Consider the following 144,179-nt stretch of genomic DNA (forward strand, 5'->3'; position numbering starts at 1 on the left):
ATTAAACCTCTTTCCTTTATAAATTACCCAGTCTCAGATAGTATCTTTATAGCAGTGTGAGAACAGAGTGATAGTGTCTCAGTTCCAGTACAGATGAGCTGGATGTCATAATAATATAAATTCTGACATATTGTCTGTGCTTGAGTTCTGACAATGCCAATTCCTAGTTGCATTATTTTGGACAGAAAATGATTTATGTCCCACTCTGTTTCCTCATCTGTAAAATGCTAATAACAGTGGTAACTGCTTTGCACTGTTTCTGTAAACATGATCAAATAATATATACAATGTATATAATGCTCAATAAAATGCCTGACATTTGTAAACTCAATTTATGCTAGCTAATAATTTGGTTGAGATCAATCAAGCATTAGACTTATGAAGATTTATACATTTTTTCTGCAAAGCCATCTATCTGCTTGTTATTTCTATCTAATATTCTGCGTAAATTACTTCCAGTCAGTGACATTGTTTCTATCTGTGAAGAATTAAAAGAAGAGTGATAGGAACAAGGATAAACAACAAGTTGTTTTGGCATTCTCATAAACGGGCTTTCATCTTTGATTTGCTTTCCTGCTCCAGGAATTTGTTTATTTGCAAAAGACAAAAATAAAAACTACCAAGGGCTTCATGCCATGCAATCAGAGGAAAACCTGGCATGGCTTTGAAACTTTGTGATCAAAGCACTTGGGAAAACATGTTAGGGGTACCCAAGAATATTTGGTTTTGTGATGGGTTACATGTGATGTTAAAGAGCTTTAATTTAAAGGCACAAAATAGCATAGACTAGAGAAAAATATAACATATTTAAAGGTACCTGATTGCTCTTAGTTGTCATTACATGAGGTTATTACCACCACTGACCTTCAATCATAATCAGCTTCACATATATAGTTAAGAGTTGGACAATTAAGAATCCTTATGGCAAAAGAGAACTTTTGGAATCACAAATCCTTGAGTCTTCTCCATTTCTGCCACCTGCTTGGTGGCCACCATCTTGGGCAAGCTGGTTAACGTCTATAAGAATTGATTTCCTCATCTGATATATTTGTATAATAACATAGATCCCAGGGCTTTTGAAAGCATTAAATATATATAAAGCCCAGCATGGTGGCTCTCACCTACAGTCCTACCTACTGGGAGTATGTGAGTGTGGAGTATCCATTTTGTGACGTAAAAGTATGTGTGTCTTATACTAAAGTGCTCCATAATCACATACTTTATTTTTCATGTGTTTATATGTTCATATACATCACTTGTTATAAAACCCACTTTAAGTCCATTATGAAGCTTATATCTACCTTAAACAATGCATGCTTGCATATAATAATTTTTAAAAAGAAAAAAATATAAAGAATAGAAAGGCTGGAACAACAAATGAATACAAGAATGATGCTAATATAAAAATACAAACCCTAAATTTTCTTTATATATTTTGAGGGTAAGCTAGTTTCAGATTTTTCTCTAAGGTTTTGTAGGAAGAGAAAAATTGGTCACACTAACGCCATTTTAAAATATGCCTCCATCTGTAAGAGGCAGAGCCATCTGAGATGAAAAGGTAAATGACTTGTGTAAGATTTGGCTAAAAGTCCAGAAATTAACTCAAGTCCTGGAACATGTCCTGGGACACTCTCCCGGAACGATTGTTCAAGTCCTGGAGCACGTTTCGGAACGCTGCTCCCGGAACACCGCTCCCGGAGTGATTGTTTCAATGTTGCTTGCTCGGAAGGGCCCTCCTGAGCAAACAACAGACGGTGCTCAAAGTAACAACTGGACTTAATAAAAGGAGCTTACACAAAGGAGGAGCTGAAGGCTGCTGTGGTCGTGTGCTGGGGACTGCCCCAGCTCCAACTGCAGGACCCCGGCCGTCCACCTTCCGACTCCGGTGATGATTCTTCCTGCGGTCTGGTGAGCTTTGGTTACATGTTGTCTTCTATTGTTAGTTCTTTTATACCTACTTAAGACTGCTTTTGCTGTGATATTTGCTTACTTCTTTTTTTTTTTTTTTTTTTTTTTTTTGAGATGGAGTCTCACTCTGTCACCCAGGCTGGAGGGCAGTGGTGCAATCTCGGCTCACTGCAGTTTCTGCCTCCGGGTTCCAGCAATTCTCCTGTCTCAGCTTCCCAAGTAGCTGGGATTACAGGCGTGTGCCACCACACCCGGCTAATTTTTGTATTTTTAGTAGAGTGAACTATGTTGACCAGGCTGGTCTCGAACTCCCGACCCTAAGGTGATCCGCCCCCGGGGGCCTCCCAAAGTGCTGAGATTATAGGCGTGAGCCACCGCACCTGGCCTTGCTTACAACTTGGACTGCAGGCCCCCGGGCGTCTCCCGACTCCCGTGATGGGGCTTCCTGTGGTCTTATGAGCTTCCGGTTACATTTTACTGAGCTTTGGCTACATTTTGTTTTCTCTTGTTATAAGGCTAATTTTCTATTGCTATTTGCTTAAAGTAATAAAGTTTTAGTTTACCCCTCCCTCCCACTCGAGTGTTCGGCTGTCCTTCTGACACCATCTTGAAACAGGTTTATTCAAAGATTAAAAAGGCAGTACGAACTCTGCAATAATTCACAGAGCCCATTACATAATGTAAAACAGCCAGTCAGTAAAAGCAAAACTCTTCATTCGTTACTGAGGCTCCTACTTGTGAAGCTGCTGGGGAGGTGACGGGAGGACAACTGGCTGCACCCCTCAAACACCGCTCTGGCAGCCCAGTCCCCACAGCTCCGTTTCTGAGCCATGGCGTCCACTACTGTCTGGCCTATGGGCAGTACGCGCCTCAGTTTGGTTTCCCTCTCCTCTGCCCACACCTTGGTAACTAGATCTGCATTAATTAGCTTCCGCTGGGTTATGCCGAGATAAAAACTACCCCCACATTTTAGTGTCTTTTAACAATAGTTTTTCACTTACATTGTGTGGAAATCACCGGAGGTTGGTGGCAGCTCTGCTCCACCCATCTTGTCATCTTGAAGAGGATGAGTTCAGACTGAAGATGCAACCCCTATGTGGAATATGCCGCTTCTGAGGCAGACAGGAAGAACCTGAGAGCTGCCAGAAACAAGCAGCGCTCTTAAAGCTTTCATTCGCACTTTGGGAGGCCAAGGCGGGCGGATCACGTGGTCACGAGGTCAGGACCATCCTGGCTAACAAGGTGAAACCCCGTCTCTACTAATAATACAAAAAAAAAAAAAAAAAATAGCCGGGCATGATGGCAGGCGCCTGTGGTCCCGGGTACTCGGGAGGCTGAGGCAGGAGAATGGCGTGAACCCGGGAGGCGGAGCTTGCAGTGGGCCGAGATCGCACCACTGCACTGCAGCCTGGGACACAGAGCGAGACTCCGTATGAAAAAAAAAAAAAGCTTTCATTCAGCTCTGACATCTCCTGTCCCATGTCATGAGTGTGTCAGGGTGTAGTGCACCCTGCCAAAGGTGCTTCTCCCAGAAGAAGGCCTCTTGAGGGACAGAACTCTGGGGTGTGGTTGGAGGGTGTGTATAAGTGAGAGGATGGTGGATGTGTATGTAATTCCCCTACAGGAAAGGGGACTGCCGCTCACCGGGAATGTTAATATAATCTGCAGCCTTTTAAAACTTTGCTCAACTTTCTTAATCAGAGTCACTTGTTGTCTCCTAGCATTCTGACCTTTACATTGTTTAGGGGAGAAAGAAAACAGATACTCCAGTTGAGGAGGGATGATATTCAGTGACAAAACCTTGGCAATAAAAATATTGACAAAATGAACATTCATACAATTTTTAAAATGTAAACAAAATGTTTCAAAATATATATTATTGTTTGCTATATTCCCTCTTTAAACTATCATGACTTCTTAAATTATCTTACCAGTACCTACCTACTTACTGCACACTTTACAGAAGAGGAGTCTTTCTAAGGCTGTGTATACATTTGCCACAGAACCAAATGGGTTTCTTTACTATTAGTTTTATATATTCCTCTAGGTCATTAATTTTATAAAAGATTCAAGAGAATTTATTTGTGTTGGTAAACCATAATCCATAATTCTCATTTATTTATTTATTGTAGACAGAATCTCATTACGTTGCCCAGGCTGGTCTCAGACACCTGGGCTCAGGCAGTCCTCCTGCCTAGGCTTCCCAAAGTGCTGGATTAGACATGAGCCACTGCACCTGGCCCATAATCCATCAATCATTGCACCAATCTACTATACCAGCCCTTTTGGTTATTTCTATTTTTTTTTACTATTGTAATTTCACTATGCATTTGTCAAATTATTTTCCTTAATTTTTTTAAAGTCACATCAAGATTTCAAATCTGATCTCTTTTAAATCTCTTGCTAGTTAGCATTAATGGCCATCCAGAAAAAATATCAATTTTTATTTTCTTTAGGGGTCTCTTTCCTTTACATCTTTCATTATGTTTCTTTAAAATTATTAATTTTTTAAAAACTTAAAAAAATTTGTGGGTACATAGTAGGTGTATATATTTATGGGTTACCTGAGATATTTTGATACAGGCATGCAATGTGAAATTTGATCTTTGCTAATCTTAAGGTGAATGATCATACTTCTGGCAACTGGTGAGTTGAGTAGTGTATAGATATCCTTGATATATGTTTTTAATATATATAAATACATATATACAGGCATATATATAACATGTATATGTACATGTATTATACATATATACATGTATATGTACATGTATTATACATATATACATGCATATATATGCAAGTATTTTATATATATCCACGTTTTAGTTTCAAATAAATATGCTTGCTTTATAATTTTTCTAATATTAATGTATTTTATACAGAATTTAAAAATAAAGTTATTTGATATTCTAAAGATCAAAGTTGTATAAATAATCTTCTATAGTTTTGGTACATTATTAAATTTCAAAAAATAAAAATATAATGAATCCACAATTAATTTTTAAGTATGGTATGATTTAGGCACCTAATATTTTTTAAATAAACGCTTAGTCACATTTCCATATATCATTTATAAAATAATATTTTTAACTTTTATTAATTTGAATACCACCTTTATTATATAATTTAGTTTTTACACATTAGTGTTTTCTTATATATCCCATTAAGTGCCTTTTTCTCTGCTACTACAACATAATTTAAATTTTTGTCACTTTATATCATGTTTCTGTAACAGGCCGATCTCTCCTTTTTCTCTCTTTTTAAGTTAAAATTTTTTTTCCATATACGTAAGTCCATATGAACTTAATTTAAAAACAATGTAAAACAAAATGTTTTTTAATTTTGTTAAATATATAAATTATTTTGAAAAAATGCCACTTTTAGTATATTGTCTTCCTGTGCAAGAACATTATCTCTCCATTTACTTTTCTAATATTTATACTGATTAAAGTGTTGTATTTCTCATATTTCTCAAAATTAAAAACATTTCTCGGTTTTTAATTTTTGCCCGTTTTCATTATACATCAGATATTTTCAACATAATGTTCGAAAATTATCAATTTAAAACAATAAAACATATTATTGAAAATTTTCTGAATTCTGCCATTGTTTTACAGATATTACTCTTAGTCAAAAATTTTATCCACACAGAAAATTATGATTTGAACTCCTCCATTCTGATCAATTATGCTATTGTTGCCTTTGCAATAGCAATGCCAATTCACTTCAGTTACAGTGGTGATTGTAGTATTCTTTCTATTCTTTTATTGTATTTAATTAATATCCTAGTGATTTACCATTAAGTATCATTCTGATCCTTAATTTAAGATATTTTTTTTCTTTAATAATATGAAGGAACTATATGTCTTTATTGGAACATAAGTTTATTTTATTAAAAAGTAATTTTATTAAAGCATTTGAATTTATCAAAACAATTACATATTCATTTTATTTTCCTTCTACATAGAACATGATTCATGCTTTTGAATATTAATTTGCAAGTTCAATTCAAAATAGTGTTCTTCCATTGTATCATTTATTACCATTTCCTTTCCACTTAGTTTTTCTCTTTCTTTGAACTGGCATTTCTCTTTATCTGGGAATAAAGATCTCTTTTCCTACACTGGACAAGTCTGTGGAAACCAAGATAAACTAGACACATTTGAATGCAAAGATCCCATTGCTAGCAAGTAGCATTCCCATTTGACATTTGGCTTGACGTATGGTAAGAGGAGGGATAGGATAAATATGTAGTGAGAAAAAAAAATCATATTTTTATGCCTACATCATTACTAGTGCCCATATTGCAAATATTATATAGTGAACAAATGTTTGTTCTTCCATAGCATGTTAATTCCTAAGAGAGTTGGAAACCAAATTAATAATACACTCACTGTTTCTTTCTTTCTTTCTTTCTTTCTTTCTGAGACGGGGTCTGGCTCTGTTGCCTAGGCTCGAGTACATTGGTGCAATCACAGCTCACTGCAGCCTCAACCTCTTAGGCTCAAAGGATCTTCCTGCCTCCACCTCCCACATAGCTGCGACTAGCGCATTTGTCTAGTACATTAAAGGTGGTTCCTTGTAGAGATAATGTACAATCACATATTTATTTACTATTTATCTACCTCATTATGTAATCTACAAATAGAAACCATGAACACCTGTGTATATATGCATATGTCCTTAAATGTACATACGTATGCACCACCATGCCTGGCTTATTTTTTAAAATTTTTTGTAGAGATGAGATCTCACTGTGTTTCCCAGGTTGATTTTGAACTCCTGGGCTCAAGCAATCCTCCCACTTTGGACCCTCAAAATGCTAGGATTACAGGCGTAAGCCATTCATGTTTGTAATAACAGAGTTCAATTGCCTCATCAGGAGATATTTCTGAATTTTCTTGGTTCATTAGAACTAGAAGACCTGAATTCTCATCTGGTCATTTTTGTGTCATGTGCTTTCAAAACAAATGGAAGGTCTTTCTACTCATTTGGAATGTGTCAATTTGTGAACAATTGTCAATATATATGTAATAGAACTACTTTATTGAGAAGGAAAGGAGTGCAATCGAGCATGTGGATTGTAATTTTACCCTCAGCCTATCTCTCACAATGTCACTGGAACACCTAACCCTCTTTATTGCCTTTTCCTACATCTTATTCTCTTCACTTTAAACTCTGTGTTTTCCAAGAGTAAAGCCATGTTATCATCAGATTAAACAAGGCTGTGGCAGCTACTCTTCACTGTTACTCTTCACCTAGACTGTCTAGCGATTTTCTCTTTTGCTGTTGAATAGCTTCAGAATGTGGCTCTTGCTCCCTACTCTATTCACCGTTGCCACTGGTCCTCTGACTCTTCCTACCATAATTCATGGCCTGGAATGGAGGTTTCTCTTCCATCAGTGACTATTGATGGAAAAAGAGAAGAGAAGAGAAATGAGCCTCTTGCTCATTCCCCAAAGGACATGCTGAAACTTCTTGTGCTTTATGGGCTTTACTTTCATGAATGTTAAGATGTTTTCTTTTTGGGTATTGTCAGAGAACAATAAAAGGATAGCTTACAATCAAAAGTCTTCTTTGTTTAATACTAGCAAATAGGTTTTCCAGGAACATCTTAGTCATAGTGTCAGTATCTGCCATATGGAAATATTTTTATGAGTATCTTCCATACTCATCTGCTGTCTCTGAATATCTGCTGTAAGTACTCCTGCCTTTCCTTTGTTTCAGAATCTTAATTTTTATATCTTAGTCCCAGTTTTCTTCCAGTATTTTTTTATAGTAGGCCTAGGTTTTCATGCAGTAGAAGACACATTGGTCTACCAGGATATTCTACTATTCCCAAAGTAGACTTACTCTAATTTCCATGGTCTTAAAAGATATTTTACTTTGTGGTTATCTGCCTTTTCTGTTTAAGGAAACGTATCTGATGTTGAAGCCATTTTTTGCCTTAGTTTAGCCTATCCTAAAGGTTACATATACATCCATTGATAAATTAGCAGGACCAACAAATATTAATTTGGGATGTAGCTGCCAGATCCTTGTTTAATCTGATGATAACATGGCTTTACTCTTGGAAAACATAGAGTTTAAATAACACTTTTATAGAAATGAGCTCATTTTATCTTTACAAGAGGACAACAAATTGTACTTCATTTTATGGGGGAAAATCTTAGTAAGGCTTAGAGAAACTAAACCACTTGCCCATAGTTAGCTGGCCAAGAGAGTGAAACAACTAGGGTTTCCCCTCAGGCTTTTTGTCTCTCATTACTAAATAATTAAATTTCCAAACTGGACTTTTGGACACCAGACATTGTCTTGAAGGGCTCATCTATTTCTTGTTTGAAACTAGATATAGTTTTGAAAACAACTCATCCTTCCCCTCTCAAACCAGTTTCTTCTCTTACACTGTCAATATTCTCCTAGAAATCTGGGGGCCTTTTGTCAGCCATTTACCGTTCCCCTCACGTACACATATACATATGTGTCAAGTCCTAGTGACTTTCCTCCTAAATGTTTTTTGAACTTTTCTCCTTACACAATGCCCCTACTTCCATTTCCTTAGTTCTGAACATTGAAACTCTTCACAGGAATCACTACACTGTCTTTTCAACTGGTCCTCTTCTCTCCAAAGATTTATTGCCACCAACAGAGCATGATCAAATAGATATAAGACTCATTGTGTTAAAATAGATATAAGATCCACTATAAACAGACCTTTTTCTACCTCAGCAATGCATCATTTGACACTCCCTGCCTCGTAGTCTATGCTTCAAAAATCCTGATTTACCAATTACCTACATTTTCTGTGGTTCATCTTTCTCTTATCTCTATCTTTTCTGTATACTGCTCTTTCTGTTGGAGATTTCTTTTATCTTCTCCATATGCCTCATTCCTTTTTGTTCATGCATTTCCTTCATCATGCAACTTTCACTAACATCTTCAATTATTGTGCAAAGGATCCCTTCCTGGTGTTGCTATAACACCACAATACAATGTTAATACATTTATTGCTGTACTTTATTAGTTGTTAAGATTTATATTATTTCCAATGTGTTGGTATAATGTATTTATCTCTTTATTTGATAATTAAATATTTATGTCAGATATCTTGTCTGTTTATATGCTCTCTCTCCTAATTAAACTGTAATCTTTTTAAGGGAATTATTTTCACTGACTCCTTACTTTCACTGACTCCTTACTTTGTCTAGCATATTTCACTGACTCCTTACTTTGTCTAGCATATTAAAGGTGGTACCTTGTAAAGATAATATACAATCACATATTTATTTGCTATTTATCTCAATATGTAAACTACAAATAGAAACCATGAACATCTGTGTATATATATGTATATCCTTAAATGTACATATAAATGGACATACATGTGCACACATATATGAGATATATACACAAATATCCATGTGTGTATACAACATATATTTATGTGTTCTTTTTTTCTCTCCCTCTCCAGCTGAAAGCATACATGTTCTTTGAATTTAAAGTTTGGAATATAAAGACTTGAAGAAATATTTTACACAAAATTAAACATCTGATTCTAAAATCCAAACCCTACTCTAAGGAGTAGGCTTGTGTGGGCCAGTAAAACTGAATGAGTTGGGCAGGAGATGGATGGGAGTATATAGAGGGTTTTGCACTAGTTTCTCAGCTGTTCCCTGATTAGAATAATGTCTTGGGTTGTGTATTGAGGTCAAGTTGTCGACAAAGGTGACACTATCATCTTCCCTACAGTGTTATATAAAATATAAAACGGTTAGTGTAAGTGAATCCAAGAATGTAGAAAGGTCAAATCCTTAGAAAAACTCCTGTAATTCACAAAGTCTGTGCATTCTGAGAAGTGAATACAAAAAAAATTGCAATTTGTTTTATATATCGTACATAATCATTACACACTATGCAAACACATTCATTAAAGGGATTTTAAAGTATAGATTAAATAAGTAATGATGATTCAAACATATATTAAGCAGAAATATTTTGTGGATTTCTAAATAAGGGGGTAAAGTATTTAATATCCTGGATAATGTTTTGGGCTTTTAGATGGGTTGAAAACACGTTTTTCCCCATTTAAAATAAGGCATATAGGCTTCCACTATCAGAAATGTTGCTAACACCTTGTGGGGAAATAATTTGATTGGGAAAATCAGGAGAATACACACCCAAACATAATAATAAATATATATATATATCACATATTAATACATATATATGTATATATACATTTATATGTACATGTATATGTGTGTGTGTTTACATATCAATCATATGTAAAGCACATGAGACAAAGCCATATCACAGTTCTACTGCTTTACTACTATTTTCCTGGTTATGAGATATGATTGATTTCAGCAAAAGTCTCAATACGTATTAAGTGGACCTACATTAGAATATTTTTTCTATTCTAATGCTATATTATTAGAACATTCTAATATATTTTAGTCTTATATTTTGATATGTATGTTTCAATTTTAAAAAGTTTTTTCTGTCTCTTGTACTAACAGCTTCCATTTTCTGATTAAATCACCTCTAATTTCATGTAAAGCATCTAACACACTGTCTTTGTGAAACTGAAGTCTGTGAAGTGCGGAAATGGGGTTCTATGATTAAGAATGAAAGATTTGATGCCCTCTTATTGTGTTGTTTTCCTTTTTTTTTTTTTTAATGAGTGGTTGGGACATGCAAGGTTTCTCTGTTTCTGCAAAGCCAGGATTCTGTATCAAATGTCACTTCCCCCAAATTAAGATTCTAGCTCAGTCTAAATACCAAACACCTCATCTACTAATTAATGGCATCTGTAGATTCCAAGCCTAGAATTTCCTTTGATTTATTTCATGTTCAAACTTAAACTGTTCTTTAGGGATATAAGTATCCTTATTTCATCAGTCCTAATAAAGCTCAATTTATTCAAATCCCTTGCAAGAACTTTAGCATCTCACATTTAAAACATAGTGATTATTTCTAATCCTTGTTAAGCAAATCACTCTAACCATCATACCGTTGACATCTAGAGGAGCATATTCAGGGTTAGGGAATTCTTTTTCCCTAGCTGGAAAGTTTCACAATGTAATGAACCTAGCTCTAGATCAGCAGTTCTCATACTCGTCATATAGGTGTAGGCAGCACAATCACTTGGAAGGCTTATTTAGACACAGATTGCTGAACCCCACCCCCAGAGTATCAGATTCAATAGATCTGGAGTAGAGCCCAAAATTTGCATTTCTAACAACTTCTCAAGTTACCTCATGCTGCTGGAGCCAAAACTGCACTTTGAGAACTATTGCTCTAGATCAAAACCCAACACTCTTGCTTCTTACACTTAACTCTTTATTAAACATGTAACTTTAAGTTTGTGCCTTGTTCTCCCTAAGCTTCAAGTTCCTCATTAGCTCTGTAACATAGTTCAATGCTCATAAGGGCCACATGCTAAGCAGCTGAGCTATGAAAGAGTGAACATTCCCATGAACCATGGTCAGACCATATATAACAGTAGAACCTCTGTCCCAAAACCTCTGCAGCAACCAGCCCAGAAACCGCAGCCTCCAAAGCAATTGGCCCAGAATGTCAGGACTTGGACAACAACTTATAGCTTTTCCATTATGCCCGTTTCCACCTCAGCACCAACTAGAGAAAACTGACTATGCTCCCCAAACCAACCACAATTCTAGATAACACAAATACAGTTTTCCCATGTCAAAACATCCAATTAGGACACACCTGAAGCCTTCCCTTTGTTTTCACTATAACATTTTCGCATTTCCATGCTTGCCTTTGAATCTCTGCCAAACACAAGTGATTGCGGCTTACTCCTTTGCTATAGAAAGCTCTGAATATTTATGAATATTATGGAAAGCTATTTAGCCTCTGTTTTTACACATTTGGGTGGTCTTAATTTGTTTTCACAGCTAGTACTGAACCAAAACTTCTAAGTTCAGTAGTATTTCTATTTCATCATAGCTACCACCAGTAAAAATAATAATGTCACAGTTGCATTTTTTTCTGGTATGTTTCTCAGTTTTATAGGGGAGCCACCTTATATGTGAAACATTATTTATTTCCTGGGGAAAATATAGATAAGTTTTTATAAGGAGATCACATTTTAGGGTAAAAAAAATCTACTTTACAACAATAGAGATAAATGCAGAGTATCATAATTGCGCGTACAAAGAGCATATAACCCAAACATGGAGGAAGGAGGGAATCATTCAAAGTGGATTCAGTATAAAATAATCATTTATAGGATACATTTCTACAGGTGTAGGATTCTTAGGAGAGTAATGATAAACTACCCCACAAAGAAAACTCCAGGCTCAAATTGCTTCACCAGTATTTTCTGCCAAACCTTTAAAGAAGAGATTATACTAATTGTATAAAATTCTTCTAAAAAATTGAAGAGGTGGCAATATTTTTCAACTCACTCTATGATGCCAGCATTAGATAGCAAAACCAGACAAAAGTGTTAAAAAGAAAGAACGTTGTAGACATAAAAGAAAACATCTCTTACGAACATACGTGGAAAAGTTCTTAATACAATCTCAGAAAATAGAATCTAACAATACATAAAATAACATGAAGGACAAATGGAGTTTATATCAGGAATACAAGGTTAATTTAGCATTCACAAATCAATCAGTGTAATTCCTCCTATGAACATACTTGCATTAGCCTGTTTTTGTTTTACTACAAAGAAATACCTGAGACTGGATAATTTATGAAGAAAAGAGGTTGAAGTGGCTCATGGTTCCACAGGCTGTACAGGAAGCATGACAGCTTCTGGTGAAGGGGAAGCAGGCACACCTTATATGGCCAGAGCAGGAAGAAGAGAGAGAGTGGGGGAGGTACCACATGTTTAAACAACCAGATCTTGTGAGCATTCACTCACTATCATAAGGGCAGCATTGAGGGGAAAAATCTGCCCCTATAATCCAGTTGCCTCCCACCAGAGCCTACCTCCACCATTGGGCATTACAATTTGACATGAGATTTGGGTGGGATATGATTGAATAATGGGGGCAGATCCAAACCATATATATACTAAGAAAGTAAGAAAACATAGAGTCATCTCCACAGACTCCAAAGGCATTTTACAAATCTAACACCCGTTCCTAATAAAACTTTGTAGCAAACTAGGAACAGAATGGGCTTATTTCAGCTTGAAAAAGAGCCTATACAAAAATTCTACTTCCTTGTTAATTTACTAATTAAGTAGTTAATTAGTAATCATAACTCACTAGGATTCTTACATCCTAGTAAATAGTAAAATATTTAGTGCTTCCCACTTATATAAAGAATAAGGAAAAGAAGACCATTCTAGAATTTGCATTCATCATTGCTACATCCATGGAAAGGAATACTACTCAGTAATAAAAAGGAACAACCCACTAAAACACACCACATAGATAAAATAATTATGCTAAATGAAAGAAGTCAGAGGAGAAAAAAAGGTACATGATATGTACAAAATATTCTATTTATATAAAATTTGAGAAAATGCAAAGTAATCTGTAGTTAAAAAAAAGCATATCAGTTGTTGTCTGGAGATGGGCTAGTTTGGAGGCAGGGAGTGAGGGAGGGAGGAGTTACACAGGGGCCTGAGAAAACCTAATGGGTAATTTATTTTTTCATTTCTTGATCATAGTAAAGTTTTTAACTTGTATAGATATGTGTCCAAACATCAAATTGTACATTTCAAATATGTGCAGGTTATTTTATATATATTATATCCCAGTAGAGCTACTAAAAATCAATAAAAAAGCAAAATGTGAAAGGGAGCCAAGAGAATCTTTTAAATTTATTTTTAAAATCTTATTTTAGAACACTGGAGCATAATTCTCCCAAATCTATGAACATTTCTTGCTACACTTGTGTAATTTTGTTCCACAGAATCATGTTTATAGCAATATTATCTGTGCTATAGTGGAGGTATTTACATAGAACTTTCTATAGCTACTCTGTACCTTGTACCCCTCTGACAACAAAGAGAGAAAAAGAGAATGAGAGGGCAAAAGTATTAAATTAAACATTTCAAATTTACAGAATACACACACACATAAATTATATATTCACATACCCCATGCATCACAAATATTTGTGTGTGTATATATATATATATATATATATATTTAATATGCATATATGGTTGTATGTGTATTTATATTACACACAAAAATATATTTTGGGAGTGTGGAGAACCAATAATTGGACAAAATGAGCTTATTGTTTTGTAAACTCATTATGAAGAAATGTATACTGAATACACAGGTATTACTTTGTGACTCGTGGTCTTTAATAGGTTGAAAAATGATTATTCTACTTTATTATAGAGTACATCAATGTCTATTATAAAACTCCATACAACGTTTTCCTCTCTAAAACACTATCTGTCATTAAAATACACATAGTGCTGTGTAAATTCCATTAAGTAGCATGTTTTTCAACACAGAAGCCAATGAATACTATTGCATTCAAGTTTTCTCAAAGTTGTTAATAAATGTTATATCATGCAGCTTAGGTACTATAAAGACAGCAGATAAAGAAATGTGCTTCATTCTTCCCTTCCCATCATGATTCTAATAGGGCAATGAAAAGTTGTTTTAATTAAACTTCAGATTGTGCAGATAGTAGAATGTCTCATTTGCTTTGATTTCTGTGCTCCTGCAGAAACGTGCTTGTCTCGGAAAGCGTCAGATGTTCCACAGTTTCCTTTTTTTTTTTTTTAATATGACAAAGGATTGAAGTTGAAATCTGGCGATTTTTCATGGAAAGAGAAGACACAAAAAGACTTGTGTAGGAAGAGGGGTTAGGGGAAGCAAAGAGAAAATGTCACATCTCTAAAAGGATGCTTCCTAGGTCAATGCCCGTTTCTGACAGATGTGGAAATAGATATCCAAGACAGGAAGTGACTATCAAGATTGCAAAGTCAGTTAGAGGAGACTCAGGAGTAAAATCTGTTGCCTCTTGAAAGGCACCAACTCAGCTAGGCTAGTGGAGGTTTTCTCACAACAGGACCTCCAATGTTCTATATCCACATTAATTAAATGGGGGGAAAAGGCTAAGAATCAGATTTTAACCGAGACGTGTACTTGGCTGTGTAATACACTTTGCCTTTTTAAAGTGAATAACCTATGACGGACTCAGCAAATTTGTTCGTTAGATAAAGTACTTTCAACTCCTCTCAACAACTGGTAATGCTTAAGTGCCAATAGGCAGGAGTTAAATCAAGGTTTCTAACCTTAGTACGATTGACAGTTAGGGCTGGATACTTTATTGTTGGGGGCTGTTCTGTGCATTGTAAGGTGTTTAACAGCATCCTTGGTCTCTGCCCACTAGATGCCAGTAGGCCCCATTCCATTTGTGACAACAAAAATGTCTCCAACCATTGCCAAATAGTCCCTTAGGAGGCAAAATGTCACCAGATAAAAATCGTGAGGTAAACCATCTCTAATTGGTTTATTTCTGATATTGACTATTAAGTTTAACCTGAAGAATACTTGTATTCATTCTGATATAGTTTATTTCTCATCAACTTTTATTTCGTATTTTCCTTTTTTTTTTTTTTTTTTTAATTTCTTGAGACAAGTCTCACTGTGTCGCCCATGCAGTGGCACTATCTCGGCTCACTGTAACCTCTGCCTCCCGGGTTCAAGTGGTTCTCCTGCCTCAGCCTCCCAAGTAGCTGGGATTACAGGTGTGCACTACCGCACCTGGCTAATTTTTTGTATTTTCAGTAGAGACGGGGTTTCACCATGTTGGTCAGGCTGGTCTCAAACTCCTGACCTCAAATGATCCGCCCACCTCAGCCTCTCAAGCTTTGAGGATTACAGGCGTGAGCCATCGAGCCAGACCCATATTTTCCTATTTTAGATTCATGGGGTACAAGCCTGGGTATGTTACATGGATATGTTGTGTAATGCTAGGGTTTAAGCTTCTGTTTAACCCGTCAATCAAATAATGAATGTATTCCCCAATAGATAGGTTTTCAGTCTCTAAACTACTTTCCATAGTGGGTGAACCCATTCATTGTGGAGGCAAATGTAACTCCATCTAATCTGCCTTGTTGGCTTCTGATTAACGCCTAATCCAGGAAGGCCTCTAAGATTTCAGCTTATCTTTTGTTCCTTGTGTTAGAGCAGGTACTAACTATAAGCCCTTAGGTAGAATGACCTTGATGTTATTGCACTTCAGTTGTCTTACATATCTCTTCTGAACTACTTACTCCTTCCCTATGGTATAAGAGCACTGGGTCTGGGAGATAATGGCCTGGGGATCCATCATCTTGTCTTCCTGTGACACAAGACACAAACATGGCTTCTGTTCACAAGTCCCTATTAAAATGTTTGTTTTGGTGAAACTGGATTCATCAGCCTCTTTTTTTGGCCTCTCCTCAGATGTTGGGGTAGGTGTGCATAGACCCGTCCACTGTGGAACATTTACATTCCCACCAGCAGTTTAAAGGCACTCTCTTTTCACTGTAGGCTCACTAGCATATTTTTTTTTTGACATTTTAATAATAGCCATTCTAGCTTTTGTGAGATGGTATCTCGTTGTGGTTTTAATTTGCATTTCTGTGATAGTGAGATTGAGCATTTTTTCATATGTTAGTTGGCCACTTGTATATCTTCTTTTAAGAAGTGTCAGCTGGGCATGGTGGCTCACGCCTGTAATCTCAGCACCTTGGGAGGCCAAGGTGGGTGGATCACCTGAGGTCAGGAGTTCGAGACCAGCCTGGTCAACATGGTGAAAACCCTGTCTCTACTAAAAATAAAAAAATTAGCCGGGAGTGGTGGTGCATGCCTGTAGTCCCAGCTACTCGAGAGGCTGAGGCACGAGACTCTCTTGAACCCAGGAGGCCAAGGTTGCAGTGAGCTGAGATCGCACTATTGAACTCTAGCCTGGGCAACAAGAGTGAAACTCCGTCTCAAAAAAAAAGTGTCTATTCATAACTTTTGCCCACTTTTTAGTGGGATTATTCATATTTTCTTGCTGATTTGTTTGGCTTCCTTATAGATTTCGGATGTTAGTCCTTTGTCAGATGCATAATGTGCAAATATTTTCTCCCATTCTGTAGGTTGCCTGTTTACACTCTTGATAGTTTCTTTTGCTGTGTAGAAGTCTTCAGTTTAAGTCCCATTTGTCAATTTTTATTTTTGTTACATTTGCCTTTGAGGCTTTAGTCATAAATTCTTTGCCTAGGCCGATGTCCAGAAGAGTATTTCCTAGATTTTCTTCTGGGGTGTTTATAGTTTGGGGTCTTATAGGTAAGTCTTAATCTATATTGAGTTAATTTTTGTATATGGTGAGAGATAGGGGTCCAGTTTCATTCTTCTGCATATGGATAGTCAGTTTTCCCAGGCTTATTTATTAAATAGGGTGTCCTTTCCTCATTGTTTATTTTTATCAGTTTTGTGAAAGATCATTTTGTTGTAGGTGTGTGGCTTTGTTCCTGGGCTTTCTATTCTGTTACATTGTTTTGTACCTATACCGTGCTGTTTTAGTTACTATACCCTTTTAGTGTAGTTTGAAATTAGGTAATGTTATGGCTCTGGCTTTTTCTTTTTGCTTAGGATTGCTTTAGCTATTTTGGCTCTTTTTTGGTTCCATATGAATTTTAGAATTGTTTTTCCTAATTCTGTGAAAAATTACATGAGTAATTTGATGGGGATTTTATTGTATCTCTAGATTGCTTTGGGCATTATAGACATTTTAATAATACTGATTCTTCCAGTCTGTGAGCATGAGGTGCTTTTTTCATTTGTTTGTGTCCTCTATGATTTGTCTCAACTGTGTTTTATAATTCTCCTTGTAGAGATCTTTGACCTCCCTAGTTAGATGTATTCCTCGATATTTTATATCTTTTGGCTATTCTAAGTGAGATTGTGTTCTTGATTTAAGTATCAGCTTGAATTTTATTGGTGTATAGTCATGCTACTGATTTTTGCATGCTGACTTTGTATCCTAATATTTTACTCAAGTTGCTTATCAGGTCTAAGAGTCTTTTCACAGAATCTTTATGATTGTTTAGGTATAGAATCATATTGTTTGTAATCAGAGATCAGATCACTGGACATCCTCTTTTCCTATTTGATTGCCTTTTACTTCATTCTTTTGCCTGATTTCTCTGATTAGGATGCTCAGTACAATGAATATATGGAAACTTGACAACTAAGTTGCTCCTGAATGAGTTTTGGGTAAGCAAAAAAAAAAAAAAATGAAGGTAGACATCAAAATAATATTTGAAACAAAAGAAAATAGAGACACGACATACCAGATCTTCTGGGATACAGCAAAAGCTGTTAGGAGGAAAGTTTAAAGCACTATATTCACACATCAAGAAGATAGAAAGATATCAAATTAACGACTTAATGTCACACACAACTATAAAAACAAGAACAGACTAAATCCAAAGCTAGCAGAAGAAAATAAATAACTAAGTTCTGAGTAGAACTAAATTAAATTGGGATCAAAAATAAATACAAAGGATCAAAAAAAATGAAAAGTTGGTTTTTTGAAAGGATGAACAGGATTGATAGACAGCTAGCTTGATTGACAAAGGAAAAAGAGTATCCAAACAAGCACAATGAGAAATGAAAAAGGTGACATTACAAATGATATCACAGATATGTACAAAAGACCCTCAGAGACTACTGCCAACATCTCTACATGCACAAACTAGAAAACCTAGAGGAAGTGGATAAATTCCTGGAAACAACCTCCCAAAACTGAATCAGGAAGAAACTGAAATCCTGAATGAGTTACAAATATGAGTCAGTAATAAAAACCTACCAATGAAAAAGCCCTAGATCAAGTGGATCCACAGCCCAATTCTACCAGGCATACAAAGAAGAACTGGTATGCATCTTACTGAAACTATTCCAAGAAAGTAACTCATTCTACAAACCAGTATCATCCTGATACCAAAGTCTGGCAAGGACACAGCAGCAACAAAAAGAAAACTACAGGCAATATCCCTGATGAACACAGATACAAAAATCCTCAACAAAATACTAGCAAACTGAATCCAGTAGCACATCAAAAAGATAATTCATCATAACCAAGTGGGCTTCATTCCTGGGATACAAAGATGTTTCAACATATGCAGATCAATAAATGTGATTTGTCACATAAACAGTATTTAAAAAGTATGATAATCTTAATAGACGCAGAAAAAGTATTTGAAAAACAATCCAACATCCTTTCATTACAAACATCCTCAACAAACTTGGCATCGAGGACCATATCTTAAAATAACATCATACTGAATGCCCAAAAGTTGCAAAAGAATTTTCCCTAAGTATTGGAATAAGACAAGAATGTCTACACTTACCACTCCCATTCAACATAGTACTGTTAAGTCTCATCAAAGTTCAAGTGACTTGACTTTTTTTGTGGTTTATTTTACTTTGTTTTATCTACATACAATTGGCTTATTGAAGAATCTCAGTTTTGGCTACAAACAAAATGTTTATTTTGTCTAATTATTGTGATGTTATGTTGATCACTCCTTTCCTGCAGAAGAATAAATCATTTAATGGAAGTTTAAGCATATTCCGTAGGCTTTTGTTCAACTTTCATTTTAATGGTGGTTAATATTCATCTAGTTTTGTCCTCATATCAGATCCTAAGCTCATCTCCAATATTCTCAATTCAGATCATCTATGGTTCTAGTTGCATAGGAGGTGCAAGGTTTGGGAGCTTCATCTTGTCTCAGACACATGCTCCAGAGAGAGGAAAACATAGTTCCTTATTTGGCTGACAAAAGAGATATTCACTCCTCTTCGATTGCCATCATGTGTTTTAAAGAGAATTTAACCCCTTGTGAGGATTTTAATTTCGATGAGTGGTTGCCATCTAACTCGTCTAGTTTTTGTAGGTTCTTGAATGCCTTGGATGATTAAGCCTCATTTGTTTCTGAGCTCCAGCTCACAGTCTTGATCAACAGTGCTCTCATTTGTGTATTCTTAATCTATGGTGCCTTCTAGCAAGTCCATGGTTCACATGGAGGAAAATGTGGGTTTGAGGACATATTATTGATTCCTTGTCTCAGAACCCAGAAATTAGAAAAATGGCCCTACCCTCTCAGTTAGCCTGTCTCACGTCTTACCTGGCACCTTTCTCTTGCTTATTTCTCCAATCCTCAGAAGCAGTAGGCAATCTTCCAGGACAATGACTTGGCAAATTTTAGATAGGAGATAATTACAGTCTTATATTTGGCAACAAAGAGACACTTTGTGTACCCCTAACATAAAAGGTCAGTTTCTCCCCATTTTCTCTCTCCTCATTTTTTTGGTAGGGAATTTTGATGCCTTGCATTAGAATTCTGTTTTACAGATCTTTAAAGTTATGAAATTCCTGCTGTTATCCCTATGATTGCCATACCTCAAATGGTATTACAATAGATTATTTTTGTAATCTGTCATTCTCAGTATTTTGTAAATTTCATTGAAGTATTTGAACCTTTAGCACCAAACACAATTCTTGGAACATAGTATGTCAACAATTACTGAACAAGTGAGTACATGAATAATATATTCTGTTTGTGTGTGTGTATGTGTGTGTGTGTGTGTTATTGTATGTTTCTTATGTATATCTTGGGTTTTATTTATATTTCCAATTCTTGTACCAGTATCACTGATTTTATTAATTTAGTTTTATAATAATTTAAATGGCTTATTCCCTTTTGGGAGTCTTTATTTTAATAACGATGGCATCTTAATTTTTCTTGCTGTTTAATTTTCCAAGAGATACATAGATTTCTTTTTATCAAGTTACAAAAATAACAAAAATCAGATGAGATTTTGAAAACTGAGTGCCTACTTTGGCCCACATATTGTGCTAAACACTGTGCATCGATTACTTTACTTAATTTTCACAAGAATTTGGGGTAAATGCTATTATATTCCAATACTACTCATGCCCACAGCTACAAAACTCATACATCACGAGACAGAATTTGAGCCCATGCTCTTAAATAGTAAAATGTATAGTTTTAACCACTATACTGTGAATGTATTATTTATAACATAGTCTAAGAATAAATGACCTGTTTGTAAAGTAAGTTCTTTCATCAGGTGCATTGGATTTATCTGTATTTCTTCAATTTCCATTTTTATGTTTTTATAGAATGCTATTCCTTCATATAAATGCTAGTCAATGTTAAATTTACTTCCTTGTGTTTTTGATTGCCATTGTGTATGGGATCTGTTTACTGCTATGTTTTTCATTTTGTAATTTAGTGCTATATAGAAAAGATATTTATTTTGACATTTACATTTTGCATCATACTGTCTTAATAAACAGCACCAATTTAAAAAATACTCAAGCTGAATAGGTATTCAAGCATACTTTCTGAAAATAATAGTAATGTTAACCAATCAGTATTATTTATCCGTAATAATTTTACATTATCAAATATATTTTTATACACATACTTCTATAAAGCATAAAACAAGGAATGGATTTTACATTTTGTCAAAATTTTTTGTATCTTTCTTTACCTAGAATTCATGGAAGGCATTGTTTTGATATTTTTGTGTAATTGCCAAGCTTAAAATTAAACTAATATTTTTAAAGCTATTAGTCTCATATTTTCATTTTATTAAACGTTGAAAATGAATAAAAATAGATATGATATAAACAAAACGAATGAACTACAATAAATACTAATGAGTCCCAACCCTTATACAATCACTGTTAATATTTCTGTGCATTTCCTATCCTTTAGGCACATTACTCTCCTTGTAATTATTATTTTGTATACTTATCATTGTCCTATGTAAAATGTGGCCTACAGTATTAATAACCATACACTTCTAATTTTACTTAACTATTTCTCTTATGGGGATATATTCTTGGTGGTGGGGAACAAAGAGAGCATTCAGAGATTAAATAAGGAATAAATATAATAATAATTAAATTGTATAGTATGTTAAAAGGGAATAAATTTTATTTAATTTTATTTTTTCCCACCCCTTCAGGAGGGGATAAATTTTACAGAACAAAACTAAAGCAGGAAGAAGGGGCTAAGTAGTGCTGAAACTAGTATTGCAATTTTTAATAGGTGGCTATATTTAATAGGTGCAATTTTTAATAGGTATTGTAATTTTTAATTTGAGCACTGACTTGGAGAAAAGAAGTAAGCCCCACCCACAGGCAGAGAACTCTCAAAGCAGAGGAATCTCCTGGGAAAATATCTTACGGGAATGTGCCTGGTGTGTTTGAAAAACAGCAAGGAGGACGGTGTGATTGAAAATGAGAGGGTGAGAGGAATATGCAAGGTCAGAAAGCAACGGGTCACCCAAATTACATGTGCCTTCGTGGCTATTGCAAGGCCTCTGAGGACAATCTTTTATTGATAGAGAAATGGAGATACACTGGAGAATTTTGAGTAAAGGTGGCAGAGAAACTCTCCTATACAAATCTTTGGCCACATATTTAATGATTTTTTTTTTTTTTTTTTTAGACAGAGTCTCACTCTGTTGCAGTTGGAGTGCGGTGGTGCGATCTTGGCTCGCTACAGCCTCTGCCTCCCAGGTTCAAGTGATTCTCCTGCCTCAGCCTCCCGAGTATCTGGGACTACAGGTGCATGCCACCATGCCCAGCTAATTTTTGTATTTTTACTAGAGACGGAGTTTCACCATGTTGGTCAGGCTGGTCTCAAACTCCTGACTTCATGATCTGCCCTCCTGAGCCTCGCACAGTGCTGGGATTACAGGCATGGGCCACCATGCCTGGCCATGAATTTTTATGGAAAGGGGCTCTTGCATAATTTTAAACTAATTTTTCAGATAGATTATATAATAATGAATACCCCCAAAACAGGACAAGAAAATGCGCATTTTACCACACCCTCATCATTATAGTGCAGTATTTTTCAGGCTCCTGTGTCTCCTGTCCACTGAAGAAATAAACTGTACATCATAATCTAGTGCATGAATACATATGTGGATGCTCTATAGTAGGGATCTCCAAGCCCCAGGTCACTTACCACTACCTGTCTGTGCCCTGTTAGAAAACTGGCTGCACAGGAGATGAGCAGTTAGCATTACCACCTGTACCACCTGACCTCTGCCTCCTGTCAGATTAGCAGTGGCATTAGATTCTCATACGTGTGTGAACCCTGTTGTGAACTGCGCATGTGAGTGATCTAGGTTGTGGGCTGCTGATGAGAATCTAATAACTGATGATCTGTCACTGCCTCCCATCACCCCCAGATGGAACTGTCTAGTCACAGGAAAATAAATTCAGGGCTTCCACTGATTCTACCTATGGTGAGTTGTATAATTATTTTATCATAAATGACAATACAATAATAGAAATAAAGTGCGCAATAAATACAATGCACTTAAATCATCCAGAAACCATCCCCACTTACCCCGCAGTCCATGGAAAAATTGTCTTCCATGAAACCGGTACCTGGTGCCAAAAAAGGTTGAGGACCACTGCTCTATAGGTAACACAGATAGAGACATAGATGTAGATGTCATGAATAAAAGTTTCCAGTTATTCTTTATGAGGGAGATGCTTCCTTATGTTTGCTATCCCATTTTTTTCTTTATCTAAAACAATCCTGTTCTTAAGCTATTGAATTAATTTCACAACACACTTTTCAGGTCACATTTGCTAGCCAATTATTTTGGATATTAGAGATTATCTTAATCCTTTGTGTAAATTCTTTGTGTATTCATGACTTTATAATATTTGCCTGTTAATGTAGTTGATATTGACTTAGAACAGTCAGATATTTTATTTGCATGAAATAAAAATTACCATTTTTTTTCTGCAATGCTGTTAATTATTAAAATTTTAGGGATTTAGAAGTCAGAAAAATATTCAACTTTTAAAATATCTTATGGAAGGACTATTTTATATTTAATAATTTAATCCGTAGGATCATGCTTTGCCACATACTTTGAGGTGAGGCCTTAACTTGAATTTTACTCTAAAACAGAAGGCCTATTTGTGATGTCTCTTATTTTAGATCTATTTCAAAAGTCTTTGCAATTCATTTTTTTTCCATGGCTAATCATCTATAACCGTCAAATTAGTTCAAGCATAATAACCTTATAGAATTGTCTAATACTAATATTAATAAGCAGCTTTCTAGTGCTTATTAATATAGTTAATAAAATAGACTTTAATACATTTAAAAGTTATTAACATGGTGAATGGGTATTTAATCACAATTAAAAAAATGGAAAAAAATAGACTTTGGAGTCAAGACAAAACTGGATTTGAATCCTGGCTATTGCAATTTCTAGCTGTGGAACCCCAGGAAGGTTACTTAATGTCTGTGAGCTTTTCTTCCTTAGTCTAAAAACGAGAATGACAATTTAATTACATAATATATTCAAGATACTTAAGACAATGCGTGATACAAAGGGAATGCTCAGTCAATTGCAATCATCAATTTACAATTTTGTTAAAGTTATTCTTAAATTATGTTTACATAATAAATTTTTCTTACATGAAATAATTTTGCTAAGTAATCTTTTAATATTATCTACATATAAGCATGTTTACCAGCAAATGTTAAAAATGATTATTCCTTATCTGATATCTATTTACTACATTCTTGCATTCATAAAACATTCCCCGTAAAATGAAAATTTATAATTTTGTTTCTAATTTTAATTAAGGCATCTGTTTTGTTTAACCAGCAATTAAAATTTTCACATTTGCTGTTTCATGTTAAAAAGATGGCTATGCTTTGGTCAGTTTTTTAGGAGTTATCACTGAGGCAGGGCCTTACTTTTATGGAATTTCCATTGTGCTCTTTCTCACTAATCCTGCTGAAATCAACTTGATAATAGTTCATTTTTTTTAAATTCGTATCCGTAAATGATATCATTTTATATTTTTCCTCTGACAGTTTGTCACTGTAAATGAGCTTCATAAAATAAATTATGCAATATTCCATAATTCTGGAAAATAGTTTACAGAGCATCTCAATTAAACTTTTTAAACAAAAATTTAAAATAACAGGCCAGGTGAGGTGGCTTACACCTGTAATCCCAGCACTTTGGGAGGCTGATGCAGGCAGATCACGAGGTCAGGAGATAGAAACCATCCTGCCTAACATGGTGAAACCCCGTCTCTACTAAAAATACAAAAAATTAGCCAGGCGTGGTGGCACTCACCTGTAGTCCCAGCTACTTGGGAAGCTGAGGCAGCAGAATCACTTGAACCAGGGAGGCAGAGGTTGCAGTGAGCCGAGATTGCAACACTGCACTCCAGCCTGGGCGACAGAGTGAGACTCTGTCTCAAAAATAAATAAATAAATAAATTGAAAATAACACACAAAAATTTCCTAAGTCTACAGTATTTTGGTGATTCTTTCTTGGTAAGTTTTGCATGTTTACTCTATGGTCATTGACTCACTTAGGAATTTGAATCATTTTTTTTGACTCAGTTTTAGTAAGTTACGTTTTATTCTGCATGAAAGGTATTCATTCTATAAACATTTTCTAAAAGCCTATATTTGTGCATAGTATTATCCCATACAAACTTAGTTCCTAGTATCCTATTCTATATTTGTATCTCCATAATTCTAAATTTCAGTATTATTCCTTGATAATTCCTTGCCTTTTCCATTTTATACAATTATTTACTTTCAAAGAACTGGATATTTATTATTTTCCATTTCTACTCCATTTTAAAATTCTTAAATTTTGCTTTTATATCATAATTATATTTATATGTACATTCTTGTGGTTCTGCTTATCCATTTTGTAAATCTATGAACTGAAATTATTTCACTTTATTTTCTGTTTAAATACTACAAATAAAATAGCCATAAATGTTGCTTAGACAATGACCAAAGCATTATTTTCTCAGGAGTGTCTGATTAAAATTCTTACTCCCCTTTTGGTTTGTGTTTTGGTAAAGATGGTGTTGGGGTTGAATCTCCTAATGGTTAATTCTTCATACATTGATTTTTCTTTCACTCAAAACACAAATACCTTTATAGTCTATCTTGTCATGAACAGGTAGAAGACACTTCAAGTAGAGCCTGATCTATAGACTTTGGCATAATACTATTTCAGGAATATGAAATGACTAAATACTTATGAAATTATCATTAAAATATATTAAAATTACAGGAAAACAAGAGTTTGGATAAAAATAAAGATATATGATAAATACCTGTTTTAATGTTAAATAGATATGTGTTTATACATATAAATACAAATACGAATATATACATACAAGTATGATCTTTCAACTGAGATTATATTTCATCACAAATTTGTTGATGTATGGTCTCTATAATGAAATCAATTGAGGGTTGAATTTGTATGCCTTGGCAGTAGTGGGTCCTTGAAAAAATTATTTAATTGATGTGAGTCACAGTTTGCTGATTTTCCTTCATCAGATGGTAAAAAAAAAAAAAAAAAAAAAAAAAGCCTCACATGATTAGATGAGGGAACACTTCCAAGGCCCACCACAGTGCTGGTTTCATAGTTTTTGCTTAATAAATATTGTTAAAAAGTGTCCAACACAGCATCCACTTCCATTGCCACCCCACCTTTATCCTCCACCAACATGCTTCCCGCTACCCAAGCTTAGTGTTCTTTTATACCTGCAAATAAATGTTCCTGAGTGAAATATGAGATAGCTGCATGCTAAATATTTTACACTCCAACTACCCAGTGGCCTCCATCGTTCTGCCTGTTAACACCTTCCATCACAAGATTACATCCCAGGGCACGTCTTGTATCAGATGAATCACTGCCTTCTGTAAAAAAAACCTGTTACCTTCCCTGATTGTCCAAATGGCCAAATGATTTACAGAGGAAAAAAGCTAGAAAGTTGGAAACCAATATATTGTTATTTATTTATTTAGAGACAGAGTCTTGCTTTGTCACCCAGGCTGGAGTGCAATGGCTTGATCTTGGCTCACTGCAACCTCCACCTCCTGGGTTCAAGCAATTCTCCTGCCTCAGCCTCCCTAATAGCTGGGATTACAGGTGTATGCCACCACACCTGGCTAATTTCTTGTATTTTTAGTAGAGATGGGGTTTCACTGTATTAGCCAGGATGGTCTCGATCTCCTGACCTTGTGATCCGCCTGCCTCGGCCTCCCAAAGTGCTGGGATTACAGGCGTGAGCCACCACACCCTGCCTAGACTGGAATTTAAATGTCAGCTTTGGCTTTGTGAACCTGGTCAAGTTATTTAATCTAATGTAAACTTATTTTCGAAAGAAAGTCATCACAATCAATACCTAGTGGTGTTGTGTAAATTGGATGAGATAAAACAGCAAGAAGTTCCAGGTACAGGTCATACCTTTGAAACATTGCCTTACCCACCTTTCCTCCCTTCCTCCCTCCCTCCCTTCCTCCCTCCCTCTCTCTCTCCCTCTCTCCCTCCTTTTCCTTCCTTCCTTCCTTCCGTCCGTCCTTCCTTCCTTCCTTCCTTCCTTCCTTCTTTTTCCCTTCCTCCCTTTCTTCTTGCCTTTATGCCTGTCATATCCACTTTAATGTACAAAATCAGCTTTGGAAATATTTTTTTTCCTTTTTTTTTAAATTATACTTTAAAATCTGGGATACATATGCAGAACATGCAGGTTTGTTGTACAGGTATACACGTGTCATGGTAGTTTGCTATACCCATTAACCCGTCATCTACATTAGGTGTTTCTCCTGATGCTATCCCTCCCCTAGGCCCCCACCTCCCAACAGGCCCCGGTGTGTGATGTTCCCCTCTCTGTGTCCATGTGTTCTCATTGTTCAACTCCCACTTATGAGTAATAACATGTGGTGTTTGGTTTTCTGTTCCTGTGTTAGTTTGCTGAAATATTTAATATAAAAAAAACGAGTAACTCTTCCTGCAGACAAATGTGAAACATGGAGTTCAAATTCACAAAAATAGGAGGATGTGGTTTCTTGAGTAGTTCTGTATTCCTTAGATTTTAATCTTAGAATATCACAAAACAATTATCTATTACTTTTAACTATGAATTACTACAGTGAATACAATTATGTTTCCAAGAAGTTGTGTATTTTTTATTTAGCATTAACCCAGTGCTTAATTATCATATAATGATGTAATATACAAATTGCTTAATTTTAATTGTTGAAATAAGGTTTGGCAAATGAGAAAATATTTTTAAATTGTTACTGTTGAGATAATTTCTATATAAATGTTTTAAACTAGAAACGAGATTTGAGTTTTTTCAACTTATTTCTTAGTTAAAGAAAATAAAACTTAAATTTCCACTTTTTGTATGGTGAACATTTCCATTTTTGAATATTTGAATAATTTTAATCAGCCTAGGCAACACAGAACTTTTAAAACATGTATTCTGTTATTGCTAGGTATGTTTTTTAAAAACAAATATGTCTAGTCAATTTCTATCACTTGCCTCTATGCAAATAGGAGATAGTTAGAAACACAGATAGAGAGATACATAGTCAGAGACAGAATGCCAGAGCCAGAGAAATGAATGAGATGAGGGATACTAAGAGAGCTGAAAGACACACAAGGCAGAGAATGAGCAATTTACACTGTAAGGGGAGTTTGCCCATGTAAAGAGTGAAACTTGGGAGTGACCATGACATGCAATGTGGGATTTGCCATTCTTTCATTCATTCTCAGGTCCATTGTGCTTCTGATTTTATCATCATCTCAGCATACTGAATTTGTTTTTTATGGAACCATGCTGCATATACACATTTCTGGAACCAGAAATGTTTAAAAAGAAAAGTGAGGTACTCTAGGCAAGGCTTAGAAACATATAAAGCTGCATTGTGGAGCAACCAAGATATTCAAATGAGTATTGTATAACATAAATAAACTATCTCTACTCAGGATAACCTAGACTATCCCAGTCAACCCGGGGAGCTGTCAGAAATATTACTGCGTTTATTTTAAACATTGACTCTGTTCCTCAATATGTTGCATATCTTACATCACACTGTCTATAGTTGGTGATTTCTTATGTAGTCTTTTTTTTCTTTCTTCAAAGTTTTCTGCTAGTATTAATCACCACAAAGCTTCAATTTGGTTTCATAAACTATTTTATCTCTCATCTGCATTTCTATTCCCTTTCTTTCTGGGATACCACTGAAATCTTATGATAGTTCAGCCATTTTGCACTTCCTGAAACATTTAAACTCTATTTACTATTGACACTATTTTAATATATATATAAAATAGATATTAAAGTGAGTATCTGCTCAAAAGATTTTACAATACTTTGATAAAGAAAGTACATAAACATTTAGGAACACATGCAATTCCTATAAACACTTTATGCCTGGTATTAAGTTTAAAATTGCTGACACATTTAATGTCACATTTGAAAAAATTCAAAGTGTCTTGTAGAAAATATTAAGCAAATAAATGTCAGAAACACATTTTTTTTTATTGGAGCACTACCTGTCACCTGATAGTAACAGCATTTATAAATTATTGGATGTAGTTTGCATAGTACATAATTATCCATTAATTGACCATTATTTGGAAAATGTTGATTATATTCCTCACTAACTCATCATAAAAAATTAGCAAACTGGAAATGAAAAGAAATGTCTTTACCTGAGCCTTCAAAAATAGCATGCTGAAGTATGATATTTTAAAAAGAGTCGACCAGGTGCGGTGGCTCACGCCTGTAATCCCAGCACTTTGAGAGGCTGAGGCGGGTGGATCACGAGGTCAAGAGATAGAGACCATCCTGGCCAACATGGTGAAACCCCGTCTCTACTAAAAATACAAAAATTAGCCGGGTGTGGTGGTGTGTGCCTGTAATCCCACCTACTCGGGAGGCTGAGGCAGGAGAATCGCTTGAACCATGGAGGGGGAGGTTGCAGTGAGCAGAGATCTCGCCACCGCACTCCAGCCTGGCGACAGAGGGAGACTCTGTCTAAAAAAAAATAAAAAGAGTCCCATTAGAATTAAGCAGAAAGCAAGTATGTGCACCAGCCTACTTACTACTATATTAACCAGGACACCTTAAACAATAAAAAAGTTTGTGTGACAATTGAAAAACAAGAGATAAAAATAATCAATTATTTTCAGGAAATAGATTTTAATTTATATAAAATGTATATAAAAGCCAAGAATGTGTATAAATTATTAAAAATAATAAGACGATTTAATAAGAATGCTGGTGCAGGCCAGGCGCGGTGGCTCATGCCTGTAATCCCAGCATTTTGGGAGGCCGAGGCGGGCGGATCACAAGGTCAGGAGATGGAGACAATCCTGGCTAACACGGTGAAACCCCGTCTCTACTAAAAATACAAAAATTTAGCCGGGCGTGGTGGCGGGCGCCTGTAGTCGCAGCTACTCGGGAGGCTGAGGCAGGAGAATTGCGTGAACCCGGGAGGCGGAGCTTGCTGTGAGCCAAAATCGCGCCACTGCACTCCAGCCTGGGCAACAGAACGAGACTCCATCTCAAAAAAAAAAAAAAAAGAAAGAAAAGAATGCTGGTTGAAAACAGTGTTCAAATTAAAGTGTTCTCAGGCACCATTAATCGCCAATGAATACAGGAATAAATTATAACACATAATAGAAGAACAATCTGATGGTACGTAGTAAATTTTGTTTAAATAAAGTACTGGAATTTTACATGTAGATTTAAAATCTTTCTTCACCTAAATTAAGACTAAAGACAAAGAAGGACGGGTGCGGTGTCTCACCTCTGTAATGTCAGCACTTTGGGGGGCCAAGGCGGGTGTATCACGAGGTCAGGAGTTTGGGACCAGCCTGGCCAACGTGGTGAAATGCCGTCTCTACTAAAAATACAAAAAATTAGCCAGACGTGGTGGCACGCGCCTGTGATCCCAACTACTCTGCAGGCTGAGGCGGGAGAGTCACTTGAACCTGTGAGGCAGGCGTTGCAGTGAGCCGAGATCATGCCACTGCACTCCAACCTGGGCAACAGAGCGAGACTGTCTCAAAAAAAAAAAAGACAAAGATAAGGTAGCCAATGTCCTGAATAACAAGACTCACTAACATAAAAATGTCAGATAACACCAGATAGATAACACTACAAGTAAATTGTGAAGACAATGTAATTTAAATTTAAATTCTTCTAGGGTTTGTTGTGGATCTTGGCAAGTTGATCCTAAAATTCCTATTGAAGGGTAAAGGGCTAAGAATAAGAAGAACAAAGTTGGGCAATTGATCATCTCATATATCAAAAGTCTTTTAAAAGTATGTTAATTAAGACCACATGATATAGGGAGAGTATTAGACAAATGGGTCATTGGAATAGGAAAGAAACCAAGAAATAGAGCTTTAAAATATTATTTATAGGTAAGAGTTCATGTTACAATCAAATGTGGAGAAAATACATTGCTCACTAAATGATGAAAGAAACATTGAATTTTTTTATGAGAACATAGTTCTCTACATTATATTATGGACCAAAGTAAATTTCACATATATTAAAAGTATAAATATTAAAAGCAAATTATCAGAGTTTCAGAATAACATGTAGGACGATAGATTTTTGTTAGTAGCAGAATGAATTATTTCACAGAAACTGAGAACAAGTCATAAAAATTAGACTCTGGTAAATAAAATAAATAACTCCTACCAAAATGAATATACAAATTTAAAATATGAATCATAGGCTCAGAGAAGATATTTGCAATGTATATTAGACAAAGATTTAGTGTCCACAAAACATTACACCATTCTACATGTTGTTTTTGAAAACAAACATCCCTTCTCTCACACACAAACACAAAATGGTTAAAGCGTTTATTAGATACTTCACATAATAATAGAATTAAGTGAATAAAAATCATGAAAAAGTATAGAAATTTACTAATAATCATGGAAAGGTGAATACAGACAATAAAATACTTATATCTACAAAATTTAAACAATGATAACAAGGTAGACTATTGTGTGGAGAAAGTCTTATAAGTTAATAATTTGTGGAGGCACATGCCCTATAAGCGAGCTATTCCACTTTTTGATTTAATTACTAAGAGAATGTACCACATATCTACATGTATTAACTTCTGAAGGTTGCCGTAATAAATTAAAACAAACTGGGTGGATTAAAGCAGTAGAAATGTATTCTTTCAAAATTCTGAAGGCCAAAAATCTGAAATTAAGGATAGTTCTGAGGGAAAGTCTGTTTCATGACTCCCTTCTACCTCTGGTGGGTGTGAGCATTGGTGGCGTTCCTTGGTTTGCAGACACATCACTCCAGTCTGGCTTTGCTTCACCTGGTGTCCTCCTCTGTGTGTGCTCTTTGTCTAATTTCCTTCTCTTCTTCCAAGGACACAGTCATTAGATTAGGGTCCACCCTAATCCATTATGCCCTTGTCTTAACTTAGTACATCTGCAACTCCCTTATTTCCAAACAAAGTCATGTGCTAACATTCTGTGTGAAAATGAATTTGGGGGGACACTATTCAATCCAGTACACCACACAGAGAAAAATGTATAATAAAGTTTATCACAGCCCTCTTTGTCAAGGAGAACAATTTAAAACAGAATGTCCACTTATACACTAATGGATAATAAATAAGGGCAAAAGACATATAATGGTTATACAGGTGTTAAAACCAGTGACTCAGACATATGAATATCAAAGTTGATAAATATTAAAAACATATTGAGTGAAAGAAAGAAATTGTAGGATATTCGACAGTTTTCTATCTGATACCTAAGAATAATGAATACACAAGAAAGCATAGTGTTTAATACATATGAAATAAAATATACAAATATGCAGTGTTACCTGCACATCAGTTTTAGGTTAGAGGTTATCTCTAAAGTGGGAAAGGGAAGAATGAGATCAGGAGTAAAGAAATCCTTCGAATATATTTATAATATTTTTCTTATTTAAAGGAGAGGAGATTTGGAGCAAATGTGTTGAAATGTTAACATCTGATACAGTTGAATAGTGAGTATAGAGCAGAGTTTCTCAACACCTGCACTACTGGTATTTGGCACAGGATTCTTTGCTGTGTGGAGCTGTCCCAGGCATTGCAGATCATTTTGATGTTTATCAGTTTGCCTGGCCTGTGTCCACTAGATGCCAGTAGCAAACCTTCCCCTCACCCCCAGTAATGACAATCAAAAATGTTGCCAAACGTTTTGTTCTGTGGATAAAAATCAACTCTGGTTTAGAACTACTGGTGTAGAGTATTCATTATATGTTTCTGTTTGTCTTTGCACATATTTAAAATATATTATGGTATATTGTGATAAAATAAAAATGTATTTCTTGCATACTAAGTTTTAATAAAAAATAAAGATAATTATCAATATATAAACATATATAATATAAAGTATGCCATGTCATAAATTCAAGATATAAAAAATACTTACATAATAAAGAAAATTTGCAACTAACTTTGAGCTGTTTAAGATAGGCTACTCTAAAGAAAAAATGTCTTGGTTTCACCTTTAAAGATGTGTAGTATTTTATTAGTTTGAGAAGTGTGGAATACCATTATAAGCAGGAATGGCAAGGGAGCAGAAGCTACATAATTATTTTACAGAATAATGAATTCTTCTGTGAAACTGAAACATAGAGTCTCAAATTTTCATGTCTTCAATGGCAATAGCATATGTGTGTGGAGCAAATGGTTGTAAGAAATTTTAGAACAGTGCGGCCTACAACAGATTGGAGAGGGCACATAGCAGGCCATGCAAAACAAGTTTGAGGGCAGATTCAGTCCACATTTTTAATTGCCCTTGTCTTAAAATGTATAGAGGGAACTACTGGAAATATGCTGGCAAGAAATAATTGATACCATTAGGAAAAAGTCATTTAAATTAATATTCTTGTAGAATGTTGACACGTTAAAATTGCTTGAGTAATATACAACTTCATGGATTAGACGTTTTAATATGATTAATATATCAATACTCCACAAATTAACTTGCTGATTAAATGCATTGACAAATATAATTCTGGCAGGATTTTTGAAAAATTGGCATGATGACTTTGAAAATCCATATGAAAATGCAAAGTATCAAGAACAAATTTGGAGATCTCATACTGCATGTCTTTGAGAGTTGTTGTGAAGCTATCTGATCATGAAGTGAGATAGTGATGTAAGAATCATCAAATAGATCAGTGGAACAAAATGAACAGACCAGCAACAGAGCCACACTCATTCAGTCTTTAATTTTCTACAAAGCCTTCAATATTATTCAATTTGTATCAGTATTTGTCTTTTCGACAAGCGGTGGGATAAATAGATACTATAACTTGACGATCTTTACATTATAATATATACAAAACATAATTCAAGAAACACCATAGACCTTAACATAAAAGCTAAAACCATAAGGTTTTTAGAGGAGAACATCAGAATTTCTTTGTGATTTGGAAATATGCAAAAGTATCCTAGACTAGAAACAAAAAACAATAATAACAAAAAAACTGACAAATTAGACTTGATCAAAAATTTAAAATAAATCTTAAAATATTTTCTAAGAAAATGATTCCATTAAGCAAAATAACAGGAATGTTACAGATCTAGAGAAAATACTTGCAAAACATACATGTCTTACTGAGAACTGGTATCAGGGATTTTACATAACTTCTACAAATCAATGATAATAAGATTCAAAATGAGCAAAGAATCCAGAGACTCCACAACAAAATCTACAGAAATAGTCAATAGACATTAGAAAATATGTCTATCACAGTAATCTGGGAAATGATAATTAAAGGCATAACTGGAAACCCATCAGCAATAACAATGACATTTTGAGAGTAAGTGGATCAATTGATATTCTCACACATTTCTGGGAGAAATGCAAAATGTTAAACTATTTTAGAAACAGGTTTGGACATTTTTATTTATTTATTTTTTCAAGGACTGTGTTCTCTATTAGAGAAAGATCAGAAAAGGGTCTCTTTGTTTCTGCAACGTTATGAATATTTTATGTATACCATTCAATAACTTCCCAGCAGCAGTTGCTTTTAACATGTTAATTTAATGCTGAAGGCCATGCCCATTATAAAATCATGTACTAATCTCTGATGTGTATTTGAGTTTTTATATATTCTGAAGAGTGTCCCAAGAAATGCACAATTAGAACTACAATTAAAAATTCTCTGGGTAAATAATCATATGTCATATCTGTGTTATTATTTTTTAATCTATATACTATGAAGAATTGTTGGATAAAACATGCATGCTCTTTATTACATTTATATAGATAAGGCATGTTAACTATTTACTTAAAAGTGTTTGCCTTTTCATAGAATCAAATACCAGGAAGGCAAAAATTGTATCTTGGTCACATTTGTTTCCCAGTGCTTAGAAGAATATCTGGCATATAATAAAAACCCAATGAATATTGGTCAAATGAAGGAATATGACAACCAGAATAGAATAGTTGCAAGACTATAAATGTTTATGAGTGAACTATTTGTGTCTTCATTAAAAATGACATTTTAGGGGGCCATGTGGCTTGCTGAATATCTGCAGTTAATATATATTATTTTGTAAGAAATCATAAAATATTTTTTACCTTTGTAGATTTTTTTGAAGTTTAAATTTTTCTTCAAATATTCTATAGAGTAGAAATTTGTATTTGCATCTTTTAATAATGCATGCTAATTACAATTTAGGGACATGAAGGCTTATATAAATGCTGAGTAAATTTTATATGTACACATTTCCCATTCAAATGATTTCAATAGCTCATGGGGCATTCAGTTAAATGCAATCACCCTTTATGTTTCATGGAAATGGAATGGGATCTGAGACAGATGCATTTTTTTTCTCACCAATTCATTTCTCATTATAGTTCAGCACTGTATTTCTTTAATACAATAAGAATTGCATTTTGTTGTTGCTGATTTTTCTGTATACCTGTTATTTTCTACAGTATTATTGGGAATCAAAATATATTTTTATATTAGTTTTTTTTTAATTTAGTTTTTTCTTGGACAATTTAGGTCATTTTTTATATATTAGGTTTTTCTTTGGCAATTTCTACTAATGCAGGTGAACAATATGTGATGATTGTAGGATTTCCAAAATTAGATATCTACATAACAAGAAGTAAGTCATTTGTTTCCATTATCACTTTTTAACAATTATACATGCATAGGGATTGAATCTCACTTTTAAAAAGTCAATTTTTGATCTTGCAAATGTGTTTTACTCTCCCGTTGCCTGATCAGTGGCGGTTTTCAGTAGAAAGCCAAAAGAGGAAATGACTGCTTTCATGTTTTCTAATTAAAACACACACACACACACCACACAAACACATATATCTGATTTAAGAGGTGGCCAACAAATAATTGCAAATAGCTCTTATAGTTAGAAGAAAAAAAGAAATAATTACAGTCTTTTTCATAATTTCATTTCAAAAAATGAAGATTCAAAAATATTGTGTTTCTGGAAACTTAAGTAATCATGCTTATTATGAAAAATATACGAGGAAATAAAATGGCATAAAAAAGGAGATGAGGTGATCCAGTATATACACTATTAACAGTTTGGTATACATCACTCCAGTTATCTACCAATTTATAAAACAGATTATTAGTATATTGTATTTACTATGTTGTCATCTGAATGTATTGTTTCTCCCCTAGCAATAATCTTGAATGATTAAATATTAGTCTGCAATATGATTCTTAATGACTTTTTAGTATTCCACTAGTTAGCTGGAGAATGTTTTACCAGATCAATCACTTATTATTGGACATTTCTTCTGTTTCCAATTGCAATGACTATCCCTGTCTTTACTTTCATATCTGATAGCCTTTTTATAGGGTGTTTTAGAGTAAAACTGATACTTTCCATTTGCTTAAAATAATAACAAGAAAAGAACGTGATTATTTTGACTTAATGGAATAAGCTGTGGTGTGACTCTGGTTCTCATCCAAATTAATTATATGACCTTGAGGTGATTCATTTCTTTCAGCCTCAGTTTCTTCTTCTGTAAAGTAGGTATTGGATGGATAATTTTTGATTATCCTTTAAGTCCTAACATTCTCTAACAGCTGTGGGTGCTCCCTACAGATTTGCTGTTATACAGTTCCTGAGTACAAAGCAGGAAGTAGTTTTATCCATGGTTTTCAAGTTATCTGTCCAATTTTAATCTATAATAGGTGTCCAAGGAGGAGAATACAGTCATGGATTCCTAGCTTCTGTTTCTGGTTGGGCGAGTAAAGCCCCTTCCTAGTCCCTTTTTTCTGCTTATCACTAGAGACAGAAAATAAAAACCATGGCTTCAGTCTGCTAAAAGTGTAAAACAAAAGAAAACAGGACAACAACAAAATAAGGTGGATTGGACAAGCTTGAACATTTATCCTCTGCTTACAGAGTTTGAAGATTCTTCCATGGCTGGCTTTTAATCTACAGTGCCTGAATGAAAGTGAACAATAATGACACGAGTGTATCACATGGTCCTCATCCATATTGAGTGGCTAACTGCCAGGATTCCAACTCTCGGAAAAGGGATCTCTCCACAAAGAAAGCTAGACCAAACTCTAGTACTGTTCTCTCTTTCTTTAATTTTCTTCTCTTGATATATATTTTATAGTTTTAGTTTCATCAATGTCTGCTTTGCTTTTGAACATTAATTTGTTTGGATTTATTTTTCTCACTTTTGCTTTCTACTTAATCTAAGCTGTAATTTAAAATGACCAGCAAATGACACAGCACTGGAAATAGTAAAATTAATCATACTCAGTAGAACCAGGATGCATTTCATCCATAGGGTGCCCCGAAGAGATCATTAAGTATCTCACACTGTAACAACAGATCTCTCATGTATTCGAAAATGCTGTCTTCAGATGGCTTGAACTTAACTGCCCACTATCATTCTCTTTGGATTGCAGCCTTGATTTAGTTAAATGTGATCATTCTAAACCTCCTATATCATCTAGCCTTTACCGGAGGCTTGTAGCTAATGTATTTTATGACTACATATTTTTACATGTTTTATTGGAATGAAACCATTTATCTTCAAGACTGATTGTGCCAATAGCAAATGAGGATGGTCCCACCTCTTTGTGTTCCTACTGGAAATTTCCACTAGATTATCAGGAATTAGATTGTGTCACATAGATCTATCCAGAAATAAAAGGCATATGAGAATGAGGCTCATATTACCTATAAGACAGGAGCCTAGGTGACTTCTAAAAAATGTTTATGACAAAAATGAACAGCTGAGATGGAGTCTTTTAATATTTGTCTTCTCAGGGAATATTGATTATTCTTTGCATGAATTTTCAGAAAATGGCATTTAACCTAGTAATATTCTGAATAGTTACTGAATTATTAGAGTACTCTCACATTTATTTCCAAAGATGGGTGTCTGTTAGAACCCACTCTAGTACAAGTAACCTGGGGGATAATTTTTGGGCATACCTATTTCAGAGAAACAGTTGAATGTATTGTATCTTGACCTACAGGAGCCAGATAATCAGACCTAGGTTAAGTCATTCTGAAGAAAACAGAGGCTTAAGTAGATATTTTGAAAGTCCAAAGATTGTTTATTACATTTTCTTCTTTTTATAAACACTCATAGTATAACTATCTTGTTTTTTTTTTTTTTTTTTTTTTTGCTTGGTAAAACAATCACCTTGGTTAATTCTATCACCTACTTTGTGTCCTAACCCATCAGCCCAACAATGTTGAAGAAACACAAGAACATAAAACTAGTCTCATCTTATATTTATGACCCCTGATCTTGGTACTTATTGCTGTCAAGCAATAATATTCCATTTCCAAATTCTATTCTCTGTCCCATAAATTTCATCTGCAACCAGGCACTCTCCTTCACAGTCTATGACTATAGATTATTAATTCTACTGATTCTCACAGAAGACTACCCTATCTAACAAACACAAATATATAATTCCAGTAATTCACCTTTTTCTCCTGTATTATGAATTATCCGCATGCTAGGCTGTTAATATTCAAACATACTGTCTTTTCTCCCATCTTAAGCGTACTTTTTTTTTATACCTACTCACCAGTCCAGCTATTGCCTCCTTTCTCTTCTTCCTTTTGCGGGAAAACTTCTCACAAATGTTAATCATACTGATGTTTCAAATTTACATTTTCCCGTATCCTTTGAAATTGCTCTAAACAGGCCTTTACTCTTACCATTCTTCTAAAACTGTTATATTTAAGGTCAACTACTAACACTGTTGATTAGTTTTTAGTAGTCACGTTATTTGTTCCATCAGAAGTATTTGACACAGCAGAATTCTATTTCTTCATTGGCTGTCCAGGACCTCACATTCTTACTTTTACTTCTAAATTGCTGGCCATTAGTTACTCAGGGATTGATGCTTCAATATGGCTTTTCTGAATTCTAAATACTTGCAAAGGTAATTACATCCAGTTTCATGGCTTTGATATCATCTATCAGTCAATCTTTATGTATCTATATCTGTCTATTTATCTATCTATCTACCTCCTACCTACCTATAATTGGTCTATCCCAGAACTCTTGCCTGGGTTCCAAGTTCATACTTCCAACTGCTTACTACGTTTTTTCCATGTGAATATCTAATAGGCACTTCGATCCTAACATGGACAATTGACTTTCTAACCTTTTCTTCATGCACTGGTTCTGGTCCAGTTATTCCTATCTTAGTTAATGATTAAACTGTAGGCCAAAATTTGGTTTATACTTGACTCTCCTCTTTCAAATCGTACATTTAATCTGTCTATAAATCTTGTGGCTCTTCATTTGAACTATATCTCAACACTTCTGCTGCTACCACCCTTCCATAAATGATAAGCTTCTCTCTCCTGGATTATAGCAACCACTTATTTCCTTGCTGGTCTCTCTTTTCGGAAGAATCTCTTCCAGAAATCATGTAACTCATATAGTCACCTCTTTGCCTTCTCACTGAAGTCTTTCCCAACCAACCTATGTGAAGTTTCCAGTAACCCCTATCACATTGCTGGCCCTATTTTTCCCTAGCAAAAATCACATTCTACCATGTTCTATATTTCAACATTTTATATTGTTATTTATCTGTCCACACAAGTATGTAAACTCTTTGACAATCGAAATAAAGATTTCTGCTTTATTTGGAACAAAATAGCAGTTAAATAAACATGAGCACTTTTCTAATCCAGAATACTTTTTTTGTTTGCTGATAATATTCTTCATTTAGATTCTAGAATGTGAGCCAGGTAAGAATTAATATTATTAGACTTTATATAAGTTTTTAAATGCTATGTGCTTATGAGAAGACTCAAAAATACTCATAGTCCCACATTTAAGGGTTTTGACCTCTCAGGAGAAAAATAGAATGATTAAGGGTGTTTTGGTTACCACTCTCATATTCGTTATTTTCAGGAGAATATGTCTTAAGCTTCCTAGCTCCCTTAACTAAAATTATTATCTTCCTTCCAGTCCTGAGTCAATTTTCTGACAAATTGGACATGATTTGTCTTAACACTTACAATTCCCTGTCAAGGCAAACGCAGTCTGCTCACACATATGGTCTCTTTTGGACAATATTTTAACTTTAATTTATTCTGCACACCTCTAAGACTTGGCAATCTCTGGGGACCTTGCATGGATTGGAGGCAGATCAGATGAAGGTCTTCGTGGACTCAATGGCTAATGAGTGAATTTCTTCCTATTCTTTCACATACAGCATCATTAATCTACATTGAAAATGTATCATTTATGGTTCTGAATGGCACCATATGGTGTTAATTAATCTGGAGGAATTTTACTTTTACTATTACTTTTTTGGCCATTGACCTAGATGTTACTAAAATGAGGGTACCTCACGTTTGACTACTGATCTTTTGATGGCTTTTCTGTATGAGAACACAAAGGCAGAGTTTCTTCTTGGTTTTAATTCTGGGCATAGCAAGTCTAGAACATTTCAATTGCAATTTTCCCTAAAGGTCTAAGATACACACAAGGACTTTCAAACTCTATTAGTGACCCATAGTTCTATTTTTTCCCCATAATGGCTGCATTCTCTAATATAAACAGGTAGAATAAAGGTGTGTAACAAATTGATGTGTTGAAATTATTTATTATTTTTAATATTAAATTAATTATTTTAATTATTTGTGAGTATTGCCATTCTATAGTCTATGGACACATTTCAATACCGGAAATAACCAAAGGTATTCTGAATTGTGTTTGGTGAATCAGTGAGTGATCAATCTAGGTGACAAATACAAACTAATAGGCATATTTACAAAAAATGTCTGAAGATAATTCTCTAAAATTTGTTAAGCTATAACTTAACCTTTAGAATAATGAACCTACTTTGAAGCAATGCATTCATGAAGATTGCACATTCTGGCATATTTAGTAATTTCACAGTAATAATGAGTCATTCCTGAATGTTTTCAAAAATAATATTTGAAGATGTATTCTTAGGATCACTATGTATATTCTAGTAATAAGAGCTAATATTTGTTAGCACTTTTCATGTACCAGACAATATGCTAACATTTTTATAACATCTTTCAGTTTTTCTTTCAGTAAATATATATTGAATGCTTGCTCAATGTCAAGAACTATGCTAAGAACTTGAGGTACATAATAAACAAAAAGATGAAGGCTCCTGCTACCATAGATCGTTATGGTGAAAGACAATTGGCAAAAAATAGCAGACATAGACTGTAACAGACTAATTACAATATCACTATGGGTTGAATTGTATACCCCTAAAATTCTTGTTAAAATCTTCAGCCTCATTGCCTCAAAAAGTGACCTCATTTGGAAATAGGGTCTTTATAGAGATAATTCAGTTTAAAAAAGGTTATTCCAGTAAGCACCAATCCAATATGTCTGGTGCACTTTTAAAAGGTAGAACTTTGAAGACAGACCCACATGCAGAAAGAATGCCATGTGAAGATGAAAGCAGAATCAGAGGATGCTTCTGCAAGCCAAGGAACATCAAAGACTTCCAGAAAATCACCAGGAGGTAGGCAAGAAGCAAGGGTAGGTTTTCTCTCACAACCCCAAGAAGAAACCAGTCCTACTAACAACTTGATCTTAGACTGAGTCTTCAGAACTGAATAATAAATTTCTGTTTATAAGCCACCCATTTGTGGTACTTTGTTAAGGTAGCCCAGTAATGTATGTAGCCCAAGTATGTAAGATGGTATGGAAGAACGCCTTTAAATATGGCTACGAAAAATGTATTTTCCCCATAGATGCACGCCAATCTTCCCATCATAAAATGGAGTGTATTTACTTTTGTATCCAAACTAGTCATGTGCTTTACTTTTAACAACAGCATGAGGCTGTGCCAGTGCCAGGAGGAGCTTAAAAAGACCTGACAGTTTCACCTTGGCTTTCTGGGAGTCCAGCTTCCATGCTTTAAACTGGAACCAGGTCTAGACTTCTGGAGGAAGAATGGCTACCTGCAGCATAATCAACATATCTCAGATCCAACCAGTACCAACTCACAAATAGATCAGTGAGGTGGTGTTGTATATTACAATCCCCAACTGAACCCCCATCTTAATGCAGCTGCAGAAGTGACCTGAACTAACATTGCATAGAGCCAAACTGCACAACTGAATCTTAGCTAGATTCATAGTCATGAGAAATGAGACACCATTGTTGAGTTAAACATTTATGTTTTCAGGTGATTTGTTACACATCAATAAATCATTAAAACATAGACCAACAAGTTCCAGGAAAATAATAAAGGTAGAATGAAGAAATTGAATAAGAGAAACTATGTGCCATAGTAGTGGTGGGGGAGAGTAGGAGGCTGCAATCCTCATAGCAATTTATGAGGTTGATATAATATCCCATTTTACAACCAAACAACTGAAATTACAGAGGTTAAGCAGAATGGCAATTGCTACCTAGTGAAGGCTAGATTCAAATTCAGAGTATCTGTCCAAACCACACTATCAAATAAATTACTGGAGATGAGAGTAGAGTAGGTCATTAATGACGACAAAGTGTCAACAGAGTGAATTTTTCTCTCCAAGATAACAGTCTAGAAAAATACTTTTAAAATAAATATTTTAAGGAAGATGTCATGTTTATTCTATGTGTTGACTTAGCCCTGCTAATATGGTTTGGCTTTATGTCATCACGCAAATCTTATTTCAAATTGTAGTCCCCACATGTTGAGGGAGTGACCTGGTGAGAGGTGATTGGATCATGGGGTTTGTTTGCCTCATGCTGTTCTTGTGATAACCAGTGAGTGCTCGTGAGATCTGGTTGTTTGATAAGTGTCTGTCACTCCCCGCTTCTTGCTCTGTTTCTCCTGTCACCATGTAAAATGTGCTTTGCTTCTCCTTTGCCTTCTACCGTGATTGTAAGTCTCCTGAGGTCTCCCCAGCCATGTGGAGCTATGAGTCAATTAAACATATTTTCTTTATAAATTACCCAGTCTCAGGCAGTATGTTTTTCTTGTTGTTGTTAAGACGGAGTCTCACTTTGTTGCCTAGCTTGAAGTGCAATGTCGTGATCTCAGCTCACTGCAACATCCATCTGCTGGGTTCAAGCAATTCTCCTGTCTCATCCTTCTGAGTAGCTGGGACTACAATCACATGCCACCATGCTTGGCTAATTTTTATATTTTTAGTAGAGATGGGGTTTCACCATATTGGTCAGGCTAGTCTAAAACTCCTGATATCAGGTGATCCACCCACCTTGGCCTCCTAAAGTGCTGGGATTACAGGTGTGAGCCCCGTGCCTGGCCTCAGGCAGTATCTTTATAGCAGTGTGAAAATGGACTATAACACATTCAGTGCCCAGACATTCAGTAAAACATTATTCTGGGTGTGGCTGTGATGGTGTTTCAGGAGACTGAGTAAAGGGGATTGACTTCCCAAATATGAGTAGACCTCATCCAACTATTTGATCTATTTGGTGGCCTGAATAGGAAAAAAAAAAAGACTGACTATCCTCAAGTAAGCAGGAACTCCTCCTGCCTGGCTACCTTTGAGCTAGAACATTAACTTTTTCCTGCCTTCGGATTTATACTCAAATATTAGCTCCTGCTAGGTCTCAAGCCTATCAGCCTTCAGTCTGGAATGACATCATCAGCTCTGCATGTTCTCAGGCCTTCAGACTCAGACTGGAACCACATCATCATCTCTGCTGTGCCTCCAGTTTGAGGACTACAGACCTTGAGACCTGTCAGCCTCTATAATCATTTGAGACAATCCTCACAATAAATCTTTCTACACATTTATGGATCCTATTTGTTTTTTGTTTGTTTGCTGTGGAAAACCTTGATTAATACAGAAGTTATGTCTCCACCTTGTGTGTGTGCATGTGCATGCGTGTGTGTGTGTGTGTGTGTGTGTGTGTGAGATAGATGAATATGGCATCTGGGATTTAGAGAGAAATTTTGGAAAGCCAGTCTAAACCTCCTTTTCTTAAAGTTATTAAAAAATTAAGAAGAATAGCGCTTATAGAAGGGGCTGACTAGTAGGAATATTGTATAACACACTAAAAGCCTGCATGAGATTCATAAAATCAAAACTGAGTTTTCCATCTATATTTTTGGGTTTTTTTGAGACACAGATTCAGTCTTGCCAAGGCTGGAATGCAACTGCATGACTGCAACCTCTGCCTCCCCTGTTAAAGGGATTCTCCTGACTCAGCCTCCCAAGTAGCTGGGATTATAGGCATGTGCCACCATGCTTGGCTAATTTTTCTACTTTTAGTAGAGATGGGATTTCACATGTTGGTTGAACTCCTGACCTCAGGTGATCCACCCACCTCAGCCCATCTAGATTTGTTTATATTTTGTATTTTAAAGGATTTTAAAGTAACATATTAATGGAAAATTGAAAAAAGCAGCATCAAGAGAAATGAAACATATATAAGCCTGCAAATTAAGCAACTTGTATTTGTAAGTGAAGTTTTCTTTTTCATAACATGATCGCTGCATTTGTAGGCAAACTTGCATGAGAAAAATACATTTTGTGGGAGAATAAATGGATATTGCTTAGGGAGTTTCAGATTCTAAATAACAAAGACATCCATCATATCTTTAACTGTATTTGGTAGGGTATGCAAAAATAATTTGATTAAGAAAAATTTATCCAATAAATAAATAAAGTTCTTTCCTTTCTCCTTCAATCTTCCAGATGGCCATAGTCTCTTTCATCCTCTTTTACCTGACCTTGTAATTTTGATTGTTGCATTGTGCACAGTCACCAAAAGTGAAACAAAAATGACACTACATTCAAGTTATAAAGAAGAAAAAGAGAAAAAGAAAATGGAATACTACCATGCTAACATAACATTAACATCAAAAATACCTCTGTGTTCCTGTTTTCCTCATATAAAAACTAAATTATTACTTCCATCGTTCATGGATTCAGATTTTGATTGTACTGGAACGAGTGATAGTTGGTGTAATGCAGATAATGTTTTCTTATTAATCAAATTCCAATGATCCTATTTGCTTTATGAAATCTCACACTGTAGGAGAACTGCCTCTGCTTATATTTTGCAGCATTTCCTTTGAAAGGGAAGTAATTTTTCTTCATACATTTTTAAATAGAATCAGAAAATATATGGTTTGTGGTTTTCAGCTAGCACAGTTTTCATAAATTGTATCTTCTTGGGGGGTGGGGGTGGGAAACCCAGATACTTTCTAACTGTATTTTCTTCATGATGAAAAATTTTGTTCGTTTTGTGATAAGAGAAAGGCATGTGGAGATGAAGTGGAATGACTCATTCCAGCTTCATTATTAATTTTCTATATGACTGTAGTCATATTACACCAACTTTCTGAAGCTACATTTTTCTCTCTCAATGATAATAATAATAATAATAAATGATGATAACAATTCTTAATTAGAAGGGTTTTGAAATGATTAAAGGTAATATATGAGATATAACTTAGTCCATCTTGAGTTTTCTGATAACGTTAGTTGTCCATAATATTGCTGCTCTTTTTTGATTACTACTATTATTTTGTTTTCTTTTTTCTTTTTTCTTTTTTGTTTGAGATGGAGGCTCGCTCTGTCACCAGGCTGGAGTGCAGTGGCGGCATCTTGGCTCACTGCAACCTCTGCCTCCTGGGTTCAAGCGATTCTCTTGCCTCACCTTCCTGAGTAGCTGGGACTATAGCCACAGGCCACCACACCCAGATAATTTTTGTATTTTTAGTGACGGGGTTTCACCATGTTGGCCAGGATTGTCTCGATCTTTTGACCTCGTGATCCGCCTGCCTTGGCCTCCCAAAGTGCTGGGATTACAGGCGTGAGCCACCGCACCCAGCCGATTACTACTATTATTACTGCTTTTTAGAAACATGTCATCTATTTAAATTGTCTGCATAGGGAAGAAAAAGGAGCCGTACTCCTTCCTAAATGATTTGGTAATGACATAAGTGCCATACATAGATACAGATCCATGAAAGAAGCACTGATGGGCTGGATTTCTAAAACCTACACCTTCGTGATTATAAAGATTGTCTCTCTCCTATGAACAAGTGTGGATATAACGTTGGAAGTTCCATTTTGATTTTTCCATGTAGTCTATAAGCTATTGGGCCATAAATTCTACTTTCATGAACTTGTCCTAGTGATCCTGGGAAGCCACTTATCCTTTCCTAATGACAATTTTTCATTGGAAAATGGTCAATAATGCATTAATTATATTAATCTTGATATTATGAGACTGCTATAAGCAACTGAGATTATATATGTATACACATACACATATACATGTATATATATACATATATGTGTATATGTATTTCTTTATATCAGTATGTTTCTTTATATCAGTGTGAGAATGGACTAATACACACCTATTATAATTCTTTTACTTATGACTCCTATTTTTTGCTGTGTCTTTCCCACATCCTTTGTCCTTTAACAGTAAGATGATCTAATAGTGTTTATCAAAAAATAAAAATGTTTTTGTAAATCAGAGAATTTATCTGTTTTCTTTTTTAGATGCATATATGTATATATATGCATATATATACATATATGTAATTTATAAATTGCAAAAATAGTTACACAAATACTGCTAATGAAATGTTACAGCAATTAAACACAATATAACTATTTATTCACATTATGTAATATTGAAAACACAAATGCCAACTAAGTTCAATACTATGAACTGAGTTCAATTAGTTTTAACATTATGATTCTTATGAGATATAAATATATAGGATTTTTTTCTTAATATTACCTTTCCATAACATTGTTTTCAGGCAGTACTCTGATTTTCATGTTAAGACTGCAGATACTTATATTTTGGTCTATTATAAAATTGCATTTCAATCCACATTTTTTGTGACAGTTGTTTATTTACTTATATACTCAGCCATGTATGTAGAGACTGTGACTTTTTTTCCAGCAAGGCAATTTTTGCATTCATGAACAGTGATAGCTCTTAAAAACGACACTGTTGTGGCATTTACTGGACAGATACTAATTCTTACCACATGGAAAGTTTCAACCTGACCAAAGATTTTATCACTAGTTACTGTCTTACTGGGTTAAGCCATATTTGAAAAAAGTGTATAAAAATTGTGACACCCATCTAAATAAATTATATATACATATATATATATATATATATATGAGCAAATGTGGAAGCTATTTAGTATAGAAATCATGATAACTACATCCAGATAGAATTTGAAAACTCTAACCAAAAATCTGCCATATATTACCTGATTTTCTTTCTTTCTTTTTTAAGGGATTCTTAGCTAAAATTATTTCTGTATTTGCACATAACTAATTAGTGTAGCTGAATCTGTATTACAGGAAGCCTCCTTTGGATGAAGCTCTCTTAGTAATTTAGTTTCCCCTGAGTGATCATGAGAGTTTTAAGGATTAAAATAGTAAGCTTATAAAACACTTGGACCAGTCCCTGGCAAATAATAACTCAATAATTTATAATATTTTATTTTTACTAATAAAACTATACTGCAAAGGCTAGAGAGACAAATTTCCTCACTACCAGGTCCTGTTGTTTTGAAACACCACAAACTGAAGCTCAGTTTCCTCCCCTGAAAGTTGTAACTGTTTCCTCCTTGATATTTTCTTGGTGTCTTCTCTATGCATCAGTTATAGCATTTTCCACCTTGATATGGTTTGGCTGTGTCCCCATCAAAATCTCACCTTGAATTGTAGTTCCCATAATCTCCATGCGTTGTGGGAGGGACCCAGTGGGAGGTAATTGAATCATGGGGCGGTTACCCTCATGCTATTCTTGTGGTAGTAAGTGAGTTCTCACAAGATCTGATTGTTTTATAAGGGGCTTTCCTCCTTAGCTAGGCACTTCTCTCTCCTGCTGCTGTGTGAAAAGGATTTGTTTGTTAGTCCCTTTCTGCCATGCTTGTAAGTTTCCTGAGGCCTCCCCAGCAACGTGGAACTGTGAGTCAATTAAACCTCTTTCCTTTATAAATTACCCAGTCTCGGGTATTTCTTTATATCAGTGTGAGAATGGACTAATACACACCTATTATAATTCTTTTACTTATGATTCCTATTTTTTTCTGCATCTTTCCCACATCCTTTGTCCTTTAACAGTAAGATGATCCAATAGTGTTTATCAAAAAATAAAAGTGTTTTTGTAAATCAGAGAATTGATTTGTGTTTTCTTTTTTTATTATTTATTTTATTTATTTATTTATTTTTAGACGGAGTCTCGCTCTGTCGCCAGGCTGGAGTGCAGTGGTGCGATCTCAGCTCACTGCAACCTCCACCTCCCGGGTTCAAATGATTCTCCTGCCTCAATCTCCCGAGTAGCTGGGACTACAGGCATGCACCACCATGCCGGGATAATTTTTGTATTTTTAGTAGAAACGGGGTTTCCCTATGTTGGCCAGGCTGGTCTTGAACTCTCGACCTCGTGATCCACCGCCTTGGCCTCCCAAAGTATTGGGATTACAGGCGTGAGCCACCACGCCTAGCTTGATTTGTGTTTTCTATTTAGGTAACTTGTGATTTTCATTTTGCCCTAGTTTGGATTGAAATGAGGCTAACTCAAGTACTGTTTTCAATGTTTAATTTTATATTTTATCTTATATGGCTTATGATATCCTGATGAAAGAGGTGTGGTGTCATTTCCTAGATGACAAACTGAGGCTCAGCCAGCATGTTAAATATTCACAACAAAGCTGCGGGGTCAGAGCCAGGGTTTAGACCAGGTCTTTTGGTCAGTAGTCTTTGTATACTATCTTATGCTGATTCTGTTGATATTTACATTGACAAAAAAAGAAAAGAAAAGAAATATTGAACAATCTTAAAAGATATCAGTTAAATAACTAACTAACATCTGAATGTAGGACCACATCTATCTTACATGGATAGTGAGGCATGTAAGAGACCTGAATGATGTTACCAGCCTTCTGGGAGATTAATTACAACATTTCCCAAACAAACACACACACAAGCACAGTTACCACTTAGTGGTTCTTCAACAGATTCAAAGTGTTACTCATTCCTGGGTGCATCACAGCTACAGTTGTGTGTTTGAAGATAAGGTGTAGGAAACACCTGTTGTCAGTGTTTTATGATATCCTGCCTAACAGGTTCACCACTGTGTCCTCTTTACCTAGTAAATGGACAGAGCGTATAACAAAGGCTCAATAAATATTTGTTGAATAAATTTGTTGAATGAATTTTGTTTAATATAAGAATTTGTTTTAAAAAGTCCTGTTTATGGTATTCCAAGTCTGTGCCATAAAATTGATATACATTTATTCATTCACTTGATTCAACAATTATTGATACCTTCATGTTTTAGATTCTATATGTTCATGGAACTCATTTTCTGTGTCTCCTTCGTTCTCTTAGAATTACCTAGTTTGTTGTTACCTAGAATTCTGTATCACGTTCATTATTTTTACCATACTAGAGTATTTTTAAAATAAATTTTCTTTTTTCTTTTTAAATTCAATAGTATTAGTCTCATGCTAAAAGATAATATCCATGAAGTCACCTATTCGATGTGATTGTTATATTTTTCTAATACATAAAATCGAAATAAATATATTATTGATATAGACATATGTATTTATCATTTGAAACTATCGCACAAAACATTTTTGGGTTTAAGGAACAGTTTGGAAAATACTGATCTGAATTGACCCTGTTAATTTGGAGTTAACACATTGAAGATGATGGTGGTTAACTGGTATAATCAAGGTCAAAGAAATGGTTCATGGCAGCACACACCAAAACACAGGCTTTCTTTTATGAATAAGATAGTGACGCCTAATATACTTCACTTTAAATTAGAAGCATTATCAGTACATACTACAATATTCATTCATTTCATAGTGTAACATATTATTGTTTGCTTCTTACAGTATTGTAAAAAAATATTTGTGGGGACATGGAGCCAGTCATGTTTACAAGTTGAGGGCTCTAGGTTCAGGTTGTAGTCAAATCCCAGCTCTAACACTTACCAGGTTTTTAATATTAGGAAAGTTATTTCACTTCCTTGGGCTGCAATGTCCTTATCTATATAAATATTCACGATAAATATTATTTTTAAAAATAGGATAATAATAGCTATGTAGAGACACAGTTGTTGTCATTAAATAAAATTGCCTATGCTGGCATTTCAACAATACCTGGCACATATTAATTAGCTATGTTAACTCTTAAAATTATTATGACTATTAGAGAATTTGATTAATGCTATTGATCTTATTTATTGAAAACTATATAGTTACACATAAAATCAAAATTTTGAACACAAAGATCAGAGTTTTCTCAAACTTCTTAAAGCTTGAAACTTCTAGCTTAAGAGATCTACTGACATTCTTAAAGATTCAATTAATAGATAAAAAGAATTGCATTATTTCTAATAGTCTTTCTTGAAAACAAATTGGTTATCAACTTCCTAAGTCAACTCAGCAAATACAACAACTTTTTAAAACAAATTATAATATAGTGAACTGAGGAAATTATTGCAGTAATCTTAATTATATAAGATCATGTAAACCCACTTTTTAAATATAGAGGGCAAGAATATTGCTCATATAAAGCAATCTGTTTAAATTATTGATAAGAGAGTTATGGAACATAACTGTTCTGTTATCAATCTGAAGTAAAGATTTTTAATAAAAAGGCATATAGTATTTCTGCACATATAGGGATATGTTGGATAGATAAGGATAGATAATAATTCTGGTTATCTGAAGCTCCATTCTTTTCCTTGCTTGTCTACAGTGCTGTTCCTTGAGACGTTTCAGAAGGAAAATAGGTGGATTGAATGTGAGTGACTGAGTTATGAAGCCATTAGGTATCTAAGAACCAACATTCTTAGATATAGCCCTACACTTCTCACAAACATGAAAGAGAAATCATAGAAGAGGCCTATAGGAGAGTGACAGAGTTAAAAAGAAATTCTAACAATAGTGAAAGAAGGCACATAGAGAAAAGAAGAGAGAGAGGCCATATCTAGACTAATAACATTCTGAGGACAGAGGAATGCAGATAGAAATAGGAGAAGGTTTTGGAAAAAATATTTCATAGGGCAAGAAGAATAGACCAAGAATAAAAAAGAATCTTGAAAATTATCAGTATGCTTCAACCAAACCACAGGAAATTTATTTTAAAAATAGAATACACTTTCAATGGAAGCAAAAGAAGTCGACATGATGATCATCATCCTCTATCTTCTGTTAGGGTATAAACACAGGTACAAGGGCTTTACCCAGACCACTGGATGCATAGAACTGAACTGAGAATGAGGGTACCAGTGGATAGATGGGCCAAATGAGAAAGCAAAACATTAAGGACACACCTAAATTGAGACATAAGAGCATGCCTGAATCCATGAATTTATTTAAATATTTTTAAAAGAAAGTATAAAATTACTAATGAATTTTAAAATTCATCTCAGAAAACAGCAGACCATGAAGATTATTTCCAATATATTCAGTGCTTAAAAGAAAATTGATAGGATGGGCTAAATCATAGAATACAGAATTACCTCTTTCTTGTCCAATATTGCAGGCATGTGTGTTTTTCCTACTGCCCACTAAAATACATTATTAATAATACAGTAATACCTTCTCAACTACAAATTTTGCTTCATATGGATAAAACATATAATTTTGGATTTTTTTGTAAATGTGAGGATTTTGTTTCCCTTATACCTACGATGTGGACTTTTCCCCATGAGAATAATTAAGAAAGCTGGAAAATGGTCATGGCAACTAGGAGAGGGAGCCAAAAAACACCCAAGTATGAATGAGGCTTTTGCTATCACTAATGGAGGAATAAAAGAAGTAGGAGAAAGTAAAGTCAGATTTGAACTACATGGTCTTATGTGGTAGCATATATGGGGCAGGTATGAATAAGGGAGACTGAACAGGCAATGCTTTTGTCCTTCTATGAGACCATAACAGTTCCGAAAGATGATAGATCAGTATTCTTAAGTACGACATCAGAGAGCCTTAGAATTTGGAATGGACAACAAAGTGTAGAAAAATCATGCCTGTTAATGAAATAATATCAACAAAGCTCAATTGTTTACAAGCAACTTATTATAACTGTAGAATAAGGAAAGCCTGTAATTATTATTATGGGAAGAATAAGTAGAAATTAAATGAACAGTACATAACTTATTGATTAAAATATATAAAATATAATTGATTATTTACTTATTGTTTTATTTAATATATTGAGTACCAAATAGTTCAAGGACTTGGCTAAGCAATTTTAAAAATGTTATTTTATTTTTATATTTTAACAGCTTTTTAAAAGAGGAGTTTTAGGTTCACACCAAAATTGAGAGGAAGGTAAGACATCCCATATACTCACTCTCCCTATATGTTCATGACCACCCTCATTAACAACATCCCCCAACAGAGTGGTGCATTTGTTATAAATGACGAATCTATGTTAATACAACATTATCACTTAATGACCATAGTTTACGTTAGGATTCATTCTTCTACATAGATTTGGGACCAGGTAATTTTAATACATTATCTCTTAATTTTGAAACAGCCACAGTATAACTTAAACTTTGCTAAAATAAATGTTACATTTAAATCATAAAACTGACAAGTGATAAACTCACAAGTGACAATAACCATTATCTTTCATTGAGGTCATAGTGCAAGGTTGGTACGAAGATAAATCGACTATTTATATTATCTTATTTAATCCTCATATTAACCATATAAGAGAGGTGTTATTGTTTCCATTTTAAAGATTAGGAAACTGTGGTTTATAAATGCTAAGCAACATGCAAGGATCACCCAACCAGTAAATGATAAAGCTTGCATTTAAACCCATGCCAACAAAAGATGTAAATCTTACCTTTAAAATGTTACTTATTACAGCAATTGTATCTATCAGAAAAGCAGAATTTCTGTGACTAACAAAGTATAAGGGTTTATTTTTAGGAATTAGACCTTACACAATTATGGGGGCTGGTTAAGAAGTCTATGTGGCCAGGTGCAGTGGCTCATGCCTGTAATCCCAGCACTTTGGGAGGCCAAGGCGAGTGGATCACTTGAGACCAGGAGTTTGAGACTAGCCTGGTTAACATGGTGAAACTCCGTCCCTACTAAACACAAAAATTAGCCGGGCGTGGTGGCGAATGCTTGTAATCTTAGCTACTTGGGAGGCTGAGGGAGAGGATCGCTTGAACCGGGAGGCAGAGGCTGCAGTGAGCCGAGACTGAGCCATTGCACTCCAGTCTGGGCAACAAGAGCAAAACTCCATCTCAAAAAAAAAAAAAAAAAAAGAAGTCTGTGCAACAGCATTGTCTTTGCATTTGGTGTTGGGTGGGCCTGAATGATCTATAAGTTAGCTGGGGCATCTGATGGGTAGGGTAACTCAAGCGTAGGAGAGCAAAGACCATCAGAAACCTATGAAGACATACATCTTCACAGATACCCACATCCGTATCTCACGATTGCCAACTTTGATGGGGCAGGTAACCTGCAGGAGAATTTGGCACCTTTTGCCATGGAGCTAATTACACATCTGGCCCAGGATTTGCAGAATTTGAAGGGAGAAGTCTGGTAAGATTGGGGGTAGCTGAGGGCCAGGCAGCTTTCCCTCACTCAACTAAATGTGCCAGTACATTAATGAAGACACGTGCAAGATGTCATGGTGCCTAGCGCACTATGTCTGTCTTCCGAGTGTCAAACTGGTTCTTCCTTCATCTCTTTCCAAAAATCTTGCAAATCTCTCTGTATCCATCTCTCACTTGGAACAACATAGATAAGAGAATTCTAGAAAAAGTATCTCAGTTGAGCTAAGTTGTATCACCACAGGGACCTAGTGAGAATATATCATGAAAAAACACACATGTAGGTGCATGTGCATGTGTCTGTGTGTTCACTTTTGACATTAGTTTTATTGATTTTTTCCCCCATTAGTTGTGAGTTTCTTCAACTCTTACTTTCCTCAACTTCATCAGCTCTCTTAATCATAGTGGTTTTCAGCAACTGCATGATTAGAGCGGGACTACTAAATGCAATATTTTCTTTGAAGAGCAGAATAGCCATAATAATAGAATTTAAAATAACATAATAATTATTATTCAATTGTCCAAGACAGATCTCTAACCCAAATAATAATAAATAAAATTGTTGCATAGTTTTACTTAACAGTTCCTGGAAGTAAAAATGCATCGTATTTTGCATGACACGTCCAATCAATCTGTAGTGGCTGTTGAAAATTCTGCCTCAAGACAACCTCTGAGGAACATACGAGGTCAATGGGCTTGAGGGTGGTGATTAATTACCAATGCGTTTCAATGATTCTAATCAAAGAGTGCGTCACATACGCTGCACAATAGATATTACATTCATAGTTTAAAAAACAATCATTATACATAGATAGCTACCATCACCCATCTCATGCCCTGGTTATTAGTAATACAGAAGTCCTTCCTGTGACCTGAATACTTTGCTTCTACTAATGCAGCCTAAATTTGCCTTTTCTTTTCAGCCACAAATTACATTAAATCCCCAAGATTGTAACTTCGTGTTCTGGTTGCAAACAAGGACTTTGTCATCCTATACTTAGTTGAATTTCTGAAGCAAAGCAAAGGACTCTTTATATTGATTTTGTAAGGGAGATACTATTGTTCCCATTTTATGGATGAGGAAATTGAGGCGCCTAAATGCTAAGTAACTTGCAAGCATCACTTAACCAGTAGATGGCAAAGTTTACATTTAAACAAACCCATGACAACAAAAGGCTGGCATTTTATATATTTCTATGTGTCTGTTTTGACCCATTGTTTCAGCCTGTTGACAAACATTTTGAATATCATAGTGATCAACTGGATATTTTTTAGATGACCTATCTGTCTGAGCCTTCTAGAATGAGTTTTTGCTTTCCAAGTAAAAGTGTTTTAAGCAGTTCTCCATAGCTATAAGAACGCCATTCTCTCGTTTGGTTCTCCCACTTCTTAGTTGACAGTCTCACTCTGTCGCCCAGGCTGGAGTGCAGTGGTGCAATCTCGGCTCACTGCAAACTTCGCCTCCCAGACTCAAGCTATTTTCCTGCCTCAGCCTCCAGAGTAGCTGGGATTACAGGTGCCTGCCACCACACCCAGCTAATTTTTGTAGTTTTAGTAGAGACAGGGTTTCCCCGTCTTGGCTAGGCTGGTCTTGAACTCCTGACCTTGTGATCCACCTGCCTCGGTCTCCCAAAGTGCTGGGATTACAGGCTTGAGCCAGCACGCCTGGCCTATTTCCTTTTTAAAAATATTTAAGAAATTTAAGTAATTTTTAAATTAATATCTACTTCCTTGAGGTTCAAAATCAACACTATACTCTGACATCTCGCTTTATGTATGAATTTTTGAAGGGTAAGGCCTTCTTTTTTTCTTTCTTGAAATGCATATCCTTCCTTCTTAAGTTGTTTTTGCACTTTCTCTTTTACATTAGCAAACCTTCAATGATTAACACTGAACACTATGTAATCATCCCCTGATCCATATAATTAGGGCATTCATTATATTCACCACATAGGGTTGTTGAGATGATAAAAGCACAAAATAATTCATGTAACGCACTGAATAGAATGCTGAAAATGCTCACTTTGAGTTAACTCTCGATTACTAGTCATGTGGCTTAATCTGTTCTTCAGATATCTCTTTTGATTTTTGTCCAGGTCCGTGAAATCATCTCTTAGATAATTATCTTTTGCTTCTGGCCCTATTGCTTTCTTCTTTCCTCACTGTGTTGGACACAAAGTATATCAAAGTGAGCATAATACCAGAAAACAGGAAATGTGTAGGGTGATCAATAGGCTTGAAGGGATAAAAGGCTTACTGCACCTATTAATTTTAAAAGGGGGAGATACCAGCTCCCTGCTACACCTAAAGACATGAGTGAGAGACTTCTGGTCATCACAAGGTCTGGGGTTGCTGTCTATGCTCAGAAGCCGGAAGTGTTAAATGCTTTTCCCTGAATGGGATGTTTGGCCTTAAAGGCCATAATACTCAGGTGAAATCAATGCAATGAGCAACACAGCAGAAGAATCATGAGGGTTACTTGGTGGGGATATGGAGAAACAGGAATAGTGGGGCTCATAAGCTATATTCATACGCAGTCTGGAAGCATTTTATGTGGATTTGAAATACAATATCATAATGTAATATAAAGCTATAATCGTATGTGCCTAATTTGAAAATATGTGATATCTCCCAGATCTTCAGAATTTATCAAGGAATACAAAATTTCCAAGATTACAATTTAGATAACTTATATACTGTACTTTAATATTATTAAAAGGAAGTGCCATTTATATGGCAAATAGAAATACTAACAATCCTTGTTGGTATTACTTGAATCTCACAGTTATTTCCCTGTGTTGAAACTTCTGCAGATGCTTTGGTGATGCAAGCTCTGTGCTTACACTGTTATTATAATTTAAACTCTTCTTAAATATTCTACAACACCTTTGTGTAAAAGCTAGAGATAAGGCAGTAAAATGCACTAAGAGATCAATAACCTGTAAAGGAAGTTAAATAACACAAAAATGCCACAAAGAAGATCAAATGACCCCCATAATATGCCATATATTTAATTTAAGAGTGAGTAACCTGAGAAATATTAGTGATAATTCTGAGGAAACCAAAAAGCATTATTAAAGAAACTATAGCTTTAATTTTACAAAAATAATCATATAACTGGTCAAGGATAATGAGAAGATGCTGACTGCAAGATCAATGCTACTGACATGTGCTTCTAACCCAAGTTACCATCTGTACTAAGGCATAAAGTATTCTTGATTTTAGAGGAGATAATATATCTAAATATACATATTTTTTCAAGAATTTAATTGTGCTTAGAAAGTATGTACACATGCAAATATATATTACAATGTTTGTAGATACATGTGCTCTGAAACACAACCTCCCTTTTTTATTTTATTCTGTGAGAAAAGTACCCTTAAATGCTTTCATTCTGCTATTGTGTTATGAATTTAGAAGTCAGACTGGTTTCTCCATTCTACTGCTGTAAAACTCTGAGCTACAAATCTCAGATCTGTTTTCTCAAACACACAACTTCCCAGGTTTGATTGAGGAGTAAATGAAATGATGTGTGTTAAGTTCTTAATAGAGAGCAAGCTCTTAACCTTTGGCACATACCATCAAAATAGTAATAGCTAATGCTACTGTTGCCCTTATGACAGGTCAGTCTTCATTCTAAATGTCTCACATGTATCATCTCCTTTAGTCCTCAAAATACTTCTCTGATGTAAATACTATACTATCACTCCCATTTTTCAGATGAGGACATTGAGCAACAAGAAAGCTAAGCAGCTTTTATAAATTCTCAGGCCAGAAAGTAGCTAATTTGAACCTCAGCAATCCAGCTTTAAAAACCTGTGTACAGCTCAGTGCTTGCCATTGACAAACGTCAGCTCTCGACTTAATCCTGCGTCACTTATAAGCAGACTGCTACTTCAGCCTAGATCTCCACTCATTATGTATAAGTTGTTCATCCAGCATTCAATATAAGACCCAATTAGATATTTGGTGATGATGCTGATGAGTGATTGTCAGCAAATCGGTCACTGGTTGGCGTTTGGGACTATTTTCTATATAGACACATATGCCAAAGTTAACTATTGCTTTGAAAAGTCTTCATTAATGAAGAATAGAAAGAACCAGAAACATAAGATGAAGGACTAGGCTCTAACCAGAGATCTTGAAAAGAAGCATAATATTCCAATAGTGGTAGTGTGGAGTGGGGAAGGTTGCAGTGCACAGGGGCCAAAAATTTCATGATACTGAGAAAATTTTAAGATAGCCATGGAAAACTAAAGGCATAGGCAATATTATGCTTGAAAACTGCCTAGCATTTTAATGGAGAGCTCTTTTCTCTTATTAGAGAATATTAAGGCATGTAACAGCCGGCCAAGGGCCAAATGCACTTGAACACCCCATGTTCTCGAAAATGGTAGAGTTGTTGTTTCTACCTGGGATAGAGCTGACCAGAAAAATGAAATCCTTTAACTACTTTGCTTTTTAAATGGCGTTTGGGGGTTTATACTCAGAGTGAACTCACAAAACCACCTGTGTTTTTATTTTACTTAAATAAAAATGCTCTTTCCAAACTCTAATTAAAGTTTGCTGTTTAAGCCAGCCTTTTATGTGGTGACTGTAGCCATGGCGTGTGAGATCCTTTAATGTCTTATTGAGCCACTACTGTTGTTCATGGATAGGGGAATAATGGAAAGCCAAAATGTACATTTGTTTCTGCCCAGTGGTAAATATTTGAAATTATAGTGCTTACATTTCAGGAAGCCATTAAACATAGAATAAATTGATATGAGTTTGACCCAGTTCAGATTTGAAATTGTTGCAGGCATCATGCATTGTGATGCTATAGAAGGAAAGCTTTCTAAAACCTGCTGATATCACCCTGGCACAATGCTATAAAAATTCTTGAAATCTTTTATTTCTGTATTAGACTTATGACCACACAAGGTGGAAGTAAGGACAACATTGCTGAAAATGACCTAGGCATTAATGAGATGGACTGCTGTGCAGGGAATATAGAGCTCCTGATACCGGAAGAGTGACAATCTTTTTCTTCACTCCTGACCTCCTCAGGCACCACATTTAGAAGGTTAATAGTGTGATGAATGAGAGGCACCTGAGTTGAAACCTTGATGTGGCTTCATCTCTTGCTCATTTGAAGACCTTTAGAAAAAAATTTTTTCTTTAACTTCTCTGTGGTTATGAAACTACACAGAAGTATTGGAGGATAGAATGATATAAAATGTATAAAGCTCATAGTGATAAATTTATATACATTTTTTATGGCTCAGCTCAAATCTGCCTCCTATAAACTGATGCCTATGGCCATTCCTTCCTATGCTTCTGTCACATGAATCTTTGTGCTGCATAATTAACAGAAGAGGAAACACTACGTATGCTCTAAGAGTGTCTGCTAAGAAGGGGAGCAGCATTACATGCTTATTTACTTTTGGAAGTAAAAAAGAAAATATGCTCCTCCCCACCCCAATAAAAAGTTATTATGCTCACAATTTAGATCAGGGGTCAGCCAACTAGGGCTCTCAGGCCAATTCCAGCCAGCTGCTTAGGTCAATAAAGTTTTATTGGAAAACAGCTATTCCCATTTATTTCCATATGTCTCTGGCAACTCTAGTGCCAAAACAGCAAAAGTCAAGTATTTGCAGCAAAGACCATATAACCTACTAGACCTAAAGTAGTTACCATCAAGCCTTTTACAGAAAAAGTTTGTAGACTCCACTCTATGAACATATGCCCCTAATAAATTATATGAATCTATCGTTCTGTCAGTTGGCTTCTGTTTTATTCTGTGGTTTGAAGGTGGTTCCCAATGTTTAGAGGTCAAGAAAGCAAGGGTTTTTTCCTATTGTCTATTATATGCAATATATGTAGCTCCTTCATATGGTGCAGCTAAGGAAACAGTAACCTGTTCATACATAAGAAGAAAACTGATTATTGAAAGAATTCATAGGCTGGGCGCAGTGGCTCATGCCTGTAATCTCAGCATTTTGGGAGGCCGAGTGGGCGGATCACTTGAGGCCAGGAGTTCAAGACCAGCCTGGCCAACATGGTGAAACCCAATCTCTACTAAAAATACAAAAAAAATAGGTGGGTGTGGTGGTGTGCACCTATAATCTTAGCTACTCAGGAGGCCGAGGCAGGAGAATCACTTGAACCCGGGAGGCAGACGTTGCAGTGAGCCAAGATCGTGCCATTGCACTCTGCCCTGGGAAATAGAGTGCAACTCTGTTTTTAAAAAAAAGAAAGTATTCATAGATGGTTTGTAGATTCTTCAGTGTGCCATTTCTCAGAGGAAAGACAATTATAATTTCCACACCAAAGTGATACTCTCACTTTAGGCACTAATGTTTAAGCTTCAGTCATGCTCCCTAATACCAATTTAAGTTGTGATTCGACTATACAATACAGCACAGTGAAAAATACTTTCAGCTTTTTCTTCAGATGTTTTGCAGCATTTTTAATGTTCTGCTTTATCATCCAGTCATAATCCTACATGCTTTTAGTCAAGGTACTCAATTCAGTTCTCTTTGAGCATGCTGACTCACATATGTATCTCTAGGCCTCTGACTTCCTTGTTCCTTCTACTTGGTATAGCAGATACCACCAGGTGTCTTTCAATATCTACCCTTCCCTTTTTCTTGGAAATAGCATTTTTTTTTTTTTTTTTTTACCAGAACATATGCCTGCATAGCCTCCCTTTTGGCTTGGAGTGGTCATGTGATTAGGTTATGCCTAATGGAAAATATAAGGGGAAGTGGTATGTGCAACTTCTGGGTCATGACCATATAGGGAGAGATTGTCCTTCTTTCCCTGGCTAATCTTCCACTATTCTGCAGCCTAGATTGTTAATGTAATAATGAGATACCCTGGACAACACAGAAATATTCTAAGAATAGTGGAGAAACATGATAGGTTCCAGGTTTCTGATATCGGGGAGCTGCCAGAAAAGGCATAACAGTTGTAAGCAAGAGAAACATGCCTCTGACTTCTTGAAGCTACTTTATTTGGAGTCTCTCTTTTATGAAGAAATATCTACTTTCTTTTTGTTGTTGCTGTTTTCCTGGGACAGGGTCTTGCTCTGTCACCCAGGCTGGAGTTCAGTGCAGTTTCAAACTTCTGGGCTCAAGAAATCCTCTTGCCTCAGCTTCCCAAGTAGCTTGGACTACAGGTGCATGCCACCATGCCTAGCTAGTATGTTTATTTATTTATTTATTTATTTATTTATTTATTTATTTATTTTGTCGAGACAGAGTCTTGCTATATTGCCCAGGTTGGTCTCAACTCCTGAGCTCAAGTGATTCTCCTGCCTCAGCCTCCAAAAATATTGGGATTACAGGCATAAGCCTCAATGCCCTGACCAATACCTATTTTCTGATGGAAACCCAGTCACTAGCCTCAAAGAGTGTACAGTCAAGTAATTAAGGTAACTGTTTATCAACTTGTTATATCAATGAGTATGTAATTTAAGTTTAAATATATGCAGGAATCTGTATCTTACAGAGGCTTTTAAAATTTTTATTTTTTTTTTACAAAAGGATCTAATCAATGTGCTGTGAGAGGAAAATAAAATTCTCTTCTGAAGTAAGGACATCGAAAGTTCTATAATTTATTATTTATTTCTGATACTTTGCACTTTGCTCTTTTCTGCCTGGTAAGCTCTTTCTTCCATGTGTGTAGCATATACAGCTTTAGCATAGGAGTTTCTCTCTCACTTTCTTTAGGCCTCTGCACAAATATCACGATTGGAAAAGATTTCCTGATGTTATGTAAAAGCATCCCTCATAGCATAGTTAACCACCTGACATACTCTATAGTCATGTATTTACTAAATGCCTGACCCTCCACACTCATACAAAAAATATGTTCTAGGCAATTCCAAACTGCATCTGCTTTATTTTATTAACTATTCTTTGGAATGAAGAAAAATGCCTGACAAGAACTAGATCCTTTGATATGGCTTGGCTCTGTCCCCACCCAAATTTAATCTTGTAGCTCTCCAAATTCCCATGTGTCATGGGAGGGATCTGTTGGGAGATAATTGAATCATGGGGATGGGTTTTTCTCATGCTGTTCTCATGCAAGTGAATAAATCTCACCAGATCTGATGGTTTTAAAAACCAGAGCTTCCCTGTACAAGCTCTCTTCTTTTGTCTGCCACCATGTGAGATGTGTCTTTCACCTTCTGCCATGATCGTAAGGCCTCCCCAGCCACATGGAACTGTAAGTCCAATAAACCTCTTTCTTTTGCAAATTGGCCAGTCTTGAGTATATCTTTATCAGCAGCATGAAAACAAACTAATACAGTAAATAGGCAACAGTAGAGTGGAGCACTGATAAAAAGATACACTAAAATGTGAAAGCAACTTTGGAACTGGGTAACAGGCAGAGGTTGGAATGGTTTGGAGGGCTCAGAAGACGACAGAAAAGTGTGGGAAAGTTTGGAACTTCTTAGAGCTTTGTTGAATGGCTTTGACCAAAATGCTGATAGTGATATGAACCATAAGGTCCAGGCTGAGGAGGTCTCAGATGGAGATGAGGAAATTGTTGGGAACTGGAACAAAGGTGACTCTTATTATGTTTTAGCCAAGAGACTGGCAGTATTTGCCCCCGCCCTAGAGATTTGTAGAACTTGCAACTTGAGAGAGATGATTTAGGGTATCTGATGAAAGAATTTCTAAGCAGCAAAGAATTCAAGAGGTGACTTGGATGCTGTTAAAGGCATTCAGCTTTATAACAGAAGCAGAGCATAAAAGTTCAGAAAATTTGCAGACTGACAATGTGATAGAAAAGAAAATCCCATTTTCTGAGGAGAAATTCAATCTGGCTGCAGAAATTTGCATAAATAACAAGGAGCTGAATGTTATTCTCCAAGACAATGGGGAAAATATCTCCAGGGCATGCCAGAGGTCTTCACAGCAGCTACTCCCATCATAGGCCCAGAGGCCTAGGAGGAAGAAGTGGTTTTCTGGACTGGGCCCAGGGTCCCTGTGCTGTGTGCAGCCTAGGAACTTGGTGCCCTGCATCCCAGCCACTCCAACTGTGGCTGAAAGGGGCCAATGTAGAGTTTGGGTGGTGGTTTCAGAGGGTGCAAGCCCCATGCCTTGACACCTTCCACGTGGTGTTGCGCCTGGATGCAGGTGCACAGAAATCAAGAATTGAGGTTTGGGAACCTTGGCCTAGATTTCAGAGGATGTAAGGAAATGCCCAGATGTCTAGGCAGAAGTTTGCTATAAGAATGGCGCTCTCATGGAGAACCTCTGCTAGGGCAGTGCAGAAGGGAAATGTGGGGTTGGAGCCCCCACACAGAGTCCCTACTGGGGCACCACCTAGTGGAGCTGTGAAAAGAGGGCCATTGTCCTCCAGACCCCAGAATGGTAGATCCAATGACAGCTCGCACTGTGTGCCTGGAAAAGCCACAGACACTCAACACCAGCTCGTGAAGGCAGCCAGGAGGGAGGCTATACCCTGCAAAGCCACAGGGGCAGAGCTGAACAAGAACATGAGAATCCACCTCTTGCATCAGTATGACCTGGATGTGAGACATGGATTCAAAGGAGATCATTTTGGAGCTTTAAGATTTGACTGCCTGCTGGATTTCAAACATGCGTGGGGCCTGTAGCCCTTTTGTTTTGGCCAATTTATCCCATTTGGAACAGCTGTCTTTACCTGATGCCTATACCCCCATTATATCTAGGAAGTAACTAACTTGCTTTTGATTTTACTGGCTTATAGGAGGAAAAGACTTGCCTTGTCTCAGATGAGACTTTGGACTATGGACTTTTGTGTTAATGCTGAAATGAGTGAAGACTTTGGGAAACTGTTGGGAAGGCATGATTGGTTTTGAAATGTGAAGACATGAGATTTAGGAGGGGTCGGGGTGGAATGATATGGTATGGCTCTGTGTCCCCACCCAAATCTCACCTTGTAGCTCCCATAATTCCTACACGTTGTGGGAAGAACCTGGTGGGAATTAATTGAATCATGGGGGTGGGTCTTTCCCATACTGTTCTTGTGATAGTGAATAAGTCTCACAAGATTTAATGGTTTTAAAAAAGGGGGGGGGGTCCCTGCACAAGCTCTATTCTCTTGTCTGCCACCATGTGAGATGTGCTTTTCACCTTTGCCCATCATTGTGAGGCCTCCCTAGACATGTGGAACTGTTTTTTTGAGTCCAATAAGCCTCTTTCTTTTGTAAATTGCCTAGTCTTGGGTATGCCTTTATTAGGAGTGCCAAAAAAGATTAATACACCCCTAATAAAGTTTTGCTGAGTGATTGAATGAATCAATGCCCACTTATCAAGAAGACCAGAACCACCATCATATATACAGTAAAGGAGTAGTGACTGAGATGGACCTCAGAGCTAGGCCGAACCAGCTCCTGAAGGTGCATGTCAGTCACATGAAGAGTTTTGTCTTTCTCCCAAGAGCAGTAGAAGACGTTGAAAGGTTTTAAAGGGACCAGAGTGCTTGTGATCAGATTAGGGAATGTGAAGAGATCATTCTCTCTCCAGTGTGGAAAAGGGAGGGAAGTCAGAGTTGTAGTGGGGGAGCTGTGGCAGACCATTGTAGTCATTTAGGGAAGAGATTGTGGTCATGTGGATTTGGGTGGAACAGCAAGGCTATGCTTTGGAAAGAGTGCTGGTCATTTTTCAAGTTTCTCTCACTTCATCTGCTCTCTCTAGACTCTGTGTCCCAGGGCCTTAGTCAGCCCAGGCAGCTATAACAAATTACTATAGGCTGGGAGGCTTATGTGCAACAGAAATTTGTTTCTCACTGGGAGGCTGGAAATCTGAGATCAGGGTGCCAGCATGGCCAGGTTTTGCTGAGGGCTGTCTTCAGAATTTCAGACTGCTGAATTTTTTTTTTTTTTTTTTTTTGAGACGGAGTTTCACTCTTGTTGCCCAGGCTGGAGTGCAGTGGCACGATCTCAGCTCACTGCAACCTCCACCCCACAGTTCAAGCAATTCTCCTGCCTCAGCCTCCTGAGTAGCTGGGATTACAGGCACATACCACCATGCCTGGCTTATTTTCATATTTTTTTTAGTAGAGACGGGGTTTCACCATGTTGGCCAGGCTAGTCTGGAACCCCTGACCTCAGATGATCCAACCGCCTCGGCCTCCCAAAGTGCTGGGATTACAGGCATGAGCCACCATGCCACGCCCAGACTGCTGACTTCTAACTGTATCCTCTCATGGCAAAAGGGGGAAGGACCCCTTCTAAGGTCTCTTGTATAAGGGCACTAAATCCATGCATATGAGTTGGCCCCAACTCCTGAAGGCCTCCACGTATCATCATAGTGAGGATGGATTAGATTTTAACATATTTATTTTGGGGAAACATAAACATTCAATCTATAGCACCTAGATACCTTGCCTACTGGCTTCTGGCTGGATTTGCCAATAGGAAGCACCTGCAGGAGACTTGAGGGTGTAGGAAAGGGAGAATCAAAGTATTAATCCCACTTCTGCCTGAAAATGGTTTTCAGCGCAGTTACTGTGTGTCCTTTATGGTTCCAGCTCTCACCTCCCTCAGCCCCTCTCTCTGTGGTCTCAGCTTCCAAGGGGCAGTCATCCTCCTTGGATCCAGCTCCTACATGGTGTCCCCAGCTTTGAGTGGTACCATGCTTTCTACTCTCTCCCATTGTGAGACTGATAGATGTCTCCTGTAGTTGGTCATCTCTGGCTGGCCTTTTAGTCCCCTGTTTGGTTTCCCAATATTTCATCATCTGACTAACTAATTTCCTCTATTATATTATGTATTTCTGAAAAACTCAAAGATTTTTGTTTTATGGACAGGACACTGGCAGATACAGTTCTATAGTCTGCCACATTGATACCTTTGTTTAAAAAACTTTATTATAGAAATGACTATTATACATATATATGTATATACATACATATATACATACATATATATACATACATATATACATACATATATATATTCATGTAGTACAATTCCTTCTAGGAAGAAATTGCTACTTTAAATATGATGACTAGCATTGCAAGCTTCTTGGAAACAATGTTTACATCCCTTTATCTTCTTACTTTCCAGGTACTAGCTCCAAGTTTGCCTTGTTTAAATCATCGAGCAGAGAGAAAATGTTAGTAACACTGTGGCCTCAGGCTTTGGAAGTAAAGATTCTAATCATTGACTCTTTTGCCATCATCTCTCCAAATAAAATGGACAACATAGGCTTTTTATGTTTTGCTATTTTTCCATTAAAAATGATAGATCTTATTACACCATATTTCTGCTGCAAATTAGCTTAATAGCAGTTAGCACAGTATATCATCAGTGTGGCCCAGCTGCTATTGTTTTTATTGCACTATTCCAGTGCCTCAGGGTAATTACCTTTGAGACCTCAAATGCATTTTCATATATAAAACTCATTCTTTCATGTTTAGTATTTTGAAGTATACAACCTCAGCATTTGTTTTATTTCTCATATTTATTCATTCACATGACCATTTCATAATTAGCTTTAGATGTTCTCATAGAAGTCTCAAGGAGCACATCCAAGGGCACGCAAATGCACTCTGTGTTTTTCAGAAGCCAAGAGGTATTTAACACTTTGGCAGGAGTTTGGGGCTGTGTAGAAGCCATGAGTGATGATTCTAGTTCCTGCCTTTGCATGCATTAACTGCTGGTCGCCTCTGAATAATTGGCTAAGAATACTGGTTAACACATCAAGTGAAAATGTATGTGGCGGTGCCTGTCTCCATCATCCCAGGAGAACATCTGTCCACTTCCCAAATCCACTAAACAATTTGGCTCTGTCTGTGTGACTGGCAGCCATTCCCAGTGAGGCCCTTTGCCACAAAGCAGGGACGGGGGAAGTTTGGGCTTGAGTTGTGTTGGCAGGTTTTGTTGAAACACTTGGAGAGTAATTTTACAAAATTTGCCCGCTGGTGATATTAGCCCTTTATTTTTGTGAAAGTCAAGAGGAAAAAAGAAATCACAACTCTTTCTGTGCATACAAATTGCTTTGGGAAATAACTCGTTGGGTATATTCAGGTTATTCTGTAAAAATGTGTTGAGCTTCTCCAAGCTGAAGGCTTGACCCCTACTCTCAAAACATTCAGTTTTTCACAGGGCCAGAAACATTTAAAAAATAAAATTTCTTATAGTAAAGCATACAGACTATTCTGAGGGAGAAAGTTATTGCGTCTGCATGGAAGAAAAAGAAAACTCACAGAAAAAAAATCAAACAAATTCAAAATATCATAGTACAATTTAATTAAAAAGAAATTGAATCAAGAACAAATTGTTCAACTAGATTCAAGATTGCAAATCAATGCTAAAGCTTAGAATTTGCCATCTGAAGAGCCATTTTCTATTGTTTGGTTTATGTATCCAAGCTATATGTGGACATGCTGTCATAATGATCATGAGGGTGATGGCCCCCTTTTAAGATATACATACTATCAAGAATTGCCTGAATTGCTGGAATTGGCATAGGAATTTCAAAAAATTCATCTCTAAAATCACCCACCTGCATTTTCTGCTAATACCAAAAACTTCTATATTACATATTTCCTGCTTATTTTCTTTTAACGTTAATAGTTTATTTTGAACTTTGAAGTCACTGCATATTTAGGCTCTCTGAAGGAAGCAAGGAATGTGCAGGTTACCAAAGAGGCTTTCCATCATCCCTGGCTGAAATATATAGTCGTCAGCCCAAATCTCCATGGTTTTCTAGACCTAACTCTGTTATATCAGAAATTTCCAAAGATGATTTGATCTGTTTAACATAGAACTGGAGTTTCTGTTGGTGACATGGATTATCTGCTGGAGCTTCCAACTTCATTAAGGGTTGGTCATTTCTCTTGATGGAAATCAATTTCCAGTATTTATGTAGATAAGTAGTGGTTCAAAGCATCTCCAAATTAACAGGCTAGGAAGTCAGATAAAATTTAGGAGACTGCTATTCCTGTTATATTAAAAACCTTAACGACTTTACAAGAGAAATGTTTGCACACAATTCTCCCATTTAGGATAAGATTTTGACAAGGATCCTGGATGAACTTAAAGACACATAAACTTGAGTCTTGATATATTTTTTAAAAAATGGAATATGCAGGCTGGTCACAGTGGCTCACACCTGTAATCCCAGCACTTTGGGAGGCCAAGGTGGGTGGATCACGAGGTCAGGAGATTGAGACCATGCTGGCTAACCTGGTGAAACCCCATCTCCACTAAAAATACAAAAAATTAGCCGGCGTGGTGGCACGCACCTGTAGTCTCAGCTACTCGGGAGGCTGAGGTAGGAGAATCACTTGAATCCGGGAGGCAAAGGTTGCAGTGAGCCGAGATCACGCCACTGCACTCCAGCCTGGGTGACAGAGAGGCTCTGTCTCAGAAAAGCAAACAAACAAACAAAAAACCCAAAAACAAAATGGTATATGCATCTAAGAGTGGTTTATGCATGTATTAATATATAAATATATAATGTTATATACATAAAAATAAATATAATCAGTCTCCTAATTTTCATATCTGCATCTGTTTTATTGGTGTTTTCATGCAACTGCACTTACTATACTAATTTAGCACAAATGAATGACATTAATCCCCTCACCACCTCACCAAGATCCTGTTGCACATATGCATCTTAAATTATGAAACCCTTTGGAAATGCATGTTTTCTCACTCTCTCTGCATTCCTATACAGTCACTCATGGGCCCCTTGTAATATATGTTCTACCCCTGCCACTTTTCTAGAACTGCTGCTTTGTAATGATAAAATATAGTTACAATCTTAGACATCTCATCATTTGACCTCACTCCAATATTCCTCGTTGGAACTATTTCTTTCCTCCATAAACTCACTTCTCTTTGAATCCTCATTGTTGATACCTCACTATAAGTCTCCCCTTCGGTTCTATTTGAACTCGCTTTCCTTATCTTCTCTAAATTCTTTCCCTCTGAAATTGCATTCCAGTGTGTTATTTGACATCTTCCGTATCGTCAGATCCCCATCGGCTTCTCTGCCAAGCAGTCATCCTCTATTTCTGATGGATACTGATCATCCCCTCCTAAATGTCCCGAGGGCATCCTTAAGCAACATATCCCCAAATCAAGTTCATCCTTTTTTTTTTCACACCCAGAATAGCTACTCTGACTAATCTCTATTTCCATGAATGTCATAAAAGATCTGTTATAAAAGATTGAACCCTGGGAGTTATCAATAGCTCCTGTTCTCTTAGTCTACCCGGGTGACAGAGAGACAAGCTCTGGGAATGCTGCCATATCTCTGGAATATGTGCTGCCCCTTTATCCCTTCTGCCTCAATCCAGTTCAGACAATTATTACCTCTTCTATGGATTATTCCAGCAACTTTATAATAGCTCCTTTTCTATAGGCTATCCATTCTCCCAACTGTCCTAATTAACACTAATACTTTAACTCAGGGCAGCATAAATAATTAGAATCACTTCCACCAATCTCTAAACTATCTTCTAATCTCTGGACATAAAGCATTTTCTAGTACTATCTTAAAATTTTCTCACACCCGTGCTCTACATTTAAGCTAAATTGAACTATTCATTGAACCTCAAAAATACACTGTGTCTACTTTACTTTGCCCTGTGTCTACTTCACTCATGCTGTTTGCTCCACTAAATAAGCCATACTCCTTATCCTGCCCATCAAATATTACTCATCTTTCAAGGATTAACTTACTTGCCACCTCTATTATAAAGCCTTTTAAATGTCCACAGTCTAATAGTGAGTAGTCATTTTTTGAAGTGCCTTGAGATTTAATATACTTGTGTTACAATCCTACCACATATTGGAGCTCATTATATAAGTAAAGTTCATTATTTACTCAATTGCATTTGTATTCCTCAAATTTGAAACTTACATTATTCCATTTTGTATGGTTAGAAGTGCCTGGAACAAATGCCATTTGTTAAGTCATTATTAAGTGAAAGAGAAAAATGCCTGACACAAATAACTCAGTAACTACAATTTTGATAATGTTATTTTCAGTTTTTAGTTATATACTAATAATTCTAGAATTTTAAAATATATGATTAACTTTTGAACTTAAAAAACCAAGTATACTAATGTAATGATAAATGGAGCAATTGTCTTAGATATGAGCCATTTCATTTAGACATTTAATTATGTCCTATTTCTCTGGCTAAATACATTGAAAGTTATAAGCTGTTCATGTAGAAGGCATGTAATAAATGTATAGGATAACAATATGGGCAATAGTCACACTCCAGACTCTTAAAAATTCCCACCTGGCCAGGCGCCGTGGCTCACGCCTGTAATCCCAGTACTTTGGGATGCCAAGGCGGGCGGATCATGAGGTCAGGAGATCGAGACCATCCTGGCTAACACGGTGAAACCCTGTCTCTACTAAAAATACAAACAAATTAGCCTGTAATCCCAGCTACTCAGGAGGCTGAGGCAGGAGAATCGCTTGAACCTGGGAGGTGGAGGTTGCAGTGAGCCAAGATCGCCACTGCACTCCAGCCTGGGTGACAGAGCGAAACTCAAAAAAAACAAAAAAAAAAAACAAAAGTACCACCAACTCTTGGCCCAGATGGCTACACTTGTCCTTTCTGGAGACAAGATGGAATATTGGCTTGAATGAATCTTTAGGTTTTTTCTAAGCTCTAGAGTTCCACAGAAAAGTATTAATTGGGACAGATGCGGTGGCTCACGCCTGTAATCCCAGCAGTTTGGGAGGCTGAGGTGGGCAGATCACCCAAGGTCAGGAGTTCAAGACCAGCCTGGCTAACCTGGTGAAACCCCGTTTCTACTAAAAATACAAAAAATTAGCCAGGCGTGGTGGCATGCATCTGTAATCCCAGGTACTCGGGAGGTTGAGGCAGGAGAATCGCTTGAACCTGGGAGGCGGAGGTTGCAGTGAGCCGAGATAGCGCCATTGCACTCCAGCTTGGGCAACAGCAGCAAAACTCCATCTCTATTAAAAAAAAAAAAAAAAGAAAGAAAGGCCAGGCGTGGTGGCTCACGCCTGTAATCTGAGCACTTTGGGAGGCCAAGGCAGGCAGATCACCTGAAGTCAGGAGATGGAGACCATCCCAGGGAAGATGGTGAAACCTCCTCTCTACTAAAGATACAAAAATTAGCTGGGTGTGGTGGTGCACACCTATAGTCCCAGCTACTGTGGTGGCTGAGGCAGGAGAATCGCTTGAACCTGGGAGGCCAAGGTTGCAGTGAGCTGAGATCGCGACATTGCACTTTAACCACCTGGAGACAGAGCGAGACTCCCTCCCTCACCACAAAAAAAAAAAAAAAAAAAAAGAAGTATTAATTGGTGAAAACACATCACATTCCCTTTAAATTAGGTAAATTACTCATAATGAGAATGGAAATTGTTATTTAAACATTAAAATTTTATTCATTGTTGTGCATGTGATAAAAACAGTAGCTAAACAATATACTTGCATGTCTAACATGTGGCCCACAGCATGCTAAAAATGTCTGGCCATTTTTTTTACAAATAAATTAAAAAATAATTGACAATATACTTTGATTAAAAACAAGACTCAATAACTATATTATTTCTCAAGAATGCAGTATACAATACTATACTGCATTCTTGAGAAATGCCAAGATAGTATATATTGAGTGCTCTTTCCACAAAAATAATATGTGGGGTGATACATTTGTTAGCTAGCTAGATTTCATCATTCATTTATACATATGCATCAGAAATTACGTTGTACATGACAAATACATATATCAATTTAAAACATAAATTTGAAAAAAAGTAGTTGGGGACACAAGACAAAAAGTAAACATGATTGAATTCGTGTTTCCCTTTCAATTTATTTATTTGATGTTATGAAGATATAGTCAAACGCTGAGATACATTACCTACATTATATTGTGAATATGTTATATATTGCTGAGATTGTCAAAGGGAACTAGAGCCAGATGCTAGTTAAAGGCAGTAAATACAATAATACGTGCTCTGTGGCTGTTAGATGAAATGCCCTACCTTTTTCTCTTAGGTCCATTTGGTCTAAAGTAGGATTCAAGTCCAATGTTTCCTTATTGATTTTCTGTTTGGATGATCTATCTATTGTTGAAAGTAAGGTATTAAAGGCCACTACTGTAACTGTATTCCTGTCTATCTATCCTTTCAGATCTTTTAATATTTGTTTATATATTGAGGTGCTCCAATGTTGGGTGCATATATACTTACAATTGTTACATATCCCTGATGAATTGACCCCTTTATCATTATATAATGAGTTTGTCTCCTTTTATAATTTTGACTTCAAGTATATTTTGTCTGATATAAGTGTAGCTACCCTAGCTTTCTTTTAGTTTCCATTTGCATGGATTTTTTTTATCCCTTCACTTTCAGTCTATGTATGTTCTTCAAGCTGAGGTGGGTCTCTTGAAGCAGCATATAATTGGGTCTTGTTTTATCCATTCAGCCAGTTTATGTCTTTTGATTGAAAGATTTAATCCACTTACATTTATCTTGATTGTAGTAATCACTTCACAATTATATGTATATCAGAACACCACATTTTATACCTTGAATATGTACAATTTTATTTGTCAGTTATACCTCAATGAAGCTGAAAAATACAATAAGTAAATAAAGCAGTAAATATATATTTTATTTAGTAACTCTTGTAAACAGAGAAAAGAGACATCAGTATAGAAGGAAGCTCAATTCAGAATACAACAGGAACAAGTAGGAATTTATAGCCAAGGAGCAGGGACTAGAGAGTGGTAGTCAGTAAATGAAAAATTACCGAGAGACTTCAAGGGTAGGATAATCTAACACAATCACATGGAATTTATTCCAGAAATGCAAGGATGATTTAACATAAATAAATAAATAAATAAATAAATAAATAAATCACATCAATAGAATAAAAAACAAATACCATATAATCATCTCAATAGACACAGAAAAAGCATATGAAAAAAGTCAGTATCATTTCATGATAAAAGTGCTCAAGAATTAGGCATAGAAAAAAACACTCCTCAACATAATAAATGCCATATGTAACAAACACACAGCTAACATCACACTGAGTGGGGAAAATCTAAAAGGCTTTCCTCTAAGAACTGGAACAAGACAAGGATGCCCACTTTGAATACTTGCATTCAGCATACACTGGAAGTTTTAGCCAGAGCAATTAAGCAAGAGAAAAAAAAAACAAAGTCGTCCACATTGGAAAAGAAAAAGTCAAATTGTCCTTCTTTGCAAATAATATGAGCTTACAGATAGAAAAACTTAAAGTTTGCACTACAAAACTCTTAGAACTTATATACTACTCTATGTTGCAACAGTAAAATTGCAGGATAAAAAATCAACTTAAAAAATTAGTAGTGTTTCTATTCACCAAAAATGGACTAACTGAACAAGGAATAAAGAAAATAATCCCATTTACAATAGCTACAAAAATGTCTAAAATAGGTAAAAATAAATTTAATCAAGGATACAAAATAACACCATAACAAACTACAAAACACTGATGAAAGAAATTGAAGAGAACACAAACAAATGGAAAGACACACTACATTCAGTGGAAGAATTAATATTGTTAAAATGACCATACCATCCAAAGCAATCGAAAATTCAATGCAATTCCTATCAAACTACCAACTACATTTTTCATGGAAATAGAAAAAGAAATAGTTCTAAAATTTATATGGAACTACAAAAGAACTTGAATAGCTAAAGCAATACTGATCAAAAAGAACAAAGCCAGAGGCATCCCACTACCTGACTTCAAAATATATTAAAAAGCCATAGTCACCAAAAGAGCATGGTATTTGTATAAAAACAGACAGTAGAGAATGAAACACAATAGAGAATCTAGAAAAAAAGCCACACATTTAGAGCCAACTGATTTTTGAAAAGATGCCAATAACGTACATTAAATGGTGCTGGGAAAACTGAATATCCACATGCTCAAGAATGAGACTGGACCCTCCTGTCTTTCACTATATAAAAAAATTAACCCAAAATGGATTAACAACATGAATGTAAGCGCCCAAATTATGAAACTACTAGAAGAAAACTGGGAAAACATTTTAGAATATTAGCCTAGGCAAAGACTTTATGGTGACGACATCAAAGGCATAGGCAAAAAGAAAAAGAGAGACAGAGAGAGAGAAATGGAACTATACTATACTGAAAACCTTCTCTACAGCAAAGGAAACAATTAACAGAATGAAGAGACAACCTATTGAATGAGAGAAAATATTTGAAAATTATTCATCCAACGAAGGACCACTATCCAGAATATACAATAAACTCAAACAACTCAACAGCAAAAGAAAATGACAACAAGCAATTCTATTAAAAAGGAATTCTCAAAAGAGGACATACAAATGACCAACATACATGAAAAAATACTTAACAACACTAATAATCAGATGAATGCAAATCAAAACCATAATGAGATATCATCTTATCAAAGTTAGAATGGCTATTATCAAAAAGACAAAGAAAATGTTGGCTAAGATGCAGAAAAAGAAAACTCTTAATATATTGTAAGAATATAAATTATTGCAGCCATTACGAAAAACAATATGGAGGCCTCTCAAAAAACTAAAAATAGAACAACCATGCATTCTAGCAATCCCACAGTGGGTATTTATCCAGAGGAAAGGAAATCAGTATTTTAAAGGAATACTGGCCAGGCGCAGTGGCTCACGCCTGTAATCCCAGCACTTTGGGAAGCCGAAGCAGGTGGATCAACTGAGGTCAGGAGTTTGAGACCAACCTGACCAATATGGTGAAACCCTGTCTGTACTAAAAATACAAAAATTAGCTGGGCGAGGTGGTGTGCGCCTGTAGTCCCAGCTACTGGGGAGGCTGAGACAGGAGAATTTCTTGAACCTGGGAGGCAGAGGTTGCAGTGAGTGAGTGAGATTGTGCCACTGGACTCCAGCCTGGGCAATGGAGCAAGACTCCATCTCGAAAAAATAATAATAATACATAAAGAAATAAAAGGAATATCTATAGTTCCATGTTTATTGCAGCACTATTCACAATAGCTAAGATATGGAATCAACCTAAGTGTCCATCCACAGATGAATGGATAAAGAAAATGTGGTATAGATGCATAGTGGAATACTATTCTACCATAAAAAATAATAAAATCCTGTTATTTGTGCAACATGGATGAGCCTAGAGGACAATATGTTAAGTGAAATAAGTCACGTACAGAAAGACAAATAAATACCTTATGTTCTCACTCGTGGGAGACAAAATAATTTTTTTGAGCTATGGAAATAGAAAGTAGAATTCTAGTTATTAGAGGCTGGTAAGTGTGTAGGAGGGAAAGGAAGATAGAGAGAGGTTGATTAAGGGATACAAAATTATAGCTAGATAGAGAGAATGAGTTTTTGTGTTTTGCAGCACTGTAGCATGAATATGGTTAGCTATAATTTATTGTATGCTTTCAAAAAGCTGGAAGAGAGGATTTTGAATGTTCACAACAACAAAGAAATGATGAAGGTTTGAGGTGAAACATATGCTAGTTACTGTGATTTGATTATTATATATTGTATGCACAGATCAAAATATCACTCTATCTCCCATAAATATGTAGAATTATTACTTGTCAACTAAAAAGAAAAAGAAAAGCCAGAGGACAGTGCTACAGGACTCCTTTAGATAGTTGTTCCCTCTGAAGATAATCAGAGATGAGCATAATGCCTCCAAATTTTAAATGCCAGATCATGATATTTTATGAAGAAAAACAAAAGAAGCAATATATTTAGATAACATTTCACCTTGATTAGTTTTCTATTGTTGCTGTAGCAAATTACCACAAATTTAGCAGCATAAAACAACACAAATTTCTCATCCCAAGTTTTGTGGGTCAGAGGTCTGACCCAGGACTCACTAGGATCACATCAAGGTGTCATGAGGGCTACATTCTTTTCTGGGCGTTCTAGGGGAGAATCTATTTATTTGTGTTTTCTAACTTTTTAGAGGCAGGCTTGGCTCATAGTCTACCTTCCTCCATCTTGAAAGCCAGAATTAATAATTGGAGTCTCACGTTACCTTAGTCTGATTTACTTTGACCATCACATCTTTTTCTCTGATTCTTCTCCTTGCCTCTCTTTATCACTTTTGAGAACCTGGTAATTATATTGAGGACACTCAGATAATCTAGCTGATGAGCTGCTTTAATTATCTTTTGCCTTGTAATATAACATATTCTCAGACTCTTAGCACTAGGATTTGTATATCTTTTCAGGCTATTATTCTGCCTACCACCCAACAATTGGCATAGAATCTAAATGCATATAAACATACACAAAATACAATATGTAAAATTTAGAAATTATTTTTATAAGGAAAATGAACAAGACTTACATGTTTTCCCATAAAGAACTGCATATCTCATTGACTGTATTTCCTTATACACAGAAAAATAACTAAAAATAACTAAAAGATAAGCCATCTCTCAGATCTGACAATCTCATGACAAAAAGCATTTCAGGAGAAAATGATATATACTTCAAAAATGCAAAATACATTGCCGGGCACGGTGGCTCATGCCTGTAATCCCAGCACTTTTGGACACCGAGGCAGGCAGATCACTTGAGGTCAGGAGTTCGAGACCAGCCTGGCCAACATGGCTAAACCCCGTCTCTATTAAAAGTACAAAAATTAACTGGGCATGGTGGCACACACCTGTAATCTCAGGTACTTGGGAGGTTGAGGCAGGAGAATTGCTTGAACCTCGGAGGCGGAGGTTGCAGTGAGCCTGAGCTGAGATAGTGCCACTGCACTCCAGCCTGGGCAACAGAGACTCTGTCTCAACATATTCTGTACCTTGTATTGAAATGATCTGATACAATTGTAACATTTAATTACCAAAATCTTTTTTGTTTTCTGCTTCAACCCTAAATCCAGTTTAAGAAATCCACTAACTGATAGTTCTCATCCTTGAGAAAAGTTATTCTTGGCAATTTTTTTGTACTTTTCACATATGTAGGACCCGCCCTCAGGTTAATCTCACATCAACCTGTCCATAAACTCTTGGGCCCATACCTTGTATTACAGGTAGCAATGTTTTGTGACTTGGTTTGAGCCTTCCAGTAGGCAACTCTCTGCTTTGCTTCTTTAGTGGAGATCCCTAACACTTCATAGCAAGCACTGCTTTATCTTTGACTGAGGATGACAATGTCTACCTCAATTAAATGAAGTAATTCACTAAAAATGCTGAGGACAGAACATGTTATACAGAAAACGTGATATGCGATGCTTATGTTTAATATTCTTTTCTTCTTATTCTTCTTTGAACTCAGGGTGCACTTGTTATGTCTGGCATTTGATGCTCAACTTCGCCTGATCAACTTTATCTTGGACTGGCTCCTACCTTTTGCAGTTCTGAACTGCCTTGGTTGTTAGCGCCCTTGGGAACCCCAACTTTGGCATTCTTTTCTTGCCTCTTATCCCATCTAGTTTATATTCCCCTCCCTTTCTTCATGGGGCACGGGAGGATTCAGAACTATTTGGAGTTCAGCTGCTTCATAAATTACATAGCATTTCAATTTATTCAATTTTTTATGAATAATTTGTGGAGACAAAGGAAAGAAGGGCATTTGTATTACTTAGGGGGCTTAGGAGTGTCTGTGTTGTTGGCGGTTACATTGCATTCAGGGGAGAGTCAGCTCTGCTCTGGTATGTCTGCCAGATCTGGACAAAAGATGCCTGTCATTCCCATCCAGACGAAAGAACATCAATATCAACAATACGTGCAGATTTGGAATTATCTGAAGCCAGGGCATTCTGTCTTTTCAGCCAAGTTTGAGGCGAACAGAGGGTGTCTACTATGCCAAACATGTGGGACACACAAACATTCTTTACAAGTCCCATCTCCAACCTGCTGCAATCTGCCCTCAGTCTGAACTTTAGACCAGAGCTATGCAGAAGAGTTCCTGTGCAAGCTCCTGTTTCACTTCTTGGCATCACCATCCAAACACTGAGCATAGAGCAGTGGGCAATGTTCAGAAGCTTTTTCTGGGTTCCAAAGGGAAAGGTTTATGGTTAGGAGCACTTGATTCTCTCAAATCCTGATCCTGCCAATTAAAAAGAGGAGTGACCTCTGGAAAACTCCATGCCCCAATTTCCTCCTCTGAAAAACAGAATTTTTTTGATTGCTCCTTTTAGGGTTGTTGTGGGGAATAAGTTACATAAGTCATGCAAAATGCCTAGGACAGTTCCCAGCACATAGCGGGAGCCTCCTATGTGGGAGCTGCCACTCCTTCTTATTCAGTGAAAACCTTTGTGATCGTACTCGAAAGATTCCAGAGTTCCTTTGTCCAGACAAAGTGGGTGGGAGTAAAGGGAGCTGCACAGTGTTTCTGGAGACCTCATTCTCCCTGTGCTAGTTTCTTTCTCCAAATTACTACTTAGGCCTCAGTACTCTTTCCTCGCATGACCCCAAGAAATTATCTGAAATTCATTTGCACTATCATGAAATGATTACTAGAAACTTTAATCAGACCTCTACAAACTTTAAAGGGAAAAATATTCTAATGGGAAATTCATGCATTCATTCATTTATCCATTCATCAAACCTGTCTTAACACCAACCCATAACCAGGCACCCTGCTAGGTACTCCTTGATACAGGAAAGATTAAGGTAAATTCTTTTTAAGGTTCATGGGGATCTCATACCTATAACCAGAAATCTGTTTTAAGATGACTGCTACAATGACTTATTCATAAAAAGCTTTAATTGTATAGAGACAGGAGGGCCTTCTTTTACTTCTAGGGAAAGAAAAAAAATTGATTTGAAGGGGAAAATTTATATATTTGAAGGAATATGAAATCAGATCATGTGGGTGGCCACTTACTTGCCTGTGTGTTGTGCTTATGACTTCTGTTTATGTTAAGATTGACTTTGGGTCTCTTGTAGCTGGCAGGAGCACCAATACACATTATCCTCAAAATAGGTACAATCAATTGCAATGCTTTCTCAAGAATTGGGATATGTTTGAGATATAAAATGTGTTTTAAATTTGTAATTTAATAAATATTCCATAAGTGATGTCCTTGCATCTTTTGAATATAATTGTGATATTGGTATTATCATTTCCATTTTACAGATCAAGATTCTACACAGTTAACTTTGTATCCAAGGATCTATAGCCAAGAAATTTGGAGCTGAGTTTCAAATGTAAGTATTCTGGGTCCAAATTTTCTGCTCTTTCCCTTAAAACAACTGAATTTTATTTTATTGGGAAACAAATACAGAATTCAAGAGTTATTAAATATTATAAAATCTAACACTCTAAGTTAACATACAAGGAAACAGAGCGTTTCAATGACAAATGTCATACATAAAACTGCTTCGTATCAGAGGCAGAAAGAGAGCTTGCTTTTCCTATAGTTTCTGTAACACAGAGCTGTCCAGCTCATTCTATGTATGAAACTGATATATAATCAAGACAGATTTCCTATCCCATAAATTTTATGCCACTTGATTGTGTCTTTGTTATTTGTTAGCAGCAGTTTATGTAAGAGAATATTTTGGAGCCAATTCAAATCTGCCATTAATTATTTCACTGAATATTAAGAAAATTGAGATTATAGTATTTAGCTAGGAGATATGAACATGTTTTTTTTTTTTTCTTGTTGTCTAAATCATAAATACCCTCATTTAATCATCTGCATTTAAAAGGGGGATTTGGACTAGAAACTATAATTGGAAGCCTGTGGCCCAGGAGAGCTTAGCCTATTTATTAAAAGTATCACCGCGTATTCAGAGTTATAAAACTGAGTTCTAAGGAGGCCTAATATTCTGCAGCTGGGAGTGGAAGGGCAAAAGGTGAATTGTATTTTTTAAGCCTGTCACTTTGAAAACTCCCTGCTTCAAAACTCAATGCATTTCCAGGATTGTCGACTTCACAGCAGCAGTGAAGCGGGAGATGCAAAGGCATCTTTGGAAGCAGCTACACGCAGAAGTGCTTAATATCTCCCCAGGCTTGTGAGAACTTATTTATCTGGCAGGTATTTCCAAGCACTCTCTGTTCTTTGGACAATGGAGTTGGCAATCTGGAGACTGTAACTTCATAATAGAGAGGATTTAGGGAGAGAAGCTTCCATTTAAATTCATTTAAATGGATAAGTATTAGATAACTTCCCTGAAAAAATGTTAACATAGTTATTAAATATATTCAGGTTCCATTCCGATCTCATTCTCTGAACAATTGAACCCCTTTTCACTGGGCATTATGCTGCAATTTTACGGTAGGTTAAATGATACCAAGTGCATTGAAGTTATTCTTAAAATGCCTCTCAGTATTTCTTATATAGTACTGAATAGTTCATCAATGAATAAAATCTCTATTTTCCAGCCATTTTTGAAATAGCACATGGCACATAACTGAAAAAGCCCACGTGGCTAGCCTATATTGTGGGTACCACTGCATCACAATTGAATTCTGTTGTGATTTTAGTCAAAGCCCTTAACTTCATAAATATATCACAAAAAGCCTGTATCAAGGCCATTGGTCATTGCTGCTTGCAAGAAATAGAAACACATGTGAAGTAGGATAAAAAGGCTTGTTTAGTGACAATAGAGAAGACAATCACAATACAAAATTATTTTAGATTTAGCTGGGCTTCATGGAGATTGATTCAATTGGGGATTTAAAGGTCAGAAAATGAAATCATTTATGAATTAAGATGCTTATAACCACACAGAAATTATATGCCCAAGTACTATGGCTAGAATAAATACGGATATTTTTTATCTAACATACCAAAAAATTTAACGATACTTCAGTTGTATATATGTTAATTCAAAACTTAACACAATCACCAGAGACCAAGTCTTTTTTCCCGTTTCAGTCTACTATCTTCAGTGTGCTTGCTGCGGTCCTTTGGTTTATCACCTCCTGGTTACAAGATGGCTGCTGCAGCACCATAACACCATGTCTTTACTTAGTACATCCAAGGCTAAAAAGTGCATTTTTTTTCTTATCTCTCTTTTTAACCAGAAGGGAACCATTCCCAGAAGTCCTCCATAGGTCATAAACCCGCTTTTTAGCTATAAGGGAAGCTGAAGAAATATGTATCTGGCATCATTAGCCTATATAATAAGAAATTCCTCCGCCAGAATGGGGAAATATTTGGGAGATGTATACTTGGAGAATCACGAGCAAAGTCAGCCATTGCTTTTCCCTTTCTCAGAGCCCAAATTGATATTATCTGTTGTTCTTTCTGTTTCCACTAACTTTTGATCAGTTTGTTGTGCTTACTGAGCCTGTGGCTGTAAAATGTGTATCTGCCGTAGATCCTTCATGAACTACCCAGACTTAACATTTGTCTCATTAAAACTGGTTGAGGAGGGAGTAAAGGTTGGTGTCACATAGTCCACTTTGAATTCAGCAGGAGTTGTGGATGCTAAACATGTCTAGAATTCTATGAATGTATTTTCCCAAGACACGCACACATGCACTTTCTCTTCTAGTTTGCTGGTGTTTTTATAGTATATGATTCTGGTTCTCAACTACTTCATTTGCTTATTTATTAAATTCAGCCCCAGCCAGTCAAAATAACCCTTATCCTACTAACCAAATATCCTTTTTTTTTCTAGGTATAAATACCTTTAAATTTATAACTAAATAATGAATATGAGTGTACTTTAAAGTTAAAAAAAAGCTACAATTGTAAATTATTTTAATTGCAAAATTAAAATACCTAATTCAATCATCCTAAAAATGTTCTACAATAAAATACAAACTCAAATATATATTTTTATAATATATGGTATGGTAACACAAAATATAGAAGATATGCTGCTTCTGCATTGTTTAAAATATAGAGGTTAGTTATTAACTCTATATTGGAGCAAGCACCAATGTCTATTATATTTATTGGTCATCGTCTAATAATTCAGCCTGATCTGCATTGGTAATATACTAAAAAAGTAACCACAGTAATGGACTCTTTATGTTGCATACTTAGAGTTGTATTTCAAGACACTAGGGAGAAATATATTAATTTATTCCTGTTTGAAGTCTCTGAATACCTCTGTGATTCATTGCTAAATTTAAATAGCTTTACTCCGATAAGGTTGTCATCATCTACACCTCACTTTTGTAGAAACCATGACCCCTCTAATAAGAATTCTTAGAGAATATAATCAGTGGAAATGTGAAATTAAAATTCTGAAATCTATTAAAGTCTGTTCTTAGATGAAGTCAGTAAACACCTCAATATCTAGAACTGTGTCCTAACTATTTGTACCTCCAGAACCTAGCACATTACATTCAATTTTTATTGTTGAAATGAACCAAAACAGTCCATGATTTATACATTAAATATGCAACTAAGTACCTCTGGCAAGATCCAGTGCTAGTCTGTGTTTGGGGTACAAATAGTAAAGTAATGTTTCTGTTCTCAATGATCTTTCAACTTGGGTGAAATGATGCATTATGGAGGAATAAAAATATGGCAACATATTAAGGCTGTCTGTGAGAAGAACAAAATTTGTGACACATAAACACTAAGAATTGAAGATAAATTATTTCTTGTTTTCTGAAGGACCTGGACACATATAAGGATTCAGTTCGTCTCTTTTCTAGGCCAAAGGAAATTGTAGCGGGAAATTCCAAGGGTAGCAGAGTTATGCAAAGTCACAGAAAAAAGAAATAATAGCAGAAGTAGGTATTATAATTTTGAACTTCCCTTTTATTCGTATATCTATCTTCTATCTATCCATCCATCTAGTTTTAGTTATCGTCCTTTATATCTAACTATGATCTATGTATCTGTCTACTTTATCTGTTATCTATCAGTTCATTTATCTTCCTATTATTTAATTATTTATTATTGACTATTTGGTGATTTAATGACTATAATAAGCCTTGACACCAGAAAAATACACATATTTGCTCGTGCAAAACTTGCTTTGCTACAGAGTCAAAAACAACTCATTTCTACTTGTGAACGTACATTAGGTTATTCCCCCAAGTAGAGTAACTTGGGTAGAATCGCATTTTCATTGGAGCTATTGATTCTATTAGCTCTTCATATGTAACTTAAAAGCAGAAGATAATAAATGAAGAGGAGATAATAGACTCTAATAAAAATTAACGCACTCAAAGCCTGAGATTTCTTTAATTTCCATGGTTTAAAGAAATCCAAATTGTATAATATATATATATCACATATATCTATTTACTGCAACATGAAATCACATTGTGAATTACTTTCCATCTAAAACTCATATTTATCTTACAGTTTTACATGTCATCTTCATAATAATGGATATCACCCCCTGCCTGCTAATCCTCTGGGTGTGAGATTATATTGAGAACTACTGAATAAGAGCCCAGTTCAAATAATGTTAAAATTATCCTCCTTAGCCTGAATGATGGAATCCTGCATGATCTGACCCTTCGATAGTTGTATCTCTTACTCATCCCTTCCCAGCATTAAAATACCTAGTCCAGTCTCAAACTCCCTCCAGAACTCTGTCTGTTCTCTTCTCCATGTGTTTGTACACATGATAGTCCACTGCCCACATGTACTCACTCCCTTCACTGCACCATCTCTTATTCATCCTTTCAGACTATGTCAATGAGTCTTCTGGAAGCCTTTTCTCAACCTCTGGGTCTACCACTGACATTATATTTATTTATTACACATTAGTCATCTCTTTATGAGTCTGTGTCTTCTTCTAGCTCCATAATCCATCTTCATTGTCTCTCATGTGTCCTAGGAGAAGGCCTGGAATATAACAGATGCTCAGTTAATACTGGTTGAAGTAAACTTATTTGAGCACAGTAGAATTAACTTGACAATCACTGATGACAGCACTGATAAAAGTAACTTTTTTGATGTATTGTGGCATTGAGGAGAGGAGTACATACATGTGGGTAGAGGTCAGGCACACCAACTAGGAAGCTACCGCTTATTGTTCAGGAATGGGTTAATATCAGCCAGCACTAATGTGGGAATAGGTGGGGTGAAACAGAAGAAGCAAATTTAAGAGGCAAGCCTTGGAAAATGAGAGAGAGGCAAAACAAGGAGCCAAAGTTATCCCTGAAGTTTCCAGGGTGAATGATGGTGAATGAAACTGTACCAGTCTTTAGTTGTGTTAAAAGGACCTCCTTGATTTGTCTGCCTGAAGGGAGAGGGTACATGTGTAGGCTGCTGCAGGGGCAGTGGTAGTGGACAGAAGTCATTTCGAAAGGGGAAGAGGGAAGCAAAGCTGAGAAACCAGCTACAAAGAAACCAGATAGCTTCAACATTAGTGGACAAAATGAAGGCCGCTTGCTGAAACCAAGAGCCCTCTCCATCAGCGAGAGTCAGGTTGAAGATGAACCTTATAGTGGCAGCAGGTGGGAAAGGAAGCTTGTCGTCCTCCTGGGGGATGCTCCATTAGGTATCCCAAGACAGCCATTAACAACCAGTGAAGTTGAGTCTGAGCCAGCCCAGGGTGGAACCCACAACGGTCTCTCATCATACCCACACTCCCAAGGCACAGCTTCACAAGCAGCATTATTTCCAAGTTCAAAAGTCCTATTATTGCCACTTTAAAAACTGCTCTAACGTCTATAAAATTCCAATATTAATTTCTCTGTTTCAATGCCAATTTTGTTTAAGACCAATTTAGTTGTATACTCATTATTATTGCCTGTGTTCTGTTTCCATGCCATGATCTCAGTCCACTCCAGTTGACAAGGAAATCACCCAACTAGCCTTACTATTTGAATTGAGCCAGTTTAACCTCCAAAATAATTTCCTGTATGGACAGAAATTTTCTTAACTGGAAACTAAATGGAATGAGGCAAGAACCTGCTATCTCCTGTGGGCTTCTTCCAAATGGCAACTTTTGCCTATTATACCATAGGACGTCAACCTCTGCTAACAATCTCCTGTGGGCCCCTCTCTTACCTGTGTCCTGATTGTGTCTTCTTCCCTCATGGACTTATTTAAATGAGTACTCTCAGCTGGGGTTTTTCCTCAGGAAGCCTGTGCCAGAGCTGGCCTAGAGGTGAGGTTGGGCAGTCCCTAAATATGTGGAGTGATAGAAACACAGCCATAAGTACTTCCTGAAAAACACATTTATTCATTTATTCCTTTGTTCATTTTCTTCTTGATTCATACATGTATTCATTCTCTAATTATGCATTCCTCCTTTATAGTTAATATTTCTTGGGTATTACTTAAGTCCCATCCATTGTATTCACAAAGTTTGGTAGATCTGAAGGATAGTCAGGAGTGGAATGAGAGAAAAATATGAGGAATATGGGAATAAAGGAAACAGACAAAGTGGTACTCAAACTGTGGTCTATCAAAGACAACATGCATTTTAAAATTTCACATTCCTGGGTTCACTTTGCATCAACTGATTCAGAATGCTAAGATGAAGACCCAGAAATATTTATTTTACATCCACGGCCAAATTTTCTTACACATGTTAACACGTGTGAACCCCTGCAGTATAGAAAGAAATAGGATAAGGACAAATTTGGAAATCAAAGATGAGCTTAGAAATAATTTGTTAAATAATGCTGAATCTTTAAAAATATATATTTGTTTAAGTGCTTAAGGCTGAGAACAAACATGAAGATATTACACTTTTGTAAAAACACAGACCAAGAATGGATCCTCTTATTTTATATATGACGTGAGGTGACTTGTTTAATGCCATAGAACTTTGACTTCTCATAATTTTGTTTCCAAACAAGAGTAAGATAATTTTAGGGAATTTATTTTACATCTTATATAGAGAAAAACTACCAAATACAAAAGAGTATATTTAATTATAGGGGGGAACATCTGCCCATAAATAATATAAATGTATACATTAACATCTTTTTTGGAATTTTTGCTTGAATTTCCAAGAATCTAGATTTTCTTTTTTTATTAAATTTAAATTTAATTTAATTTAATTTAATTTAATTTTTTATTTAAATATAGGTTTTATTTTTATTCCTTTTATAGTCACACAAGTGGATACACCTCTGAAATTACTTTTAAAAAATTTATTTTATTTTAAGTTCAGTGGTACATGTGTTGAGGTGAACTTAGTTTAAGCTTGTTGGTTTATTTAGAAACAAAACAAAACAAAAACACTGATTGAGCACTACTCTGGGTCCCGAAGATACAGTGGTGGTTGAATCATGGTCTCTGCATTTGAAAAGCAGAAAAATGAATAGGCAAATAAAATATAATTGGTAAATAATGTGATGGGATAACATGGGGCCTCATAAGGAGACGGAGTCAGCCAGGGGAGCCTTCTTGGAGAAGGTGATAGCTAAGCCAGGGTTTGAGAAACTAGTTGATATTAACCAGGAACATTGAGTAAGTGTGTGTCCAATGTGAAGGAAAGTCAATGGGAGTGTGAAGTAGAATATCTCCACAATATTCCATCTTTGTTGTTCACTTCTGTCTATGCAGCTCACCTGCTCTTTCTTCCCCCACTTTGTAGACTGATCCAAAATCAAAATAGAAACAAAAGTAACGACTACACAAAATGAGTTTGCTTAGGCCCCAAACACCCTTATTTTGAAAGATGCCCTGATTTTAAAGCCTCTGTCCTCAGTTCTATCTAATTCTCTGAGCCTTGCCTAGACTCTCAGTATCTGTGTGGGCCACCTGGGTGATTGCTGTTTCTGGGTCCTCTCTGACACCTTGTCTATCTCTGTTTTCTGTTTTATTCTTGGGTCCTACCTGCAGTCATGCTTCATTTTTACCTTCTGAATTCTGCTTTACCATAGTGGTTTACATGTGACATCATTCAAAATCTGGCTCTTTCTGGGTTAGCAATGAACTGTATATATATATATATTTTTTTTTTTCATGAGGCACGTTGTTGGATGACTTCACTCATATTTGTTCTACTTCAAGCCAATCTGTACCAGGCTTCATCTGATTACTTTATCCTACAACTGAGCCAAATACATAATTGAGTGGGTGTAACCAATGAGTTGCTAAGACTCCAGGAATTGACATTTCTTTGTTTGGGGAAATGAGAAAAAAAAAATGCACTATTAAAACATAATGCATGGGATTAACAACACATAAAATGGTCGTTTAAATCTGCTTTCTCATCTCAGAAATAAAATCAAACACGTAAAAATGGCTGCCTCAGCTTCTTGAATGATGTTAGATATTAAGAAAGAAAAATAGTAAGGATATGTTCATTTCTAATTGTAAGTGTCAATTTCAATCAATTGAACTATTAGGGACAATGCTCTGTCCTGGTCCTTTGCCTTTAACTCAAGCACCCCGCTGCTGCCTCAAAGTAAAAATCCTACTCTGCCAAAGTGAATATTTGTTTTGGAAGTTGAGGGCCAATATCCTCACTCTTCTTCTGGTAAGAGCTTTTCTCGATTCCCACTTTCTGACTCTGGGGCGTGGATGAGCTTACCTTATTCTCATTTTTAGTGGCTGGCTCATGAATGAATGTATGATCCAATTTTGGGTAATGAGTGTCAGACCTAGGACTTGTATTTGAATTTTTAAGAACAAACCACTTCTTTGTTACAAACTTGGAGTTGGGGTCAAGCATGTTGTTGGCGTTCATTTTACCTGAGAATAAACAGGACCAACTAAGTGAAAAACATGTCAGAGCTGAGAGATACGGTGTCCTGAAAATTTCCTTGAGCCTGTGAATCTAGCCATTCTTTGAAGGCAAAGCTTCCCTAGTTTTTAAGAGTGTAAAACGCTGATTCTGGTTCATGTTTACGTTGTGGTTTTTGAGGCTGTTTGATTTAGATCATTTAGATCTTTGGAAAATGAAACTAAAAGAGTTTTGCTTAATGTACTTGAGAAAATTTCCTCAATCCTGTTTTCTCCTGATGCTTTCCCAAATCTTTTGCATTAATCTTAATCCACAGTCTCATTTCCTTGTGTTGGTGTATGTGGATGCTCTGTCAGAGTACCCTATGTAGTTTATTTTATAGGATAGCTACTTTTGCATAAGTGTGTCTTCCCCAGTACATTCTTACAACTTGGAGGATAAGGACTACACACATTCATCTACCCATACACACAGTGAAACACATGTGTAGCTTAAATAAAATAGACATTCTCTAAGGATTTCTCCAACTACAATAATTGATTGGGCTTCAAAAACTCAAGGTTGAATTTCAGCTTCTAACTTGATGAGAATGGCTGTCTTAATTCTGTCATTTTTTGTTAATTTTACTTCCAGGAAGTCAGGGCTGTGATTTGAGGCTTTTTCTCTAAGCTTCTGTGATGGAGATGAATTTATTAAAGTGGGGCCATAATGTCATTTTGAGCAACACTAAAACTGAGTCATCAGAATTAGGAAGTATCAGAAGTCAAGATCAATTTTCAAGAACGGGAGCATAAAATTCGAACTCAATCTGTGTTAACATTAAGAGACTTAGAAGCTCGTTCAGACTGATAACTAACGAATAATATAGCTTTCATTTGTTGGAGACTTTATGTGAGCCAGCCAGTTATACATGTTATTTATAATCCCCACAGTAACACTGCAAGGTAGTTATTATCAACTCTATTTTGCAGTTGAGGAAATTGAGGCTAAGAAATATGCCATTTAACTTTTGCTGCATAACAAACTATCCCAAAAGTTAATGGTTTAAAATAATATGCATCTTTTGTGTGTCAGCATTTTGAGGTCCCAGTGAGTAGCTCTTCTGGTCTGGATTAGTTCAGCTATCTGCAGTCTGCTAACATATCTGGTGCTAGATGATCTGCAATGGCTTTACCCACTTAGTAAATCTAGTCGATGTTAGGTTTTGTTCAGGTACCCTCAACTCTCCTCCATGAGACTGGTGTGAAAAGCTGCCTTGAGCTCAATTATGTCATGGACTCAAGTTTTCAAGTACAGCAAGAGAGGAAAAGCCCCAGTGATTGAGCATTTTTTCAAATATATGCTTGTGTTAAATTTTCTAATTTAAAAATTTTCCATTTTAAAATTTCTAACTTCTAACTGACCAAACAATTCAGATGACCATTCCCAGATTTGAAAAGTAGAGAAATAGAGCCATGTCAAGAGAGGAGGAATGGCTCAGTTGCATTTCAAAGGGGTGTGCATATGATGACCAGAAAAATTATTGTGATTAATTTTGAAAAAAAAACAATGTCTACCAAAAAAAAGTAACCCAATTAATGATACAGAGCTCATACTAAAGCACAAAAGAGCTTGACTTAAAAACATGATAGTTAGTATTCTATATTTTATGAGACTGACTCACACACACCAAAAAAAAAAAAAAAAAAAAAAAAAAAACCACAAACAAACAAAAAGAAAAGAAACCAAAAAAGCACCTAGCTAAGGGCACAGTTGTAATTCATCCTACAGAGTGCATTTTTTTTATATTTTCTGTTCCCAGCAGGGCTTCTTCTTTCACCACACCAGTGTTTGTGTCTCCTTGGATCAAATGAGAATGTCTATGTCTAGATCACTTATTGGAGAAATCATCTTTAATGAATATCTCATCTGTAGTGGTATTCAGTAGCAAAAGTCACATGTAAGAATGGCCCAAACTCAAGTTTAAGACAATAGGGAGATAAAGAGTCTGTGGCAATATGAAGCATCTGCCCCATCTAAAAGTATCCAAATTAGGGGAAAAAAGCAGAACACTCTATTGCCCAAAGCAAATCTGTCTCAGAGCCAGAAATGGCCGACAACTAACTGTTTGTGGTCTCTGCCATATAAACACCTACTACCTACTCGTACCTGGAATTAGCAACATTCCAACAAAAACTGTCCCCCCAGAGTCCTGTCCTTCTACAACTGAGACATGGAGAAGTGGGAATCTTTTCAAAAGAAACCCCAATGGGCTTTTTGGTAATGGTGAGATAACTAGCATATCTGCATCTTCACAGGGTCCTGTCATTTGATGCATCCAGCAGAGGGATTGTCTGTTCAGGAAGTCGCATAGACACTGAGGCTGAGTGAGACATCATTCTCCACCTGCAGATGTGGGTTCAGGTGTCATGAAAACTGCCAGGTAGAGGAAATATACCCCTAGATTCACACACACAAAAGGCCTGGAGGTTCAGTTTGTCAGCCGTCAAAGGGCAATGGAAAGCTGTGTGCTTTTTCTCTAAAACTGTGAGAAAACCAAGAATTTAATACCTCCGTTCCAACTTCAAACCAATCAAACATTGGCAGTTTGGGATTGTTTTATTTTGAGGCTTTAGCTTATCTCCGTGGGATAAAAGCCTTTCCAAACTGGCTTTAACTAAAAATGTCATCAATCCCAGCTGCTCACTGGTTAGCAAAAAGAGTGGTAACAGAAGGTCCCTTTTGATAGTCCCCTTCCATAATATCATTATCCAAATTTGCATGGCAAAGATTTGGGAGCTATTTATATGTTGATTATTACAGTGCTGCAGTTTATATTTTTCCCAGCACAGTTGAAAATTATATTTAGAAAGGCTGACTTCATCTTTAAATATATATTATAGCTCTCATTTGATGGAGATGAGATGTTGAAATACATGCCACCTACTCAACATCTCAGAAAAATGGCATAGATATTTCACACATGGTTATATATAAACGTGTACACTGGCATGGAACTGAACTGGCAGCTATAAGACTTTGAAGGAGTTTTGTGGGCTCTGGTTTTTGCCTTCTCAGTTTGCTCTTTATTTAAAAAGGAGGGTGGGCACTGTGATTTGGTTGTAAGAACAGGGCTTCATAGCCAGAAAGTAGGGGTTCTGAATTCCAGCTCTGCTAGAAGAGTAGAATAGTAGCGTGTGATTCTGAAAAAGATACTTATCCACTGTAAACATCTATATTTCTCAAGTATAAGGTGTCACTATGAGTGCTCACTTGAGAGATATTAGAAGTAAATTGTGCAGCACAGTTAACAGTTAATGAAAAAGAATGATTAGCATTATGAAACATGTTCCCAACAATGGAATGCATGCTTTACATAAATTGTGATGGTTAATTTTGTGTGTCAACTTGATTGGACCGTGGGGTGCAAAGATATTTGATCAAACAGTATTCTTGGGTGGCTTTGGATGAGATTAATATCAAAATCAGTAGAGTGAGGAAAGAAGATTGCCCTCCCTAATGTAGGTAGGCCTCACCCAATCAGTTGAAGGTCTAAATTGAACAAAGTGGTTGACCCTTTCCTGAGTAAGATAATTTTTCCTTCTTGGCTGCCTTTGAAATAGGAACATCTGCATTTTTTTATTGTCTTTAGACTGAACGTTTGCTCTTCTTGGGTTTTATCAGCTTTTGGATAGGAAACATACCATGTTCTTCTAGTTCTTCATAATCATGTGAGCCAATTCTTTATAATAAATCTTTCTCTCTCTCTCTCCATACATACAGGTAGATAGATAGATAGACAGATATAAAGATATAGATAGATAGATTAGATAGATAGATATAAAGATATAGACAGATAGATTAGATAGATAGATATGTGTCTGTGTGTGTATATATATGTATATGTAGGTATAAATGTACAGTATATATATCATATGTTTCTTATTTGTTCTGTTTCTTTGGAGAACTCTGAGAAATACACAGATTATTCACTTATGTATTTTGTTTCCTAGGATAATTTATTAAGATAGAAGATATTGCTCTAAGTTTCCCTATCCTTATCCTGTTTAACAGATGACAAAATTGAGGCCTCCAGAAGCAAAATAATGTGTTCTAAGGACATAGAGGCATGACTTGGTGGAGGCAGAATTTGAAACGTGGAAACCCGATGTTATATTTTACCCATGTAACTACTTCCTTAACTTGTCTAGAGGTTACAGGTTAGACAAAGTTAGCTGCTGTCCCAACCCTGAGAAGATTCTGGAAGCCTGAACTCACAGTGAATCACAACCAAGGGCACTGTAAGATACCAGCCCACCTCAGGACAATGTGTAAGGAGCATCTGACTGTAGTGTGGTGAGGTGCAGAGCAAGCCATAAAACCTACAGGCATAACTCCGTGGAGTGTAGTTGGAACTGGGTAATATTTTGATTTCTCTGGCCCATCAATCTCCACCCATCTATCTTGAACCTGGAATCTGACTGCTGACTCAGGTTAGATTTGTGTTTGCAATTCTGTGGCACATCTGAGAGAGCATGGCCCAGGAGGGATATTCATAACTCAAATTTAATCAAATATGTTTTAATTCTATAAAAAAGCAAATTTAAAATAGCATTTTCTTTCTTAGCTTTTATGTGTCAGAGTCCACAATTTCACCAATAGGGCTTCATAGTTTAGAGTGATTAAAAATTAAATTTTTGGTATATATGCCAGCTTTCATTATTCAATGAGAAGAGCTAGATATTAAAGATAAATGTACCTTTTGAAGGATTATAGTACCATCATATTTAATAATGTGAGGCCCCTAAATGACACTTAGGTGTTGTATTTTGCCAAACTTGACTATTATAAAAAATTCTTTGAAAATCATTTACCCCACAAATGGAAATAAAAATACAGCTGCAAGTGCTAAGAGTAGTGAGGTGACATTCTATTTTTTATAAACTAGTTGGCAAAAAATCAAGTTTCATAAGCACATATGCCTGTCCTGAGCTTTTAAGGAGTCAGTTTTATGTTTCATGCCATTCTCTCTTCTTGCCTAGTTAGCAATTTTCAGTTTGAGCCAAGATCAGTTTTTACATGAAGCTCAGAGGTAAAACATTTTATATAACATTTGCATAGACATAATTGTTTCCACACATTTCTTCCCCACTACCCCCCACGGACTGCATATCATTGTCAAAGTGATTGGTTTGAAACCTCACTCTCAATATGTCATGCCTTGGTTCAAGAAAAAGGCTCTATTTCATTAAAACAAAATGTTTCATGCTGGCATCCATGGTCCTATATAATCTGACCCCACTTTCTTTTGTAGTTATAATGAGAATAATTTCCTTTTTTTATAAAAGAGGTTTTTTTAAATCTTTTTTTTCCCTCTTTCTTTTTCACTGCCATGAAACCTCAAGGAGAGGTTTGAAGCAGACCATAAAAAATAATTGCCTTGTCCTCTCTAGTTCAGAAACAATTGAGAATTAAGATATGAGAGCCATGAAGATTCAGATCAAACACTCAACATCATTAATATTAAGGTCAATATGAGAACAACATGGCTTGCAATGTCCGTCATGTAGGCCCTTCAAAGATCCCCTCTCCTTTACTCTAATTTGTCCCCAGAAACAATGGAGAATCCCTTGTAGTGGCAGTTCTTATTCCTCGTTAGCTCACCACACCAGCAAGAACAGACAAGAATTTGCCCTCTCAGCAAGAAGCTGACTTGAAAAACTGGGAGAATAGGCTGATTCAGATATACGTCCTTCCTTCTCTCACTTTCCAGTGCAAGAAATCCAGATCAAGCAGGCGTAAGTAGAAAGAAGATGGGTGTATTTCTCATTAGAGCTCTGTATTAATTTTCCATTGCTGCATTACAAATTACCACAAACAGGAATATTAAAACCCCTATGAGCTGGCACTTCTATTAGTCAGAAGACTAGAAACAGCATAGTAAAGTTTGCTACTCAGAGTAATAGGCTAGAGTCAAGACTTGGTGCTTATCTGGTACCTTTGTCCCCCTTGTGCAGTTTATTTTTTTCTTTTTTTTGATACAGAGTTTTACTCTTGTTGCCCAGGCGTGCAGTGGCATGATCTCGGCTCACTGCAATCTCCACCTCACAGGTTCAAGCAATTATTCTGCCTCAGCCTCCTGAGTAGATGGAATTACAGGCACCTGCGACCATGCCCCGCTAATTTTTTTGTATTTTAGCAGAGATGGAGGTTTCACCATGTTGGCCAGTCTGGTCTCAAACTCCTGACCTCAGGTGATCCACCCACCTTGGCCTCCCACAGTGCTGGGATTACAGGCATGAGCCACCAGGCCCTGTCCCCTTGTTCACTTGCAAACTCATTGTTGGTGTTGGAAGAATTTAGTTGCTGTAATTGTAGGACTGAGATCACTGATTTCTTGTTGGCTGCTACACAGGGGCTACTCTCAGTTACAGGAGGCCACGCTCACTCCTTGTCCCATGACCCTCCTTACTTTCAAGTTAGCAACAATACATCAAATGTGTCTTGTGCTTCAAATCTCTAATTTCTGTCTCTGACCTCTACACCCAGATTTTTTTTAATTAGCTTTTTACATAAGAACTGTTTTAAATTTATAGTATCATTGTGAATACAGAATAACCTGGGTCCCTATTATTGATATCTTTCATTAGTATGGTATGTTTGTCACAAATAAAGAACCAATGCTGACATATTATTAACTAAACTCCCTATTTAACCAGAATTCTTGTTTTGTTTTTCTCCTAATGTATTTTTTTCTGTTACAGAATTCATCCATTTTGCCACACTGTATTTAGTAAGCATGAATTTTAGTCTCCTCTTGGTCATAACAATTTCTTAGATTTGCCTACTTTTGATGACCTTGACAGTTTTGAGAACTACTAATTGGGTATTTTGTAGAATGTCCCACTATTGAGGCTTGTCTAATGTTTTTATCATGATGAGACTGGTGCAATGTGTTTATAGATGGAAGACCACAGGTAAGGAGCAATCCTTAACACATTTTATCAAGTATACATACTATCAACGTGACTTATTACCACTGATGTTAAACTTGGCCATTTGGCTTGAGGTAGTGTTTATTTGTACTTACTTTTTCATTCTCCCATTTCACTACTATATTATTGAAAAGTAAGTTACAAAATATGGTCCACATGTAGAGATGGAAAGTTAGACTTTACCTCTTTCGTGGTAGAGTATGTACATAAACTATTGAAATTCTTATGCGTGGAATATTTGTCTCTTCTCTATCATTTATTTACTCAGTCATTCATTTATATTTTAGGGACTCATGGATATTTAGTTAACACTTTGGGTTATGGTCCAATATTTATTTATCTATTTCATATATCAAATTGTTTCAGCTTTAGCCACTGGGAGCTCCTTCAGTTGGTCCCTGTGTGTGTATATATATGTATATGTAGGTATAAATGTACAGTATATATATCACATGTTTCTTATTTGTTCTGTTTCTTTGGAGAACCCCAATCATCCCATCATCATTATTTTTTTAGCACTTTCTTACTTTCTGACACTACAAGTTGCTCCAGGCTCACTGTTTATTTTCTACCCATGTTAGCACTAGCTAGGACTTCCAGTATATTGTTGAATAGGGGTGGTAAAAAAGGACATCCTTGCCTGGTTCCTGATATTAAGGGGAAAGCATTTAGTTTATCATCATTAAGGGTGATGTTACTTGTAGATTTTCGTAGGTATTCTTTATAAAGTAGAGGATGTTCATCTCTGTTATGAGCTAAACTTTGTCCCTGCTAAGCAAATGTACACATTGAAGCCCTGACCTTCAGTACCTCCCAATGTGACTATATTTGGAAGTTGAGCCATTATAGAGGTAATTACGTTAAAATGAGTTCATTCAAATGATTTCTATCCTATCTCACTAGTATGCTTATAAAAAGAAAATTTGGTAACACAAGAGACACGAAAAGTGCGTATGCACAGAGAAAAGACCATATGAAGATACAGTGAAAAAGTGACCATTTGCAAACTAAGGAGAGAGGCTTTAGAAGAACCAATTCTGGCCGGGTGCGGTGGCTCATGCCTGTAATCCCAGCACTTTGGGAGACTGAGGCAGGTGGATCACGAGGTCAGGAGATCAAGACCATCCTAGCTAACACAGTGAAACCCCGTCTCTACTGAAAATACAAAAAATTAGCCAGGCGTGGTGGTGGGCACCTGTAGTCCCAGCTACTTGGGAGGCTGAGGCAGGAGAATGGCATGAACCTGGGAGGCGAAGCTTGCAGTGAGAGGAGATCAGGCCACTGCACTCCAGCCTGGGTGACAGAGCGAGACTCCGTCTCAAAAAACAACAACAACAACGACAAAAGAAACCAATTCTGCTGACACCTTGATTTTGGACTTCCAACCTCGAGTAGAAATGAAGAACGTATTATTAAACACTGTAGAAAGGGTGATATTTATTATAAAGTAGCAGATAACTGGGGTGAATTGTGTTCTAGTATTTTTTCAGAGGATAGAACTCGTGAGTGATGACCCTGGATATTTAACTGAACCTGTTTCTAAGCAAAGTTTTGAAAATGCAGCCTGGTATCTCCTTGCTTCTTCTCATAAAGTGCAAAAGGGTAGACAGAAATGGAAGAAGTCATTGTTTAGCAAAAAAGGAACTAGAACTTGAAGATCTGGAAATTTTTCAGCCTATCCATATTTCAAAAGATGAGAAAGTATTTTCTGGAGAGCACATGAGGAGTGTATCTAGAAAATCATGTGATAATATATCAAGGTGTGATTTATGTATCCAATCAGCCATCTCAACAGAAGCCAAAAATAGTGATTTGAGTGTTACCATCAGAAACACTTCCAGCTTAGACTAACAGGATCAGGAATGGACAAAAGTGAAGAATGGCTTTCAGACTTTGTGATTTTACATTATACAAAAATAGAGTTAATTGGTTTTGAATATGTATTATCCTTCAAGAAAGTAGAAGAATGGCCATGAATATAATTCTCACATTGGCAAGGCTGATACTCTTACTACAGGTCTGATGGATGAGGCTGTCTCCTCCTCAGTTTCAGACGGTGGTACTACCTTTTGGATGTTCTTAGAAAAGTGGGCCAGGCTGCTGCTACAACAGGGTCCCAGTAGCAGGGTAGCCACCCAGGGCCTTTAGGATTAGGCTCCTGCCTTGGACCTCAAGGGCAGCACTGCTGCCTCAGTGTACCTGGAAGGAGAGATTTTAGGCCTCCAGAAATAATACTCTGGCTCAGTGTTTGTGCCCTGGATCCAGTGGAGTATTGTTCCTGGAGGTGTAAAACCTGAAAATCTGAAAATTGCTCTGCTAGGTTTTGGGATTTCTTGTGACCCACTACTGCCTTCTTCTTTTCGGTTTCTCCCTTGCATTAGTTTGTATTCACACTGCTGATAAAGACATGCCCAAGACTGGGTAATTTATAAAGTAAAAGAGGTTTAATGGACTCACAGTTCCACGTGGCTGGAGAGGTCTCACAATCATGGTGAATGGTGAAAGGTACATCTTACATGGTGGCAGACAAAAGCGAATGAGAGCCAAGGAAAAGAGGAAACCCCTTATAAAACCATCAGCTCTTGTGAGATTCATTCACTACCATGAGAACAGTATGGGGAAACCACCACCATGATTCAATTATCTGCCACAGGGTCCCTCCCACAGCACATAGGAATTATGAGATTTACAATTCAAGATGAGATTTTGGTGGGGTCACAGCCACACCATATTATCCTTTTTGAGAAGGGGCGTGTTTATCCTATATCTGTCTCACCATTGTATTTTGGGAGCACATAACTTGTCTTGTTTCACAGCTAGGGAGGAATTTTGTCTCATGATAAGTTATACCTCAAATCTCACCCACACTTGAGTTAGATGGTATTTAGATAAAATTTTGAATTTAGAGTTGGTGCTGAAATTGATGAATACTTTTAGGCTGTCAGGATATATTGAATGTATTTTTTTTTTTTCATCAGAAGGACATGAATTTGGAGGGTACAGAATGTTATAAACTAAACCATGCTCCCTAAAATTGTTATGTTTAAGTCCCAACCCCCAGTACTCACAATGTAATCATATTTGTAGACAACTCATTTAAACAGGTGATTAAGTTAAAGGTCTGTTAGTGTGGGGCCCTAATCCAATATACCTGGTGTCATTTTAAAAAGAGAAAGAGCCACCATAGATGCGCATGCATGAAGAAAAGGTCTTGTGAAAACACAGCACAAGAAAGTTGCCATCTGCAAGCCAAGCAGACAGGCCTTGAAAGAAGCAAATCTGCTGACATCTTGATCTTAGACTTCTAACCTCCAGAACTCTGAGAAAATAGATTTCTGTTGTTTAAGTCATTCAGTCTGTGGTAATTTGTTATGATAGCTCTTTCAAACTAATATATAAATTTTGCAGACTGGGCCACCTTCTCATCTTCAGCAGACCCATTTGCTACCCAGGGTCTCAGGGGTGAGGTTGTCACTTAGGGCCTCAGAGTATATTGGCGTAATTCTTTTTTATCTTTCTTAAAGGCATTAGAGAACTAACCAATGAACCTATATGAGCCTAATACTTTCTGTTTTGCAAAACTATGAATTATTAATTCAGTGTATTAAATGTAGATAATAGGCCAATATAGATTATCTATTTCTCTTTGTGTGAGTTTTGGTTCACTGTTTTTTTTTTTTTTTTAAGAATTTATCTGTTTTACTAAGGTTATCAAATTCATAGGTATATACATGTTTTATTAAATTTTATTTATTTATTTATTTTTAGAGAGACGATCTTACTCTGTCCTCCCAGGCTGGAATACAGTAGTGTGATTATAGCTTGTTATAACCTTGACTTCCTGGTCTCAAGTGATACTCCTGTCTCAGCCCTCTGAGTAGCTATAACTACAGGTGTGCACCATCATGCCTGGCTAATTTTTGAATTTTCTGTAGAGATGGGGCCTCAGTATGTTGCCCCAGCTGGTCTTGAACTTCCAGCCTCAAGCAAACCCCTCTCCTTGGCCTCCCAACTTGCTGGGATTACAAATGTAAAATACCTTGCCAGGCCTACAATAATTCTTTATTATTCTTTTAATACCGTTGGAATTAGGAAAGATGACCTCACTTTAATTTCCGATGTTAATAATTTGTGGCTTCTGTCTTTTTATTGTTGTTTGTATTTTCATTAACCTGGATTTCGGTTTTTTTTTTTTTTTTTTCATTTTTCTCTATTATTTTCCTGTTTTTAATTTCATTGATTTCTGCTCTAATTTTTATTATTTTTAATTATACTGTTTTTGTTTTAAATTGTTTTTCCTTTTTGTAGTTTCCTATGATGTAAACTTAGATTAGTTATGTTAGATCTTTATTCGTTTCTAATATATGCAGATAGTTCTATAGATTTCCTTCAAACCACTGTTTTCATTGGTTGCTACAAATTTTGATAAATTGTTTTTAAATTTCCATTTAGTTAAAAATATGTTTTTATTTCACTTGAGACATCTTTGATTCATGCTATTAGGAGTAACTTTTACAATCTGCAAATGTTTAAGTATGTTTTAGTTATCTTTTTGTTAATATTTTTCTGTACAATTACTTGAGGTCTGAGAACATACTCACTTTTTGTATGTTTTTGAATATATTTTGGATTTTTTTAGCTAGAGTGTAGTTTAACTTGGTAAATATTTCCTGTGAGCTTGAGAAGAATGTGTCTTCTTCTATTGCTGATATTGTATAAATGTCAACTAAATCAAGTAGATGGAGAGTATCATTGATGTTCAACAATATTCATAGTGAATTTTTGCCTCTTTGCTCTAAAAATTATTGGTAGGAAGGTGTTGAAGTCTGCAACTATACTAGCAGATTTGCCTGTATTTTCTTTCAGTTATATTCAATTTTGCTTGACATATTTTTATGTTTGATTTTTAATTTGATTGTCAGTTTTGTTATTTATTTTTAGAGAATTTACCTATTTATCATGTAGTACCTATTTTATTCCTGAAAGTACTCTTGATCTACTTTGTCTGAAATTGGCAAATTTACTGCAACTTTCTTTATTGTTAACATGCTATATTTTTATATATTTTTCTTCTCTTTACTTTTGAACTTACAATTTTTTTAATAGACAATATATAGTTAATTGTTTGGTTTTATTTGCTCTGACAAAATCTGTCTTTTAATTAATGTATTCAGATCAATCATATTTAAAGTGATTATTGATATATTAGGATTAATATCAACCATGTTTGTAAATGTTTTATATTCATTGCCAATGACTTCTCTTTTTGCCTCTTCAGTTTTTAGTTCCGCATATTTTATATGATTTCACACTTTTGGCATATAATTTATACTTCTTTAAAAATAGTTTTTGGTTGCTGCCCTAGAGTTTACTAAATAAATATATAAATATATATAAATAAATATATAAATATATATAAATATATATAAATATATATAAATATATATAAATATATATATAAATATATATAAATATATAAATATACATATAAATATATATAGAAATATAGAAATATATATAAATATATATATATAAATATATATATATATATATATTTTTTTTCTCTGTTGCCCAGGCTGGAGTGCAGTGGCATGATCTCAGCTCACTGCAACCTCTGCCTCCCAGGTTTAAGAGATTCTCCTGCCTCAGCCTACTGAATAGTTGGGATTACAGGCACTCAGCACCACTACTGGCTAATTTTTGTATTTTTAGTAGAGACGGGGTTTCACCATGTTGGCTAGGCTGGTCTCGAATTCCTGGCCTCAGGTGATCCACCTGCCTCGGCCTCCCAAAGTGCTGGGATTACAGGCATGAGCCACTGCACCCAGCAATAAACATTTTTTTAACACTACAAGTCTAAATTCAAACAATACTTGCTGCCCTAGAGTTTACAATAAATATTTTTAATTATATAATTTTTAATATTTTTAATAATTAAAATATTTTAATAATGTAAGTCTAAATTCAAACAACACTATTCTGCCTCATGTGTAGTGCAAGTACCACATAACAAAGTATTCCCAATTACTACTCATCTCCATGGTATTGTGCCATTAATTTCATTTTTTTATATGCCGTGATCCGCTAATACATTGGTTGTATCATTACCTTACATAAGTTCCTTTAGATTAATTTAATTTAATTTTTTTTTTTTTTTTGATATGGAGTTTTGCTCTTGTTGCCCGGGCTGGAGTGCAGTGGCGTGATCTCAGCTCACTGCAACCTCCCAGTCCCAGGTTAAAGTGATTCTCCTGCCTCAGCCTCCCAAGTAGCTGGGATTACAGGTGCCTGCCACCACACCCAGCTAATTTTTTTTCTTATTTTTAGTAGAGATGGGGTTTCATCATGTTGCCCAGGATGGTCTTGAACTCCTGACCTCAGGTGTTCTGCCTGCCTCGGCCTCCCAAAGTGCTAGGGTTACAAGCATGAGCCACTGAGCCCAGCCACTTTAGATTAATTTTAAAAATAAAAGTAAAACATTTTATTTTACCATCAGTTATTCCTTTTTCAATGATCTCCTTTTCTTTATGCAGATTCATAACATTTCACTCCATTCTTTTTTCGCTTGCATGATTTCTGATGAGAAATTTACTGTACTTCTTTTTCTTTTCTTTTCTTTTCTTTTTTTTTTTGAGATGGAGTCTTGCTCTGTTGCCCAGGCTGGAGTGCAAAGGTGTGATCTCGGATCACTGCAACCTCCACCTCCCAGGTTCAAGTGATTCTCCTGCCTCAGCTTCCTGAGTGGCTAGGACTACAGACATGCACCACCATGTCTGGCTAATTTTTTATATTTTTAATAGAGATGGTGTTTCACCATGTTGGCCAAGCTGGTCTCGAACTCCCGACCTCAAGCAATCCCCCCACTCATCCTTCCAAACTTCTAGGTTTTCAGGTGTGAGCCGCCACACCCGGCCATTTATTGTACTTGTTATCCCTGTTTATCTACAGGTAAGATTCACTTCCTCCCTCTGGCATCTTTCAATATTTTCTGTTTGTCTTTGTCTTTCTACTCTTTGAATATGATATACCTAAATGTAGTTGTTGTTTCTGTTAATTCCGCTTAATGTTCTCTGAGGTTCCTGGATTTGTGGTTTGGTGTCTGTTATTAATTTGAAAATGTCAGGGCTTTAATATTTTAAATATTTATTTTGTTCCATTCTTTCCATTTTCTCCTTCTGATATCCCAATTACACATGCACTGTATATTTTGAGGCCATAATTCTCATTCTTGGCTCTTCTGTTTTGGCTTATGTGGGACAGAGAGTTTCTAGGGTGCCAGATGAGTTGGTCTCCTGTGTGTGTGGCACCCATGGGGAGCCATTGGCGGCTTCTGAGGAGAAAAGTCTCCTTATTGCCTTCATGTCTTTATACCCCGAGAGCATAAACACTCTGCGGCATTCCACAGGTTGCTCCGGGAGATAACACTCCCTGAAGCAGTGGAGTATAATCAAACATCTTGGCTCCTCCTGAAACCCACTCCCACCCATTTCAGTCCGGATAAGTTAAAGATCTTGAGTAGTTTAGACACACGCCTTTACTCAAGGAAATTCACAGAAACCGCCACTACTATACATATAATTGAATCACTCACGAGTTCTCCTTCACTGATTAATCCTTTTCCTCATCCCTTCCTCCCCCTCCCATCTGCCCTAAGAACAAAGAGCTTGTAAATCAATAAATTAGGTGGAGCCAAAGAGTTCTGGGCTGTGAGCAAGCCCCCAACGCACCGGTCCCCTGGACCCGCCTTTTAAACTCTTATTCTGTCTCTTTGTCTCCGCTGGACTCGGGGTACCCGCGGGGTGGTGTGGGGCTGGCTTCCCCAACAGCTTATTTGTATTGTTTCTTCTGTTTGCATTTGGAGAAGTTTCTATTGGCCTGTATTCAAGATTACCATTTCTTCCCTTGGTCTTACTGAGTCTACTATTGAACCCATCAATGATATTTTTCATTTCTTTATACTAATTTTGATTACTAACATTTCCTTTGGAATTTTCTCTTAGAATTTTGATCGCTTTGCTTACATTGCCCATTCGCTCTTAATGTTGCCTACTTTTTCAGTGGAAGCCTTGATATCGTAGTTATTGTAAATTTCCTTGTAATAAATCTGCATTGTGTCTGAGTATAACTGATGCATGGTTTGTTTCTTATGACTCTATTTTATTGCTATTTGACATGCTTTGTGACTTTTTTGTGGTTGAAAGCTGGGCATATTGTATTAAGTATTAGCAACTGAGAAAAATAGGCCTCTAGTATAAGAATTTGTTAATCTGGCTAAGAGTTTGTATTTGTTTAATGTTTGTTGCATAATAGGGTAACAGAAGCTCAAATCTTTCTGGTATCTGTATTTTTATCTTTCAACTTGACTTTGGTCTTTACTAAGTACTCCTCTTAAGAGAAAGTGTATTTTCTGCAACTCTTTAAGCCATAATCACTTTATTTTTGTGTCTGTGAAAGACTGGTAGTTTACAGATGGGAATGGTCCATGGCTCACACTGTGAATAGCATTGATATAGTAATCTGATCCCAGGCCATCTCCTCCCCTCCTGTTCATCTCATTGCACCCCCTCCCCTTTTTTTTTTATTTTTTGAAAATTGCACGTGCTTGGTCTTCCTGTATCACACATTTTTATTTATTGCTGTGTAACAAACTACCATTAATTTAGCAGCACAAAATCACACACATTTATTATTTTATGATTTCTGTGAGGAATCCGGGCATGCCTTATCTTGGGTCTCCCAAAGTGTCATCACTTTGGGAGTTTGGTCTTCTTCCAAACTCATTGTGGTTGTTGGCAGAATCTGGCTCTGTGAAGCTGTAGCACTGAGACCCTCATTTCCTAGATAACACCTACAGTGCTCCGCTATGTGGCCCTCTCCACTGGCAGTGGCAACGTAGAAAATTATTCCGCAAAGCCAGCAGAAGGAGTCTTTTCCTGCAGTCTGCTAAGATGGAGTCTTATATAACATAACATACACACAGAAGTCACATTCCATCATCTTTGTCATATAATGTAAACTAAAAAAATGGCACTCTATTATATTTGCCATATTCATTAGTTAGAAATAAGTTGTAGGTTCCACCTACACTCAACAGGAGGGGATAATACAAAATCGTAAATACACAGAGATGAGAAATCATTACTGGTGACCTTAGGATCTAAGTGGGCTCACCTCAGAGTCTTCGCGTTTGCTTTTCCCCTCCTTTCTTTCAGGTCTCTGTTCAAATGTCACATCCTCATAGACTCCTAAATGCACCCTGTTTCCTAATACAGCCATGTCCATCACAGTCATTGCTAGTCTGTTACTCTATTTTATTTTTCTTCAGAGCACTGATCATCCTCTGACATTATAGGATTACTTGTTCAAAATCTGTTTCCTCTTTTAGATGTAAGCTGATTTCAATATGTAAGAAATTAATCTGCCATACAGCACATGTTAAAAAATGTTTGTGGACTGATTCATTAAAAAAAAAATAGTTTGCAGAAATTATCAGCAAAGCCTGTCTAATTTGACCCATTCATTTTATCACTAGATTATAACAATGCAAGTTGATGTTAATGTTTAATCTTGTCTCTGTTGTGAAGCTTCAAGCAGAGACAGATGGTATAGCAGAAATAGTAACAGGCTTTAGGACAGGATAGACTGAAATCAAACTCAGGCTCTTGCTACCTTTGTGGCCTAAGAGGTTAATTTCTCTGAATTCCAATTAAAAGATCAAAGAAAACAGTGCATTCTTTCTTTCAGGTAGATTTGGGTTTGAATCATAGATCCACTACATACTAGTGTAACTTTAGAACAGTTTCTCGGGTTTTTAGAGGCATAATGACTTCATCTGTAAGATGGATCATAGTAATAATTTCTCCCACATAGGATGACTGTGAGGTTAAATGGATACCTACGTAAGAATCACCTACCCTGGTGATGGAAGCATTATTTGTAGACAGTATAAGTTAGCTTTTATTAATATGAATACTTTTATACATATTGATATAATATACATGATTATATTGTCAACATCAATATAAGTTCAATGGCATAAAGTGTATTAAATAGTATTCATTATCTTCTTACATCTTTCATTTGGAAACAGCATAGACATAGATATAAGAATAACAGGCATGATGCAGTGGCTCTTGCCTATAATCCCAGCAATTTAGGGGGCTGAGACAGAAGGATTCCTTTAGGCCAAGAGTTTGAGACCAGCCTGGGCAACATAGCAGCACTTAATCTCTACAAAAATTTAAAACATAAGCCAGGTGTGGTGATGGGCATCTGTAGTCCCAGCTACTTGGGAGGCTGAGGCAGGAGAATCAATTGAGTCCAGAAGTTCGAGGTTACAGTGAGTTATGATGACACCACTGCACTCCAGACTGGGTGACAGAGCGAGACCCTGTCCCTAAAATAAAAAATTAAAATAATAATAATAGTAAAAACTACCACTTATAGAGGAATTTATTATAAGCCTAAGCAACTAGATGATTAACAGGTGATAAAGAAACAGGTGTTGACATTCTACATTTAGTTAACTCTTCTATGGAACTTTGAGAAGAACACATAAATTACTATCTATTAGTTTTAAACTATGGGATGTTGCTGTTCAATAAGTATACAGTTTCAGTTGTGCTTATAGTTTACAGTACAGGATAGTACATTAAAGATTGAGAGGGTAGATCTCATGTTACTTTTTTTTTACTGCAATAAAAATGCATATATATATATATATATATATAATTTTTTTTGAGACAGGGTCTCGCTGTGTTGCCCATCCTGGAATGCAGTGGCACAATCTTGGCTCACTACAGCCTCTGCCTCCCAGGTTCAAGCAATTCTCCTACCTCAGCCTCCCGAGTAGCTGGGATTTCAGTGGCGCACCACCACGCCTGGCTAATTTTTGTATTTTTAGTAGAGAAGGGGTTTCACCATGTTGGTTAGGCTGCTCTCGAACTCCTGACCTTAGGTGATCCACTTGCTTTGGCCTCCCAAAGTGCTGGGATTATAGGCATGAGCCACCATGCCCACCTGTAAATATTTTTATTATTTTCTAAAAATCTGCTCATAGTATCTCACAAATTGTCTGTTCTTATGTAGGGACAGATCAAACAAAAACTTAAAAGAGTCATTTTTTTTTTACTCCTAAGCCATATAAAATACTCATAAAATTATGATTATAGAGTACTATTTTATTTTACCTTGATTTATAATTACATAAAGTCTGTGAAATTCTTCATTACTTTTGAAATACTAATTAATTAAACTTTAGTGTTCTGACAAAGAAAGAATGAGGGGGAGTTCTTTTCTGTAAAAACCAAAAGCCAAACCAAAACAAAAACCCAGTTAATATGTGGAGGAAGCTAGGTAGATTTCAAAAATAATCATTCAGCCCCCTTAAATAAAGTAATTAGTTTAGGCAGTTGTAATCAATGGATAAAACTCTTAGATGGAAATTGATGATGAACTTTATGATGGAATCATCAGACAGTCTCAACCTGGACCTGTTAATAATCTTAGCTGCACTAAAAGTGGGATAAACAGACATGTGTGAGTTGATGTACCTTACCATTTATGAACTACTGTTTTTAAAAATATGAAGTTAATCAAGCTTCTAGAAGAAATTTTTGTTCCAAGTGACAACTCACAGGGTGTCTGCAATAAGTCAAGGACATGAAAAAAAAAAAAAAAGTCATGAGGAATGGACCCAACCAAGCTTAACAGTAGTCTCTGTTCAGATCCTGATATGAACAAACCAACTGTGAAAGCACATTTTGATATGCTTTAGAAAATATGAAAATGGGCTGAATGTTAAAGGAATATTGAGAATATTGCTAATTATTCTTAGTTACAATAGTGTGATTTGAGAGAAAGAAAATGCTTATTTTGAAAATATTCTTTGTGAAGTGCATAGAGTTGAAATGATAAAACATCTGAAATTGGCTTTAAAATATTTCATTGCAGAGGATAAAAGTCAAAAGTGAAAACGAAACAAATACGACCAAATCTTGATAAATGTCGAGTTCAGAGACATATGGAAATACTTTATATTGGTTTACTCTCACACATGTTCATATATTTTAATTAAAATGAAAAAGAAAACCAAGTAAAACCCACTCTATCTCTAGAATATGGACTTTCCACTATGGTTAAGGTTTCCATACGGTTAAGGTCTCTGTTCTTAGAGACCTTTTACCTGACTGGAGTGTCCATTCACATGCTATCCTCAGTCGGAGTGTGGGATAAGTGTATCATCCTCTTCACAAACTCCTTCTTCCCTAACTTTTTCTTTAGTCTTATAAATCATACAGTGAACATCATAGTCTCCCCTTCTTGCATTAGCGTAATCTCAATTTCTGACTATTCTGAGCTGTCATGAGAGCATCGCAATGCATGAACTGAAGTCCTAAGCCCTGGTCCTTGCACACATTCATGTGCTAAAACATGGATAGTGATAATCATGAAATAATTTGTTGAAAACCAAGAAAGGAATAACAGTTTTTATTTTTAAAGAGTAAGGCTTTGTCATTACAGGTCAAGGAATTACAGGTCAAGGAATTAGGGGAAAAATAGCCCAAAGGTCTTTATGAGCCAAATAAACTTTAGATTGCTAAGGACAATCAAGAGACTAGCTTGCTTATTAATTATAACAATGAAATTAATAACCAGTTTTTTTTCATTCAGTTTATACTAGGCACTGGGATGAGGAACTTAGAATCATCATATCATTCATTTCCTGCAATAATCCTACAAGATGGTCTATAGGAATGTTCATATTTCACAATGCTTAATTAACTCATACAAATAGAATAACTACAAAGAGAAGGAGTCAGGATTTTGCGCCAGATCTGATTCCATAGCTCACATTCTGCTTAAAACAAATAGAGAAAATAAATTTGCACCCAAAATGTGAGAACCTCCATTAAGTCCAGAAACATTTTTTAAAAAAGGACACTTTTTAAAATTTATTTGATCACTATTCATTCATTGTCTGTTATGTGTCAGGTCTTGTGCCAATATTAGAAGCATAGTGATATATATGACCTGGTTCCATCTTTGGGGAGCTCAAATTTAGTTGATGAGACACACAATTTCGTCATCAGAATGCAATATTATAGGTGTTAAAATCGAGGTGGATAAAGTGGTTGTTTTTCTGTCTTTCAGTTTGCCTGGGAGTCATAATTCAGAATAAGGGCTAAAATTGGGGTCTAAGAAAGGTGTGAATAAGGAAAACATTAAATAAGTTTACCTAAAAGAGAGTTGGGAGAGACAGTTTAGGGGACAAGTTACTGAGTAAGAAAAATTAGTAAGATGTCAGCAGGGCATAGAGTGGCAGAGGTAAGCAAGAGAATGGAAGGCTCACTGAGGTCACATCCCACAGGACTGAGAAGAGCTAAGGTGTGGATCTGAAGATGGCTGGAGGCCTAATAGGGGTGGCTTTTCCCAGGATACCTTGATACCCTTATTTTTTTTTTTCAGGCAGACATAGAAAAAGGAGGTCAGTATGCCCAAAAAAAAAAAAAAAAAAAAAAAAAATTACCGAATCTTTTTGACCAGTGCCCAGTTTTGAGTATGAATTGTGTGATAAACTATTAAAGACAACCTTTCCTTGAAACAATTCTATTTTTTTTTTCTTTTTCAGTGGGGAGCGAAATATCTATATGCTTGGACTGTATTTTGATCTTACCATTTTAAGGGAAGTAACACCCACTACACTGTTTTATAAATGAGTCGTCCCTTCAGAATGCCACCTGAGCCCATTGGCAAGCACAAAGTCTGCTTGTGATGCCAGCCCTGGCCATGGCAGATAGCAGAGATAATAGTAATTGCTGTTTCCAACCCTTTTGGAAGTTTCCAAGCTGTCTTTGGCATCTGCTCCATTCATGCTCCACTGGCAGCAAGGGAGTAAGGGATTTTGAAGATACTATTAACATTTTTTGCCAATTAGGAAATGTGTGATCAAATAATTGCCCTAAACTATTCAAGATGGCCCACCTCAGAGAGCTGGATTGAAGCAATGGAAAGCTGCCTGTACTTCACCTTAGAAGTGGAGCTTAATGCATGATACAGTGTTACATGAAAAATGTAACTTATGAAAGATTCTTCGGTGTTTGTTGCTCGACGTGATTTGGAAAAAATCAGCTTATTTGATCACTATTTATTCAACTCAGTATCCTGGCAAAATAAACTATTCCATTTTCTCCATATATTAATATAACCCGGCATGCCCTACTTCAGTGCCCATAATGATTCTCTTTCCTCCGTAAGGGAGACCTGTTCCTTTCATCTTAACCTTTTTAAAGTTATTTGTTCCATCCACACCTGAATTAATTCCTGATTTTAACATTTAACAGTTGAGTGACCTTGGACAAGCCTATTAACTTTTTTTACACCCCAGTTCCCTCTTCTGTAAAATGGAGATGACTATACCTAACACTTAGAATCCTTGTAAGAATTAAAGAAGATAATGTGCATGAAGCCCTTCGCACATGTAAGTGCTTAGTAATTGTCACCTATCATTCTAATATAAATTATAAACTGTTAATAGCCTGCTCTAGTGCCATCATCCTAGTGCAGTCATTCTGATTCTCTGTTCAGAAGTTATCTTCTGCTTACCTTGCATTCTCATTGCAATGTATCCGCACCCTTCTCATGGAGTGCATCACTTCTTACCTTAGGTTTCAGATCATTACACAAGTTCTGTCTGCCCTGAAACTTTTAGAGGTTAGTGTCCATATTTGATTTACCTATATATCCTCATTTTCTAGACTTGTGATATACACAGGGAACTACTTAACAAATTTGTCCCATGAAAATCTGATCCCCTTCACATTTTGAAAGTGATCATCAGATAACTTTTCCATGTAAGTTAGAACATCTCAATGGAGCCATCAGGTGCTCTTCCTCAGACAGTCCTCAGGGTCTCCTGACTGTCCTTCTTGTCTCCAGCCCTGGTGCCTCCACCCACAATATCTACTCAGAGTGATTTTCCTAAGGCACAGAGCTGATGAGGTTACTCCCTTGCTTTGCAATCTAAAATGGCGTTCTATGGTTACTCTAATGCTTAGCATTGCCATAGGAAAAAACTTCATAATTGTCTGGTGTTTATTCTCTCTTCTCTAGCCTTATCCCCCGCCCTTCTGTTTTCCTTATGCAATATGTAGTACCCATACTGGACTGCTTAAAATATTAAAATGTCCTAACTCATTTTTACCCCTCTTCTGTGTGCCCTTTCTCTTTGTCTGGAATAAATTCCTTACCACTTTCCACTATCACCTAGTTTACTGAGTCTCATGTGTTAGGATTGGGTTTAAATGTAACCTGTGTCGCCTCACCCAGAAAGCCTTTCCAGTCTACCCCTGCTTTGATTATTTCCCTATCCTCTATGCTGCCTTAGTTCCCCGTGTGTCTCTCCACGACAGCAATTAGAGCACATATGATTTATTATCTCACATATTGGTCTCAACTTTCAGTCTATGAAGTATCTGCACACAGAAGCTCATGAGCGTTTTCTTCCTTTCTGTGGATTACCTTTGGAAAGGCCCGAGACCACCAGAGAACCTGCCTTCCTACCTCTCTTCCTCATCTCCACCCATTCCCTGCCTCACATTCAGTTAACACCAAACTACATGACGTTTTCTTCACGTTCTACTTGATTGATGGTTTCATGCATCTCTGTACGCTGCTCAACCTTCCTTTGTGACTCTTTTCCACTTTACTTTCCTGATCAATACTTCACTTATTACACAATCTTACATATTAGAGATTTATCTCTGGAGTTATTTTTTCTAGGAAAATTTTATGAACACTAAATTTGGGTTAGATACCCTTCCCTGTTCTCTGACACATATAACACTTATGACTTCTGTTGCTTTATGAATGGGTTTTCTTTTTCAACACAAATAAGGTGCTATTGAGATCTTAGACCAGATAATTCTTGTTGTACGGACCGTACTGTGTGTTATAGTATGTTGTAGGGACCGTACTGTGTGTAATATTCCTGACCCCTATGCACTAGATGCCAGCAGTGTAAACCCTTGCCCTTGCTGAAAGAAAGAAAAAGAAAGAAAGAAAGAAAGGAAGGAAGGAAGGAAGGAAGGAAGGAAGAAAGAAAAAAAAAAAAGAAAGAACGAACCTCTAGATGTTGCCAAATATCACCATATCACCTATGGGGAAAAAATCTCTTGAAACGTAGTCTCACTCTGTCACACAGGCTGGATTGAAGTGGCATGATCTCAGCTCACTGCAACCTCTGCCTCCCTGGCTCAAGCAATCCTCTCATCTCAGCCTCTTGAGTAGCTGGGACTACAGGCACACGCCACCACACCTGGCTAATTTTTGTGTATTTTGTAGAGACAGAGTTTTGCTACGTTGCTCAGACTGGTCTGGAACTCCTGGACTCAAGCAATTTACCTGCCTCAGCCTCCCACAAGTGCTGAGCCACTGTGCCTGGCCAAAAAAAACTTTCTCAGTTGAGAAATATTGCTCTAGACAATAAGACTAGATCTTAGAATTCATCTTTCTGCTTATAGTGATGGATGGTTATTTGACCTTGTTCAACAAAGACTACTTATTTTGGTAGCATTATTACTAGTAAAAGGTACATGACTAGAACATAGGAAATGAATTATATTTGTCATTCATGTCTGACTCTTTTATTTATAAGAAGTTTATCTGTTTAAAAACAAAACAAACAAGAAGCTTTTCTATTTGTAACAAATACACGAGGTAATAAGCAAAGTGGTATTATAACATTACCACTGCAAGTAATAGAGAGTAAAAACTAAGTAAATTAGTAGCCTAAGATCAAACCAAAAATGTTGCCAAAGAGTTGTAGATGTGAACAAGTTATTATTCATTTAATGTTCTTCAGTATTTCATTTTCAATTAATATATAGCATTAATTGCATCAACATTCACTACTTTTCAAAAACATTCTAAATTACTCTATGAATTACATGTATTTCCTTTATGGCCTGCTGATAGGGCTCATTCCTTTTCAATTTAACTCAAAACAAGCGAGGTTTATACAATTTAATATACTTTATAAACCTTGTCTGTGTGCCTGACTTTTGCATAAAGGTGTAGGACATTGCCCCTATATTCAGTTGTGTCTGATTTCCAAAGAAAGACTACAATTAGGTGAAAAAAATCTTGTTGGTTGTAGAGGGTTTTCAGTAGATGGAATGGGTTTGAAGAATGAGTAGGAATCTGCAGGTAGAAAAGTAATGGAAATCAGGATACCATTTCCCCAAATGTGGCATCTCAGTATTTGAGGACACAGCAGAAGTAGGAAAGCCACTCTCACCTTCCCCTCAATTTTCTCCCCTAAAGCAGGCCATAAAATAATTCTCTAAATTTCCTCTACAGCAGGTCATAAAACCCTCATTCCAGAGGGGTCCTCCTATACCCAGAGTAAAGGAATGTCAGACAGGGATGCCAGTAAGAATCTGGCAACAACCAGGCCTTGCTAAATTGCCTCAGGTTATTAACATTAAGTCGTACTTTATTGTCCTCTAGTAATACTTCTGCACCATTGTCCATAAAAGTTCACACATTTCTCTGTTTCTTTGAGTCTGCAATTTTTAAAGTTCCTATGTCACATAAAACCTATGTGATATGGTTTGGCCTTGTGTCCCCTCTGAAATCTCATTTTGAATTTTGTAATCCTGTATGTCAAGAGAGGAATCCTATAAGAGGTTATTGGATCATGGGGGCAGCTTCCCCCATGCTGTTCTCATGCTACTGAGTGAGTTCTCATGAGATCTGATGGTTTTATAAGTGTCTGGCCTTTCCCCCACTCACTCTTTTCTCCTGCTGCCCTGTGAAGAAGGTCCTTGTTTCCCTTTCACCTTCTGCCATGATTGTAAGTTTCCTGAGGCCTCCCCAGGCATGTGGAACTGTAAGTCAATGAAACCTCTTTCCCTAATAAATTACCCAGTCTTTGGTATTTATGGTAGTATGAGGACAGACTAATACACTACGTTAAATACATTTGTATTTTTTCTCTTGTTAATCTCTCTTTCATTATAGGATTCTCAGTCATGAACCAAGAAATGGATGAGAAAAAGTATCATTTCTTCTTATCAAAACAAAGCAGTAGGAAGGTACCACAGGTTGACACCAGAATGCAAATTAATTTTTGCTACCAGAAACTCAACAGTACAAAATATTTAAATTCTGGCTTAAGGTTCTTGTTGCTTTGAGACTGGTAAATTACCTTTTTTGTTGACTAGAAGAGGTTTACTATCTATACTTTAAGTAACTTTTTTGTAGGCACAAAGAGCAGTATTTATGGACCTGAGTCATAATATCATCTTAGTAAACTTATTCTATCAGAATTTCTGCTGATTTGACTATAGCATAATATTGAATATGATGAAGGTAAAAATTAAGAAAAAAAAGCCCTTTCCTCTCTACAGTGAAATAGGTCTAAGTCATGCTATTTTCTTATAACTCAATATTTGGATGAGACATACTTGAAAACTATCCAAACTATATACTCCTAACATTTTTGAAAAGCTAAAACTATTCTATAATAAAATGCTTATTTTCTTAAAGATTTCACGATCAGAAAAAAATAGCCTGAACAAAAGAAGGTCAGCAGGGGAGGATTGTTAGGCAAAGCCAGGCAGTGAACCATTGGAAAAGGATTGGGTTTCCTATATTTTTGCAACTGCAGATCTCTAACCTTAGCCCCTCCGTGATCCTTTTCCTACTATTTGCACCCTTGCTTCCACTTCCCCCTATTACTAATTAGCCTGTTTTATGTGAATTTCAGCATGCAATATTTCATATTTAATAACCCTGCATCAGAAGAAATGGGAAGTCAAACAAGCTGGAATTTATTGCCAGGTGTTCTGGAAAGCACCAGGGGGCATTTATAGGGAACCCACAAAATTCCTCAATGCCCTGAGGAGTCCACAACCACACTTTCAGGAATCCATAAGTTTCAGCTGAGAATACTGTAAATACCACAGAATAAGAGCCATACCCTGATCAAGCTCATTCACTGGATAGTCAGGAGACAGGAAGTTGAAGTTCAGGGGTAGCCATAATTGGCCTTTGCATTTAGCACCTTGTTAACATAAATGGAGTAAGTTCACACCTCTAATCTTTCATTACTAATGTCACCTACTAGAATCTGAACTCAATAAGATGAGGTTGGCTTGCTGGCAACGCTGCTTATTTTTCTGAACAGGAGGAAAGGGATTTAAATGTTTCAACTGAGAGACATGGAATCTGACATAGGAGGTATCTTAAGTCTTTGGGGAGGCATCCAAAGCTAGAGGTTAAAGTCTTAAGGTCACTAACGTTGTCACTCAGAGTACCCATGATTTCAGTCTCATCTTGTTTTATATATAGCTTTTCTTATTCTCTCTTTTCTTATGTCAGATCCTAGAGCCAAATTGATTACTGTGATTCATCCAGATAGATTACCCTCCTCTCTCCTTTACTCACAATGTACCTATCCTCTCAATACCATTTCCTCCTGTTATCAAAAGTCTATTTCCTATTATCCCTTTAAACTCCTGTTCAAATTCATCCTCTTTCAAAAAGTCTAAAGAATTTAAATTCTAATTTATTCTTAAATTCTTCTTTACTTCTTCAAATGCCACTGTTTATTCCTGTCTATGATTGCTATCTTTATTATCACAAAATTTGACAACTTGTTATATGTGACCTTGTGTCTTAACATTTGTCATTTATTCTTCCTTAGCAAAATATCAAGCTTTTTGCAGACAACTATCTCAAACTTCTCTATTCTAACAGTGCCTAAGACAGCACCAGTGTTAGTTATGGCACTGTCAAAAAGAAAGTCACCTTTTGTAAAGCTTGCTGTTGGGAGATTGCTTACTTTGGCTGATAGACATTAGGATAGTGATTATAAGTTAAGATTGTTTAAGCCAGATAAAGAGAGATAAGCCTCTCTTTAAAAATGCCAGAGTTGGGGACATTAAAAAGACAGTGGAAGGGTTATCTGAAAAGAGATGAACAAGAACTTCAGGACTGAGAGCAGAATAAGGCTGATTAAACAGAATTTCATTTCCTCAGCTCAGGACCCAATAAATATATATTTATTTAATTATATATATAAAATAATATATTATATGTTATATATATTATATATAATATAAAAATAATAAATTATATATAATATATAATAAAAATAATAAATTATATATATTATATATAATAAAATAATAAATTATATATGTTATATATAATAAAAATAATAAATTGTATATATCATATATAAAATAAAAATAATAAATTATGTGTATTATATATAAAATAAAAATAATAAATTATATATATTATATATATATAAAATAAATGTAGAAAATTTATTTCTACAGCAACAAAAGACAGGAAATAGAATCACCTAGTTTCTAATGATTCAGAAGTTGGAGGTCACATAATGAATTAGTTAGGTAGTAGCTTAAAGTGTCTATACACCTTGACATTGCTTTCACCTTAGAAGACTTACTAACAAGCTGACAAATCTGGAGATTTTTTTTTACCATCTCCCTAACATTTTGAAAGAAATAAACTAAGTGGGTATTCTTAAATTCCATTATCACTGGTAAGTAGTAGATAGAGTTGCTAAAATACCTACTAAAAGAAGGAAACCCAGGGCTCCAGAGGCACCCTGAAATCGGATAGTCGTAACTATGCCATGAGAATGGATTATATTTCACAACTAGGAGAAATGAAACTTGATAAAGAACCCTTAATCAAACATCAAAAGTTAAAAATAAAAAAGATTAGGTAATGTAAAAACTTTGCACACTCACTATCCCAGAGTTCTTTATGCCACCATGCTATAGAGGAGTGGACAGAATAGCAAATATCTAATACTCAAACCACCCTTTGATAAGGAAAACAAAATAGTCATGGATAAATAAGGAAGAGATTCAGTTTCAAAAAGTCACCCTGGAAATAGCAGAGACAATTGAAAATCTAGACAGAACTGCCCAGAAGTGAGGAAAATTTCAAAAACAAATGGCAGAGTAACTATACAGACTTAGCTAAGGAAAAGGAGTGAGGAGTATCAAAAACGTAGCATTTCAAATACAAATCAAATCTAAAAGGAAAAGTAAACAAAGGGGCAGAAGAAAATTCCTCGTAAGTGGTATCTTCTATGACAAATATAATTACTATATGAATTCAATAAACCAAAGTCTCAAAATTATGAAGATAAACTAACAACCAAAATCATGAACATAAACTAACAACAAAAGTTGAAAAGATATATTGAAAACCTAACGAAGAAAACAACATTATTACCAAATTAATAAATAAGTTGGAATCAGCAAGGGACTAAACACAGCCAGCTGAAAAATCAAATTACAACAGAAAAAAAAAAAAAGGCTTGAGACAAGCAACAATAATGCAGGCAAGAAAAGCAAATTATATTAAACCGATCAGACAGGTGATAGGAAAAATTGATATACTTGAAACAGAGAAAAAAATAAAAAGCAACAAAAGAACATTTTCTTAAAATGAACATAGAACTAAGTTGGCAGATATGAAGAATAGACAATATTTGAGTAAAATGTGATACAGAACAATCATTACCAATTATTATGTTTAAGTTATTGAATTTTAACTGCAAAGAACATTTTCTTTAAGCATTCAGGCAGCAAAAACAAGTTAGTCATATAATGCATAGATAGAGATAAGTAGTTATAACCCATAGGAAGACATAACCAGACTGGCTTCAGACCACTCTTCATAGAAACCTTCAATGCTGAAAGACAATGGATCTTTGCTTATAAATATCTGAGGAGAATAAATGTGTGTAATAATGTATGTTTCAAAACATCATGTTGTATACCACAAGTATACACAATTTTTGTCAACTATAAATGACTAAATAAAAGTTGGACAGAAGTAATTTTATTCATATATTAAATCAGTGGAAAACATTATGCATGCCTTTATTTTTCACTTATGTTATTAGCAACTGTAAGATATAAAAGTTGAGTGATTATTGTAGGTGGCATAACACTTTATATACACAAATATTTATAGACATTTTGACATAAACTGTGAGGTGTAAGTTTTAATTATCAGGTAACTTTTAATTATTTAAGGGAGATAAGTATTGGCATATATGGGTAGTCTGACGGTTTTTACCGTGGTGGCTGTTAAATGCAATGAAGGATGAGTGGAACATGGAAATGTGATGGAGAGGAGACAGTTCAAGCAGCAGGAATAGGATAAGCAAAGGCATGAAAATGGAAGTTGTCTGGTCCATTCTGGGTAGTGAAACTCAGGTCATGGTGGCATGGTTGGCAGATATGGGTGAAGGTAACAATAGAATAGTGGGTTGACATGCATTTATGAAATGCCTTGTATACCTCTTATATTTTATGCATGAATTAGCATGAAACCACAGAAGCTTTTAGAAATAGAAGTGCATTTTAGGGTGTCTAGTTTCTAACCCACCACCTAGAAAGATTAATATAGGAACAGCTTCTGTATTATCTTACATACTTTAATTCAGATGCATTCATTATTCTTTTATTCTTTTAAGAGAAAAGAAATGCATGACTTTCAAAGGATATCCTGACATAATTTTTTGAACAGCTACAAATGTATTAAATATGTAGCACGTGTAAGACCCTGTTCTTGGAACAGGATCATTTCTGAATTTATGGTACTATATTATAATCATTAATGTTTAGCTAGATAACCTGAAGTTTTGTCAGTAAAAATACTATCAGGATTAGTAACATAAGGGAATCAATTCATTGTAAACAGGTTCTTAAAATGGTTAGAAAATATAAGGCTATGTCTTAGAAATCAAGAAAATTCAATTTTGCCAAACATTACGTTCCCTAAGTATTCTGCTTTTCTGAATTCTACTCTAGTGAGTAAAGCACTGTGAAAGACTGGCTCTTTTTTTATCCCCATGGCTGAGAATATCAACTGTATTAATCATTTTCAAATTCTTACCCCCTGTAGAAATGGACAATTTCTTATTTCCTCAATGACCTGATAGCTAGTTTCTTGTGTAGAAAAGAACATTGATTATACCTCAGGACGTAATTATTAGCTGTATAATCTTGGCTATGAGAATCAGCCTCTGGGACTGTAAGTTTCCTTATCTGTAAACAGGAAGAATACTAAGTAGTGGCCATGGTTATGGTAAACATTAAGTGAGTTAATGTATAGAAAGGATCTACAAAGGCATACTGTATGTGCACAATAAATTTTAATCAGCTACATTTCTCCTTCTTTTGTCAATGGTGTGGAATCAAGAAACCAGACATTTTTATGATTTAAATTCATAGTATTAGCTTGTACAGACACTTAAGCAATTAAAGCCCTTGACTATAATACATCTCTGATGTTTCTTCCAGCACTGAAACCTGTGAGATAAATATTGTGTAAAATTGTTTTCAAGAGCAGTTATAGGGTGCAGGGGAGTGAAAGCATTTAGCATTGCTACCCAAATGATTATAAAATCTGGCCTGTACAATGCCTGAGAAGTAACTCATTGCCTCACAAAGAGTCAGGGAAGCGCAGACACTAAGAAGAGCATGACTATTGTACATGGACAACTTTTACTCTTATTTTTGTCTGTTTTACTGTGAAGGATATTGTTCGCAGACGGCAAATTCACACACCCGAATGAAACTCCTATGTGACCCACATGCACGGATTTATTCAGGTCAGTCTGATCACTGGCTGAAATTTGTGCATCCCAAATGCTATAATTTAGGTTTTTTGGGAGAGAATTATTTTGGAAAAGTTCTCATCCAGAAGCTGATTATGAAATGGCTGGCCAGGCACAGTGGCTCATGCCTGTAATCCCAGCACTTCGGGAGGCCGAGCCAGGCGGATTACCTGAGATCAGGAGTTCGAGACCAGCCTGGCCAACATGGTGAAACCCCATCTCCACTAAAAATACAAAAAAAATCATCCAGGTGTGGTGGCGTGCACCTGTAATCCCAGCTACTCAGTAGGCTGAGGCACGAGAGTCACTTGAACCCACGAGGCCAGAGGTTGCAGTGAGCTGAGCTCACGCCTCTGTACTCCAGCCTGGGCAACAGAGCAAGACTCAGTCTCAAAAAAATTAAAAAAATTAAAAAAAAAAAAGAAATGGCAGGACTTTGATTTTCCATTTACAGTTCTTCCTTTCTGTGAAGAGCCTGGAAAGTGACGGGCCAGAAGTGAAATGGCAGGCAGTAAGAAATGAGTTTCATTGTCATTCTGAATTTTCTCAAACCTCTTCATCATTTAGGATAACTGGTTACATTTTAGGATTTTGGAGAATAAGTTAAATAGTATTTCTCTTTGACAAATTATTACTGATTTAACCAATGGAAAATTTGAAAGAACTTCAGCACACATAGGTTAAACAAATTATGAACTGTGGCCCACATATGTGAATACTGACTTTAAATTTTAGCTGGGCTACATTTTACAGGCGTTAAGAAACAGTCATACTAGAAGAATAACAAATAATGTAGAAGACTGCATAAATTGTATGCTTTTTATTTAGTTAGGTTTTCTGGCATTCCTGCAGAATATGATTCTTATGAAAGATCATTTATTTCTTCATTAGGTGGTATTGGAATCCATTTAAGTATGTGGAGGCTACTCAAAATAAAGACCAAGTATGAAAATATTCCAGATGGAAATACTACTATGTTAGAGGTATTATGACGTTTCTTGTTACATCTTCTCTAAAATTAACTCTTGGCTCAAACACTGCGGGTAAACAAGCATCACTTCAAGATATTTAGATCTATGGGTTCAATAGGGCAATATAGCAACTTATTTCAAAAGTAAAAATATCATGTGCGAAGATCAACTCTATTCCCTTGCCAAACAAAATTCCATTAACTAACTTAAATTGGACTTAATAACAATCACATAAACTAATTAGTTTCCATTTATAACTCCATTAGGAGTATTATTCATCACAGCATTGCCCGATAGAGCTGTGCTTCTTCAGACTTTCAACAGATTAAATAAATATAACCTGAGGTGCTAATTATACAATGATGTTGCAGAGACTCCAAGATTACTCCCTTAATATAGATAGAAATTTTGTGAAATGGATTTTTTTTTTCAGAAAATGTCCTTGGTCTAAACTCTTGATTTTCTTATTTTATATTTTAAATGAGTGTGCATCCCTAACATATGATTGGAGCTATCATATCCTGTGGGCGTTGGTGATAACTTTGCTTTTGCAAATCCAGATAACCTTTATTTTTGCATTATTCACAAGGTACATCACTTTCCAAGTGCTCTATCTTATGTAGTTTTAGAATTTTTTGTGGTTCATAGACAGAAATTAGATGACCCATAGCTCATGCCCTACTCCTAGAATTCTACCAGTATTGTGTCCCAGGGCTTGCTCCTGAAACTTTAAAAAAATTTAAAGCATTTTCCTCCATAATCTCATGCTCATGGTACCATCTGTGTGCTTATACCTCCCAAATCCATAACCGTAACTAGAATCTCTTGGGTATCTCCACTTGATATGATTACAATGAAACTTTCATTTCTGCTCATCTAGGGCACAGACAATGGAGCCAAATGACCTGAGTTGGTAGCCTGAATTGGAAAACCGTCTAGCACCAAATAAACTCTCAATACATACTAATCATCTGTTATTATTACTGAAGAGCTGTGAAGCCTAATGCAAACTTCCAGGTTTGCTTCATTAAGAACCTGGTGAAAAACTACAGAAAGATATAACTAATAATAGCTCCCTAATGATACCTAAATATCTCTTTTTTATTGTGTAGCCATTCCTCAGGTTCTTTGCAAGTTACCCTGTTTTTGCTTTCAGAATCATTTAGTTTGAATGCCACTTCCTTGTTCAAGACCTTATTACTATTCTCAGAATTCTTACTGTCTGCAGTTAAAATCCAGAGCCAAAACTGAATACCAGAATATTCCCAAGGACTACATATTTATCCCTCAGAAGGAGTGCTCTCACTAATATACTCTAGAACTTGCGTGGGTGGGAGTAGGGGGAATTCCATCAGTGGATTATTTTATAAATAAAGTTTATTGATACAGTCACATCCATTATTCATTTGTGTTGTATCTGTGGCTATTTTCACACCAGAATGGCAGCATTAAGTAGCTGCAAAACAGAATATATGGCCAATAAAACCTAAGATGTTTGTTATTTGGCCTTTTACAAAACAATTTTGCCAGCTCCTGCTTTAGAAATTTCTGTCCTCACTAAAACCTGTATCATAGCAGTTGACATCATATTCCCATTTAAGAATTTTCAATTTCAATGAAACATGTTATATACTTAATTATATACTCAAATTTGTATTAGTTTCATAATTTGATAGTTAAAGTATTTTGGCTCTATGGTTGCATCAGAACTATAAACATAAGGAGTTTATGTGTTTTTGTTTGAAATTAAAGTATTATAAGTAATTTAAGTATGTATTAAAGATCTAGGAGCATTTGATTTTCTTTAACAAAGTCCTTTTCTCTGAAGTTTGAAAAATCTTTCACTAGATAATTAACTAAAAATTCTGACCCACATGGCTGTAAGCTGGCACTGGGCTTCATGAGCCTTCTCTGGGCTTCATCTGTACTCTGGATCTATAGCAGCTACTCAAACTCTTTGACATTAAGAACTGGTTTTTATTCACCCCATATATCTAATTAATACTCTTTTAAAAATCAATAAAATAATTATTGAAATATGATCATGAACTTGGATGTGCAATTATGTCAAATAGCTACAAAATTTACTGAATGTACATTCTCAATTTCTGTACTCATCTCATGGAAGATCAGAAACAACAAGAATTGGATGAACACCAGCTAATGGACCATGGTAGCCCTGGACTGCAGTTTGCATATGGGATATGGAAGCCATGGAAAAGGGAAAAGGGGAAGGGATTGTCTCTAAATTTAAGGATCATCTGGATTTCTAAAGTAAGCTTAGAAATGAGTAGTAAATTTCTCCCCATTCTTTGTAGAAAATCTTTAGGACCCTTAAATCTACTTTGCATAATGTCTACATTTGGGCACTGAGGACCATGACTTTTTGGAAACACATTTGAAAGTATATCCACTGTACACTATGTTCATTTATTAATCATAAATGTAGCAAATATTGAACAGATAAGATGTTCCAAAAACATCTAGTTACTGAAGATAGAGCCTTGAGCAAGACAAAAATCCCTGCTCTCATATGGTATATATCATAGTAAGGGAAATTGGAAAATGAACAAACAAATACATCAGCAAGAAAAAACTGAGAATAACAATTGGTGTTATGCAGGGAATTAAAACAATGTGATATGATACATCTTGACAGGGTGTCTGCTTTCGTTTGGGTGGCTAGCCAAGCCCTCACTAAAAAGCTGCCCTTTAGGCTGAAATGTGAATGATAAGAAGGAGTGGCCATGATTAGGGAAAAATAATTCACAAAGAAAAAAACAGAAAGTGAAAAGTTCTCAATGAGATCATGAGTTTGGCAAGTCAGAGTGAACAAACAAGGCTTTGTGGCTGAATTGTCATAGGTGGCAAGGAACAGGATAAAAGGTAAAATCATAGAGGTCACCGGGCGGAGTGGCTCACACCTGTAATCCCTTTGTAAGCCCTTTGGGAGGCTGAGGCAGGGGGATCACCTGAGGTCAGGAGTTTGAGACCAGCCTGGCCAACATGGTGAAACCCTGTCTCTACTAAAAATGCAAAAATTAGCTTGGTGTGGTGGCACGCCACCTGTAGTCCCAGCAACTCTGGAGGTTGAGGCAGGAAAATCCCTTGAACCAGGGAGGTGGAGGCAGAGGTTGCAGTGAGCCGAGATAGTGCCACTGCACTCCAGCCTGGGCAACAGAGTGAGATGCTGTCTCAAAAAAAAAAAAAAATCATAGAGGTAATCTGGGGACAGGTAATATAGATTAAAGTCCAAAACCAGGCCATAGTAGGAATGCTTTTACTGAAATGCCTTGCCAAAAAGCAAATTAAATATACCTATCTTTTAGCAACACTAGAGTGTAGAGCAAAAACCATGCTCTGTTGTAAACAATCACATGTATTTGGGATATCTGCATCTTCACCTACTAGCTATCAGATTTAAGTTGCTTAATTTCTCTGAATCCTAATGTCCTTAACATATAATGGGAAAGGAAGGTGTAATTTTTAGATTGTAGTGAGAATTAGAGAAAATAAAGCTAAAATATTTTATGAATTAGTTTTGTATATAGTTAATTGTCTTATTTTGGGGTTGTCTTTAAGTGATGACTTATATTCAGGTAGAGCTGATAGGATGATCTCAGCGTGGGATCTCATTGACAGTGATGTTGACTTGGGAGAATCATCTTTCCCATCACTACACTCTCCTTAGAAAAAGATCTTTATTCTTTATTCCACCACCCAAGGAACAGCCCAAACAGACAGACTATGCATATGCATTCCAGATCAGTAATGTGAAGCATAAGAGGGAGGAACTCTAAATTTAAAAGTGGAATAACACTCTTATTCCCTCCAATTGCTAAAATCGCAGAGAGGAACAATATTTTCATCCAAATTGTCTGGCTTTCATTGTACATATTAGAGCCAGACATGTAGTAAACCAGATGTAATTTGAGACTTGTGGAATTTATTTCTCAGCCAAGCAAGAAGCTGAATTAATAGATTTTTACTTTTACTTTTGTTGAAATGAGAAAGCTGAAGAGTTTCCAGCATATTCCTACCAGATGGCATGCTTCATTGCGTGCAATTTTGCTCTCTGCAACTTGGTCTCCTCAAAGGTGAAGAGGAAAAATATGTATCTGCCTATTTGTATGGTAATCAAAGTAGAAGAGATAGAAAAGATCAATCTGCCCACCTCCAGCTGTGGTTCACCTTAACCTAACTGTGCATTTATTTAGGACTCTGGTGAGATAAGACATGTCTTCCTAAAAGCAGGGAGTATTATTCAATTTTGGTATGACAAATAAAGTGAATTGATGTTTGATGGTTAATAACCTAAATATGCGAGAATGTCCTGATATTTATGAGGTCTCTAGGTGATCACAGAAAAGAAGGGCTGACTTTATTGATCAAAACCAACTGAACACGTCCACCACTTGAAAGTAATTGTTTAAACCATTAGCGTCAATTTGTTACTTATATTTTCATATGAGATTGCTAAAATTCTTTGGTGGGTCACAGAAAGTGTTATGAATAACAGCAGAATCAGAAAAGAGTTTTACTGAAAATTATATTTAGGTCACTTTAGATTAAAATCTTACATTTTACAGTTAAGTGATCCAGAGAAGTGAGAAATGTAACAGCAAATAAGAATAAATGAATGTTTATACAGTGATTTGAAGCTGAATTCTAAGCTCTCCCTAATAACCTATCATTACAAGTAGCATATTTCTGATAATCTTTACAAAACCTATCAGTAAATATGATAAGGGATAGTTTAAAAAATACCTAGTAATCTTTCAGGATGGCACTACTCTGTGAATCCCATAATTGGCCCATTTTTATATTGGTTTGTTGGGAAAGCAAGTGACCATGCACCAGTGTAGAAACTAACATCAGTGAAGTAGAGCCAGTACTTTTACAAGTTTCTACCTGTTCTCACATTGCTGATTAAAATGGCTAGAGACCATCCTTAATTCATTTTACTTTGCCCTCAAGTGGGCACAGATGTCAGCTTCGAGGAGGAAGTGCTGATTGCATAAATTTTTAAACATAATATTTGGCCCAGCATTTTATAAATCATATCCACATACATCATCTCTTTTAAGCTCCATAATGTCTCTTCCCATTTCAGGTCACTATGTTAAAAACTATGGAAAACATTTATTGTTGCTCCTTGGGTTATCTGATTGACTCTGGCTGTGATAGGACAGAAAATATGTATTTTGAATCCTTTACAGCCAGGGTGGAGGATGTCCACCTAGAATGATCTTCCCCCACTAATACATAAAATAGGAGGCAATCATGCCACAAAAAAATACATAGACTTAAGTCAGAATAACAGGGTGGATTCTAGGAAGTAAAAAATTAAAATAAAATAAAATCACATTTCTCCTCTACAAAGCAAAAATGAGATTCAAACCTTTGACTCCTTAACATTGTGCCTTGAGTATTTCTATCCCTCCATACTTCCCACCTTTCCCTAACATGAAATATTTTCCTCCAAGAGTTAGATCATCTGAACTTGGCATCTTCGTATGAATATTTCCATATATTTCTTCTATTTTATGTAACTTTAGAAACTCATTGCAGGCCCTCATTTGCTATACTGAAAATGCCACATTTATCTAGTGAGTCAGTTGTGTGTTCTCTTATTGTTATATAATATTAACCCTGAATATAATTTTAATAATTTCTCCAGTCTTTCCAGAATGCCTTATCATATCTGCCAGTCATCCAGGGAATTCATTCTGGAGCAGTGTTATATTAGCAATACTAAAACTGGGCTGCAGCATAGATGGGAATGGTAATGGGTACAAATTAGTGAGAAAGAATGGATAAGACCTACTATTTCATAGTAAAATAAGTTGACTATAGTCAATAATAACTTAATTTTACATTTTAAAATAATTTATAGTGTAATTGGATTGTTTGTAACTCAAAGTATAAATGCTTGAGAGGATGAATATCCCATTCTCAATGTGCTTATTTCATATTACATGCCTGTATCAAAACATCTTATATATCCCCATATAGATACACCTACTATATACCCATGAAAATTTGAAAAACAAAATTAAATTGTATGTTTTTTGTTTTTTGGGTGGAAAGTGATTCAAGGATTACTTAAAAAAATTACAGTTGAGATTCACTTGTTCCAATAATTTCTTAATACTCAAGACATTAAATTAAAGATCATTTCTATTTATTTTGTGCTATGGGAGCAACTGTAATTTATAGCAATGAGGATTTTTAATTTATAGCACATGAGGGGGGAAAAAGTGTTAGCTGTTCAACTGCCTAGGAAAAGGAAATGTAGTGATTTATAGCTTGAGGGGAATGTACTGGTGTCATCGAATACAACTCCTTCTGTTATAAATTAAAAAATAAAGTCACGTCCTGCACTAGCCCTGTATTTATTTCACCTTGTGGTCTCTAAATAAACTCTATAAAGGCAAAGTGATAAAACTTTTAAAGTGCTCTTTTCTTTTTGACATAGATCTTGATTTCCTCTTATTGGCCAACTGAAGGCAGAAAATACTGAACTACATGTTTATCCAATTGCACTCTTTAATCAAGAACTCCAACCATTCCTTTCCCCACAATTCCTCCCGGCCCTCGTACTGCCCACTCAGTGCACTCTGCATCCAGGTGAAGGCTCCTCACCTGAACTTTGACTGTTTACTTCTCTGGCCCATGGCAAGAGTAACAAGTATCCTCACTTGAACAAAACTACAATAAAATAAAATGTTATAAAATAGAAAAAAATATATTATTTTTTCAGTAGATAAGAAAGCACCAAATCTGTTGCATATCAAATACGATGGAAGACACCCTATGAAATATTTTGAATAATCCACCCTGTTCTAGAATTGTGCAATAGCGTTTCCTTCTTTTGGCTTTCTCAATTAACAGACGGAAAATCTCTTGCTCTCCCACATGCTTGGCTATTAAACTTTCAATACACTGCCAAAAAATTCTTGTCAAACAAATAACCAGACATACCACAGAAAGCAAGTTCTAGAATGATGAAGTGAAATCTAATCATGTTAAAAGGTATAATGTTAGAATTATAACATTGAAAGTTTTTGTGTGTGAAATATTCCATGCTTAGCAACGCTTAAGTAGTTTAAGAGTTATTTGAATATTTTTCCTGAATCTGAATCACATCTTATAAAATTCCAGGGACTTTCATTCACTGCCTCGAATATACACCCTCATGAACAAATGACATAACTTGATTTGATTGGAATTCCTTTAAACTCTTGTGGAAAAGGAGAGGACTTCTTTTTCTTCTTCTTGCTTTTGCCTTTTCTTTTCTTTCTTTGTTTTTTTAAATAATAGAAAGACAAAGGTCAAGAACATACAAATAAACAAGGAAGAAAAGGAGGAAGAAGAAGAGGAAGTGGAGGAGGAAGGAAAAGAAAAAGGGAAAAATCACTACAGACATAAAAATGGCTTTATGTTCTATTAATCAGAGAAATTTGAATCCATCAATGTGAAAATAAAAATACCATTTATAATATACAATTTATAAAGTTTCCCACTTTGTGAAATACAAGACATAATCTGGGAAGAGTCATGACTCCTTCTTAATTGACATTAGATAAGTTACAAAGTCTTTTATTGAAGCCAGAGACTTATTTTTAACTCCGAAATTCCACTATACTATTAGGTCAAATGGATTACTTTTTTATGTAACTTAAAAATATGAGAGACTTACATACAAAAGGATGTCTAAATCACAAGCAAGTACACACACGTGCATGAGCACACACACACACACATATAGAGTTTAATGAGTAGGTAGGCTAAAGCGAGCATGTGAATAATACTACTGAGATTTTAAGGAATAAAAATAGAATTTTGCCCATTCCTTGGAAAGCACAGGGCCCCACCCCAGTTATTCCCCACTTCCTCTCTCCTACACAAGGCTATTAATATGCTATTTGTGTTAAAATCTGGATTTATTGCTTTTCTTGGTAATTTTCTAGTTTATGTACCTATCCTAAAAAAGATACAGTTTAGTTTTTCTGTAATTGGGATCTATATAAATAGACTCATGCTGTATGAGTATGTATTCATTGGTGACATGTTCCTTTCACCCCATGTGTTGAGGTCCATGCATGTTCATATGTGGCTTTGTAGTTCTGTCATTTTCATTGTTATATAGTAATCCATTGACTATTCAACATTGTTTAGCAGACCTTTTTACTTTTGGTAATCATTTCAGTTGTTTCAAGTTGGAAAGTATCATTAACAATGATATTACGATCAGTTTTATATATGTATCTTGATATAAATTTGCATACTTTTTTTCTGAGACAGGAATCTTGGAGGATGCCAAAATATTTCTAAAATATTTAAATGTATGCTTCTATGATGAGGGTATTAGGATTCTTGTTGCACTCATTTGCTGGAGATTTTCATGTTTTTATTCTTTGCTAGTAGGGTCACGTGGCTTTAATTGCACACCCTTATTGCTAATTGATTTGCACATTTGTTTTTCTGCAATACTATCACTACCCTATGTCGAGTGTCAACATATATTCATTGGCTATACGAATTTTCACTTCTGCGAAATTATTATTTGGGCTTTCTGTTCGTGTCCTGTAGTTTTAAAAATTGATATATGAGTTTTTTTAATATCAAGAATGTTAATTCCACAATATAAACTGCTGTTGCTAAAAATATAACTTACTATATTAACATATTTGCCTCAGAACTTTATAACAAATTACTCAGATTTCTGTACAAGCTCATCACCTTGACTGAAGGTCCTCTTCAGTATAGTAACAATCCATTTTTCCATACTGGAATAATTTTCTATGATGTTCCTGTAAAAATACTCTTTTTTTCAAAATGAATTATCTTTTACCTTTTCTAGAGAGCACTTTTCTCAGTCTTCATTTGCTCAGTCCAATCCATCAAGACATATCTTGACTATCACCTCCTCCACAATTTTACCCTTGATTCTCATCTAGAAATGAATCCTTCCTCATTTTCCCATTTTTTCCCATTTTTGCAAATTTGTTTTGCTTCTGGGAAGTAAAGGAACTCTAACTTTTTGTGTCTATCTGCTAAAATGTCAGACCAGATTTTATTTATGTATGTATTTATTTTATTTTATTTATTTATTTATTTAAATCTTCATCAAATAATGTGGCAAAAAGTATAAAACACATTTTGTAGATTAAAAAAAAAGCTGAAATTTGGGTCAAGGAGGGGGAAAGCCAACTGATGATGGTAAAGCCAAAGTTCAAACTCCTTTCTGCCTGGTACCAATGATTGCACCTTCTCTACTACTCGGATCTACCAAGAGATATGTTACTATGCCATTGAATATATTTACTTAATATACGGAGTTACAGCAATAGCATTGCAGCCAGAAAGCTTGGCGTAGCAGGTTGATGATGTTTTCTAAAAAGGTATATTCACATCCTAACCCCATAAACTTTGAATGTGATTATATTCAAAAATAAAAACGAGTTTAGCAAATGTAATCACATGAAGGATTTTAATATAAAATCATCCGGGATTATCTGGTTGGACCGTATCCAATGGCATGTGTCCTTATAGAAGGAGACAGAAGAAGAGAAGATAAAGAGAGTCAAGGAGAATGTCATATGAAGACAAGACAAGGATTGGAGTGATGCAGCTACAGGGAATATTGACGATAACCAGAAGGTAGAAGAAGCGAGGAAGGATTCTCCCTAAAGCATCAAGGGCACCTCTGTTAACACCTTCATTTCAGACTTCTTGTTTCCAGAGCTGTGAGAGAATAAGTTTCTGTTATTTTAAGCCACTGAATCATAGCAATTTATTATGGTGACCCTAGGAAACTAATATACCTGGATTGGCAACATAGTTGACTAACTTTTTTTTGCCATATAACCTAGAGCAAAATGTTAAAGCTCTCTGGGACTCAGTGCCTTCATTTATAAAATGGGAATAAAAAGAGCAATCTGGTTGTTTTAACAATTAAATGAGTCAATAAATGCCACGTATTCCTCCAAAAAATCTTAACAATTTTTATTATTTATTATCTTGCCAGCTAAACTTTAAGTTTTTTGAGAGTAAGATCTAAAATATGCTTATCCTTATATTCTTACAGAAGAGCCTAGAATGATTTGCATTTAAATAGTTACCAAACTGAAATAAGGAACAGCTAGGGCTAACCGACAAATTAATCTTCTCCATCCCAGTTCTAGGAATATAAGGTATTAAGAAAATAAGTATTATTTTCAACCACACTTTAGTCATGGCTTAAGGTTTTAAGAAAACAGCTTCCTGGCACTTCAATAATGTTTGCTTTTTAGAAAATACAGGAGGTTAAATGTTAAGAAGACTATAATATCAAATATAGGATTTATTTTTAAATGTTTTTGAAAAACAACTGAAAATTAATTATGGTTCCCTACCTCTAATTGCTTTAACTGTCTCAAGATTATCAGTCTTTGACAAACCAAATTCAACATTTTTTATTAACATTACTTCTCAGACACTCACAAAATGTGTTGGGTGTGGCCACAGTTCTCTCTGAGTGAACTTGAGCACAAGAACTTTTTTTTCACAAACCAGTCAGAAGCAACCCTGGCTTGGAAGGCTGTGGTCATAGTGTCGATTACATCATCTGTTCATCTTGGCTCATCCTCATAATGTCTAGGTGTTTCTGCAGTGTCTCTTTGGCTAGAGTTTCTCATTTCACCTATTAAGATACCTTCTTACCAGTGAGTCTGCCAATACCCTTCTGGGCTCCACCCAAAGCTTGTATCCAAACCCTTCTTGGCTGGTAAATAGGAACCAGGGGTAATAATTGTATCTGGCAGGACTCTACCAGCCTGAACAAGGGGGAGCTGCCTAACTGGATTAACAATCTCTGCTTCTGGTGAATTTTTCAATGAAACTCAATTGTATAAATAATTGTTACAAAAATCCATCAGTTTCTCTATTTTATATTTCTATCATTAAAAATGCACTTCTTTTTTCTTTCTTTCTTTCTTTTTTTTTTTTTTTTTTTCTTTGAGACGGAGTCTTGCTCTGTCACCCAGGATGGAGTGCAATGGCGCAATCTTGGCTCACTGCAACCTCCAACTCCTGGGCTCAAGCGATTCTTCTGCCTCAGCCTCCTGAGTAGCTGGGATTACAGGCACGCACCACCGCATCTAGATAATTTTTGTATTTTTAATAGAGACAGGGTTTCACCATGTTGCCCAGGCTGGTCTCGAACTCCTGACCTCAGGTGATCCACCCAAAGTTCTGGGATTACAGGCATGAGCCACCATGCCCAGCCACAAATGCACTTCTATCAAAGTACATATCAAGCATGTACCAAGACATTTAACATAGTATCAGGTTATATGAGCATGTCTGGACACAAAATCTGAGTTCAAATTTTGGCAAAGCCAAATGACATAAATAATTGTGTCAAAAATACATTAATGTCTGTATTTTACGTATCTATCATTACAAAGAGAAAGTACATATCAAGAAAGTACCAAGACATTCAGCTTGTATCAGTTATGTGATCATGTCTGGACACAAAATCTGAGTTCAAATTTCAGCATCATCATGGGGAGTAAGAATGTGGGCAAGTTGCTTGACCTCTGTGTTATACTTTTACTTTGTAAAATGGGTTAATAAAAGGACCCAAAACAGTGGGTTGTCATAAGGATTCAGTGAGTTGATGCATTTCTGCTATATAAACAAGCAATCAATAAATATTAGCTATTATTTCAATAAATATTTATTTTGAAGGAAAGTTTAGAAAATGTGAGAGTTTATGTTTATTGGTTGAAGAAAAGGCAAAGTTAGCCTTTTCGCAATGACTTGGTCTACTTTTTCAAAATTGTTCACTTTAAAATGCATCCAGCCAGAGCTCATAGATGGGGTGTTATAGGCAGAATTGTGTCCTTCACCCGAATCACAGATTTATATGTTGAAGCTGTAATCCCCAATGTGACTGTCTTTGCAGACAGGGACTTTAAACAAGTAATTAAGCTTAAATGAGGTCCATGGTGAGTCCTCATCTAATATGACAGGTGTCCTTATAAGAAGAGGAACAGACATCAGGGATGCCTGTGCATAGATCAAGGGACATGGGAAGGCATAGCAAGAAGTCAGCCATCTCCAAGGCAAGTAGAAAAGGCTTAGAAGAAACTAAACCTGCCAGTACCTGCATCTTGTACTTCCAGCATCCAGAACTGTGAGAAAATGAATTTCTGTTTGGCTTAAACACCATCCAGCCTGTGGTATTTTGTTATGGCAGCCCTAGCAGACTAATACATGAGGTCCATTAAAAGGCAAATAAATAAAATAAATAGCACACCTTTTTCTAACCAAAGTTTGGAACCAATTTTGATGTAATGTAAAGGAGTTGGCTTTCTTATAAACGCAAGGATGGTGCATTCTGAGCTCACTATCCTTTAGGTGTCATCTTGGAATGACAGTCCCAATAAAAGATTGAGTCTGCAAAATAGACAAAAATGCCAGGTTGATATCTCCTGCTAGTCTCAAGGCATCAGGAAGAAGCAAGGGAACAAAGCCACTACCCATGCCCACTCCACACTCAGAGTCTTCAATAGATTTTTCACCACAAATGAGAAACATGAACGAATGGCTGACACCAACCAGGTCACTCTCAGCACCTCTGCAAAGGCCTCCATCTTCAGAAAAACTGCATGAACGAGTGAGAAGCACTGGAGAAGAGCTTCCTGAACCACACTGGAGTGGTCACAAGGAGTCATCCCATGTAACTTCCCAGTATTTTATTTTGGAGACAGGATCTTGTTCTGCTGCCCAGGCTGGAGTACAGTGGTGTGATCATAGCTCACTGCAGCCTTGAACTAGGCTCAAGTGATCCTCCTGCCTCAGCCTCCCCAGGAGTAGCTGGGATTACAGGCATGAGCCATCATGCCTGGCCCAATATGACTTTCTAATGGTATTTCCACAAGACCTCTTCTCTCTTGGCTAGGGAGAATGCAGTATAAAAAATGATTAAAGCAAATGTTTTATCTAACAAACGGGCTAAAAGACATTTGAAATATAGTAGTAGATCATGAGCGTCTAGATGTAAGCCTTTGCCACTAATGGAAACAAAGAATTCTGCAGTTAGACATCTTGGGTTTGAATTCTGGCTTTGCCCATTGTTAGTCATGTGACCAGTAAGTTATTTAACTTCTTTGAATCTCAGTTTTCTCAAACATAAAATAGTGAAAATTGTGCCTACCTTAAGGGATGATTAAGGTTTAAGTGAATAAATAAATACATTACTTAGAAGAGTGCCTAGTACACAATAAGCACTTAATATTTATTAATAACATTGTTCTTAAAATTGCTCTTTTTCCTTTGTCGTCTCCAAAGTGACTAGCACATAGCAGATGTTTATGAACTATTTGATGGATATATGAAAAAAAAATTCTTTATCAATTACTTCAATATGATGTTTCAAGGGCTCTATAAGTATAATGAGATGAATCTACAACAGGACAAACTTTCATAAATGTAGGCAACTGGTAACTAAAATTTCATTTAGACAGAAAGGAAATTACCAAACAAAAATTAAAATCAAATCCAGCAATGAGCCATTTAGCATTGATTTATCAAAAACATATCGAAAAACACTTATTGAAGCTTGAAGTCAATGTACATAAGTGGTTGTAGTGATCATAGTCAACCCAGTCTTAGAAAGAGCCATCCCTTTAAGGATGCATAAACTTTATTTGGAGAAATAATGCCAATGATATCACAATTTTTAAGCTGTGCAAAAGATTTTAAAATGTAAAATGGGAGGAAGAAATTAACATGGACTACGTGCCAACCTAGTGCTGGGAACTGCATTAAGCACGTTAGATATTTAATCTTATTTAATCCTTACCCCCACCCTATGAGGCAGGTATAATTATCCTTTTTCTTTTCTTTTTGTTTAAGAGATGAGGACATAGACACTCAAATGATTATGTGAATTTTCAAGACCAGACAACTAGTAAGGGAAGGAGCTGGAATTGACAGTTGGCACTTACCTTTATTTAACTACAAATATCTTGCTGTTAACAATATTAGAAGATATGGAGACAGATAGGAAGGGAAGAATTTTATGAAACTTAAAATTAATTTCCTTCTTCAGTAAAACTGTACTGAAACATGTAATGATACTTTACTAAACATGGAAATATCATAGAAGAATAAAAAATCATAAATGAGAATTCATGTGGATCTGCATACGTTATTTTATGATTTTTAAATATTACTCCATGAGAAATTGTATCAGCTGTAATTTAAAATATGAAGGTAGTTGAGAAGTCACATACAGATTCAGACATAATAATCTGACTTCCTTTCAATGATATATATTCCCTTGAACCTATCCTGCTATAATTTAAGATGAATTTGGCTACCTGGCAAGCTACAGTGCTGACGTGCCTTGGACCATGAAAGGCAGGTAGATCAAGTTGCCAAAAATGCTTTTAAAAGAAAGGGTAAAAATAAAATGTGGTCAAATAGATTATGTCCAATATATAATTTCTAGATGTAGTTATGCAAGTGGTATAAATATTTTAATAGTGTGTCCACGCACTGTAAAAGATATGGAGAGAGTAGCCAGTTTCTGTAGAGCAAACTTAACCTCAAAAACCACCCCCGCCTTCTTCTTAAACTAGCCATACATTAAATTGGCAGATTTTAAAACTTCTTACTCACATTTAAAAAAAAAAAAAAAGGCCCTTTCTGATAAACACTGTGTTGCAATTAAACAAGTTTCCTTTTAGAAAATTTGCTAGAAAAAGATGTATGATGATAAAACTCTGAGTTGGTCATAAGCCTGCACACGTAATTCCCTTCCCTTGACTGTATGTCTGACCTGTGATTTGCTTCTAACCAACAGAATACAGAAAGGGAGAGGAGATGTGTGTATGTGCATATGATCACAACACATGAGTTATGACACCCATCTTCCTAAGGCTCCCTGATTTGCTAGCTTGAGAAAGCAAGGGGCTATTTTGAGAAGGCACACATGGCAAGAAATTGATATAAGCCTCTGGCTGAAAGACAGCAAGATACTGAGGTCCTTCGTCCTCCAACATGATAGGAACTGGAAGTTGCCAACAGTCACATGAGCTTGGAGAGGTGGATCACCTCCCACCGCCAGTCAAGCTCAGATGAGACTGCAGCCCTCACTGCCACTGAGTGCAGCTTTGTGAGAACCTGAAGTAGAGAGCCCTGCTAGGGAAACCGAGAGTTTTTTACCCACAAAAAGCACGAAATAATAAATATGTGTTGTTTTAAGTCACAAAGATTGTGATAACACTGCAATGCAGCAATAGATAACTAAGACAAATCACATAGTATCCTCCTGATTTCAGATTTTTCATTGACAGTTATTTACTGAGCACCTACCATCTGCCAAGATTCATCCTAGGGTAAACATATGCTTACTGGCCTCAAGGATGTTTATTCTTTTGGAAAAGGCCAGGTGTGTATAACACAAAGAGCAAAGTATGGTAACTATCTCACAATATTATTATAATGAAAAAATGACATAATGGATATAAAAACATTAAGCAGTATGCTTGATGCATGGTAGTTATTAATGTAATTAAAGAAAATAATTTTGTTTAAAATTAAAAGCTGTGCTACCTGTTGTTTAGGCAAAGAGTTAAGAGAGGTGAGATTTCTGTCAGCTGTGGAAATATAAAAGTTCTCATAGAAGGAGTGAGGCCTGAGTGGACTTTTCCTGGGGGAAACAAATGGTATTGTCTTAGTAGGTATATTTGTAAATAGTAGAGTCATAGATGGCCTGTATTTGAGTACTAGGAAGGGGAGGAGTATGAGTAACAATAGTAGCAAATATAATAGTTTTTATATATTGCAAAAGAAAGGACAGGTAATTGCTTTTTAATTAGCTAAAGAACTAGATCCTAAGCCAGAAATTATCCTACTAATTAAAAAAAAAAGGAAAACTACTTCTTGAGAAGAATTTTAATGTTTCAAAAGAAATAATAAATGTTTGAGGTGATGAATATCCTAATTACCCTGATTTGATCATCACACATTGTATACATGTATCAAAATATCACATGTTCTCCCAAAATGTGGGTATCTATGATATATCAATAAACAACCTACTTCTCAAATCATTGCAATGTGAAAAGAATTGATTATCTTTTGAAGTTTTCCAAAAAGCATTCAAACAAATTAGAAAATATTCAATTGAGAATTATGTTCTGACCTAAATCACTGTGCTTATGAATGGTGTTTGTAATTTCAGCTGCAGCAGTCAACTGTAGCTGCTACCAGACGAATTTGTGCCTAGTAACTCTATTGCCAATTCATTGGTTATTATGATTTATGTTTGAAATTTCAACAGTGGCATTAGCCATAGCTTCTAGCCGATACAATTATGCTTGGGAAATCCGTTGCCAAGTAAATCTGAGTGTACTGCTCAGTGGTATATTTTAATGAATTTCACTTTGCTTCTTAACCAGAATAGTTAAGTTAGCCTATTAACAAATGCTTAAATAAAAATAGCACAATGCTTCATAAAATAGGGCCAGATTATCTCAAGACGTCTGTTATTTAAAACAGTCATTCCAATTATTAAAGACCCACAGGCTTCAATGAAATTAAAGCTATCCAAGAAAAATCAGGAAAGATTCAAATATAGCATAATTCAAAAATAAAGCAAAACAAAAATCTTATTACTAGAGTATTTATGTACTGTAATTTGTCATCTAAACTGGGACACTTGTGAGTTTCATGTTGTCTCATGATGCAATATCCAGGTGAAATCTATGGCTGTCACAAGCACAATGTGATGTATGGTCACCTTTTACTGTTAGGTATTAATGATTATCGTTCTTAGTCAAATTGTGGGCCCTCAGTGATTTATTTGTTTTTGATATTAAATAGCCTCATAGACATAGTGGTAATTCTGAAGTGGAATAATATAAATGCGATGGTTGGAGATGTTCTACTTTAGCAGTCCTACATGTCTGTTTAGTTTTTTATAGTTGTATTACTCTGTTCTCACACTGCTATAAAGAACTACCTGAGACTGGGTAATTTATAAAGAAAAGAGGTTTAATTGAATCACAATTCTGCAGGTTTAATAGGAATAATGATTGGGAGGCCTCAGGAAACTTACAATCATGGGGAAATTGAAGGGGAAGCAAGCACGTCTTACCACGGTGGAGCAACAAAGAGACAGCGAGAAGGGGGAGGTGCCACACACCTTTAAACCATTGGATCTCATGAGAACCCACTCACTGGCAAGAGAACAGCAAGGTGAAAATCTGCCCCCCTGATACAATTACCTCATACCAGGTCCCTCTCTTGACACATGGGGATTACAATTCGTCATGAGATTTGGGTGGGGACACAGGGCAAAACCATATCAATAGGTAATAGTTTTAAAGAAACATTACATGAACTCACTACATAGGACAATAGTTTATTATCTAAGTATATATCCATTCAATAAATACTGAGTACTTTCTATGTGCCAGGCACTGCTGTAGCTCTTGGGTATACATTGGACACAAGATAGACAAGTTTCCTGCTCTATGAAATTTATATTCCAATGAAAATATAGAAAATGAAGGTTGTGGAGAAAATGCAACACTTATACACAGTTGATGGGAGTGTAAATTAGTTCAGCCATTGTGGAAGACAGTGTGGCAATTCCTCAAAGACCTAAAAACAGAAATACCATTTGACTTAGCAATCCCATTACTGAATATATATACCCAAAGGAATGTAAATTATTCTATATAGATACATGCACACATATGTTCATTGCAGCACTATTCACAATAACAAAGACATGGAATCCACCTAAATTCCCATCAATGGTAGACTGGATAAGGAAAATGTGGTACATATACACCATGGAATACTACACAGCCATAAAAAAGAATAAGATCATGCCCTCTGCAGGGACATGGATGATGCTGGAAGTCATTATCCTTACCAAACTGACACCGGAATAGAAAACTAAATACTGCATGTTCTCACTTTTAAGTGGGAGTTAATTAATGAGAGCACATGGACACTTAGTGGGGAACAACAAACACTGGGGCGTTTCAGAAAGCAGAGGGTGGGATGAGGGAGACAATCAGGAAAAATAACAAATGGGTACTAAGCTTAATACCTGGGTGATGCAATAATCTGTACAACACATCCCCATGACACAAATTTACCTATGTAACAAACCTTCACTTGTACTCCTGAACTTAAAATGAAAGTTAAAAAAATACAAAATCATTTCATCAGAACAAAGTTACCTAATTAACACCAATCTAGAAACATTCATCCAACACTTTTTAATGTCCTATGACTGAGCTAAACAACTGGTCGCTTTGGGAGTTATTAATGTCATTTAAGAAATTAAGAAATTGGCCGGGCACAGTGGCTCATGCCTGTAATCCCAGCACTTTGGGAGGCCAAAACGGGCAGAGCATGAGGTCTGCCCAAGATGAGCATTATAATTTAAAGATGTTTTACATATCGAAGAAGAGATCAAGACCATCCTGGCTAACATGGTGAAACTCCATCTCTAACAAAAATTTAAAAAAATTAGCTGAGTGTGGTGGCATGCACCTGTAATCCCAGCTACTTGGGAGGCTGAGGCAGAAGAATTGCTTGAACGTGGGAGGCAGAGGTTGCAGTGAGCTGAGATCGTGCCACTGCACTCCAGCCTGGTGACAGAGTGAGACTCCATCTAGAAGGAGAGAGAGAGAGAAAGGAAGGAAGGAAGGAAGGAAGGAAGGAAGGAAGGAAGGAAGTCTCAAACTGACCAAGCAGAGCTATAACTTCAATCTGTAACTTCATAAGTAAAGGAACCTATCACAAATAAAAGCCAAGATGAACATTATAATTTAAAGATGTTTTACATGTCAGAGAAGAGACTGTCACCAACATCCATATTTTCGTTTTCTTCTTAATAACACACAGAAACTATGAGTTTAGTGTCCCTTTCAGTTAGATTAGGCCACATGAATGAAATCTAGATAATAGAAAGTGAAAAGTGATGCCTGCCATTTTTAGACCTGGCTCCTGTAAACCTCCCATATGGTAACACTCAACATATCTTCTCAATTCCAGCTAGAATTGAAATAGTATCCACCAGGTGAGTCATTGAATGACTGCACGGGAAGGACTGTCCCACAATCCTATTCAATTGTGCCATATTCTCTTGAGACCTAGAAACAAACATCAGTTGTATGTTAACCAATGCACATTTCAGTCTATTGTATACAGCAGTTCACCTATCTTGAGTAAAACAGAAATCTGCAAATGCCCTGCAATCGTACAGCCACTCCTCTCTATTGTGACTTCCTATTGATTTTTTTTTTCTGAGTCAACATAGAGCTCAAAATTTTTCAAGATCCAGTGCTGCACAGAGCCAATGTCAGTTGAATAGAATCATGATACAAAGTGAAACCTGGTGGTCACTTTATTAACCCTCTTTAATTTACAGATGATAGAATGAAGCCTTAGAGAGGTTATAACATTTAACCTAAATCATCTGTGGCATTAAGCTAGCCATAGATATCAGGGCTGTCCCTCTATCCCAGCATGCTGGAGAATATCATACCAAGGGGTAAATGAAATTTGTTTTCTTAAATTTTGAATAAGCTTTTTGTTTAAAATACATTGGAATATTATCTAATCTGCATTCTGGACTCTTACTAAAAACTATTTTTATTTTTATTTTCATTTTGTTTTTTTCAAGGATGTGACATCATATTTTAATAAAACTCAAGTCACAATTAACAGGACTAAATGAATCAAATATAACTTGAAATAATGGAGTAGTGGTAAGATCTACATTAAATTTTGCTATATGGAATTTCTTTAAAATTATTTGCAGTGATAGCATTGACTCTGGTTACTGAAACATATATAATAAATACATGTTTAGCATTAAGTTGGCACATGATAATTATTCCGTATATAATAACTTATATATCTGTGATTATGATTGTGCTGTTTTTAAGGAAATATGGAGGAGTGGTTAAAAGAATGGGCTGTGCTCTTATACTATCTGAGTTGAAATCTTTACTCCACCACTACCTATTCAATATTGACCAAGCCGTAAGCCTTTTCTGGTTTAGTTTCCCCCTGAAACATTAGAAAATTGAAAACAAAATAACATGAAGGTGTTAAGAAAATTGAATAGTAACTGCATAGGAATTACCTCTAACAATGTTTGGCACATAGAAACAATTCAATTAATGTTAGCTTTTGTTAACACAAGGGACTTGAAAAGGATTTCTTTTTTGAAAAGAAAACTTTTCTAGAATTGTGAAAAATGAACTATAATTTGTCACATATCTTTTGGCTAACAAAAACAAGCAATTGAGCAAATTTACTAAAATTAAATTAATAACTGAAATGTTTTGTGATGTATTATTAATATGGAAATCTCAGAATTCAAGAGACTTCTGTTTTACGTAGAAACTTTTCACCCAACAGAAATAGTGAACATTGAATGTCTGAAGAGAACCTGAGTTTGGCAGGTTTATAAAATGCTTAAAACCTACTCTTCCCACTCCTCAGTGAAACTTTGAAGACAGGGATTATTTCTATCTTATTTGTCATAGTATCTCAAGTGATTGACACATGCTTGCCTTGCATTAGTAACATATAAATATGTACTGAATAAATACATGGATGTATGGCTATGACTAGGTCATTAAATCCATCCACGCCTTAGTTAGTCTCATTGATAAGATGGAAACAGATGGAAACATGAGCACTTAACCAGTCAACATTTTATGTGGAATGATCTGCATAAATTACACAAACACCTGACTCTTGTAGGCAACTGAAAAATGTGTGGCTGTTAAAACTCTATGCCAGACATTTGACTTCATGATACTTTATAATTACCTAATTTAAATTTCACAGTTACTTCATGAGGTTAATATTTTTCTCAGCTAAAATTATTGAGTTTTTTGTTTGTTTTGTTTTTTGATTTTTTATTTTATTCTATTTATTTATTTTGTCTGGGAAACAACATCAATTCGTGCTAACCTAGGCATGATGGGAAAATGTATTACGTGAACACAGACATGCATCATGGCAATGTATGCCAAGGACAGACCAAGACACAGAGGACTAAAATCAGGGCACAGGAAATCATCCAGAACCCAAGCAGCCCATATTTTGGTCTCTTTGAATCTCTCACAAGCAACTCTCACTGAGTATCTGCCTGATTCATGTCTGTCTGTAGATGGCTTTCTCTGCTTTTCTGTACACATGGGAAAAGATGGCGACCTTATATCACTTCAATTCAACAGTCAAGCCAAGCTATGCTTAATGCCTTAGATGAAACTCCAGTCTTTCAGGAATAAAAGTGGATTGGCTTAGCTTGAGACAAGTGAGATACTCTGTGTTTCCAGAGAAGGGAAGCTCAAAATGTACAAACATAGGCATTAACTTTTAAACTTAATATTTGGTGTGGTAGTTATGGGTAGTTCTAGGAGAAATTATATCATTGTGGGCTGGAGGTTAACCCATACTTATTTATTACAATATTATATAAATATTACAATATTGATTTAAAAATAAGATTAATGAAGTTAGGGAGTTTGAATAACTACCTCAATGTCATATAGTAAGTTAAAAACTGAGATCTAAATTCAGATTCTGACATGTATTTTTTTTTTTTTTTTTTTTTTTTGCTGAGATTGCCTCTCGTTAAGTAATGCTGGGACATCTGGCCTTGAGTTTTATGTATTAATCTCTAAGGTATCTTTAAACTCTCTGACTTACTCTGGCTAATGCCTAGTTCTGGTGTCTATTAAGCTGTAAATATTCTAAAGTCTACATTTTCACGTAGACTTGTTGTTTTCAAGCCTTTTCTTTTTCTTTTTGCACCCACAGAGCTAAAAGGAGCCTACTTTATAGAATACAGTACTCAAAATAAAACCCGTTTTAAGAACACTAGGCAGGAAAAAAAAAAAAAAACTCTTGAAAGCTTTTGAGGTGTATTTTGAATGCAGCTGCCTCTGGAACTGAATGAATAGTTTTGGCATTTTTCCCCCCATTTCTAAAGAGATTAGAATAAAGTTTTAAAAAATGGTATAGATCTCTAAGCCCCTTCTCTAATAATTAAAAGCAATGATTAAAAATAATGCTGTCGGCTGGGCACAGTGGCTCACATCTGTAATCCCAGCACTTTGGGAGGCCAGAGCGAGTGGTTCATTTGAGGTCAGGAGTTCGAGACCAGCTTGGCCAACATGGTGAAACCCTGCCTTTACTAAAAATACAAAGATTAACTGGGCGTGGTGGCAGGCGCCTGTAGTCCCAGCTACTAGGGAGGCTGAAGCAGGAGAATCGCTTGAACCCGGGGAAGCAGAGGTTGCAGTGAGCCAAGATCTCGCCACTGCACTCCAGCCTGGACAACAGAGCGAAACTCACTCTCAAAGAAAAAAAAAGTTGTCTATTAGAAAGTAATATCTAAAAGGGTATTTAAAATACCATATTATAAACACATATCAAAACATTACATTGTACCCCATAAATATATACAATGATTGTTTGTCAATTAAAAAATATATATATTTTAAAAGTATTCACTAATGAGTCAGCATGAAAATTCTGCCCTCCTACAATTGACTTTGAGCTAATATTTTCAACTGGGCTATTTTAGGATGATTGCAATATTATGATTTTTATGACAAAATGGATAACTCCAGATAACATATCACTGAGTTCAGTTCAAAGGCTGTGCTTAAACCTTTGAAAGGAGAACTTGAAATTCAAATGCATCTTACTTTTTCTTGTCATTTTATTAGCTGACTGCATGCAAGTAGAAAAGAAGGTATTAATCAAAAAATAATTATCTGGTCAGAAAAAAACTTGCTTCTAATTTTTCAAAGAGGATAAAAGAAGAAAAGAAAAGAAAATGTTGGCAGCCCAGCAGTTTAGAAACTTTGCTAAGACTTTGAAATTTGAACGTGAACTGCAAGAGAACATTTAGGAAAAGATTGAAATTAGTAGGTTTCATTGTATTTAGTTTGGCCTATTAAATGTAACACGATGGAACTTGTAACCTAGAAATATTTTCTTAGGTATATTCACTGGGGAAGGCAAGCATAATTACATCTGTTCAGATTTCATGCAAACCAAATTGGCGTTGTGGACAATTAATCTTCTGAAATGTTAAGATAGCTCTGTAATTTCTCACTTTTGTAAAAAGTAAGAAGAAGGCAACATAAATCAAAATTTAGTCAGTAGGCCAGAAGTTTACTTAATTGACAGTGTAAGACAAAGCCTCACTAAATTTTTATTACATTAGAGCAACCATAATTCACAACAGTCTATATGGTACTGAGCATGCATAATTATTAATACATCCTAATTAGGAATTACCTAGGAGGGTACCAGATAGGCTTTTTTCCTACTGTAGTTTTGGGTTTAAGTTTGATTGAGATAACTTATCAACAGGTTGGGATTTCTTAGAATAAAATAATATTATGACATGTTCTTCACTCATACATGCTAAGTGCCTTATGCTGCTTGTAACCTTGACAACGAAAAAAACATTTCACACACATACATACACACACACACAGACACACAAACACACACCATGATTCAAGTGGATTTGGTGAACTGGAAACCAGGTTAGCTACTATGGACTTGGAAAAATCAATAAACATTGTTAAAAAAAAGTCTCTTACCATTGAAGAAAATCACTAAATTTAGTTTTGCAATGGTGACTGGTTATATTTAGGATAGATATGGAAAGCATTGGGCTCAATGTGAATCTGGGATAAAGAAATTGTCCAAGTTAAATTAGAGCGGGAAAAGGACCCCTGCTGTTTATGACACATTTATTGAAAGTCAGTGCTGGCTATAAGCTGAGTTTCTTATAAATTCAGAAATATATAGATTGCTACATGCAACTCTTCAGTTATGTGCCTGCATGTAACAGAGAGAAGCCAATTACCTTTACCATATGCTTCCCTCCTTTTCCACTGGGAGTCTCTCATGTTTTGCCTCTACCTCTTCTTGTGTACTGTATTGCATTTTATTTTAATTGCCACCTTACAATCAAATGAAAGGGAAATACTGCTGTAGGGAAGGGTGGAAATTATAGGATTTTCAAAATTCCCCAGATGGGCTGGCTGCCTGACTTAGGGACCACGTTTTCCAGAATGTTAAGTTTGAAGGTCATGGCCCATTTTCTAAGATCTATGGAAAACAACACAGCTTGTGGCTTGGAAAAGATGATTTTGAGCACAAGCTGTGGAGTAGAAGGAGCTCAGGCTGTCCAGTTCTGGACTGTGTGGCCATGTCATGTAATCTCTCTCAGCCTCAACTCTAAAATTAATTCTGTGGACTTGTTAACCTCTAATACCTCTTTTAGTTATAACGTATTTTTCCTCTGAAATTGAGATGAGATTCGGTCCCCGCTGTAGGGCTTTTCTTCTCCCCGTCACTCCCAAGACTGAGTTAGGTGCATTCCTATATCGAGATACTCTATTGTAATTTATGTTTTTCTGTAGATATTTCCATAGGTCATAGACCTGTTTCCTGTAGACAGAAATTCTGTCTTACTCATGATTCGAGCTTCAGCTCTTTGCATAGCGTCTAGCCCATGGTAGACACTCAGTAATCACTGACTGAGTTAAAAAAGAAAGAAAGAATGAAATAAATGACTTAATGGTATTAATCATACAAACAACAGCTTTAAACAACAGTGAACCTCTTGAACATCCAATTTTTTTTTTTACTTCTTGAGTGCAATATTGACACTAGAGAAGCCTAAAAGGTAAGAGAATATACCCCTCTTATTTCACACAGGATGGTATGAATAATAATAGCTAAAATGATTGAGTACTTAGTGCAGGCACCATGAATGAAGACGTCTTATTTAATATGCACAAAGTCCTTGGATACAAGTATAATTAACATAATCATTTTACGGACAAAAACCCTGAGTTTTAGAGTTTTCTAACCTGTTCAACATTTCACAGCTAGTGAGCAATGAAGTTTGGTTTGTGGCCAATCTGACACCCAAACCACTACGTAATTCTGTCTCCAAGCCCCAACCTCTACAGCCAACTCAAGGTCTGAACTACGACTCCAGTTCTAAACCTTGTCCTTTACCTCTAGCACATTCTGTCAATCTTCATGAAAGCAAAAGTCAGTCATAACTAACTATAATTGGAATTATCTGCCCACAAGTTTTTGAAAGTGGACTGATGTTAATTCACTAGCA

General features: G+C 35.9%; 1 long non-coding RNA gene across 1 annotated transcript; it reads left to right on the top strand.

Annotated features, from left to right (window-relative positions):
- The first annotated feature begins 1,673 nt into the window (after positions 1 to 1,673).
- Positions 1,674 to 120,954, top strand: LOC129058922 (uncharacterized). Its single transcript, XR_008524370.2, has 4 exons — positions 1,674 to 1,908; positions 78,910 to 78,980; positions 118,890 to 118,981; positions 119,850 to 120,954. It is a non-coding gene; the product is annotated as an uncharacterized LOC129058922 (long non-coding RNA).
- Positions 120,955 to 144,179: the final 23,225 nt, after the last annotated feature.

This window comes from Pongo abelii, chromosome 3 (assembly GCF_028885655.2).
Source record: "Pongo abelii isolate AG06213 chromosome 3, NHGRI_mPonAbe1-v2.0_pri, whole genome shotgun sequence".
Lineage (NCBI taxonomy): Eukaryota > Metazoa > Chordata > Mammalia > Primates > Hominidae > Pongo > Pongo abelii.